Source organism: Papio anubis, chromosome 1 (genome assembly GCF_008728515.1).
Source record: "Papio anubis isolate 15944 chromosome 1, Panubis1.0, whole genome shotgun sequence".
Taxonomy (NCBI): domain Eukaryota; kingdom Metazoa; phylum Chordata; class Mammalia; order Primates; family Cercopithecidae; genus Papio; species Papio anubis.
This window is the reverse complement of record NC_044976.1, coordinates 24,707,455-24,824,098: the sequence shown is the minus strand read 5'-3', so window position 1 is coordinate 24,824,098 and position 116,644 is coordinate 24,707,455. Positions and strand designations below refer to the sequence as shown.

The 116,644-nt window shown below is 47.4% G+C and overlaps 3 protein-coding genes and 1 long non-coding RNA gene across 12 annotated transcripts; 1 reads left to right on the top strand and 3 right to left on the bottom strand.

Annotated features, from left to right (window-relative positions):
* Positions 1-44,499: 44,499 nt before the first annotated feature.
* Positions 44,500-48,683, bottom strand: HMGN2 (high mobility group nucleosomal binding domain 2). Its single transcript, XM_031665912.1, has 6 exons — positions 47,860-48,683; positions 46,957-47,001; positions 46,757-46,786; positions 46,342-46,392; positions 45,809-45,904; positions 44,500-45,359 (listed from the first exon to the last, which is right to left on the bottom strand). The coding sequence occupies exons 1-6, from the start codon at positions 47,872-47,874 to the stop codon at positions 45,324-45,326; spliced, it is 273 nt and encodes a 90-aa protein (XP_031521772.1). The 5' UTR covers positions 47,875-48,683; the 3' UTR covers positions 44,500-45,323.
* A 494-nt stretch (positions 48,684-49,177) lies between these two features.
* Positions 49,178-86,556, bottom strand: DHDDS (dehydrodolichyl diphosphate synthase subunit). Of its 9 annotated transcripts, none has more exons than XM_031665891.1 (9): positions 86,405-86,556; positions 85,772-85,889; positions 79,451-79,567; positions 74,038-74,180; positions 70,478-70,594; positions 68,961-69,062; positions 63,492-63,606; positions 61,245-61,352; positions 49,178-51,570 (listed from the first exon to the last, which is right to left on the bottom strand). In XM_031665891.1, exons 2-9 carry the CDS (start codon positions 85,832-85,834, stop codon positions 51,331-51,333), a joined length of 1,005 nt encoding a protein of 334 aa, XP_031521751.1. In that variant the 5' UTR covers positions 85,835-85,889; positions 86,405-86,556; the 3' UTR covers positions 49,178-51,330. The 9 variants fall into 9 exon arrangements, with proteins under 9 accessions (XP_031521751.1, XP_031521753.1, XP_031521770.1 ...); XM_031665893.1 differs by having other exon boundaries at positions 49,178-51,567; XM_031665910.1 differs by having other exon boundaries at positions 49,178-51,567; positions 74,038-74,203; positions 86,405-86,505.
* LOC108585867 lies at positions 51,578-58,782 on the top strand. Its single transcript, XR_001902409.3, has 3 exons — positions 51,578-54,333; positions 57,627-57,684; positions 58,190-58,782. It is a non-coding gene; the product is annotated as an uncharacterized LOC108585867 (long non-coding RNA).
* Positions 86,557-88,890: 2,334 nt separating the features above from the next.
* On the bottom strand, positions 88,891-115,196 carry LIN28A (lin-28 homolog A). Its single transcript, XM_021935064.1, has 5 exons — positions 115,120-115,196; positions 107,676-107,856; positions 107,013-107,375; positions 93,661-93,845; positions 88,891-92,304 (listed from the first exon to the last, which is right to left on the bottom strand). The coding sequence occupies exons 1-5, from the start codon at positions 115,194-115,196 to the stop codon at positions 92,088-92,090; spliced, it is 1,023 nt and encodes a 340-aa protein (XP_021790756.1). The 3' UTR covers positions 88,891-92,087.
* Positions 115,197-116,644: the final 1,448 nt, after the last annotated feature.

Here is a 116,644-nt window from a genome sequence, read left to right as displayed (position 1 = left end):
GAGCCACAGAAAGGCTAGGTGATTTGGTCAAGGACATACACTTTGTTTTTTGTTTTGCTTTGAGCCGGGGTTTCATCATATTGGTCAGGCTGGTCTCAAACTCCTGACCTCAGGTAATCCACCTGCCTCAGCCTCCCAAAATGCTGGGATTACAGGTGGGAGCCACGGCGCCCAGCATTAAAATGTTTGCCTTGCCCCGCCCCTCCTCTCTCCCCCCCTCCCCTCCCCTCCCCTCTTTCTTTTCTTTTCTTTCTTTTTTTTTGAGACGGAGTTTCGCTGTTGTTGCCCAGGCTGGAGTGCAATGGCATGATCTCGGCTCACCACAACCTCCACCTCCCAGGTTCAAGCAATCCTCCTGCCTCAGCCTCCCGAGGAGCTGGGATTACAGGCACGTGCCACCACGCCTGGCTATTTTTGTATTTTTAGTGGAGATGGGGTTTCTCCATGTTGGCCAGGCTAGTCTTGAACTCCTGACCTCAGGTGATCTGCCTGCCTCAGCCTCCCAAAGTGTTTGGATTATAGGCGTGAGCCACCGCACTCGGCCTAAAATGTATTTCTTATTTATTTATTTATTTATGTATTTATTTGAGATGGAGTCTGGCTCTGTTGGCCAGGCTGGAGTGCAGTGGCACGATCTCGGCTCACTGCAAGCTCCGCCTCCTGGGTTCATGCCATGCTCCTGACTCAGCCTCCCAAGTAGCTGGGACTACAGGTGCCTGCCACCATACCCGGCTAATTTTTTTGTATTTTTAGTAAAGACGGGGTGTCACCGTGTTAGCCGGGATGGTCTCGATCTCCTGACCTCGTGATCCGCCCGTCTCGGCCTCCCAAAGTGCTGGGATTACAGGCGTGAGCCACCACGCCCAGCCGAATGTATTTCTCAAAATAATAAGACTTGAAAGTTAAAATTACTCCCTGATGCATGGGCTGCAGAATGGATGTTGTGTTAGCAGGCATAAAAATCATATTAATCTTGTACATCTCCATCAGAGCTCTTGGGTGGTGATCAGGTGCATTGTCAATAAGCAGTAATATTTTAAAAGAAATCTTTTTCCTAAGAAGTAGGTCTCAACAGTGGGCCTAAACTATTCCATAAACCATGCTGTAAACAGATGTGTTGTCATCCAGGCTGTGTTGCCAGATTTATGGAGGGCAGCAAGAGTAGATTCAGCATAAGTTTTAAAGTCCTTGAGATTTTCCCCAGAGGTCAGTGAGTACTGGCTTCAAATTCAGGTTACCAGCTGCATTAGCCCGTAACAAGAGAGTCAGCCTGTCCTTTGAAGCACTGAAGCCACACATTGACTTCTCTCTAGCTATGAAAGTTCTAGATGGCATCTTCTTCCTATAGAAGGCTCGTGTGTGTGTGCATGTGTGTGTGTGTCAGAGTTTTGTTCTTGTTACAAAGGCTGGAGCGCAATGGTACAATCTCGTCTCCTTCCGAGGCTCAGCTCCAACCTCTGCCTCCTGGGTTCAAGTGATTCTCCTGCCTCACCCTCCTGAGTAGCTGGGATTACAGGTGCCTGCCACCACACCCAGCTGGGATTACAGGCATGAACCACCGTGCTCAGACTGGAGTCTGCTTCATCTACACTGAAAATATGTTGGGTGGGCATGGTGGCTCACTCTTGTAATCCCAGCACTTTGAGAGGCTGAGGCGAGTGGATCACTTGAGGTCAGGAGTTTGAGACCAGCCTGGCCAACATGGTGAAACCTCGTCTCTATTAAATATACAAAAATTAGGCTGGGCACGGTGGCTCACGCCTGTAATCCCAACACTTTGGGAGGCCGAGGGGGGTGGATCACCTGAGGTCAGGAGTTCAAAACCAGCCTGGTGAACGTGGTGAAACCCCGTCTCTACTAAAAATACAAAACTAGCCTGGTGTGGTGGCACACGCCTGTAATCCCAGCTACTCGCGAGAGGTTGCAGTGAGCCAAGATCAAGCCATTGCACTCCAGCCTGGGTAACAAAAGCAAAACTCTATCTCAAAAAAAAAAAAAAAAATTAGCCAGGCGTGGTGGTGGGCACCTGTATTCCCAGCAACGTGGGAGGCTGAGGCAGGAGAATAATTTGAACTCAGGAGGCGGAGGTTGCAGTGCAAGATTGTGCCACTGCACTCTAGCCTGGGTGACAGAAGAAGACTCTGTCTCCACAAACAAACAAACAAACAAACAAAAGATTCTCTGGATTATTTGCTAAAGCTTCTCCATTAGCACTTGCCTGCTTCACCTTGCACTTTTTTTTTTTTTTAGACGAATTTTCACTCTGCCGCCCAGGCTGGAGTGCAATGGCACGATCTCTGCTCACTGCAACCTCCGCATCGCGGATTCAAGCAATTCTCCTGCCTCAGCCTCCCAAGTAGCTGGGATTACAAGCATGCACCACCACACTCGGCTAATTTTTCTTTTGCATTTTAGTAGACACAGGGTTTCACCATGTCGGTCAGTCTGGTCTCAAACTCCCAACCTCAAGTGATCTGCCTGCCTCTGCCTCCCAAAGTTCTGGGATTACAGGTGTGAGCCACTGCACTCAACCCTGGCTCACTTTTTATTTTTGTAGAGATAGGGTCTCACTATGTTGCCCAAGCTGACCTCTAACTTCTGGACTCAAGTGATCCGCCTGCCTTGGCCGCCCAAAGAACTGGGATTACAGGCGTGAGCCACAGTGCCCAGCCTGTTCCACATTCTTATCGTTCATGTGTTCACTGGAGTAGCACTTTTAATTTCCTGTAAGAAATTTTATTTTGCATTCACAACTTGGCTAACTTACACAAGAGGCCTAGCTTTTGGCCTTCCTCACTAAATTTAATTTATTCTAGCTTTTGATTAAAAATGAGAGACATTCGAGTCTTCCTTTCACTTGAACACTTAGAGGCCACTGTAGGATTTTTTTATTATTATTATTTTTTATTATACTTTAAGTTCTGGGGCACTGTAGGGTTTTTATTGGCCTAATTTCAATATCGTTTTATCTCAGGGAATAGAGAGGCCAGAGGGGAGGGAAAGAGATGAGGGAAGGGCACTGGTGGGTGAAACAGTGAGAAAACACACACCACTTATTAAGTTTGCCATCTTTTTTTTTTTTTTTTGAGACAGAGTCTCACTCTGTCACTCAGGCTGTAGTACAGTGGTGCAGTCTTGGCTCACTGCAATCTCTGCCTCCTGGGTTCAAGCAATTCTTCTGCCTCAGCCTCCCAAGTAGCTGGGACTATAGGCGCGAGCCACCACGCCCAGCTAATTTTTGTATTTTTAGTAGAGATAGGGTGTGTCACCATATTGGCCAGGCTGGTCTCGGACTCCTACACTTCGTGATCCACCCGCCTGGGCCACCCAAAGTGCTGGGATTACAGGTGTGAGCCACCGCACCCAGCCTAAGTTTGCCATCTTATACGGACACAGTTTGTGGCACCCCAAAACAATCACAATAGTAACATCAAAGCTCACTGGTCACAGATCACCATCACAGATACCATAATAATGAAACAATATGAAATATTGTGAGAATTACCAAAATATGACACAGGCACGAAATGAACACATGCTGTAGGAAAAATGGTGCCTGTAGTTGCTCGACATGGGGTTGCCACAAACCTCCAATTTGTTAAAAACAAAATATCGGGGCCAGGCGCGGTGGCTCATGCCTGTAATCCCAGCACTTTGGGAGGCCGAGACGGGTGGATCACGAGGTCAGGAGATCGAGATCATCCTGGCTAACATGGTGAAACCCCGTCTCTACTAAAAATATAAAAAAAAATTAGCCAGGCATGGTGGCGGACGCCTGTAGTCCCAGCTACTGGGGAGGCTGAGGCAGGAGAATGGCGTGAACCCGGGAGGCAGAGCTTGCAGTGAGCTGAAATCAAGCCACTGCACTCCAGCCTGGGCGACAGAGCGAGACTCTGTCTCAAAAGGGCGTGGTGGTTTGGACCTGGAATCCTAGCACTTTGGGAAGCCAAGATGGAAGCATTGCTTGAGCACAGGAGTTCAAGACCAGCCCGGGCAACATAGGGAGACCTCATCTCTACACAAAAAATAAAAAATACGCCGGGTGCAGTGGCTCATGCCTGTAATCCTAACACTTTGGGAGGCTGAAGCAGGTGGATCACCTGAGGTCAGGAGTTCGAGACGAGCCTGATAAAATGGAGAAACCCCGTCTCTCCTAAAAATACAAAACTAGCCAGGCGTGGTGGCACATGCCTGTAATCCCAGCTACTCCAGAGGCTGAGGCAGGAGAATCACTTGAACCTGGGAGGTGGACAGTGCGGTGAGGCAAGGTTGTGCCATTGCACTCCAGCCTGGGCAATAAGAGCAAACCTCCATCTCAAAAAATAATAATAAATAAATAAATTAAATTAAATAAAAAATAAAATCAGCTAGACCTGGTGCCTCGCACCTGTGATCCTAGCTACTGAGGAGGCTGAGGTGAGAGGATCACTTGAGCCCAGGCAGTTGGGGCTACAGTGAGCAGTGATCGTGCCACTGCACTCTAGCCTGGGTGCCAGAGCAAGACCCTACCTAAAAAAAAAAAAAAAAAAAAAAATTGATGAAGCGCAAGTAAAGTGCAATAAAATGAGGTATGTCTGCACTCGTTTTGTTTGCTGTGCACAGGTTGTTAAATATCTGAAATTACTTGCCATCATTCCAATTTAAAATTAAATTAACAACAAAATAAATAAGATTTTAAAAATACAACTTTCCAGCTTCTTTAAAAACATGGTGGCCGGACGCGGTGGCTCATGCCTGTAATCTGGGATTACAGGCACTTTGGGAGGCTGAGGTGGGCAGATCATGAGGTCAGGAGATCGAGACCATCCTGGCTAACACAGTGAAACCCCATCTCTACTAAAAATACAAAAAATTAGCCAGGCGTGGTGGCGGGCGCCTGTAGTCCCAGTTACTCAGGAGGCTGAGGCAGGAGAATGGCCTAACCCGGAAGGAGGAGCTTGCAGTGAGCTGAGATCACGCCACTGCACTCCAGCCTGGGCGACAGAGCGAGACACTGTCTCAAAAAAAAAAAAACAAAAAAAAACAAAAAAAAAAAAACATGGCCACCCGGGCCCACATTCCTGCTATTCCTGCTTTGTAACCACCAGCAGGAATAGAGTAGCCACCTCTTTTGCATGAGGTTAGTTTGTCAAACTGCTATAGTCCCCATTGTCTGAACTCCTCACTCATTTAACTTCCTTATGTTACCCAGCTGCTCCTATGGGCATTTAAATTTGGACCTCTAATTTCACCGTTTCACAAATGGAGGGATCCATGCCCCAGAAAAGGGGAGGTTTCCCAATTCACACAGCAGCTTTGTGAGAAGCTGAGTTCCAAACCTCACCTCATACAGCCCTCATAGACTTTGTGCCTGGCCGACTTTTTTTTTTTTTTTGAGATGGAGTCTGTCGCCCAGGCTTGGGAGCCTCAGCCTCCCAAGTAATTGGGATTACAGGCACATGCCACCATACCCAGCTAATTTTTGTAGTTTTAGTAGAGATGGGGTTTCACCATGTTGGCCAGGCTGGTCTCAAACTCTTGGCCTCAAGTGATCTGCCCACTTCAGCCTCTTAAAGTGCTGGGATTATAGGCGTGAGCCACCATGCCCAGCCCCTCATAGACTATTATGAGTGAACTTGAATGTGAAGGGAGGTCCCCAACTCAGAACCGAGCTAACTGCTATTTTCTGAGCACCTCCCAATAGCTAGCACTGTGGTGGGCACATACACGTTCACATCCCATGTGGTCTTCCAACAACCTCGACAGATCAGCATGGACAACCTCTATCTCTCAGGTGAGCAACTCTGGTTCAGGGAGTTATGTGACTTTCCCAGGATCTCACAGCAAGTTTGTGGCAGGTCCAAGCTCAAATCACCAGCTCTTAACATAAGACTAGAGGAATCCACCACCTGCTCCCTTCCCGGGACACCCCCTCTCACTCCTGCTTGGATTTTCTAGGGATGAAGCTGGAGTCATCCCAAGAAATTCCTGGCTAAATTTCCCCTCTTCCAGGAGGATGCTGAGGTAGGGCAGCATGAAAGCGGAGCGAGGATCGTAAAAAATATTTCCTATATGCTAGGCATGTGCTAGACTTTTTTCACAAGACTTATATCATCTTCTTTGTTCTATCTGCATTTTCTAAATTTTCCACAATTAATGCTTTCTACATCCTGCACAAGGAATTGTTAGATCTAGGCCTGGATATGATTCTATGGAAGGTATGGAGATGCTGGGGTCAGTAACTCCATTTTGCAGTTAAGCAAACAGGCTCAGAAGGATTGCCCAAGGTCAGACAGCTAGTAAGTATGACTCCAAGGTCTGTACTCTCTCAATTCCACGGCTAGGCCTGCCTTTTTGTTTTTAACACACTGTTCCACAAAGGAGTTCAGGCAAGTCATAAAAATACATAAGAGAAATTAAGCATTTATTTTGTCTGTCTTGTATAAATTTGATTTCAAAAGAATCAAATAATGAATGAGAAAAAGTTCTTTACACTGAGCTAATGAATGCAAAAAGAATGAGAGAATTAGAAAATTATTTTGCAATAGCTAATACAATTGAATCATTAGTGGATACTAAAACCAATAGGTGAAAGGTTGATGGGAAATTTTATACTGAAGAGGGCAAACCCACTGATCAATCAGTAAAAATGTCAACTAGACATATGTGTCTCCAGATGTGATGTAATAATAAGTACACAGCACTGTTACCAATAAGGTATTCTTGAAACGCTCAGGGGGCCAGGTGCAGTGGCTCACACCTGTAATACCAGTACTTTGGGAGGCCGAGGTGGGAGGATCACTCAAGCTCAGGAGTTCAAGACCAGCCTGGGCCACATAGTGAGACCTCATTTCTACAAAAATATTAAAAAGTAGCCAGGTATGGCCGGGCACGGTGGCTCATACCTGTAATCCCAGCACTTTAGGAGGCCGAGGCAGGTGGATCACGAAGTCAGGCCTTCGAGACCAGCCTGGCCAATATGGTGAAACCCCATCTCTACTAAAAATACAAAAATTAGCCAGGCATGGTGGCAGGCGCCTGTAGTCCCAGCTACTCGGGAGGCTGAGGCAGAAGAATCGCTTCAGCCTGGGAGGCGGAGGTTGCAATGAGCCAAGATCACGCCACTGCACTGCAGCCTGGCTGACAGAGTGAGACCCCATCTCAAAAGAAAAAGTAGCCAGGTGTGATGGCCTGCCTGTAGTCTCAGCTACTTGGGAGGCAGGAGGTCAAGGCTGTAGTGAGCCATGATTGTGCCACTGCACTCCAGCCTGGACGACAGAGCGAGACCCTGTCACAAATAAAAAAAAAAAAGAAAGAAAAAGAAACATTCAGGCATTATTGAATCTAATTAAGCCTCTGGATCTAATTTTCAGTTTACTGGAAATACAAAGGGCAGAAAAACAAGGTAAAATACACTACCGAGTCTGGGTGTGGTGGCTCACGCCTGTAATCCTAGTACTTTGGAAGGCCAAGGCAGGTAGATCACCTGAGGTCAGGAGTTTGAGACTAGCCTGGCCAACATGGTGAAACCACATCTCTACTAAAATTACTCAGGCGTAATGGCAGGTGGCTGTAATCCCAGCTACTCAGCAGGCTGAGGCAGGAGAATTGCTTGAACCTGGAGGTGGAGGTTGCGGTGAGCCAAGATCGTGCCATTGCACTCCAGCCTGGGCGACAGAGCAAGACTCCGTCTCAAAAAAGAAAAAAATACACTACTGGAAAGCAATCAGCCAAATCTGGGATGTAGGAACGTTTACAGGACAAATATTTTGGTTTCTTCTACAACTCAATAGCATTAGAAAATGGAAAGAAAAGTGGAACTGATCAAAAGTTACTTAAGAGACACATCAACCAAGTGAAGTGTGTGGATCTTGTTGAATCCTGATTGGAACAAATCAATTGTTAAAGAAACTCGAGGCCGGGCACGGTGACTCACACCTGGAATCCCAGCACTTTGGGAGGCCTAGGCGGGCAGATCACGAGGTCAGGAGTTCGAGACCAGCCTGGCCAACACAGTGAAACCCCGTCTCTACTAAAAATGCAAAAACTTAGCCTGGTGTGGTGGCAGGTACCTGTAATCTCAGCTACTAGGGAGGCTGAGGCAGGAGAATTGCTCAAACCCAGGAGGCGGAGGTTGCAGTGAGCCGAGATTGTACCACTGCACTCCAGCCTGGGTGACAGAGTGAGACTCTGTCTCAAAAAAAAGAAATTTGAACATGGACTAGGTATTAAATAATGTTAGGGAATTTGCATAAATTTTGTCAATTAGGTGTGACAGTAGCATTAGAGTTATGTTTGAAAAAAATTTTTTTTGGGCTGGGCGCGGTAGCTCAAGCATGATAATCCCAACTTTGGGAGGCCAGAAGCGGGTGGATCCGCGAGGTCAGGGTTGAGACCAGCCTGACCACCATGGTGAAACCGTCTCTACTAAAAATACAAAAATTAGCTGGGGCACTGGCATACACCTGTAATCCCAGCTACTAAGGAGGCTGAGGCAGGAGAATGGCGTGAACCCAGTAGGGGTTGCAGTGAGCGAGATCTTGCCACTACCTCCAGCCTGGGCTGACAGAAGCTGAGACTCCATCTCAAAAAAATGGAGTCTGGCTCACCATGGCCCAGGCTGCAAAATGCTGAATGTGAATCTCAGCTCACTAACGTCTACCCTCATGGTCACGCCATCTACCTCAGCACCTCAAAATCTTATTTGAGATTGATAATGAAATAATTCAGGTGAATTGATATCATGTCTGGAATTTGCTTTATAATACTTCAGAGAGTGGAAAAAGTGGGGGGGTGGATGAAACAAGATTGGTAAAATGTTGATAATTATTGAAGGTGTGTGGTAGGTACATAATAATTTATTATTATTATTTTTTGAGACGAAGTCTCACTCTGTCGCCCAAGCTGGAGTGCAGTGGCGAGATCTCGGCTCACTGCAACCTCCAGCTCCTGGGTTCAAGCGATTCTACTGCTTCAGCTTCCCAAGTAGCTGGGACTACAGGCACATGCAACCATGCCCGGCTAATTCTTGTATTTTTAGTAGAGACAGGGTTTCACTATTTTGGCCAGGCTGGTCTTGAACTCCTGACTTCATGATCTGCCCACCTTGGCCTCCCAAAGTCCTGGGATTACAGGCGTGAGCCACCGTGCCCGGCCATGATAATTTATTATATTCTCTCTACTTTTATGTATGCTTGAAAATTTCCAAAATAAAAAGTTTTTATTTTTTTATTTTTTGAGAGACAGTATCTTGCTGTGTTTCCTAGGCTATAATTGGACTCCTGGCATGCACCACTGCACTGAACTTATTCTTTACTTTTAGCCTTAAAAAATATTTTTATTATACCAAGCCAGGTGGGTATCTATAGTCTCAGCTACTTGGGAGGTTGAGTTGGGAGTACTGCTTGAGCCCAGGAGTCCGAGTCTAGCCTGGGCAACGTAGCAAGACCTCCTCTGTTTAAAAAAAAAAAAAAGTAAATAAGAGAATTGGGCCTGGGCATGGTGGCTCATGCCTGTAATCCCAACATTTTGGGAGGCCAAGGCTGATGGATCACTTGAGGTCAGGAGTTTGAGACCAGCCTGGCCAACATGGTGAAACACTGTTTCTACTAAAAATATAAAATTAAGCTAGGCATGGCAGCATGCACCTGTAATCCCAGCGACTCGGAAGGCTGAGGCCGGAGATTTGCTTGAACCTGGGAGGTGGAGGTTGCAGTGAGCCCAGATTGCACCACTGCACTCCAGCCTGGGTGACAGTGCAAGAGAAAGAAAGAAAAGAAGGGGAAGGGAGGGGAGGGAAGGGAAAGGAAGGGAAGGAGGGAGGGAAGGAAGGAAGGAGAGAAAGAGACAATGAGAGAAAGAGAGAGAGAGAAAGAAAGGGGGGGAGGGAGGGAGGGAGGAAGGAAGGAAGGAAGGAAGGAAGGAAGGAAATTAGAACAAAAAATAATAAAGATACAGAAAAGTTCTGAGCTTCTTACCATCCAAAACAAAGAGGGAAACAAGAATTATGTTAACCAAGAAGTTTATAAAACCAACAAACCAGCAGTTTCTTGTAATCATAAGGATTCTGGGGCCTGGTGTGGTGGTTCACGCCTGTAATCTCAGCACTTTGGGAAGGCTGAGGTGGGCACATCACCTGAGGTCAGGAGTTGGAGACCAGCCTGGCCAACATGGTGAAACCCTGTCTCTACTACAAATACAAAAATTAGCTGGGCGTGGTGGCGGGCGCCTGTAGTCCCAGCTACTCAGGAGGTTGAGGCAGGAGAATCGCTTGAACCCAGGCGGAGGTTGGGGCGAGCCAAGATCGTGCCTGGGCACTCCAGCCTGGGCAACAAGAGTGAAACTCCGTCTCAAAAAAAAAAAAAGTATTCTGGTGGTAGCAAAATTCCCACTCATTATGGCCTACTGGTTCACCAGTAGAAAGGCCACTCATCTGTTCTTATTTGACTATAATGAGGGACTGGAAAAGAGCTGGTGGCAACAGAAGGAGCAGAATGAGGTGGAGAAAGGTGGCCCTTACAGGATGGGGAGGAGGAAAGGCAGGGCATTCGGGGTAGAGGGCACAGAATGAGCTATTCTACCAGAATAGCCAGGGAGGCTATTCTGTTCTCATAAAAGGAAAAATATACAAAATGTATAAAACCAGTCCCTTTCTCCCTACTTGTGCGCACACACACACACCCCCCCCAATCCAACTCCAAAAAGCACCGAAAAAAAGCAAAAGCCCTTACCAAAGTTCTCTGGAGGACATTGCAAAGGGTTTACACAGCACATCTCACAGCAAGATGTCCATTCATTCATTCATTTCTGAGAGACAGGGTCTCTGTCACCCAGGATAGAGCGGCTGCTCACTGCAGCCTCGACCTTCTGGCCTCAAGTGATCCGCCCACCCCAGCCTCCGGAGTAGCTGGGACTACAGGCGGATGAATTTTGTTTATATTTTGTAGACACAGGGTCTCTCAATGTTGCCCAGACTCCTGGCCTCAAGCAATCCCTCTGCCTCAGGCTCCCAAAGTGTTGATATTACAGACATAAGCCACACACAGAGCCCGGCCGAGATGTCCTTTCTTTACTTTTCTTTTTTTTTTCCTTGTTTTGAGACAGAGTCTCACTTCTGTGGCCCAGGCTGGAGTGCAGTGGCACGATCTCAATCTTGGTGGCTCACCGTAACCTCTGCCTCCCAGGTTCAAGTGAGTCTCCTGCCTCAGCCTCCCCAGCAGTTAGGATTACAGGCGCGCGTCTCCACGCCTGGCTAACTTGTATTTTTGGCAGAGACGGGGGTCTTGCTATGTTACCCAGGCTGGTCTCGAACTCCTGGCCTCAAGCAATCCGCCCACCTCGGCCTCCAAAGTGCTGGGATTACAGTCGTGCCTGGCCACTTTTACGGAAAAAAACTTTTCTGAGGAAAAAACAGGTAGGAAGAATTTCCGGGTATTTCCAGGCCGAATGGAAAAACAGACATGACAAAAAAAAAGGGCCTCCAGGACTCTGCACCTTGGTCCTATCCCTGTGCAGTTTGAGCTCTTCAGCCCTCAAAGTGCCCTTCTGGTCACCACTTGGTCCTTTTTTGCAAAGACTGCACGAGAAAGGAACCAGCGGGGAGCTCTTTCTCCATGTGGCTTGAGGTCCCAAGGTTTCCCCAATGCCCAATCCTGTTGAAACTGAATATGAAGGAGGGGCTCTGAGGGACCGCCATCGCTTTGCCGGGTTTTCAGAGTGGGGCCCACACTGCAGTTGTGGAGAGAGGGAGTCACGGAGTCCCCAAACCCTTGAAGGACAGACCTGGACCGTTCCTGGAATGTGGGAAATGAGTGCGACGGCGTATTGGGGCTGCACAAACCCGTCTCTAGAAAAAACGATCGCCTACAGATCTGGCCCCCAGATTGAGTCCCAGGATTTCCGGGCTGGTTCCAAGAACCTGGTCCGGAAAATGGGCGGGGTTCCTGTCTCCTCCCCTCTCCCCTCGGGCCGGTTGTGCACAGTACTTGGGACCCAAATCAGGACCCAATGCCAAGGCCGCCCATCCAGCGCCCAGACCCAGCTGGCCTTGTGCTCCCTCAAGCCACTCGCGGATGCTGGGGACGCCCCTCCGCGTGCCGTGGCCCCCACCCCCATTTCCGCGTAGTCCTGGCTCCCGTCACCCCGCGCGCGCCCCGCGGGAACCGGAGCCCGCAGACCCCGCCCTTCCAGGGCCCGCCCCCGGTGACGCCCCGCCCCGGCACGTGCGTGCGCGTGCTCTGCCCGCTTCTCTGGGCCTGCAAGGCGACCCCTAAGCGCAATACCCGGGATCCGCGGTCGGAGAGCTGGGGCGAGGGTGGCAGCGCTCAGGGAAGGAGGCGGAGGCAGAGGCCTCTTTTTTCCCCCGAGGTGGGAGGGCCCCGAGTCGGAGAAGCGAGGGTCGCACCGCTGGAGCCCACTCCCGCCTCGTTCCCCACGGGCCGGCACACTTGGGAGCTGGACAGGACGCTCTTCCTGGGCTCGGAGCAGGGGCGGGCCCAAGTTGAGCCGAGCCTGAGCAGGGGAAAGCTGTAGCTGGGGGCTGGCCTGACGCCCTCCAGGTGCGCAGCGCGTGACCTGCAGCAGGGCGGGAAGGCCGCTCGAGAGTTCTTCGAGGGTGGCGGGCGAGTCACGTGAGCAGGGGTTGGGGTCCGCCGGATAATGGGGGATGCGGGAGCCCGCTGGAGGAGTGGAGGGGCGCCCTGGGGAACGGCGGTTAAGCCCCAGCGACGCTCTCGGCCTGGATGTCGGGCCCGGTCCTGGTCGAGGTCGGGGAGCTGGGCCGAGGAGCCCCATCCCGCGGGCGCCGCCTCCCAGGTGGGGCGCAGAGCTCGGCTCTGCGCCGCCACCGTGTGGCCGAAGGGAGACAGCGCTGCTTGGTGCCAAGAGGGTCCTTGGGGCTGACGGCGGGGACCCGCACGGAGCACCGAGGAGCCTCTGGGCGAACGGCTTTCGAGACCCTGCCCCCTTAAGAGCTAGGGTCCAGGAGTGGGGTTGAGGTTGCCATGGCAACGGGTGCGCTGGCTGGTATCTTCCTCTGGCTGCTGTGGGGCCGGGGCGTGGACACCCAGCATCTGTGTCCACCCTGCTCACTGAATCACCTGGTGTGGACGAGGATTATCTTTCCCAAAAGCAACCAGGCCTCCCAACAACCAACCAGCTTTTTTTGTTTAGGGAGGGTTTCACTCTGTTGACCAGGCTGGTCTCAAACTCCTGGCCTCAAGCGATTCTCCCATCTTGGCCTCCCAAGGTGCTGGGGTTACAGGCGTGAGCGCCGGCGCCCAGCCCCAGCTTCCTTTTTTTTTTTTTTTTCCTGGAGTTCAGCAGTATGATCTTGGCTCACTGCAACCTCTCTCTCCAAAGTTCAAGCAGTTCTCCTGCCTCAGCCTCCCAAGTAGCTGGGACTTACAGGCACGAGCCACCACGCCTGGCTAAGTTTTGTATTTTTAGTAGAGACGGAGTTTTGCCAAGGCGAGGCCGAGGCAGGTAGATCACGAGGTCAGGAGTTCAAGACCAGCCTGGCCAACATGGTGAAACCCCATCTCTACTAAAAATACAACAATTAGCTGGGCGTGGTGGTGCATGCATGTAGTCCCAGTTACTCGGGAGGCTGAGGCAGGAGAATTGCTTGAACCTGGGAGGCAGAGGTTGCAGTGAGTCCAGATCACGCCACTGCACTCCAGTCTGGGCGACAGATCAATACTGTCTCAAAAAAAAAAAAAAAAATTCTAGGGCCCCCAGGTGTAGTCATGTCCCATTCTGGAAAACACTACCGTAGGGAATTACGGGAAGTACCCTGGGGAGGTAGGATGAAGCCACTGTTGGTTGAGCAAGCTTGTCTGTGTATCAAGTAAGGAGGCTTGCTGCTTTTCATAATTCTTTCTGAGCCCCAGATCTATCAGCATATCTGATCTTAATCTTCCCTGCTGTCAACACTTCGGTGACTCCCAGTTCTCTTCCAGACAAAGAGCAAATGTGTTAACATGGCCTGCAAGGCCCTTTGGGATCTTGGGATAGGTCCACCATGGCTCCACTGGGCTGATGAATGAGAGAATGAGACAGGAGAACCAAGAAACAGGGAGGGCTTCCTGGAGGAAGTGACATTTGAGCAGAAATCTCACCAATTTATGTGTGAGAACCAGGTGATGCTGGTGAATCGCTTTCTAGGGAGAAGGAACAGCGTGTAAGCAGTTCCTGAGACAGGAGGAAACCTTGTGCGTGTGACCACCTGAAAGAGGCGTGAAGAAGAAACTGGAGGAGTCTGCAGAGGCCAGACTCTTGAGTGCCTGGCGCATCACAGACTGTGATCTTTTTTTTTGTTTTCTGAGACAGTCTCGCTCTGTCACCCAGGCTGGAGTGCAGTTGTGCCATCCATGGCTCACTGCAGCGTCAACCTCCTAGGCTCAAGCAATCCTTCCAGCTCAGCCTACCTAGCAGCTGGGACTACAGGTGTGCGCCACTATGCCTGGCTGATTTTTGTATTTTTTTGTAGAGCCAGGGTTTCCCTGTGTTGCCCAGGCTTAGACTGTGATCTTAATACTGTGCTATCGGAAGCCATTCAGAGTTCCAAGCTGGGGGATGACTTTTATTCAATGAGGTGAACAACAAATACTTCTTGAGCACCTACTACATGTAGAATGCTGGGGATTTTATAGTAACCAGACTCTTGCAGCCTCTGTCACTGGGAAGCTTATACTCTTTTCCTAATCAAAGTTATATATGCACAAAGTTTAAACAGATAAGTTTTTATAAAAGCAGAAAGCAGGCTGGGCATGATTATCACACCTGTAATCCCAGCACTTTGGGAGGCCAAGGTGGGAGGATTGCTTGAGCCCAGGAGTTCAAGACCAGCCTGGGCAACAGAGTGAGACCTCCATCTCTACTAAGAAAACAAAAAAGACATCCCCCATTCCACTGAACCAGAGGAAACCATTTTCAACTTCTTTAACTGACTATATTTTATATTTATCTCCATATCTCGAAATAAATGTGCTTGTTTTGCTCCTTCTTGGTGTTTCAGTTATAGGCACTATCTCTTGTTTTTCTACCATGGAAAAAAGTTTTATTTTGGGGGGTTTTTTGAGACAGGGTCTCACTCTGTCAGCCAGGCTGGAGTGCAGTGGTGCCATCTGTGGCTCACTGCAGCCTCGACCTCCCTGGTTCAAGCGATCCTCAGCTCAGTCTCTTGAGTAACTGGGACAATAGGCGTGCACCACCATGCCAGGCTAATACTTTTTCTGTTTTTTGTAGAGATGGGGTCTCACTTTGGTTGCCCAGGCTGGAGGAAGATAGCTTTAACACTTCCCATCACCAGCCATATACATAATTCCCATCTCTCTAAACTGCCATCATAATTTTGTTTTATTCAATTCTCATTGTTTACATTATTCTATGGCACTATGATTCCTTTCCTCTGCAACTTTCTGTTTTCCCTGCAGCTCTCAATTGTCCTGTTTTGCCACTTGTTTAGTGTATTCCACTCCCCACCAGGCATCTAAATCTCTTCTCAAGATGTTCAGACAAATCAGGTGTCTCAGGTTGGTCTCTCTGGAAGTTACGGAGGAGAGGTTTGTTAGGGGTTGACACCTATGAAAGGAAGTGGGAGGAAGCAGGATTGGGCAGAAGTCAAACTACAGTGCAGGCCTGGCAAAGCCTAGGCCAACCTGGCAAGGATCTCTGGAGCGAGTTTTGATCATCAGAGTGTGCCAAGCCTGGCTGGAATAGCCAGGCCTTTATACCACTGCCTGGCTCAGTCACCTGATGGGGCTGCCCTGGGGAAGGATGTGGAAGGATGTGATCTTGAGCGAGGGAGCTGTCTGCATCTGAGGCCAGCCCTGGAGCTGACATCTGGGCAGCAGGCCCTTCCTTGAAGGGTGGGGGGGTGCTGGGAGGCTCATCTCCATGACTACCACATCAATCTTCTCTCACTTTCATGTTCTGGAAGTTTTCTTCGAGTCCTGTGTTCTGCTGCAGTCTGGAGTGTTTGCCCTTTATACCTGGTGAGCAGGTGTCACTCTGGGCAGGGAAAGATCCAGATTGTTTAAGGTCTAAAACTTATGCAGGCATGGTGTGGTGGCTCAGAACTTTGAGAAGCCAAAGTAAGAGAATCTAGGCCAGGAGTTCAAGACCAGCCTGGGCAACATAACAAGCCCCGCTTTCTACCATCAGTCATTCAATCCAAAATTACCTGGGTGTGGTGGAAGTTGAGGCAGGAGGATTGCTTGAGCCCAGGAGGTCAAGGCTGCACTGAGGCATGTTTGCGCCACTGTACTCCAGCCTGAGCAAAAGAGTGAGGCCTTGACTCAAAAAAAAAAAAGGCTTATGTATTTATTTATTTATTTATTTTGAGACAGTCTGGCTCTGTCATCCAGGCTGGAGTGCAGTGGCGCCATCTCGGCTCACTGCAACCTCCACCTGCGGGGTTCAAACGATTCTTGTGCCTTAGCCTCCGGAGTAGCCAGGATTATAGGTGTGTGCCACCGTGCCTGGCTAATTCTTTTGTATTTTTTTTTTTTTTTTTTTTTTTTTTGAGGCGGAGTCTCACTCTGTCGCCAGGCTGGAGTGCAGTGGCACGATCTGTCCTGCAAGCTCCACCTCCCGGGTTCCCGCCATTCTCCCGCCTCAGCCTCGGTAGCTGGGACTACGAAGCCGCCACCAGCCCAGCTGGTTTTGTATTTTTAGTAGAGCGGGGTTTCACCATGTTAGCCAGGATGGTCTCGATCTCCTGACCTGGTGATCCACCAGCCTCGGCCTCCCCAGAATGCTGGGATTACAGGCTTGAGCCACCCGCTTGACCTCTTTGTATTTTTAGTAGAGACAGGGTTTCACCATGTTGGCCAGGCTGGTCTCGAACTCCAGGCCTCAGGTGATCCACCTGCTTCAGCCTCCTAAAGTGCTGGGATTACAAGCGTGAGCCACTGCCGGCCTTTTTTTTGTTTTTGTTTTTGTTTTTTTTTTTGAGACGGAGTCTCGGTCTGTCACCCAGGCTGGAGTGCAGTGGCGCGATCTCCGCTCACTGCAACCTCTGCCTCCAGGGTTCAAGCGATTCTCCTGCCTCAGCCTCCCGAGTCTCAGTGGTGCCATCTCTGCTCACTGCAGCCTCAAACTCCTGAGCTCAAGCAATCCTCCCACCTCAGCCTGCTGAGTAGTAGCTGGGACCGCAGGTGCATGTCACCATGCCCAGTTAGATTTTTGCATTTTTAGTAAAGATGGGGTTTCACCATGTTGGCCAGGCTGGCTTCAAACTCCTGAGCTGAAGCATCCTCCCGCCTCGGCCTCCCAAAGGGCGGGGATTACAAGTGTGAGCCACTGTGCCTGGTCCTTAAAAAAAAAAATAGGTGGCCGGGCGCGGTGGCTCAAGCCTGTAATCCCAGCACTTTGGGAGGCCGAGACGGGCGGATCACGAGGTCAGGAGATCGAGACCATCCTGGCTGACACGGTGAAACCCCGTCTCTACTAAAAAATGCAAAAAACTAGCCGGGCGAGGTGGCGGGCGCCTGTAGTCCCAGCTACTCGGGAGGCTGAGGCAGGAGAATGGCGTGAACCCGGGAGGCGGAGCTTGCAGTGAGCTGAGATCCGGCCACTGCACTCCAGCCGGGGGGAGAGGGGGAGCCTGTCTCAAAAAAAAAAAAAAAAAAATAGGTATAATTTATTTATTTTGATAAAATAAATCAGTATATTCCTGGTTCTTCAGGTCCCTTGGCAGCTCAGGACCTCTCTTCTGAGGTCTCAGGCTGTAGGACCCTCTACAGCCCCAACACTCATGCACTCACAGGGGCCTGTGGAAGTGCAGGAACCTGACACTGAGGCTTCTGGGGCTTCGCAGTGAGTCCACCTCTGACCCTGGGATCTCCTTCACCATCATCCCAGGGTTCCCCTCACCTCTATTCTTATTGGACGTCTTTTCCTCTTTCTTCATTTTGCTCCATTGTTGGTGGAGTACCTACTCTAGTAGTTTCTTGGAAAGATGGTATGGGAGGTGACAGTTTTGAGACCTTGAATATCTGCAGACTTCTTCATTCTACCCTCACGCTTAATAATTTGGCTGGGTACAGAATATATGAAAAAACCTTAGAATGGTGCCTGGCACATAGGAAGTACAATGAAAAGTTCTGGCTGGAGAGTATTTTCCTTTAGTGTTATTATAGATAAACCAAAGGCATTCTGCCTCCTGGTGCTTAGCACAGAATTTCTTTTTTACTTTCAAAGCTTGGGGATGCTCTCTTTGTCCCCAGGGTACACCCTGGTCATGATGGTGACCTTGCTATGGATCTATATTCATCTATCACACTGAGCACTTGCAGATACCTTTCTTTTTTCTTTTTTTTTTTTTTTTCTTTTTTTTGAGATGGAGTCTTGCTTTGTCGCCCAGGCTGGAGTGCAGTGGCGCAATCTCGGCTCACTGCAAGCTCTGCTTCCTGGGTTCACGCCATTCTCCTGCCTCAGCCTCCGAGTAGCTAGGACTACAGGATGGTCTCGATCTCCTGACCTCGTGATCCACCCACCTCGGCCTCCCAAAGTGCTGGGATTATAGGCGTGAGCCACCGCGCCTGGCAGCAGATACCTTTCAACATGGAAATGCATGTCCTTCAGTTCTGGAAATTTTCTTCAATTTTTAAAAATTATTATTATTATTTCTTTTTTTTTTTTTTGAGACAGAGTTTCACTCTTGTTTCCCAGGCTGGAGTGCAATGCAATCTCGGCTCACTACAACCTCCACCTTCCAGGTTCAAGTGATTCTCCTGCCTCAGCCTCCCGAGTAGCTGGGATTACAGGCATGCGGCACCACGCCCAGCTAATTTTGTATTTTTAGTAGAGATGGGGTTTCATCATGTTGGTCAGGCTGGTCTCGAACTCCCTACCTCAGGTGATCCGCCCGCCTCGGCCTCCCGAAGTGCTGGGATTACAGGCGTGAGCCACTGCGCCCGGCTTGTTATTTATTTATTTATTTTTATTGAGACAGAGTCTTGCTCTGTCGCCCAGGCCAGAGTGCAGTGGTGCCATCTCTGCTCGCTGAAACCTGGACCTCCTGGGCTCAATTGATCTGCTCTCCTCAGCCTTCTGAGTAGCTGAGATAAAGGTGCATGCCGTAGTGCTGGGCTAATTTTTGTATTTTTTCTTTTTGTGACACGGAGTCTCACTCTGTCGCCCAGGCTGGAGTGCAGTGGCATGATCTCGGCTCACTGCAACCTCTACCTCCCGAGTTCAAACGATTCTCCTGCCTGAGCCTCCAGAGTTGCTGGGACTACAGACAGGTGCCCGCCACCACACCTGGCTAATTTTTTGTATTTTTAGTAGAGACGGGGTTTCACTGTGTTAGCCAGGATGGTCTCGATTTCCTGACCTTGTGATCTGCCTGCCTCAGCTTTCCAAAGTGCTGGGATTACAGGCGTGAGCCACTATGCCCGGCAATTTTTGTATTTTTTGTAGAGACAAGGTTTCACCATGTTGCTCAGGCTGGTTTCGAACTCCTGAGCTCAAGTGATCCGTCTACCTGCCTCGGCCTCCCAAAGTGCTGGGATTACAGTCATGAGCCACTGAGCCTGGCCTTTCAGTTTTTAATTGATTCCTCCCCTCTGTTTTCTTTCTTTCTCAGGCTGGAGTGCCATGGCTCTGTCTCCTTGTTGCAGCCTCTGCCTCCAGGAGGATCAAGCCATCCTCCCACCTCAGCCTCTTGAGTAGCTGGGACTACAGGCTGGAGCCACCAGCTAATTTTTGTATTTTTTCTAGAGATGAGGTTTCACCATGTTGCCCAAGCTCCTCTTGGACTCCTGGGTTCAAACAATCCGACAGCCTCAGCCTCCTAAAGTGCTGGGATTACAGGTGTGAGCCACTACACCCGGCCCTGGTCCCCTCTCTTTTCTATGCTTTCTCTTTTTGTAATTTCTTTAATTCAAATGTTGGGTGTCCTGGACCAGGCCCCTAATTATCTTTTTCTTTGCCCTTTTTCATCCCTTTTTCTCTTTGTTCTACTATCTGGAAGATTTCTCCAAATTTATCTTCCAACCCTTTCATTGAATTTTTAAATCCCAAGGACTTTTTGTTGGTGGTGATGTTTCACTGTTTCTTTTGTTTGTTTGTTTGTTTTTGAGATGGAGTCTTGCTCTGTTGCCCAGGCTGGAGTGCAGTGGGGCAATCGTGGCTCACTGCAACCTTCGCATCCCCGGTTCAAGTGATTCTTCTGTCTCAGCCTCCCGAGTAGCTGGGATTACAAGTGTGCGCCACCATGCCTGGCTAATTTTTGTATTTTTAGCAGAGATGGGGTTTCACCATCTTGGCCAGGCCGGTCTCAAACTCCTGACCTTGTGATCTGCCTGCCTCGGCCTCCCAAAGTACTGGGATTACAGACGTGAGCCACCGTGCCCGGCCTTGACTGTTTCTTTTAAAATAACATCCTCTTCAGCTGGGCGTGGTGTATTTTTGTATTTTTGTATTAAAAAAATACAAAAATTAGCCGGGCATTGTGGTGCACACCTGTAATCCCAGCTACTTGGGAGGCTGGGACAGGAGAATTGCTTGAACCCACGAGGCGGACGTTGCAGTGAGCCAAGATCGCGCCACTATACTCCAGCCTGAGTGACAGAGCAAGATTCTGTCTCCCAAAAAAGTAAATAAATAAAATAACACCCTCTTCTTGCATCACAGATGTAATATCTTATCTTCTCTCTCTGAAGATGTTAAAGGTAGGTCTTTCTTCTTGGCTTGGTCAGATTTCCTTTAGACAAAACTTTTCCTGCTCTCTTGCCTAGGGAGCAAAGCCATGGCGGCCAGCTTTCTGGGAGCCAGTTTGGGAAACGGGGTTGGCATGGGATCTCAGCATTCACAGTGTGTGTGTTCACTTCATCTCCTGATTTGGGGAGAATATCCCCGCCCTCAACCATGCCTGTGATCTCTCCAGTGATCCTGTTTTCTCCTCTCAGAGAATAAACCTCCAGTGTTCGGCCAGGATTAGGGAAGCCACCCAGGGACCTAATAATTTTCATCCTTAAACAGCAGGGTCCAACTCCTCTTTATTTGATTCCTCCTCACCCCCATAAACAGGTGCCTCAGGCTTTGGGGGAGTCTGTGATCTGGACTGGGTGGGTTCTCCTCTTTCCCCACATCCAGTTTAGGGGTACAGTTTTCATGGGTTTGCTGTGTAGTGACCACCTCACCATCTGCTTCCCAGCTTCCAAATGCTGTGCACTTGTCTCCTCCCTCATTCTCCCCATCTTGGTGGGTTTATGCCTTAAACAGAATCTCTTTACTGTAATTTCAGTGAGGTTATGGGAGGGAGTGAAATTGGATGTGTATGTTCAATCTACCATAATTTGCAGAGCCTCTATTCTCGCCTAAACCAATACATAGATTAATAATTACAGATTGTGAGAGCTACAAAGGAAACAAACAGGGGACAAGATGAAAACAGGCAGGATGACTCAGACTTGAAAAATGCAGATTTGTGTCTTTAAATATGTGTCTTACTGCACTCCCGTCTGGGCGACAGAGCCAGACCCTGTCTCAAAAAAAAAAAAAGATAAAATATGTGTCTTGCTGCTGTGCAGAGAAGAGATTGTTCAGGAACAAGCAGGGAGTGTGGGAGACAGCGAAGAAGCCACTGAGATCAAGGTGAGGGATGGGGTCGATTGGAAAGGTCATGGCTATAAAGCTAGAAGGAGCCGTTTAGGATTCAGAGAGACTGTGACCTCCAGGAGGACAGGCACCATGTCCATTTTATTCACTGATGTTTACATACCCAGAGCCTAACACGGTCCCTGGCCACCACAGACATTGTAGAAAATGCTGTGGAATGGACATGGTAGGTGAGGAAGAGAGAGGAGTCCAGGATGACCTTCAGGTCCTCTGAGGGCTATGAGTGTGTAGCCAAAGGGAGCCACAGGTAGTGTGGAAGCAGGGGAATGACCAGGTGAGAGCCTTACCTGTGTCATCGGGCCCCTCCACTTTCTGGCCTGTCTCCCACCACACCCCCCACTCTGGCCTCCTCACTCAAGCACTTCCCTCTGCCTAACATTCCCTTTCCCTAGCCCCACTCGTTCAACCTGGCCACTCCACAAGACCGTCGTCCATCCTGGCCTCAGGAGGCCTCAGTCAAATTCTTACACCTGTTCTTTTTCTGCAGAGCTCTTTTTTTTTTGAGACGGACTTTTGTTCTTGTTGCCCAGGCTAGAGTGCAATGTCGTGATCTCAGCTCATGGCAACCTCAGCCTCCCGGGTTCAAGTGATTCTCCTGCCTCAGCCTCCCCAGTAGCTGGGATTACAGGCATGTGCCACCACGCCCAGCTTATTTTGTATTTTTAGTAGAGATGGGGTTTTTCCATGTTGTCAGGCTGGTCTCGAACTCCTGACCTACGGTGATCCACCTGCCTCAGCCTCCCAAAGTGCTGGAATTATAGGCATGAGCCACCGTGCCCGGTCTTCTGCAGAACTCTTACCTCAGTCTGCAGTTGTGCAGCCACTGGTGGGGTTCTGTGTTGAATGTCAGACTCCCCCATAGAACATAGGCTTCATGCGTGAAGGAACCTGCCTGTTTTGCTTGTCATTGTGTCCGCAGCACCTAGGACTGGACCTGGCACACAGAAGAGGGCTCAATAAATAGTTGTTGAATGAACTAAAGTGTCATCTTGCAAAACTGGTAGGACAGGGAAGAGGCTGAGGGGAGACCACAGAGGAGGCATGGTCACAGCTGGGAGGGAGAGGCATAGTCCGGGCACAAGAGGAGCAGAAGCTCCGAGAGAGGGTCATTGTGGGGATTAAATGAGCACGTGGAGACCACTGTATGAGTGCTATTCCTTCCCTTCCTGAAGCCTCTCTGCTCAGTCCGGGTCCACTGTTTCTCTGGTCAGTGGTGGGCACAAGGGAGTAGAGGTGCTTCTTTGGTCTGGCCTGGGACTGAAGACAAGAAGAAATATAATTTCTTATGATCTTCTTTCAATAGATGAGGAAGCCAGGCCTCAGAGAGGAGAGGTCACTTGCCCAAGGTCACACAGTCAGGGACAGAGCCAGGATTAGAACCCGAGCCTACTCAGACCCTGAGCCTAGGGTCTCCCCTCTGTGCCTCCCAGCATGCTGTCGACCCCTCTGTGGGAGGTTGGGAACATTTCCTTCACCAGGAGATCCACAATGCTCTTCTTCCAGATCTAAGATACGCACACAACTCCCTTGGAAACCCAAGAATGAAGCTGGGCCTGGCAGCTCATGCCTGTAATCCCAGAACTTTGGGAGGCTGAGGTGGGCAGATCATTTGAGGTCAGGAGTTTGAGACTAGCCTGGCCAACATGGTGAAACCCCATCTCTACTAAAAATACAACAATTAGCTGGGCATGATGGCGCATGCCCCTAATCGCAGCGACTGGAGAGGCTGAGGCAGGAGAATCGCTTGAACCAGGGAGGTGGAGGTTGCAGTGGGCCAAGATCACGACACGGCACTCCAGCCTGGGCGACAGAAAGAGCTTCTGTCTCAAAACAAATAAACAGATGGGCGTGGTGTCTCATGCCTGTAATCTCAACACTGGGAAGCCGAGGCGGGTGGATCACCTGAGGTCAGGAGTTTGAGACCAGCCTGGCTAATGTGGCAAAACCCTATCTCTACTAAAAGTATAAAAATTAACCGAGCATGGTGGCGGGCACTTGTAATCCCAGCTACTTGGGAAGCTGAGGCAAGAGAATTGTTTGAACCTGGGAGGCAGAGGTTGCAGTAAGCTGAGATCACGCCACTGCACTCCAGCCTGGGCAACAGAACGAGACTCTGTCTCAAAACAAACAAACAAAAAACCCAGAAATCCAGGAATGAGGGTCACCCCCTTTCCTCCCATCTCCTGTGCTGGGTCAGAGCCTGCCTGCAACTGTGGCTTAGGAGCTAGTTATAGACCCCAACCTCCACCCCAATCTCCAGTGGACTTGGGATGGCCAGAGAGGGGGAGTTGGGGCACAAAGGCAGGCCCGGGGTGGTAGAGGGGGAGTTGGGGCACAAAGGCAGGCCCGGGGTGGTAAAGGTCCTGGAACCAGGTGGTTTCAGGTTTGCATTCAGCTCTCCACTACCTTACTAATTTACCTTGGCTAAGTCACTTCACCTCCCTGAGCCCCATGTTATTCAGTTGTAAAATGGTTGGGGAAAACCCCTCTTCTTAGAGCTCTTCTGAGGTTGTTGCCTTGAGATTGGTGCCCCATAGACACCCAGTCCATATTTATTGAGTGACTGGCTGGTTGATCAAATGCATGTTAGAGGTTTGTTAGCACAGGGCTTGGCTCTCGGGGGTTCCTGCTGTGCTTCTCCTTGGTGCCTGGCCCTACTGTGTGCTGCCCCTTTAATGCAGTCACCTCTCCAAGCCTCAGTCCTATCCCACAAGGTCCTTCAGCCTGTTGGGCCACCCCGACCAGGCGCTGCTGCTATGACAAACCAGCCCTCCCCTTTCCCCTATTTATGTCTCTTCAATGCTTTCCAGCCAAGCCCCACCCCCAGCTTATGTCCCTCATTGTCCCACCTGTGGCCTTGCTTATGACCTCCGACTTGAAGCTTGTCTCTTTTCAACCTCTTGTGTTTGCCCTCAACCACAGATGACTTGGTCTCATAACATTATTTGGTTCCTGTATACCATCCAACAGTCAAGGCCTGGTTTGACAAATTATAACACTGCATATTATGGGTATCCACGGCACACAGCAGTTAATAACTTAATTGATGAACTCAAAATGCCCGAATTCAAGTCCCAGCTCGACCACTCATTGGCTCTGTGACTTTGGGAAAATTATTTACCTTTTCTGCATTTCAGTTTGCTCATTTATAAAAGGGAATAACAAACAGCCTGGGCAACATATCGTGACCCAGTCTCTATAAGAAATAATAAAACTAGCCAGGCATAGTGGTGCATGCCTGTGGTCCTAGCTACTTGGGAGGCTGAGATTGAGGATCACTTGAGTCTAGGAGTTGGAGGCTGCAGTGAGCTATGATCCAGCCTGGGTGACAGAGCAAGGCTCTGTCTCTTTAAACTTTTTTTTTTTTAATTAAAGAAAGTCTTTAAAAAAATTTTTTTATTTTTATTTTTTTTATTTTGAGGCGGAGTCTCACTCTGTCTCCCAGGCTGGAGTGCAGTGGCGCGATCTCGGCTCACTGCAAGCTCCACCTCCTGGGGTCATGCCATTCTCCTGCACAGACTCCGAGTAGCTGGGACTACAGGTGCCCGCCACCAGGCCCAGCTAATTTTTTTTTGTAGTTTAGTAGAGACGGGGTTTCACCGTGTTAGCCAGGATGGTCTCGATCTCCTGACCTCGTGATCCTCCTGTCTCGGCCTCCCAAAGTGCTGGGATTACAGGCGTGAGCCACCGCGCCCGGCCTTTTTAAAATTTTTAATTTTTTTTTTTTTTTTTTTTTGAGATGGGGTCTCATCATCTTGTCATCTTGGCCAGGCTGGTCTCGAATTCCTGGGCTCAAGTGATCCTCCTGCCTCAGTCCTCCCAAAGTGCTGGGATTACAGGTGTGAACCACCATGCCCAGCCAAGACTCTGTCTCAAGAAAATAATTAAAACATAAACATAAAATAAAATGGGGTTGGGCATGGTGACTCACACCTGTAATCCTAGCACTTTGTGAGACCGAAGTTGGAGGATTGCTTGAGCCCAGGAGTTTGAGACCAGCCTGAGCTACATAGGAAGACCCCACCTCTACACACAAAAAAACTTAAAAATTAGCTGGATGCGATGGTGCTCATCTGTAGTCAGGAGGCAGAGGTCAGGGGATTGCTGGAGCCCAGGAGGTCAACTTGCAATGAGCTGTGATCCCACCATTGCACTCCAGCCTGGGTGACAGAGTAAGGCCCTGTCTCAAAAAAAATTAATTAAATTAAATTAAATGAGATAACAATAGTTTTTACCTGGTAAGGTTGTTGCTAAAAAATTAAATGACTTAGAATGGAAGCTCTATAAGGGCAAGGATTTTGTTCACTGCTGCATCCCCCATGCCTAGCCTAGTGACTGGCACAGATAAGCTATTCAACAAATGTTACAAGTGTGTGGAGTAGCAATGCACATAAAGCAGCGCTGTCAAACAGAAATATAATGCAAGCACACATGCAGTCTTCAGATTTCTAGTAGCCATGTGAAACTAAAAAGAAATGGGAAATTGGCCAGGCGCGGTGGCTCACACCTGTAATCCCAACACTTTGGGAGGCTGAGGTGGGTGGATCACAAGGTCAGGAGATCAAGACCATCCTGGCTAACATGGTGAAACCCTGTCTGTACTAAAAATACAAAAAATTAGCTGGGTGTGGTGGCGGGTGCCTGTAGTCCCAGCTACTCAGGAGGCTGAGGCAGGAGAATGGCATGAACCCGGGAGGCGGAGCTTGCAGTGAGCCGAGATCACGCCACTGCACTCCAGCCTGGGCAACAAAGCGAGACTCCGTCTTAAAAACAAGAAAAACAAATGGGAAATTAATTTTTATAATATTCATCTTAATGATCTAAAATATTATCATTGTAAAATGAAATCAATATAAAGCCTGGGCACAGTGGCTTACGCCTGTAATCCCAGCACTTTGGGAGGCTGAGGCAGGTGGATCACGAGGTCAGGAGTTCGAGACGGGCCTGACCAACATGGTGAAACCCCGTCTCTACTAAAAATACAAAAATTAGCCAGGCATGGTGGCACACGCCTGTAATCCCAGCTGCTCAGGAGGCTGAGGCTCAAGAATTGCTTGAACCCCGGAAGCAGAGGCTGCAGTGAGCCACGATTGCACCACTGCACTCCAGCATGGGAGAGAGACAGAGTGAGACTTTGTCTGAAAAAAAAAAAAAAAAAAGCCAGGCACGGTAGCTCACGCCTGTAATCCCAGCACTTTGGGAGGCTGAGGCGGGGGAATCACCTGAGGGGGATCACCTGAGGTCGGAAGTTCGAGACCAGCCTGACCAACATGGAGAAACCCTGTCTCTACTAAAATGCAAAATTAGCCAGGCGTGGTGAGGCATGCCTGTAATCCCAGCTACTTGGGAGGCTGGGGCAGGAGAATCGCTTGAACCTGGGAGGCGGAGGTTGCGGTGAGCCGAGATCACACCATTGCACTCCAGCCTATGGGCAGCCATGAAACTCCCTGCAAAAAAAAAAGATTCATTCTTACTGTAATCTTAGCAACCTCAGTGTATAATTTTTTTTTTTTTTTTTTTTTAGACGGAGTCTCGCTCTGTCACCCAGGCTAGAGTGTAACGGAGCTATCTCCGCTCACTGCAAGCTCCGCCTCCCGGATTCAAGCCATTCTCCTGCCTCAGCCTCCCGAGTAGCTGAGATTACAAGCATGCGCCCCCATGCCCGGCTAATTTTTATATTCTTTTTAGTAGCTACAGGGTTTCACCATGTTGGCCAGGCTGGTCTTGATCTCCTGATCTCGTGACCCGCCCTCCTTGGCCTCCCAAAGTGCTGGAATTACAGGCTTGAGCCATCGTTCCGGGCCTGATTTTTTTTTTTTCCCCTGAAGTAGAGAACTTTCACCTTTTCACTTAAAGAAAGAAAGCACTTTGTGGCTTCTCTTCGGCATAGCCACATTATGAGTATCACTCCTCCTGTGCTTTGAGGGCTTTTTTTTTTTTTTTTTTGTGAGACAGAGTCTCGCTCTGTCACTCAGGCTGGAGTGCAGTGGCGCAATCTCGGCTCACTGCAATCTCCGTCTCCCGGGTTCACGCCATTCTCCTGCCTCAGCCTTCCAAGTAGCTGGGAGTACAGGCGCCCGCCACCTCGCTCAACTAATGTTTTGTATTTTTAGTAGAGACGGGGTTTCACCGTGTTAGCCAGGATGGTCTCTAGACCTTTTGATCCGCCCGCCTTGGCCTCCCAAAGTGCTGGGATTACAGGCGTGAGCCACTGCACCTGGCCTGAGGCCCTTATTAAAATAAAGGCTACTTGAACACAAGCACTGCAGTACCCGACCAGCGATCTGATAACCGAGAGGGCTCTGAAGTGACCAACAGGCAGGGAGCACAGACAGTATGGACATGCTGGACAAAGGAATGATTCATGTCTTAGGCAAGAGGGAGAGAGATGGCGCAAGATTTCATCATGCTACTCAGAATGGCACATAATTTAAAATTATTATTTCTGGAAATTTCCAATTAAAATTTTCAGACCTTGGGCAACTGAAACCACGAAAAGTCAAACAGAGGATTGAGGGGGGACTACTGTACCTGACAAAAAGAAAGGCATTTTACTTCACTGCGTATCTGGAGGGTGGGAGCTCTCAAATTGGCTTGACAGCTCAGTGCTGTCCCAGGCTTTCCTCTGCTCTGCCATCGTCAGTGTATTGGCATTTGACCTTAGGGTCATAAGGTGGTGGTTGCAGCTCCAAGCTTCAGATCCGCATAAATATCTCAAGGAGGAAGCAAGGAGGGAAGGAGCAATAAATCCTTCTCTTCTAGAAACTCTTTTTCCCCTCAAGAAAGTCTTTCTCAAACTTCGGCGGGCACAACAATCACCTAAACAGTTTTCTTTTGTTTGTTTGTTTTTGTTTTTGTTTTTTTTGAGATAGGGTCTCACTCTGTTGCCCAGGCTGGAGTGCAGTGGTGTGATCATGGTTTACTGCAGCCTCCACCTCCTGGGCTCAATCAGTCCACTCACCTAAGTCTCCCAAGTACCTGGGATTACAGCTGCATGCCACCACAGCCAGCTAATTATTAAAAATTTTGGGCTGGGCACGGTGGCTCACACCTGTAAACCCAGCACTTTGGGAAGCCGAGGTGGGTGGATCACAAGATCAGGAGATCGAGACCATCCAGGCTAACATGGTGAAACCCCGTCTCTACTAAAAATACAAAAAATTAGCTGGAGTGTGGTAGGTGCCTGTAGTCCCAGCTACTCGGGAGGCTGAGGCAGGAGAATGGTGTGAACCCAGGGCCGGGCTTGCAGTGAGAGAAGCTGGGATTATAGGCGTGGCTTCTGCAGCCCAGACTGCTTTCTTTCTTTTTCTTTTTTTTTTTTTTTTTTTTGGGCGGTCTTGCTTTCCGGTAGCCGGGCTGGGTACGTGGCGGGATCTCCAGCTCCTGCAAGCATTCTCCTGCCTCAGCCTCCCAGTAGCTGGGACCACAGGCCGCCACCCTGCAGCCAGCTAGTTTTTTGTGTATTTTTTGCGGGAGGCGGGGGTTTTCCGGTGTTATGGGATGGTCTCGATCTCCTGACCTCATGATCAGCCGTCTCTGAAGGCCTCCCAAAGTGCTGGGATTACAGGCGAGCCACAGCGCCCGGCCCTTCTTTTTTCTTTTTTAAAGACCAGAGTTTGCTTTTTTTGTCACCCAGCCTGGAGTGCAGTGGCGTGATCTCAGCTCACTGCAACCTCCCCATCCTGGGAAATTCTGCTGCCTCAGCCTCCCGAGTAGCTGGGATTACATGTGCCCACCACCATGCCCAGCTAATTTTTTGTATTTTTAGTACAGACGGGGTTTCATCATGTTGGCCAGACTGGCTTCAAATTACTGACTTCAGGTGATCTGCCCACCTTGGCCTCCCAAAGTGCTGGGATTACAAGTATGAGCCACCATGCCCGGCTTCATTTATTTATTTTTTATGTTTTGAGACAGAGTCTTACTCTGTCTTCCAGGCTGGAGTGCAGTGGCACGTTCTCTGCTCACTGCAACCTCCGCCTCCTGGATTCAAGCAATTCTCCTGCCTCAGCCTCCCTAGTAGCTGGGACCACAGGCGCCTGCCACCACACCCGGCTAATTTTTATATTTTTAGTAGAGACAGGGTTTCTCCATATTGGCCGGGCTGGTCTTGAACTCCTGACTTTGTCCTTGTGATCTGCCTGCCTCGGCCTCCCAAAGTGCTGGGATTACAGGTATGAGCAGGAGCCACTGTGCCGGTCTTTTTTTTTTTTTTTTTTTTTTTTGAGACAGAGTCTTGCTCTCTCACCCAGGCTAGAGTGCAATGGCACGATCTCAGTTCACTGCAACCTCCGGCTCCCGGGTTCAAGCGATTCTCCTGCCTCAGCCTCCTGAGTAGCTGGGATTACATGCACCTGACATCATGCCCAGCTAATTTTTGTATTTTTATAGAGAGGGGTTTCACCATGTTGGCCACCAGGCTGGTCTCGAACTCCTGACCTCAGGTGATCTGCCCACCTCAGTCTCCCAAAGTGCTGGGATTACAGGTGTGAGCCACCGTGCCCGGCCTGTATATCTTTTGTTAAAGAAGGGTCTATTCACATCCTTTGCCAGCTTCTAATTAGGGAGTGTGTGTGTGGGTTTAACATGCACCTCAGGAAAGTATTTTTTCTGGGTTGTTTTTATTGTTGAAGTATAAGAGTTCTCTTTCTTTTCTTTTCTTTTTTTCTTTTCTTTTCTTTTCTTTTTTTTTTTTTTTTTTTGAGATGGAGTCTTGCTCTGTCACCCAGGCTGGAGTGCAGTGGCACGATCTCGGCTCACTGCAACCTCTGCCTCCTGGGTTTAAGCAATTCTCCCTGCCTCAGCCTCCAGAGTAGCTGGGACTACAGATGACCGCCACTGTGCCCGGCTAATTTTTTTGGAATTTTAATAGAGACAGGGATTCGCCATGTTGGCCAGGCTGGTCTCAAACTCCTGACCTCAGGTGATCTGCCTGCCTCGGCCTCCCAAAATGCTGGAATTACAGGCGTGAGCCACCTTTTCTTTTCTTTCATTTTATTTTGAGATGGTCTTGCTATGTCCCCCAAGCTAGAGTGCAATGGCGCAATCTCGGCTCACTGCAACCTCTGCCTCCCAGGCTCAAGAGATTCTTGTGCCTCAGCGTCCCAAGTAGCTGGGATTACAGGCATGCACCACCTCGCCTGGCTAATTCTTGTATTTTTAGTAGAGACAGGGTTTTGCAATGTTGGCCAGGCTGATCTCGAACCCCTGACCTCAGATGATCCAACCACCTCAGCCTCCCAAAGTACTGGGATTACAGGCATGAGCCCCTGTGCCTGGCCTCAGAGTTCTTTCTATATATGTATATATGTGTGTGTGTGTGTATATATATATAGAGAGAGAGTTTTTTATGTTTGAGACAGGGTCTTACCGTGTCTCCCAGGCTGGAGTGCAGTTGTGCAAACACAGCTCACTGCAGTGTTGATCTAGGCTCAAACAGTCCCCCCTTGTAGCCAGGACTACAGGCACACAGCACCATGTCCAGCTAGTTTTTTTGTTTTGGCAGGAGTTTTTGAGGCAGAATCTCAACTCTGTCACCCAGGCTGGAGTGCAGTGGTACAATCTTGGTTCACTGCAAACTCCGCCTCCTGGGTTCAAGCGATTCTTATGCCTCAGTCTCCTGAGCAGTTGGGATTACAGGCATGTGCCACCATGCCCAGATAATCTTTTTTTTAGGTTGAGTCTTGCTCTGTCACCAGGCTGGAGTGTAGTGGTGGGATCTTGGCTCACTGCAACCTCTGCCTCCCGGGTTCAAGCGATTCTCCTGTCTCAGCCTTCCGAGTAGCTGGGATTACAGGCGCCCGCTACCATGCCCGGCTAATTTTTCTACTTTCAGTAGAGACAGGGGTTTCACCATGTTGGCCAGGCTGGTCTTGAACTCCTGACCTTAGGTGATCTGCCCGCCGCCTCCCAAAGTGCTGGGATTACAGGCTTGAACCACCTAGCCATGCCTTTTTTTTTTGGTTTCCCCTGTGTCACCCAGGCTGGAGTGCAGTGGTGCGATCTCGGCTCACCACAACCTCCACCTCCTGGGTTCAAGCAATTATCCTGCCTCAGCCTCCCAAGCAGCTGGGATTACAGGTGTCTGTCACCACACCCAGTTAATTTTTGTATTTTTTAGTAGAGATGGGGTTTTGCCATGTTGACCAGGCTGGTCTTGAACTCGTGACTTCAGGTGATCCGCCCACCTTGGCCTCCCAAAACGCTGGGATTACAGGCATGAGCCACCAACCCTGGCCTAATTTTTGTATTTTTAGTAGAGACGGGTTTCGCCATGTTGGCCAGGCTGATCTCAAACTCCTGGCCTCAAGTGATCTGCCCACCTCAGCCTCCCAAAGTGCTGGGGATTACTGGCAGGAGCCACCACACCGAGCCTGAGTTCTTTATATATTTTCCATATTAGATACTTATAAGATCTGTAATCCCCTCATTCTGTGTGTGTGTGTGTATGTTTTGTTTTTGAGATAGAGTCCTGCTCTGTCACCCAGCCTGGAGTGCAGTGGCATGAACACTGCTTACTGCAGCTTCAGTCTCTGAGCTCAGGTGATACTCCCCCTTCAGCCTCCTGAATAACTGGGACTATAGACGTGTCATGATGCCCAGCTAATTTTTAAATTTTTTTGTAGAGACGGAGTCTAACCATGTTGCCTAGGCTGGTCTTGAACTCAAGGGATCCTCCTGCCTCAGCCTTCTCGAGCATTGGGATTACAGGAGTAGCCACTGCGCCCGGCCCTTCTTCACTTTCTTTTTTTTTTTTTTTTTTTTTTTTTTTTGAGACGGAGTCTCGCTCTGTCGCCCAGGCTGGAGTGCAGTGGCCGGATCTCAGCTCACTGCAAGCTCCACCTCCTGGGTTTACGCCATTCTCCTGCCTCAGCCTCCCGAGTAGCTGGGACTACAGGCGCCCGCCACCTCGCCCAGCTAAGTTTTTGTATTTTTTAGTAGAGACGGGGTTTCACCGTGTCAGCCAGGATGGTCTCGATCTCCTGACCTCGTGATCCGCCAGTCTCGGCCTCCCAAAGTGCTGGGATTACAGGCTTGAGCCACCGCGCCCGGCCCTTCACTTTCTTAATACCGTCCTTTGACAAACTAAGTTTTTAATTGTGATGAAGTCCGGTTTACTTATTTCTGGTTACCTGTGCTTTTAGCGTTATATCTAAGAAACCATTGCCTAGTCCACAGTCATGAAGATTTACACGCATGTTCTCCAAGAGTTTTAAATAGTTTTAGCTCTTCACTTTGGATCTTTGATCTATTTTGAGTTAATTTTTGTATAGTGTGTGAGGTAGGAATCCAAGCATTTCCTCCTTTTAAAAACTTTTCTTTTCTTTTTTTTTTTTGAGACGGAGTCTAGCTCTGTTGCCCAGGCTGGAGTGCAGTGGCGCGATCTCGGCTCACTGCAATCTCCACCTCCCAGGTTCACGCCATTCTCCTGCCTCAGCCTCCCGAGTAGCTGGGACTACAGGCGCCTGCCACCGTGCCCGGCTAATTTTTTTTTTTTTTTTTTTTGTATTTTTAGTAGAGATGGGGTTTCACTGTGGTCTCGATCTTCTGACCTCGTGATCCGCCCGCCTTGGCCTCCCAAAGTGCTGGGATTACAGGTGTGAGCCACTGTGCCTGGCCTAAAAACTTTTCTAGACCTCTTTCTGGGCTAGAACTTCTAGTTTCCGAGATACCATTCCTCCAGCCCCTTTGCAATCCCCTCCTCTTCAGTTTTTCCTCATGATGTCATCTAGTGACTCACATTTGCATCCCTTCCAATCTCTCTTGAGGTCAGTATTTCCGTCAAACTCCTGTGTAGTCCCATCCAGATGTACCACAGGCACCCCAAACTCAACATGACCAAAATTCAACTCTCCTTGCTCTTCACAAACCCACCTCCTCTACTTCCCCTCAATCTTTTAGAAGTATTACAGGAAAGAGATCTTGATCCAGACCCCAAGAGAGGGTTCTTGGATGGCGAGCAAGAAAGAATTCAAGGCAAATCCACAGTGCAAAGCAAAAGCAAGTTTATTAAGAAAGTAAAGGAGGCTGGGTGCAGTGACTCACACCCGTAATCCCAACTCTTTGGGAGGTTGAGGCGGGTGGATCACCTGAGATCAGGAGTTTGAGACCATCCTGACCACTATGGTGAAACCCCATCTCTACTAAAAAATACCAAAAAAATTAGCTAGGCGTGGTGGCGGGTGCCTGTAGTCCCAGCTACTCGGGGGGCTGAGACAACAGAATTGCTTGAACCCAGGTGGCAGAGGTTGCAGTGAGCCGAGATTGCTCCACTGCACTCCAGCCTGGGCAACAGAGCAAGACTCCATCTCAAAAAATAAAAAAACATTAAAAATAAAAGAAAGGGCCGGGCGCAGTGGCTCACGCCTGTAATCCCAACACTTTGTGAGGCCAAGGCAGGTGGATCACAAGGTCAGGAGATGGAGACCATCCTAGCTAACATGGTGAAACCCTGTCTCTACTAAAAATACAAAAAAAATTAGCTGGGCCTGGTGGCAGGCGCCTGTAGTCCCAGCTACTTGGGAGGCTGAGGCAGAAGAATGGCGTGAACCCGGGAGGCAGAGCTCGCAGTGAGCCAAGATCGCGCCACTGCACTCCAGCCTGGGCGACAGCCAGACTCTGTCTCGAAAATAAAATAAAATAAAATAAAATAAAATAAACAAAAAATAAAAGAAAATAAAGGAATAAAAGAATGGCTGTTCCATAGACAGAGCAGCCCTAAGGTCTGCTGGTTGCCCATTTTTTTGGTTATTTTTTGATGATATGCTAAACAAGGGGTGGATTATTCATGCTTCCCCTTTTTAGACCTTATAGGGTAACTTCCTGACGTTGCCATGGCATTTGTAAACTGTTATGGCACTGGTTGTGAGGATGACCAGAGGTCACTCTCATTGCCATCTTGGTTTGAGTGGGATTTAGCCGGCTTCTTTACTGCAACCTGTTTTATCAGCAAGGTCTTTATGACCTGTATCTTGTGCTGTCCTGTTATCTCATCCTGTGACTTAGAATGCCTTAACCATCTGGGAATGAAGTCCAGCAGGACTCAGCCTCATTTTACCTAGTTCCTATTTAAGATGGGGTTGCTCTGGTTCACATGCCCATAATAAAAGCACCACCACCCATTCCACCCCTCAAGCTAGAAACCTGAAAGTTATCCCAGATTCATTTCTCACTCCCCATCATCACATATTTCTAGTGAGTGTGTTCAGTCGTGGTGACTTGACTTTGAAAAAACGTCTTTTTTTTGTCCTGGAGAATTTCAAATGTGTGCAAAAGTAAGATAATACAATGAGCCTCATGCTCCCACCACACAACTTCAACACTTATTAACTTCTCGCGGTTCTTGTTTATACCATTGTCCACATTAATTTCTTAATATTATGAAATACCCAAATTTTAAAATTTCTAACTGTCCAAGTATCATCTTTTGAAAATGCATTTGTTTGCCGGGTGCGGTGGCTCATGCCTGTAATCCCAGCACTTTGGGAGGCCGAGGCAGGTGGATCACAAGGACAAGTTCAGGAGTTCGAGACCAGCTTGGCTAACATGGTGAAACCCCATCTCTACTAAAAATACAAAAAAAAAATTAGCCGGGCGTGGTGGCCTGTAGTCCCAGCTACTCCAGGAGGCTGAGGCAGGAGAATGGCGTGAACTCGGGAGGCGGAGCTTGCAGTGAGTTGAGATCGTGCCACTGCACTCCAGCCTGGGTGACAGAGCGAGACTCTGTCTCAAAAAATAAATAAATAAATAAATAAAATAAGAATGCACTTGTTTGAATTAGAATCCAATCCAGGTCCTTGGCTGGGCACAGTAGCTCACAGCTATAATCCCAACACTTCTGGAGGCCAAGGTGGGAGGATCATTTGAGGTCAGGAGTTTGAGACCAGCCTGGCCAATATGGTGAAACCATCTCTACTAAAACTACAAAAATGCTCTGGGCGTGGTAGTGCCCACCTGGAGTCCCAGCTACCTGGGAGATTGAGGCAGAGAATTGCTTGGACCCAGGAGGTGGAGGTTGCAGTGAGCCAGAACACGCCATTGCAATCCAGCCTGGGTGACAAAGAGAGACTCCGTCTCAAAAAAGAAAAAACAAACAAGAAAGTCCAATCCGGGTCCATACATTGCATTTGGTTGGCATATCTCCTACATCTCTTTGAGCCTGTAGATTCTGTCTCCATCCCTGTTTCTCCCACTCTGAGCTTTACTGGTTATATCTCTATATGTAATTTCTAATCATTTTCTCTATTGTTTGTATATCCTGTTAATTAGGAATGTATCTGGAGGTGTGATTGGATTCAGATTTTGTGGCAAGAAAACCTCACAAAAAGTGTAATGTCATGATGTCTGGTTGGCTTTCTTTTTGTATGTTACAGCCATTAAAAACACCTGCCTTCATTAATTCATCAAGGGTTGTAAAATGGTGATGTTCTAATTATTCCTTATTTATATGGTACCTGAAATACTTATAAAGATAAATGTTCACTCATCTGTTGTTTGGTTATCCAGAGTTAAAGTTCACATTGGAAAAAGAAAATAAATATCCAGATATTCTCTTTCTGCCATTTCCAAAATAAGAGTTGGTTTACTAGTATCCTCCTTAGGTGACTAGTAAGTTGTTTAGTATTTTTAGTATCATGATCACTAAATTGAATATATTTCATGTGTTTCAGTTCACTGCAATTATTAAACTTACTGATGCTCAAATTGTCCTTATTTTTGGCCAGTGGGATCTGTGTAAGTTGGCTCCTGAGTCCTTTTGATACAACCTTAGTAGTATTTGACAACTTCCTTGCTATCTAACATGATAGAAGTTCCAGACTTATCTTGTATATTTCTTGCTCCAAACCTGGAATCAGCTATTTCTAGGAACAAACAAACCCTGGTTCCTTTTAGTGGTGATTGGCATTACAAGACCAAAATCTAACTTCTAGAATGCCTTGTTGCCACTGTGTTTGGGGGGACAGAGCATAAGGCACATGTTTTGTTTTTTTGTTTTGTTTTTTTGAGACCGAGTTTCATTCTTGTTGCCCAGGCTTGAGTGTCCAGGCGCGATCTCAGCTCACTGCAACCTCTGCCTCCCAGGTTTAAGTGATTCTCCTGCCTCAGCCTCCTGAGTGGCTGGGATTATAGGCATGCGCCACCATGCCTGGCTAATTTTGTATTTTTAGAAGAGACAGGGTTTCTTCATGTTGGTCAGGCTGGTCTCGAACTCCTGACCTTGGATGATCTGCCTACCTCAGCTTCCCAAAGTGCTGGGATTACAGGCATGAGCTATCATGCCCTGCCAAAGCCCTTTTTTTTTTCTGAGATGGAGTCTCACTCTGTCACCCAGGCTGGAGTGCAGTGGTGTGATCTCGGCTCACTGCCAGCTGTGCCTCCCAGGTTCGAGCGATTCTCCTGCCTCAGCCTCCTGAGTAGCTGGGACTACAGGTGCCTGCCACTGTGCCTGGGTAATTTTTTGTATTTTTAGTAGAGACGGGGTTTCACCATGTCTCGATCTCCTGACCTCATGATCCGCCCACTTCAGCCTCCCAAAGTGCTGGAATTACAGGCATGAGCCAACGTGCCTGGCTAAGGCACATGTTTTAAGATAAAATACATCTTTTGCTCTACAGATATTTCCAATTCAAATCAAGACTTAAGAATTTATCTCACATCTGTATACCTTTTTTCAACCCTGAGAATCCATTTTCAGTGATACCCTGAATTATAAAATTAAGAGTATCATAATTACTCAGTTCTTTTATCCCATATTACACAAGAGTATTAGAATAACAAAAGGCAGGCTGGCACAGTGGCTCACGCCTGTAATCCTAGCACTTTGGGAAGCTGAGGTGGGCAGATCACCTGAGGCTGAGAGTTCAAGACCAGCCTGACCAACCTGGAGAAACCCCATCTCTACTAAAAATACAAAATTAGCTGGGTGTAGTGGCGCATGCCTGTAATTCCAGCTACTCAGGAGGCTGAGGCAGGAGAATTGCTTGAACCCGGGAGGCAGAGGTTGCAGTGAGCCAAGATTGCACCACTGCACTCCAGCCTGGGAAACAGAGCAAGACTCCGTCTCAAAAAAAAAAAAAAAAAAAGTTTTATTTGTTTACTTATTTTTTGAGACAAGGTCTCTCTCAGTCACCTAGTCTGAATTGCAGTGGCACAATCTTGGCTCACTTCAACCTCTGCCTCCCAGGTTCAAGCGATCCTCCCACCTCAGCCTCTCGAGTAGCTGGGACTACAGGCACACACCACCATGCCCAGCTAATTTTTTTTTTTTTTTTTTGAGATCGAGTTTCGCTCTATTGCCCAGGTTGGAGTGCAGTGGCGCCATCTCAGCTCACTGCAAGCTCCCCCTCCTGGGTTCATGCCATTCTCCTGCCTCAGTCTCCCAAGTAGCTGGGACTACAGGCGCACGCCACCACGCCCGGCTAATTTTTTATATTTTTAGTAGAGACGGGGTTTCACCATGTTAGCTAGGATGGTCTCGATCTCCTGACCTCGTGATCCGCCCGCCTTGGCCTCCTAAAGTGCTGGGATTACAGGCGTGAGCCACCGCGCCCAGCCATGCCCTGTTAATTTTTAAAACAATTTTTGGTAGAGATGGGTTTTCGCCATGTTGTCCAAGCTGGTGTTGAACTTCTGGGCTCATACGATCCACTGGCCTCGGCCTCCCAAAGTGCTTGGATTACAAGCATGAGCCTTCGTGTTCAGCCCACTGAAAATATAGTTTAAAAAAAAAAAAATAGAGACAGGGCCGGGTGTGGTGGCTTGCAGGGCAGATCACATGAGGTCAGGAGTTCAAGACCAGCCTGGCCAACATGGCAAAACCTCATCTCTACTGAAAATACAAAAATTCGCCAGGAGTGGTGCTGTGTGCCTGTAGTCCCAGCTACTCGGGAGTCTGAGGCAGGAGAATCACTTGAACCCAGGAGGCAGAGGTTGCAGTGAGCCAAGATCGTGCCACTGCACTCCAGCCTGGGTGACAGAGTGACACTCCGTCTCAAATAAATAAGTAAAGACGGGGTCTCACTATCTTGCCCAGCCTGGTCTCTCACTTCTGTGCTTAAACAATCAATTCTGCCTCAGCTTCCAAAGTGCTGGAATTATAAGTGTGAGCCACCACGCCTGGCCTATAGTTCTTCATATGCAGTCTTTTTCTTACTTTTTAAAATTATGTTTTTTTGTTATTTAGGAATGTTTATGTTTTTAGGAAAGTTTTTGTTATTTAGGAAAGTTTAATAATAGGATTATTAATATAAATATGTAATAATCTTAGTCTTTTCCAGCCTGAGACTTCTAATCCATTGACACATTTTTTTTTTTTTTAATAGAGACAGGGTCTCACTATGTTGGCCAAACTGGTCTCGAACTTCTGGCCTCAGTGACCCCCTTGCCTTTGTTGATCCTCTTGCCTATGTTGGCCAGGCTGGTCTTGAACTCCTGGCCTCAGTCATCCTCTTGCCTTGGCCTCCTGAAGTCTAAGGATTACAGGCGTGAGCCACCACACCCAGCCGATTAACCTAACTCTCACCTTTTCTCCACCAGTCACCTCCTGTCTTCACATACCTTCTTTGTCAGCTTAGATTCTATGGTCCAGCATGAAGGGAGTTAGACACTGAACGCCCTTCTCTATCACACTTAACCCAGTACTTAGCTGGCACCTGTACCCAAACAGCTGGACATTGCATAAGAGTACTACACCATCGTGCTAACTAGACACACCTCATAGTTACACCCGCAGATTTCAAATGGGCCCTCAACACTGCAAAACTCTCTAATTACACTTCCCTAATATAGGCACCTTTCCTGTCTTGGATAGACTATTTCACACCTTCACCTCATTCCCATCTCCAACCTCCTGCTTTCTTCACCCTCATCAGCAATTTCCCTTCATACTTCATGGTGATAGAAGATGTGGTGAGAAGAGAGCTACCTTGTCTTCCCACCATCTCCTCTACTACCTACCTGCAGCACAGTGCACACGCCCTTTGGGTCCCTTCCTATGATGGGGGAAATCTCTAAAGCCAAACATTCGTTTTTCTTTTTTTTTTTTTTTTTTTGAGACGGAGTCTGGCTTGCCACCCGGCTGGAGTGCAGTGGCCGACCAGCTCACTGCGAAGCCTGGCCTGGAGCGACGCCAAATATTCTGCTCTAGCCCCTCCCAGTAGCTGGGACTACAGGGCGCCTGGCCACCGGCTAGTTTTTAGACATTTTTTAGTAGAGACGGGTTTCACCGTTCGCCCAGGATGGTCTCATCTCCTGACTCGTGATCCGCCTGCCTCGCCTCCCAAAGTGTTGATTACAGGCTTGGAGCCACCGCGCCCGGCCAAGCCAAACTTTCAACTTGTGATCGGGACCTATCCCTCTGCTCCTCTAAGACTAAGCCCACACAGGTACCTCCTCACTTGCCTTATCCATTACTTCTATTGGATCATTCTTGCACCTCCCAAATAAAGTGTCAGCTTTTAAATTGTTTAAATATATTTTTAGGGGGCATACATGAAGTTGCATTATGTGGATACTTTGGTTAGTGTTGAAGTCTGGGCTTTTAGTGCAACCATCACCTGAAGAGTGTGCATGTATGCACTGTATCCATCAGGTAATTTCTCTTCCCCCCCTCCCCGAGATGGAGTTTCACTCCTGTTGCCCAGGCTAGAGTGCCCAGGCGTAATCTCGGCTCCCTGCGACCTCTGCCTCGAAGGTTCAAGCGATTCTCCTGCCTCAGCCTCCCGAGTAGCTGGGATTAGAGGCATGCACCACCACGCCTGGCTAATTTTTTAATTTTAGTAGAGATGGGATTTCTCCATGTTGGTCAGGCTGGTCTCAAACTGCTGACTTCAGGTGATCCGCCCACCTTGGCCTCCCAAAGTGCTGGGATTACAGGCGTGAGCCACCACGCCCAGCCTCCATCAGGTAATTTCTCATCCCTCACCACCCTCCCACCTTTCCAAGTCTAGTATTGGCATTTTAATCCTTTCCTCAGTCACCTCTTTCCCAACGGCCAAGGTTAACACCAGGATGAGACACAACCTAGTCCACGCCACCATTCTCTTGGGGACTAGTGCATCAGCATACCTGTGAACTTAGCAACGCAGTTTTTGGGCCCTGCTTCAGACCCACAGAGTCAGAATCCTTGGAGATGAGGCCTAGGACCATGGCTTTAAAAACTGTTTAGGGCCAGGCACGGTGGCTCACGCCTGTAATCCTAGCACTTTGGAGGCTGAGGCAGGTGGATCACGAGGTCAGGAGTTTGAGCCCAACCAGTTCGAGACCAGCCTGGCCAACATGGTGAAACTCCATCTCTACTAAAAATACAAAAATTAGCTGGGCATGATGGCACACATCTGTAATCTTGGCTACTTGGGAGGCTGAGGCAGGAGAATTGCTTGAACCCAGCAGCAGAGGTTGCAGTGAGCCGAGATCGCACTACTGTACTCCAGCCTGGGCGACAGAGACTCCATCTCAGAAAAACAAAAAACAAACAAAAACTGTTTATGTGGCTGGGCATGGTGGCTCATGCCTATAATCCCAGCTCTTTGGGAGGCGGAGGCAGGAGGATCACTTGAGCTCAGGAGTTTTAGACCAGCCTGGGCAACATAGTGGGACCTTGTCTCTATGAAATTTTTATTTATTTTTTTGAGATGGAATCTCCCACAATGGAATGTTATTTGGAAGTACAGGTTATCAAATACATACGACATGGAAGAACCTTGAAAACATGCTAAGTGAAAGAAGTCAGTCGAGAAAAACCACAGACTGATTCCATTTAGATGAAATATCCAGAAAAAGTCTAGAGACAGAAATTAGTGATTGTCTAGGGATGGGGGGAGGAAGAAATGGGGAGTTAACTGCTAATGGGCATGGAGTTTTAGGGTGATGAAAACATTCAGAGGCTGGGCAGGGTGGCTCATGCCTATAATTCCAGCACTTTGGGAGGCGAAGGCAGGCAGATCACTTGAGGTCAGGAGTTCAAGACTTGTCTGGGCAACATGGTAAAACCCTGTCTCTACCAAAACCAGAAAAAATTAGCCAGCCGTGGTTTGTGCCTGTGGTCCTAGCTATTTGGGAGGCTGAGGTGGGAGCTTGAGCCTGGGAGACAGATGCTACAGTGAGCAATGAGCTGAGATCATACCACTGCAATCCAGCCTGGGTGACACAGTGAGACCACTCCATCTCATAAAGAAACACATATATATATAAAATATATGTATATATGTGTGCGTGTTATATATATACCTGTGTGTGTATACATGTATATATATACACACACACGTATATATTCCAGAATTAGTGGCAATAGTTATACACACACACACACACATATATATTCCAGAATTAGATAGTGGCAATAGTTGCACAATGTTGTGAATGTACTAACACCACTGTAGTATATGCTTTAAAATGGTGAATTTTGGCTGGGTGTGGTGGCCAGCACTTTGGGAGGCCAGGGTGGGAGGACTGCTTTGTGCTCAGGAGTTGAATACCAGCCTGGGCAACACATCAAGACTCCATCTCTTAAAATAATAAAGTGGTGACGTTTAATGGCATATGATTATTTCTCAATTTAAAGAAGGGGAAGAGTAATTCTCAGCAGTGTTAACTGCTGCAATCAATCAGGCCAGGCCTGAAGAGACCATGCAGCAGGCTATCCACACAACAGCCATTTTCCTCTATCATGATCCCTCCTCTATTGAATTCCAACAATCCTGACTGGTCTAAGCAGATTCTGTGGTTTCACTCCTCTTGCTACGATTGGTTTAGGAATGGAGAGGTAATCCAGATCTGCCCAATGAAACACAGGCTGCTATGGTACTTGAAAGAAATATTTCATTATTCCTTTTTTTTTTTTTTTTTTTTTTTTGAGACCGAGTCTCGCTCTGTCACCCAGGCTGGAGTGCAGTGGCCGGATCTCAGCTCACTGCAAGCTCCGCCTCCCGGGTTTACGCCATTCTCCTGCCTCAGCCTCCCAAGTAGCTGGGACTACAGGCACCCGCCACCTTGCCCGGCTAGTTTTTTGTATTTTTTTTTAGTAGAGACAGGGTTTCACCGTGTTAGCCAGGATGGTCTCGGCCTCCCAAAGTGCTGGGATTACAGGCTTGAGCCACCACGCCCGGCCATATTTCATTATTCTTAAATACAGGGAAAAAAGCAGCAGTCCTCCAGCCTCTTGCCATTGGTATGGCAAGTTACAATGCCTGGAACAACTGCCTTGAAGGTGAGGTGGCTGGAGAACATGTTGAGGGCAGCAGAGCAGAAAGATGGGAAGCCCACCTGGGTCCTCACAACTGCCCAACCTTGGGACTTGTATCAGATGAATCCTCTAGTTAGTGCCATTTATTTTACTTTTTTTTTTTTTTTTACTTAAGAGCCCAAGCATCTGGTGACTTTTCCTGAGATCATAAGAATGGGCCTGGTGACAGTGCTGGCACTGAGCATGCTACTATGGCTGTCTCAGTGAATGGTCCTTACCACGTTTTGATGTCTGGTTTGGTTTTAGGCCCAGCTACTTTCATGGTCCAGAGCCAGTCAAATCAGTATTTTCCAGGAAGGGAAAAAAAAAAACCTCCAAAAAGTTCAAGCTCACCCTATTCATCGTAATTATTTGGCAACAAGAAGAGGGCCAGAAAATAAGTAAAAACAGACTATCAAGTTTAACCTCAGCCAGTTGCTTCACATCTGAGCCTCACTCTCAACTACAAAATGGGGCTACACCTGTATCTCACAGGACTGACTCAAAGATTAAAGCGCATGAGGCAGAGATGCTAGCATAGCTCAGGGCTCAGCAGACTTGCCACCGACAAAGAACCCCAGCTATAGCTTTCTCAAATTCTGCAACCTCTGCTCAAATAGCAGCCTACTACCCCTGACCACTCTAAGACATCTGTTTCCTATGGAAGAGGACACCACTTTTAGAAAGAAAATTACCCATCTACAACCTAGAATGACTTCAGCAATAATGAAAATGGCTAGTAATTGGCTACATGGACAGATGGTATTTTATCCTGAATGTCTGTCAGAGATGACTTTTTTCTAGTTGAGGGTCTGAATCCTGACTCTGCTGCTCATGATGTACACATAACCTTCAACAAGTTTCTTCATCTGTGCCTGCTTCCTCATCCATGAGTGTGGTACTTACATTACACAAACGTCTCAACACTTGAGAGATAATACACAAAAAACCTCATGAGCTTAACTGATACTTTTTTGACCAAGGGAATGGACAAGGCAATTGTAGTCTCCAACTTTCTTTATTCCTGTCCAATACAGCCCGGAGGTCTGTGAAAGCAAATTTAAGGTGCAAACATCAATTTGTTACAAGTTCCATATTCTAACAAGTAACTTTTTGCCATTTCACTTAGAGAAACGTGGGGTTCTCTGCATCTCCAAACTAAAGAATCAGGAAAGACCCCATTCTGTCTTTGCCTGCAGGTCTACTTAGAGCAAAGTGTCATCTACCTTACAAATAGACAATTGTGTACACATTCACAGGGGCACAGGCCCTCTCTGACATGAGTCTATTAATTTACTAATTTTATAGAGGTTGCAAATGCAGATGGAAGTAGAGAGGTTCCTGTCAGCTACCAAGGCAAAACCTCAGATCTACCAAAAATCTGCATTTAATACACTTCATGTATTCGGAGTCATGCAAAAAACAAACACTGCAGGGAATGCTGCATAACCAAGTACAGAAATCACTCCATACTCCCAGCCTTTCACCACTAGCTAAATCTACTCCTGGAATCCTTCCTAACTCCACCTAGCACTGTGTGTTTTGGAAACTATTAATCAGTGAAAGATCATCGTTAGACTGTACACAGAATACCTCAAAGCAGAATGCACCCTGTTCCAAGAGACTTGGATAAACCAGGTTACCCCACTTGTGGGAAAAGATCAGAGGCAGCATTCCAAGCCAAACTGTATCCAGCTTTATTAAAGATACTTTCCATAAACAATCATGGTATTTCAGGCAGGACATGGGCAGACAATCGTTAACAGTATACAACAACTTTCAAACTCCCTTCTTCAATGGACTACCAAAAATCAGAAAGCCACTATAAAACCCAATGAAGTCTTCATCTGATGCTCTGAACAGGGAAAGTTTAGAGTGAGGGTTGACATTTCACATTTAGCATGTTGTTTAACAACTTTTCACAAGCCGACCCTGACTTTCAGGAAGTGAAATGAAAACGGTAGAATTTATCTGAAGATCCACAATCTAGAAATGGAACCAATGCTGTTTTGACAGGTGCCATCTCAGTGGCATCACTGGAAAGTCCAGATTGCCTGACACACTGGTAACCAATGACTACGGGTCAGGTCCCAACAGATGTCTGGGCTTAAGGGAGTTAAGTCTATGCTGAAAGATGGAAAGGGAGAAGAGAACATAAAAACAAATTTGTTTTTCCATACCACAAGGCTTTTGTGCCAAGGTGGCCATGTGTGTCAAAGTCAGGGACTCCCTCCTCCTGGGAACCAAGAGGAAGTCTCTCAAAACTAGAAGAGAAAGGTGTTTTCCCCACATCAATCCAGCTTTGGAGACATTCTATTAGTGACATATGCCCCTTCCCCCAAAAACAACAATGAAGTGTTCTGTGTGCTAACAACATAGCTTTAAAAAAAAAAAAAAAAGTAAAACAAAATTCTGCATTTTTATAAAACTTGATAAAAAATAGTATTTCAAACTGTACAGTCACCAGAAGTACACAGTTATCAAAAATGCACACACTTCACTTGGCATCTCCAGCACCTTCAGCTTTCTGTGCCTAAAAGAAAACAGACAAATTAATGAATGTGTAGATTTCAAAACTATCTTTGTTCACATTCCACCTACAGCATCATTTTGCTCCCAGGCCAAAGTTCAGGTTTCAGGTTCTGAGACTCAGTATTTCTTCTGAGAATGACTTACTAGGTAACTGTGCTAAGTCACCTCTTCTCTGGGCCTTATTGTAAAACTGAGGTAGGAAGAACACCAGAATTAGAGACCTGAGGTTACTTCTAGCTTGAAAACTTTATGTAGTATAAAACACAATGCCCTTCAGCTGACAGTAGAGATTTCAAGAATCTAGGACTTAAAAGTTAACAGGAAAGCCACAAGCAGATTCTGGACCAAATGGTACATTTGGAGTGATATTAAAAAAAAAGGCAATTAAGTTTTGAGATCAGCAACTAACCGAATGAGCAAATCTAACAAAGGGTGAAACAGCAGTTATACCTGGTCTGTTTTGGCATCTCCGTTTTCTGCAGGGTTATTCCCCTCCTTGCCAGCATCAGCTTTTCCCTTTTTCCCTTTGGGTACCTTCTCTCCCTTCTGAAAAAAGGGAAAAAATAGAACTATTTCTCCCCATTTCATATTCCCAAGGTATGGTCTGCAAAGTTCTGCACAAGGTAGGATTGTTTACTGCGTATAAAACACAAACCCTTATCAGTTGACAAGAACAACTGATCAAAACTAGGCTAAATTATACGTAATTTGCTATAATCTTTACTACTTAAAATTTCCTATCTAAGTAACAGAAAAATAAATCAGTTTAAACCCTGGGGTATTTAATATTTAAATACATATTTTCCTACAAACTAACGAAACAACTCTTGATCACGAAACCAACGGTATGAATGACAGGGATGAGGCAAACTATCCACAGTTTAGAACCTCCATTAATGGAGGCACCATTATGCTAATTAAGTTAAGGCACTAAGGACAGTCCTCATTCTGTGAAAATGATCAGTTCCAATGTTAGCACTTACTTTTGCAGGGGCCTTTTTAGGCTTGGGCTCTGGCTTTGGAGGAGCAGGTTTCTTTTTTTTGGCAGGAAGAGAGGAAAAATTGAACATCAGTACAATGGACTGAAGAAAACCACCCACGACCGACCAACCAACCAACCAAAAGTACCAAAGGCAGAGAAGTTTCTCCTCCTCCTCAAAGTTTTTGTGGCTGGCTTTCTTCTAGAATGTTGGATCTCCAGAAGCCCACTCAAATGTCCCACTTTGGCTACAGGCATCAAAATTTCAGAACCAGCAAAACCCAAAGGGGCAAGAGTCCCAAGTAGAGGCAATCATTCAAAACCAGGCACTAACCATAACTCATGGGAAGCAAAGGGAATTGTTTTTTGATGTTTTTTGGTTCAGGAACAAATACGAAAATTCAAAAGCATACACTTACAGCAGACAACCTCGCGGATCTTCTCTGTGGCTATTAAAGACAACGAGAAAGTTAGAAATAGGACACGTAAGTCGCTTTGAAAAGTTTGGTATCAACTGGCTCTAGATTATAGGAGTGTAAATTCAGGACACAGGTTAATCACCGAGTCCAGTGGCCTCTGCTAGTCCAAGGCTTTGACCCTTGAAGAGAGAATGACTTACTTCGTCCTTCACCTTGGCTTTATCTCCTTTAGCATCCCCTTCAGCCTATAAGAAACAAGAACAAAAAACTGCAGCTTCTGACGTGGTTCTTAGTTCTTTCCTAAACTTTAGAGTGCTAACAAAGAAAATTAAAGCAGTCGTCCACACAACTTTTTTAGGACATAAACAAATGAGTGAGCCCGACGTTCGTATAAGAACGAAGCGCGCGCAGGAGCCCCAGCTCGCCGACCACGAGAAGCCAGGGCTGAAGCCGGAGCGCACCCGGGGAGGGCAGCCGAGCCCGCACCACCGCGCCAGGCAGGAGCAACAGCTGCAGATGGCGCAAACAAACCCCCTCCGGAGGCGGAGCCCAGCGCCGTTGCCATGGCAGCCGTCGAGGGCGGGAGAGGGAGGCGCGCGCAGCCCGGGGAACTCGTGGGCGGCGGCAGCGCGCGTCTCGTGCGCGGGGAACGTGGGCGAGGGGGCGGGGCCATACCACACAAGCCCCGCCCCCTCACGGCGGCGGTTTTTTGGCGGCAGAGCGTTCCCCCGCCCGCCAACCCCGAGCGCCGCCTTCCCGCCCTTTCGGGTTTGAATTGCCCGCCCGCAGGGAGGGGAGGGAAGGGGCCCTGGCGATGGGGGAGGGGGCACGAGGCGGGGGCGGCGAGCCCGAGGAGAGCGGGATAAACAGCCGCCAACATGGCTCCTCCCGCCGCGGCCGCCGCTCCTCCAATATGGCCTCTGGCGCCCGCGGGCAGCCAAGCCACTCAGGGTTAGCCCCGAGACGCCCGAAACCGCCTCGAGCCCCCGCGCGGGGAGGCCGCGCTAGCTCCTGCCCGGCGCCGATTCTCGCGCCCTGCACCAGGGAGGCGGCGGTGGCGGCGGCAGTGGCGGCCCAGCGCCTGCGGCCCTCGCGCCACGTACCTTTCTCTTGGGCATGGTGGCGACGGCGGCGGGACGTAGGTGCTGGACACGGGATGCAGCGCGCGCGGGCTTTGGTCGGTCCGGGGGTCGTTCTCGCCTCTTCTTCTTCACACTGCTCGGGCTCCGGGGGGTTTATAAAGTTTTTATAGCGCTGGGAGCCCCGGACCGGTTAGAACCGGATTTCACCTCCCGCCGCCGTTCATTGGCCCAGCTGGGGTCACGTGGGCGGGGTTTAAACTCACCTCCTCTGGAGGGAGTGAGGAGGGGGGTGTGGGGGGGTAAGTGCGCGCGAGACGGCGGCGCGCCGAGGGGGTGGGGGCGCAGTCGGGGAGGCGCGCGTCGAAGGCAGTAAATGAGGAGGGGTGCGCGAGTCGGCAGGCTCGGGGTTCCGGCTCCCGCCAAGAGCTGTCTTTTGCAAACTAGCAAGTTCCTTCCACCTTATGCAACCCAGCAACCCACTTCTCCAAGCCATGCGACACTCAGGGCGCATCTCAGCGGCTTTCCTTCCTGCTCCCGCTGGGGGCCCCAGAAGAGGGGTTTGCGAGGCCTGGCTGCACTGCCCTGCTCCACTGGAGGCAGAAGGAAGCGCGCGGCTGGAGGCACAGGCTGCAGTTCCCAGGGCCCAGGCTGACGCCGAAGTGGGAAAAAGGCGGGGAAGCCAGCTTGGCGCAGCCGGACGTGCATCCTTCCGAGCTGCCACTTCGGGAAAGCCTTTCGTGCACCTCACCTGAAAGACGGTCCCACTCGAGGTGGGCTAGGGGTTTCAGGGGGAGACTTTCCATGCAGAGGTGCCTTTTGGGTGCCGTGGGGCAGGTAGGAGCTGTCCTTTCAGCACCCGTTGCGCAGCCGCCTCCCCAAATACTATCGAAGCCCCCACCCCCAACGCCTGTCGGGTGGCTCCCTTAAGGTCCCTATATTCCCAAACCTCCAGACCCTGTCACAGTATGGTGGAGAGCGGCCGCCGAGGTCTACCAGCACTCCCCTCCCCCTACAACTCTACCCCCCTCGGAGACATCTAGCCCAGCTGCCCCCACCGACGCGGCCACCAAGCCTGGGCACTGCAGCCGCAGCTGGCGAAATCCCTCCTTCCACACTGTCAAGCTGGCTGCCTTTCACTTGCGCGAGGAAAAGGAGGGTGGAGGAAAGCGCCCGGGAATTAGGAAACAAGTAGAGGAACAGGTGGTGTGATGGCAAAAGGGCTCTTCCAGTGCCTCCTAGTCCAAAGCCAGGGTCTTGGAGCTAGTCAAGTGCACCTGAGGGAGGGTAGGCAATTGCAGCAGCAAAACAAGGTGTTCTTCCGTTGCAGTTAGCAAACAAGTTTTACATCTAAGAATCTTTAAAAATTCTATTTGAAACCCAGAACACAATACGATATATGTCCTCAAATGGGGGCTTCTATTACAGGTGGAAGGACACTAAATTGGTCCCATCTGATTTCTTGAGGCAACGGTTGAACCTGGCTTGTACAAATCATACATGTCCAAAGCAACCAGGAGTTCAACTGTTTTGCAGCCCTTGCTGCTGGGCGACGACGACGACCTCTCTGCCTCTTCTTTCCACCCCTACACCGCCTCCTGGGGCGGCTTCTCCCTACTCCACCCTGTGTACCTTTCCCAGAATAGAGAACCTCAGGCCAAAGAGAGATGCCAGCCCCATTAATCACCTCTACTGTACCCCAATCATATTACGGAAAGTCAGACCCAGGAGACAGGATTCAACAGCCACACTCAGGGCAGATTCCGTTTGCTGCCTCCAGCCCCTCATTCCCGCCTTAATTGTAGGGCTCTGCATTACAGCCGCATAATTCATGCCTTCCTAATTATGGCTGTCAACAGCCCCATTGTAAAGCTGGAAAATGTACAGCACCTGCTCTCCAGGAACCCTGTGCCAGGGATTGGTAGAGGGGAGTGCCAGGTGTGGATGGGGGCTTGCCAAAGGGTGCATTGATTGGCTTCTCAATCGCCTTGTCTGGCATTTATGCTTGATTCTGGGGGCAAGGACAATAGCCAAGAGGTCTCTTGCCGCCAGGTATTCGGGGACAGAAAGGGGAAGAGAGGGTTGGGGTATAGGAAAGTTAGGGGTTTCCTGTGTGCTCTTGCTACTGCTTGCAAGATCTCACCTCTCCCCTAGAGGGAGCTGCTAGGGAAACAGCTTGCAGAAAGTAAAATGGGAAGTCTGGCACAGTGGCTCATGCCTGTAATTCCAGCACTTTGGGAGGGTGAGGCCAGCGGATCACCTGAGGTCATGAGTTCGAGACCAGCCTGGATAGGGTGAGGCTCTGTCTCAAAAAGTAAAAGTAAAATGGACTTTACTAAAGAGAGTAGCATTTGGTTGGTGTTACTGGCTGGTACTTGCTGGTGTGGGGCCCCTGAAATGGAGTTGCTCAGGCAGACAGCTCTTCAAAGGCACTAATCCTCTCAGCAGCTCTGCAGCAAGTCCTGGCAGAGGGAGGTAAGGAAAAGGACACAGCTTTGACCCTCACAAGCAGAGGACCTAGAACAAGCTTTGCCATGCCAAGAATAAATCGGGAGCCAGATCAAAAAGCTGAGAGAAACCTCGAAGAGTGGAGTGGGAATCAGAGTTTGAGATGGTGAGGGCAGGGAGCAGAGTCAGTTGAGAGAAGTGTTTGGTTCTGCTCAGTCCTGGTGTCTTACAGGGGAGAAGGCCTGTGCTGGATTCGATTCACCAGGGCCTACAGGCCCTTCTCTTACCCTATACCATGGAAGGGGCCAGTCTCACTTGGGAGTGGAGCCTGGCCCCGTGCCCTGCAAGAGGAGGAGAAAAGCTTGTGTGGGCTGAGTCGACAATAGGTAATTGGATTGTAATCGCCTGCCTGGCTTCCGCACACCATTGGGGGTGCTGAGTCTTTCAGTGAGCAATCAGTACTGCGTGGTGGGAGGAGGGTAGAGATTCAATAGCAAATCCCAGGTGGAGAGCCAAGGGGGAGGAGCAGCAGATGGGCAAATTTTCTTTCTGTCTCTCCCGCCCCTTTTTTTCCTTACCCAAATAACTGGCTGCCTATTAGTTATATACTAGCAGATCCAAGGTAGAGCCAAATCTTTTGTGGAAGCTGGGTGGAAGGCTAAAATGGATGGGTAAAGAGCTAGGGTTTTGGGGAGAACTCTTCCCTGAAATTCTGTGTTGAAGGATGTGCTGGTGGAAAAAGAAAGTGCATCTAAGAGACAGGCAGCTGATAAGTTGGGGCCCTTTGTCTCCAAACCCTATTGGTGACCAGACCTGGGTTTAGTGTACTCGTGGGAGACTTTCACCCTCAATCCTCCCCAGGAGCCTGTCCCAGGCATCCCAAAGGTATCTATGGCCAGCAGACCTGGCCTGGGGGGGGCGCTCCCCAGCCAAGCAAAGGGAACACAATTCATTATCAGGAAAGGAGATGCCTTTCACCAAGAAAAGGAAGGGGAGTGGGGCCCTGGAGGCAGAGGGCAGGGCAAAGTGGCAGGTGACCAGCCCCACTCAGGCTGATGCAGTGCCCAGACGGGCCAGCCAGTCAGCTCGCTTGAGTTCCAAGGCCTGCAGGAAGCCTTGGACTCGCTCTTCCCGTCTGGCCGAGAGCTTGTGCAAGCGTGTCCTTCGGAGCTGGGCGTCCCCACTGGCTTGGAGCCCCTCTCGCAGCAGCTGCTCTGTCACTGTAGCCTGGTCCCTCTCCAGCTGCTGCCTCTTCCGCTCCTCTGCATACATGTCTCGGGCCTTCTGCTAGAGAAAAGTGGGGATTGGGGTGGGGAGATCATTTTTAGGAGTGGGTGAAACTGGGATGGAGGAGGTAGGGGGTGGGGCACAGGGTGGGCCAAGTGAAGTGGAACAGTGGAAAGTAGGTACCAGATTTGAAAAGGCTTGGGAGTAGGTATGCAGTGGGTGGTGCTCATGTTGTACAGGCAGGGCAGTGGTAGTTCTGGGTCCATCTTGGTTTGTTTTGTGTGGAAGCATCTGTACTTCTTGAAGTTTTTCTCATGCACTTGGAAGGGAACCAAGCAAATGTGGGTCTGACTTCTGATTTCCCCATCAACTGGCTTTGTGGCTTTGGGCAAATCCTGTCCTAACCTCATTTCTTCATCTGTAAAGTGGGGGTTGTGCCTACCTTGAAGAGTGGTTTTAAGGATTAGAGATAATATATGCAAAATCCTCTCTAGGATATTAGCAGGCTCTTAGACAGAAACAGCATTTTTACAAGTTGTTATTGCCTATTCTCTGCTGCAAGAAAGGTCCTGTTCTTGTTGGGGACATGTCCATTGGGTCACTTTCTTTGATCTCCCCAGGTTTTCCTCTGAGGGCACCATCCTCCCAACTCCCTAGGCTATTTTTCAGAGCTCCACACTTGCCTCCTGTATGAAGACCAGCCTGATCCTTCCAGCAAATGACCCTCCTATGAACATTCTGAGAAGCAGGTTCAACTCTCTTAAGCCACTTACTGCATTCTGCATAGTAGAATAAGTGTTAGTGTTCATAGTCTACTCTTTCTCTTAGAAAATAAGCCCTTGGAGGTTTGAGAGCCTCCAGGCCTCTTGGAACCAGCTCTGACACCAGGTGATGATCATAATCCCTGGCAGTAGTTATCATCCCAAGTACTAGAGGGCAGAGACTGGGCTTCTTCCTCTCTAGCACTTGGGGTGCCCTGTACATGTGAAACACTCAACTGACTGACCACGTGATCCCAGGAGAGCAGTGAGGATGCTCCTGATACAGGAGAGTGGAAAATCCCTTTGGAGCAGAACCAAGGCTTTCCTGTGCCTCACTGATCTTCTCTGTTCCTGCCAGTCTAACTGACCTGCAAAGCCTTTGCACCAGAGCTCCTCCTGCCAAATATATTCCATGTGTGAGAAACTCTATTTTCCTATGGTATCCTATACCCTGATGACCCTTCCCACATTCTACCTTGTATTACGGTAAACTTGTATACATGTTTTTGTCCTAATCAGCCTGTAAGCACCTTGACTGCTCTGTCTTCACAAAGAATATCTTACATGTGCACAACCACTTCATCTGTTGCCTCACTTGACCCTCACAATGGAGCTGTGAGGGAGGTACTTTCTGCTGGAGACAGACATGGAGCAGGGAACTGATTTGCTGTCTCTCAGCAATAAAGGTTTACTGCATGGATAAGGATGACAAATGAGAATTCTGGACTATCCCCCCTGGCTCCTGAATAATTCCAGGCATTCAAGGGTACTTCTCTTCTGCTATTATAATGAATTACATGTGGAGCTATGAAGACTTCGGGCTTGAACAGCTGCCGCTAGAGCTCTCCATCTTGCTGGAAGGGCTTCTTGCAGGCCTTGGTCAGGAGGCTCCCTGGGTGCTACATACAGGATTTTTTTGAGGATATGGAGATGCGCAGGACACAATCCCAGCAATCCAGGTGCTTACAGGCTGATTATACAGCCATGCACACAGAGTGCCATAATACAAAATAGGATGTGGTAAGGTTCATGCAAGTTCAGGGGAGAAAGCAAGTGTGGCTGATGAACATCACGGAGCAGTGACCTTCATGGACAGAATTTGAGCTGGCCCTTTAACCCATGAGGAGGATTCAAACAGAGGTGAGGTGTATGGGGGGCAGGGAGAATATTCCAGCAGTGGGAGTAATGAGCAAAGATGCATGGAACTGAAGAGCCTGTTCAGGCCAGAGTAAGTCCACCTGGAGCAGTGGGGTTTGAGAATTTCCTGTCTAAGGCCTCCCTTACCTCTCTAAGGCTGTTTCTTATTCTGTAAAACTGGGATAAGAGTACCCACCTCACTGGGTTGTTTGAGGAAAAATGAGATAATGAATTTCCAGCCTACTGCTTGGCTATTAACTGTTAGCTGTTCTATCACCACCATTTGTGCACTGGGTTAAGTAGTCTAAGTTCTGGCAGAACAGAAAGGATGGGGCGCACTCAGCAACAGAGGGAGGAAATATGGAGCTAGCTAAAGCCACTTCATGAGGCGCAAGCAAGGATGGGGGGCACTCAACAACAGAGGGAGGAAATACAGAGCTAGCTAAAGCCACTTCATGAGGCGCAAGCTTCTTCCAGATGGCGTCAGAGTGTGTGCCAGCAATGGGGGCTGTAGCCCAGGGGGCTGTAGCTAATTCCTATCTGAGAGGAATCAGCAGTTCATTGTTCAGATAGCAGAGTTGGGAGGGTGCCTACTCGTCATTTTACAGAAAATGACAGCAAGGCTGAGATGGCTGAAGTTCCCTTGGCTTCTCCACTAAGGTAATTTCTTGAGAGTACAGTGTGAAGTCTATCTTGTGCCTGTGTATAAGCTTTACTTTCTAGGGGTGGAAAAGCTGGTGACCTGTATCTGGATACCTGTCTATCCAGCTTCCACATGGTCTGGATCTACCGTTTCAATCTCAGAGACGTTTCCGGTCCTTCTCAAGTACTTACCCTTGGGAAATCCAAGCTAACAGAAGTCCTAGAGGTCAACTTTTCTCTCCCTGACCATTTGTCTCCTCTCTTTGTATAATGACCAATCGGGGTAAGTGAGGGCATTAATTCTTTCCTTAGAGACTTTTTGTACAGACTTTATCCAATCTTGGTGCAAGGGCTCCAAGAAGCTCACTTTGAGAAATGTGATTCTAACCTGTGAATCTAAATCCTCCTGGGCATTATCCCTCTGCTCTTATTCTCTCCTTGGTAGAATCAGAGAACAAGACGTAATAGTCCCTCCAGTACTTAAATCTAAAAGTCCTCCACCACTCTGCGGGCACCTGGAGAGAGGCTGGAGGTCCTTGGCTTCAAAACATTAGCCAGTAAAAAGTCCTTCCCCAAGCTGCAACCAGCTAGCCCAGGTTAGCAGCATGAGGAATGCATTTCTGAGGGCTGCCCTCAGGCAGAGAAGGACACCTCCTACCAGAAACATGATATTCTGAAGCACCCTCAGAGTCTCCTTGCCTGGGGAGTTGTACTGGGGACAGGATGCGCAGGGTGCTTTTTCAGAGATAGGAGTCTGAGGAAAGGCCCAGAGACACACATGTGGGGAACAATATTGGCCACTATTCTTGAAAAATGAACTCTGTTCCAGGCACTGCACTCAGCACTTGATATGTGTTAGCTTACTGAATCCCTATCACAAACCTCCAAGGTATGTATTACTGTAAACACCACTTCTCTCATTTTACAGGTGAGGAAAATGATGCACTGAGGGGGTTAAGTAACTGTACAGTCACATAGCTATGTAGGCAGTGCCAATATTCAAAGTCATGAACGTCTGAGACATTAACTCAAGCTTTTAGGCCAAGGCAGGAGGCTCGCTTGAGCCCAAGTGCTGGGCAACATGGCGAGACCCCATTTCCACATACATGCATATATACATACATACATACGTACATAACTCAAGCTTTTTTTTTTTTTTTTTAACTTGGTTTGGCCTTTTTCCCCCGGGCGGGGGTGGGGGGCCGGGTTCCCGCCCCCCTGCAAGCCCCCCCCCCCGGGTTCACGCCATTCTCCTGCCTCAGCCTCCCGAGTAGCTGGGACCACAGGCGCCCGCCACTTTGCCCGGCTAGTTTTTTGTATTTTTTAGTAGAGACGGGGTTTCACCTTGTTAGCCAGGATGGTCTCGATCTCCTGACCTCGTGATCCGCCTGTCTCGGCCTCCCAAAGTGCTGGGATTACAGGATTGAGCCACCGCGCCCGGCTAACTCAAGCTTTTATCCTAAGACAGTGACAACCTGAAGAGCACAAGAACTATAATGTTCAGTCCAGCCTGTTTAAATTGTGACAAATGTACTATAGGAAGCTTCATGGGAACATGTGTCTTTTCCCTTTCTAATATCATCCTTGGAGATGAGGTGAACAAACACTTTTTACTCATCTCCATCAATGACCTCTCAAGGACCTACCATCCATGCAACTTGTGATTGAGGATCAGCTGCTCTGCACTCCACACACCCCCTCCCTGGCCTGATTCCCTATTTGTCCCTGCCTCCTTGCTGACAAGTCCTACTGCATCATAGTCAAGATCTCCCTTTGCCAGCCTTTAAGACTGGTTAGGTGGCTGGGCGTGGTGGCTCACACCTATAATCCCAGCACTTTGGGAGGCTGAGGCGGGCAGATCACCTGAGGTCAGGAGTTTGAGACCAGACTGGCCAACATGGCAAAACCCCGTCTCTACTAAAAATATAAAAATTAGCCGGGAGTGGTGGCATGTGCCTGTAATCCCAGCTACTGGGGAGGCTGAGGCAGGAGAATTGCTTGAACCTGGGAGGTGGAGGTTGCAGTGAGCTCAGATCATGCCACTGCACTCCAGCCCCATTTCAAAAAAGAAAAAGAAAAAAAAAGAAGGAAAGAAAAAAAACACTGGCTAGGTGACCACCTGGAGACTGTCATGGTCCATTCAGATACCAAGGTCTGGCTCCCAACAACTTGTAGCCAAGTCCCTGCTTCCCTTAGGATCCACCAGCTGCTTTCCTCCTATTAAGCGACTCCAGGTCCAGAGCCTAGCCCCTTGCCCTGGCTTCCTGCAGAGAATAGGGACACATTGGGCAGGGCCTAGAGACAGAGCAGTTCATATTTTGACAATGGGAATTTGGGTGATAGGGCAAGAGCACAGACATACAGGTAGGAAACTGGAGGGCATGGAACAAGTAACTGGGAAGAGTCCAGTTTGGTCACACTACAGAGTCTGTAAAAGGGAGACATGAGAAAAGCCTGGAAAGACCTTTCTGGTCTGAAAACAAACTGGTGAGGATGCCATTAGTCTGGATTCTCCCCTTAGTATGTCTGCCAAGGTGATACAATCTCTAGAAACAGAGCTTTGAAGCCTCTGGGGTAGAGAAAGCCTAGCCAGGACCTCCAAGGGCTCCTGCTGGAGAAGGCTTCAAGATAATCAATATCTCTATTATAACTTTGGTTTCCTTGTTCTAAAAACAGAGGCAATAATCATAGTATCTGCCTTAAAGCAGTTCATAGAATTTACTGAAAGGATGCCTGACATGTGGTAAGAGCTCAATAAAAGTTTGCAAATATAGGACAGGCGCAGTGGCTCATGCCTGTAATCCTAGTACTTTTGGAGGCCAAGGCCTCAGGTGGATCACCTGAGGTCAGGATTTTGAGACCAGCCTGGCCAACATGGTGAAACCCTGTTTCTACTAAGTCTGAGTGTGGCAGCATGTGCCTGTAGTCCCAGCTACATAGGAGGCAGAGGTTGCAGTGAGCCAAGATTGTGCCACTGTGCTCCAGCGACAAAGTGAGATTCCGTCTCAAAAAAAAAAAAAAGGTTTGCAGATATGATCCATAGGTAAAAATGGAACACTTAATAGTTGACCTCAAACACCTCCCACCCCATCCCAGGAAACAGTAGAACAATTGCTATGGCCACAACCTATGTGTCTTGGTTCCTAAAAATATTATTATTTGTACTTATTTGTTTTAGCCTACAAGAAACAAGAGTTTCAGGCTGGGTGCGGTGGTTCACGCCTGTAATCCCAGCACTTTGGGAGGTCGAGGCTGGCGGATCACCTGAGGTCGGGGATTTGAGACCAGCCTGACCAACATGGAGAAACCCCATCTCTACTAAAAATATAAAACTAGCCAGGTGTGGTGGCACATGCCTGTAATGCCAGCCACTCGGGAGGCTGAGGCAGGAGAATCGCTTGAACCCGGGAGGCGGAGGTTGCAGTGAGCCGAGATCGCGCCATTGCATTCCAGCCTGGGCAACAAGAGCGAAACTCCGTTTCTAAAATAAAGAAAGAAACAAGAGTTTCATAATTACATTATCAACATTGCCACTAACAATAAACCTCTTAAGTAATGTTTAAGTTTCTGTTGCAGTTTGTATTATCCTGAGAAGAAATTCCACTAAAGATGAATAGCAGAGAACTGTGTTCAGGTAAGCTGAATTAATTCCTTTCTCTGGGGAGTTATGTTATCACCTTGATATAGTTAGTTTCACTTGTTTCTATTTCAACGTTTGTTTTTATCCCATCTTCACTCCTCCCCGTCCTTACTGCCACCACCCTACCTCGAGGCACATCCTCTCTCACCTGGACTACTGCAGGAGTTCTGTCTCTTGGCTTTAACTCCAGCCCCTTGAAAATTCTGAATGATTTTTACAAAATGCAACTCAGATCCTGTCATCCCCTGATTAAAGTCCTTCAGCTTTGTTACCATGACCTACAAGGCTCTATATTAGCCAAGGTCTGACTCTAGTCTCATTTCATGCCCTTCTCCCTTGGCACACTGACCTCCTTTTTGTTCTTCTAAGACCCGAACTTTAACCTCAGTCTCTTTGCATTCTCTTCTTTACTTTCTAGCACATCTCTCTGTATTCTTCACTGCCTTATTACAATCGGAACTTATATATTTGTTTACTTGTTTATTTCTGTCTCCTCAAGAATACAAGTTCCACAAAGGTAGAGATCTTGTCCGTCTGGCTAACTATTGACTCTCCTGTGCCTAATACAGTGCCTGATTCATACTACTCAATAAATACTTATCGAATAAATGAAACTTGAGTTAACTCCTCTGACAACCATGTGCAAAGTATCTGAGAAATGTGAAATTACTATAAAAGACATCTGAGCAGCCCAAGTAGAGATAAAAACACAAAAACTCATGCACCAAGCTCCTCTGGGCTTCATCCAGAGCCAATTCACTCTCATTTTATATACATAATTCCAACAAGCTTGACTAACTAGTTTCCTTGTCTATAGCCGATTTAAAACAGTAAATACTATGGAAGAGGAGAGATACTGTCAAAATTAACTGTTGACAGCAGTAGGAAATTAAAGAGGGAGGACACAGAAAAATATACATGAAATCTCAAACCCAGGTATTCTGGGACCATCTAACTTAGAGCAAACAGCCTTACCCCTCAAGGATATTGTTGTACAGTGAAGTATTTAAAGATAATTATTATTATCATAATAATCAGAATATGACAGCCAGGCATGGTGGCTCATGTCTATAATCCTAGCACTTGGGGAGGCCGAAGCAGGAGGATCACTTGAGCTTAAGTGTTCAAGACCAGCCTGGGCAACATAGTGAGAACTTATCTCTACAAAAAATACAAAAATTAGCCAGGCATGATGGTGTGTGCCCATAGTCCTAGCTACACAGGAGGCTGCAGTAAGCAAAAGTTGCACAACTGCACTCCAGCCTGGGCAACAGAGTGAGACCCTGTTTGTAAAAAAAAAATAAAAAATAGAATGTGATTATCCTAATCATCATCATTATTAGCAAGTGCTTGGTATATGGATGTCAATGAATTATGTACAAGATACATTTTAGAAATTTTTCCATCAAAAAAGGAGAAAGTTTTAGTTTTTAGAGGGATCTTTGGTCATATGGAAATATCTGATATTCATTCCCCACTGGCAGTAGATAATTGTGCTTTTGCTGTTTTTCTTTTCACTAATTCTAAACTTCTTTCAATTTCCTCATATTCTGAGACTAAGTAATTAAATACATGATCAAGTCTTTGTGATTTGATTGACTTATACCAGGAGTTATGGACTTGGGATTCAGGGGCAGATTTCAGCAGTTATGTGAACCCCTTTAAAGTATTCTATGTGTGGCCAGGCATGGCGGCTCCTGCCTGTAATCCCATCACTTTGGGAAGCCAAGGTGGGTGGAGCACCTGAGGTAAGGAGTTTGAGACCAGCCTGACTAACATGGAGAAACCCCATCTCTACTAAAAATACATCTCTACTAAAAATACGGGAGTGGTGGCACATGCCTGTAATCCCAGCTACTAGGGAGGCTGAGGCAGGAGAATCACTTGAACCTGGGAGGTGGAGGTTGCGTTGAGCCAAGATCGCACCACTGCACTCTAGCCTGTAGCCACAGAGGTGAAACTCCATCTAAAAGAAAAAGTATTCTATGTGTTACCATGATAAGTTTACAATTCTATACAAAATTCCACATTTGAGTGATCTGTAATTTTTCTAAGGAGATGGTCTGTGGCTTTCACTAGACTCTCCAAAGGGACCCCAATCCTAAGGAGATTAAGAATCCCTGACTCACATCATTATTTCCTTCCGGCATTATCTCTCCAGACTCAAGAAGCAGCACCAGCTTTGATTTTAAAATTCAGGTTCCTTAGGATGGACGCGGTGGCTCACGCCTGTAATCCCAGCACTTTGGGAGGCCGAGGTGGGCGGATCACCTTGAAGTCAGGAGTTTGAGACCAGCCTGGCCAACATGGTGAAACGCTGTCTCTACTGAAAATACAAAAATTAGCCAGGCATGGTAGCGCGTGCCTGTAATCCCAGCTAGTTGGGAGGCTGAGACAGAAGAATCGTTTGAACCTGGGAGGGGGAGGTTGCAGTGAGCCCAGATAACGCCACTATACTCCAGCCTGGGCAACAAGAGCAAAACTCCATCTCAAAATAAATAAATAAGATAAAATAAAATTCAGATTCCTTGGGACAGTTACTTAAGTCTCTCTGTCCCTCTGGTTCCATATATGAAAAATGAGGACACCAAACTTGCTGGGTTGTTAGGTTAAATAAGAAAACTTACACCTAAGTGCCCTTGTAGATCCTCAATATGTTAGCTACCACTACCATTATTATAAAGAGACCTAAGCATATACAGGTGACTCTACCTGCTAATAAAACCTGTTTCAAGATTTGGTGATGAAAACTGAAAGTCAAACTTCAAGTCTTGACACAACATAGTTTTACACAATGGAAAGACAATGCTATTTAGTTCTTTTTTTTTTTTTTTTTTTTTTTTTTTGAGACGGAGTCTCGCGCTGTGTCACCCAGGCTGGAGTGCAGTGGCGCGATCTCGGCTCACTGCAAGCTCCGCCTCCCAGGTTCACGCCATTCTCCTGCCTCAGCCTCCGAGTAGCTGGGACTACAGTCGCCCGCCACCACGCCCGGCTAGTTTTTTGTATTTTTAGTAGAGACGGGGTTTCACCATGTTAGCCAGGATGGTCTCGATCTCCTGACCTCGTGATCCACCCGCCTCGGCCTCCCAAAGTGCTGGGATTACAGGCTTGAGCCACCGTGCTATTTAGTTCTTAATCCCTACTGCTACAATCTTTTATTAGGGTAATACTTTAAAGGAATAATGGCCAATTTCTCTGAGAAGCCTTTTCCTCCTGAGTCTTTAAAAGATAAAAGACCTGTAGCTTAAATCCTATTCCAACCTCTTACTGATTATGTGTCCTTAACTAAATCATTTCTATTTGCTTACTTACATAAGGGATAGGGCTAATAAGACTTCTCTCATTGGGTTCTTGGGAACATTAAATGAGACGCAGCATGTAAAATGTTCGCAGTGCCTGACAAGTAGTAGATACTAAGTAGGTGGTAGCTACTATCATCATTATCATCATCTTATTAGGAAGTGCCTGGTATATAGTAAGGTGGTTGTCAATCAGTGCGAACTAATCTTTTCTTCCATCCCATCCCATCTGGCCAGCCCTGAACTCTTTCTTACCTGAAGCACGCTATGGTTCATCTGGAACTGCAGGATGGCCTCGAAGAGGTTCCAAAATGTATACTCTGGCCACAGAACAGGTTGGAACACCAGGCAGGAGTGAGAGGTCTGGGAAAGGAAGGGAGGAGAGTATGATTTAGTAACATGTTGCTGGGCTGCACCCCTGGTCAGTCCTCCAAGGAAAAAGCAGGCTAAGCAGGACCCAGAAGCCCTGAGATGAGAATGGTACAGGCATCCTGAGCTGTAGCTGCAGCTGCTGCTGGCCCTGATTCACTCACTAGTAGGGGGAGGAGTCATTTGAGGCAGCCAGATCACCTGCCTGTGGCAAAGCAGAACTAAAACGAGACTAGATCAACATTTCCACCAGGATTTTTCTAAGAGCCAATTTTAGGACTATGAAATAACATCTGGATTATGTTATTGGCTCTTGGCCCTTAGAGGGCATCTGGAAGACATACTGTCTGATAAAGGTCAGCAAGGAACAAATGGTAGCTGCCACTGTTATTTTTAAGTAGCAGCAGCAGGGCACAGTGGTTGAGAGCATAGGCTCTGGAGCTAGACTGCCTGGCTTTGAATTTTGGCTCCAACCATTTACCATTTATTCGAGCAGGGGTAATTTCACCTGGGCCTGAGATTCCTCAAATGTAAAACTGGATAATAGAAATACCTAATTTTTGGGTACTGTTTAGATTAAATGAGATAACATATGTATAGCAAAGAGCCAGGTGTACTTTAATAATAATCACTGATGATTATCCCTTTTGGAACACTCTTGACAGCCACTGCCTGATATCTCTAGTGGTGAGGAGTTCAGTACATCATGGGGGATTACTAGTTGTCAGATAGCCTGTTTGGCTTTTTATGCTAAACGAATGTCACCTTCCCTACGACTTCTACCAAGGTCCCAGGTATTTTTTCTGGAACAGGTTTGTTTCTTCTTCAAAGTGACATTCTTTCAAATATTTCAAGGCTAGATTAGAGCTGCCTGTTATCAGTTCCCAAAGTTGTAATGACTTGTTCAGAGTTTGTCCTTGCTAGCAAACTATAAGTTTCAAGACAGTAGGGATCATTTCTGACTCGGTCACTGCTATATTTCCAGCATATAGAAGGAACTCAACATTTTTTTCCAAGGGAATACATTTGTCACTTACTTCCCTTTTCCAGACCACTATCCTTTCCTCATTTTTTATAAGACATGAGATTCCTTGCTTTCCAGTTTGGCCTCTTCCAGTAAGTCCTCAAGTTTTTCAATGTAACTAACCTGTACACTGAGTAACTGACTCTGTAGTCTCTTAAAATTCAGCCCATCTGTAAACTTCCCAAACGTGATCTGAGCAGCACAGTGGGCCACAGAACCAATAGGTGCACATTGTACTTTTTTTTTTTCAGACAGAGTCTCACTCTGTTGCCCAGGCTGGAGTGCAGTGGCACGATCTCGCCTCACTGCAACCTCCGCCTCCTGGATTCAAGTGATTCTCCCACCTCAGCCACCTAAGTAGCTGGGACTACAGGCACCTGCCACCATGCCGGGCTAATTTTTGTATTTTTAGTAGAGACAAGGGTGTTCACCATGTTGGCTGGATTGGTGTCAAACTCCTGACCTCAAGTGATCCGCCTGCCTCAGCCTCCCAAAGTGCTGGGATTACAGGCGTGAGCCACCACGCCCCGCGTTAGCTCGTTTTTAAGATTGTGGTCCATTAAAATTTCTGGAGCTTTATCATGTGAGCTGCTTCCAAATAGAGTCTCTCCCTCCAACCTATCCTAGAACAAGGACTTCCCCTAGTTTTGTGCTATCCAGGGACCAAGTTAACAGGGGATGGAAACTTGAGTGTTTGCATATTGTTTATATCCCTCATGGACCATGTTTGCATAGGTATGGCCCTTTATCCTGAAGAGGAGGGACTAGTAACTGCAAGGCAAGCTTCTAACCCAGAGGGGCTAGGGTCCCTGGCAGGTTACCAAGGCAAGAGCTTAATCTCAGGGATGCAAGACAGAAGTCCCATTCCTTGAATAGGGGCACAATGAAGTTTTCACTACAGTTGGATTTGCAAAGCCAGCGACAGATGAGGAATGGACATCAAATATTATCAGACACAGCCTAGAGATGCTTCTCCAGATTTTAGCTTTCCCCTGAAGTACTCTGGCCCCAGCCTGTCTGGGAGTGGGGATGGACCACTCTAATCCATTCTGTGGATACAGTTGGTTTTCCCCATGACACAAACATAATAGTACTTGGAAATGACCAACCTGCCATAGCAAGAAGTCACTCAGCCGCACTTCTCCAGAAGTCCGTATCAAGATGTCAGGGTGAGGAGAGCGGTTGGTATAGAGGCACTTATCAAGCAGAGACTCAGAGATATCACTAAGGTGAGCAAGAGGAGACACAGAGAGGCACACATCCTGTAGTATTCTCTTTCTGTAGTATTCTCATGGTGAACTTCCATACATAGGCTTCCCAGTTTATACAATACCATCAAATACACTAGCCAATACTACGTGATACACAGAGGGCCCTCAACAAATGTTTGCTAAATTAATAAATGAATTTAAATCTTCACAACTACATAAGGTATTTCATTTCTTTTTTAAGAAAATACAATGTAAAATTCTTTCTTTTCTCTCTCTTTTTAAATTTTCTGCCTTTTTCCACCTGTTCTGATACATAAGGTATTTCTTTTTTTTTTTTTGAGACAGAGTCTCACAGTGTTCCCCAGACTGAAGTGCAGTCGCACGATCTTGGCTCACTGCAAGCACCGCCTCCTGGGTTCACGCCATTCTCCTGCCTCAGCCTCCCAAGTAGCTGGGCCTATAGGCACCCAGCTAATTTTTTTTTTTTTTTTTTGTATTTTTAGTAGAGACAAGGTTTCACCATGTTAGCCAGGATGGTCTCAATCTCCTGACCTAGTGATCTGCCTGCCTCGGCCTCCAAAAGTGCTGGGATTATAGGCGTGAGCCACCACGCTCAGCAGATACATAAGGTATTTCTATCCTCATTTTATAGATAAGGAAACTGAGGCTCAAAGATGAATAATTTGCTGAAAGTCATTTAGCCTCAGGCCCAAAACCAGATGCACCCACAAGAATATCTGTTGTCTTTTGCTAAAAACATCTTGTTTTTTAAGATACATATATCCTGTGACCCAGTATTTGATGAAATACTATGCAACTGCATTCTAAAAATAAAGATAATCGAAATGCACTGATTTGGAAAGATGTCCAAAATCTAATGTTAAATGTAAAAGGCAAGTTTCAGAAAATATATAGTATAAAACACACATACACACACATTCAAACATTCACACATGCATATAAGTACACATAAACAAAGAACAAAGTCTAAAAAGACACATCATACTATTAACAGTGGATTGGATAAGGAAGAAAAGACTCTCTTTTTACTTTATGCACTTCTGTTATTGTTTGAATTTGTGTAAATACCTTTTTTGGCCAGGTGTGGTGACTCATGCCTGTAATCCCGGTACTTTGGGAGGCTGAGGCAGGCAGATCACCTGTAATCAGGAGTTCAAGACCAGCCTGGCCAACAAGGTGAAACCCCATCTCTACCAAAAGTACAAAAATTAGCCAGGTGTGGTGGCGTATGCCTGTAGTCCCAGCTACTTGGGAGGCTGAAGCAGGAGAATCACTGGAACCCGGGAGGTGGAGGTTGCAGTAAGCCCAGATTATGCCACTGAACTCCAGTCTGAGTGACAGAGCAAGGCTCTGTCTCAAAACACAAAAACACAAAACATTTTTTTTTCCAGACAGGGTCTCCCTCTGTTGCCCAGACTGGAGTGCAGTGGTGTGATCTCAGCTCACTGCTACCTCCACCTTCCATGCTCAAGCAATCCTCCCACCTCAGCTTCCCAGGTAGCTGGGACCACAGGTGTGCAACACCATGCTCAGCTAATTTATTTTTAAAACCTTAGTTAAGTCATATGGACCCCGAAACATTGCAAAAATTCCACATTACTCAGGATTTTAAATAAACAGCAATATGATCAGTTCTCCTGTGTTTGATAAGAGCTACTTTCCCAAGCACACAGATGGTCAGAAAGGAGACAGAATTGAAGAAAACTGGTGACTGAAAGCATTTATCTGAAGTAAAAGTATCCTGTCCACAGAAAGAGGGCATGGCTGGTGTCTATTGGCTCCACGAATGCTGTTTACCTGTCCTACCAACTACCCAGAAGCAGAATTCAGAATGTCCAGGTAGTTAAGAGTTGCATCTTGGAAAGGGTCCAGAAGACAAAATTTCTTGGTGGGAACATGCTTCTGGATGCATGGTTAGGAAAGCAGAAAGATCTGGGCTGAGTGTTCAAAACCAGACTCTACGCTTACTAGTTGTGTGTCTTTAGGCAAGTTATTCATCTCTTTTTTTTTGGAGATAGAGTCTTGCTCTGTCACCCAGGCTGGAGTGCAGTGGCATAATCTCAGCTCACTGCAACCTCCACCTCTTGGGTTCAAGTGATTCTCTTGCCTCAGCCTCCCAAGTGGCTGGGACTACAGGCAGCCACCACCATGCCCAGCTAATTTTTGTATTTTTAGTAGAGACAGGGTTTCACCATGTTGGCCAGGCTGGTCTTGAACTCCTGACCTCAGGTGATCCACCTGCCTAGGATTACAGAACTTTGGGAGGCTGAGGCAGGTGGATCACTTGAAGTCAGGAGCTCAAGACTAGCCTGGCCAACATGGTGAAACCTCATCTCTACTAAACATACAAAAATTAACTTGGCGAGGTGGCGCATGCCTGTAATCCTAGCTATTCAGGAGGCTGAGGCACAAGAATCACTTGAATCTGGGAGGCAGGTGTTGCAGTGTGCTTAGATCACCCCATTGCACTCCAGCCTGGGTAACAAAGCGAGTCTCAAAAAAATATATATATATTGAATTAAAAAATTAGCCGAGTAGGGTCCGGGTGCGGTGGCTCACGCCTGTCATCCCAGCACTTTGGGAGGCCAAGGCGGGCAGATCACGAGGTCAGGAGATCGAGACCATCCTGGCTAACACGGTAAAACCCCGTCTCTACTAAAAATACAAAAAATTAGCCAGGCGTGGTGGTGGGCGCCTGTAGTCCCAGCTACTCGGGAGGCTGAGGCAGGAGAATGGCGTGAACCTGGGAGGTGGAGCTTGCGGTGAGCCAAGATCTGCACCCCAGCCTGGGCGACAGAGCAAGACTCTGTCTCAAAGGAAAAAAAAAAAAAAAAATTAGCCCACTGGCCAGGTATGGTAGTTCGTGCCTGTAATCCCAGTACTTTGGGAGGCTGAGGTGGGTGGATTACCTGAGGTCGGGAGTTCGAGACCAGCCTGGTCAACATAGTGAAACCCCGTCCCTACTAAAATACAAAAATTAGCCGGACATGGTGACATGCCACTGTAACCCCAGCTACTCGGAAGGCTGAAGCAGGAGAATCGCTTGAGCCCAGGATGCGAAGGTTGCAGTGAGCCGAGATTGCACCATTGTACTCCAGCCTGGGCAAGAGACTCTGTCTCCAAAAAAGAATTAGCTGAGCATGGTGGCACACACCTGTAGTCCCAGCTACTTGGAAGGTTGAAGTGGGAGGGTTGCTTGAGCCCGGGAGGCACAGACTACAGTGGGCTGAGATCACACCACTGCACTCCAACCTGGGTGATAGAGCGAGTCCCTGTCTCAAAATAAAAATAAAAATAGGCCAGGAGTGATGGCTCATGCCTGGAATCCCAGCACTTTGGGAGGCTGAGGCAGACAGATCACTTGAGGTCGGGAGTTTGAGACCAGCCTGGCCAAAATGGTGAAACCCCATCTCTACTAAAAAGTACAAAAAATTAGCTGGGCGTGGTGGTGTGCGCCTATAATCCCAGCTACTTGGGAAGCTGAGGTGGAAGAATTGCTGGAACCCAGGAGGCCAAGGCTGCAGTGAGCCAAGATCATGCCATTGTACTCCAGCCTGGAGACAGAGCGAGACTCCATCTACAAAAAAATAAAAAATAAAAATAAAATATTTGTTGAATGAATGAACTATGTGACAGAGAAATGTCACCCAGCTGTTAGGAAGGAGAGGCATTCATAAAATAGCCTCAAAAACTGTCTCCTTTCCTTTTTATCTAATTCTATTCTCACCAAGTAAACTTTTTGATTTTTAATCTAGTTTCCTAGGTCAATCAAATTGGGAAGGGAACCAGAAAAAGTTCTGGTTCCCAAGATCCCACATAATAGAGGTAAAGGATAAGAATCCTAAAATCAAACAGCTTTAGATATGAGTCCCAGCTCTGGCACTTACTAGTATAGTAAAACTGGGCAATTCACTTCAATGCTGAACTCAGTTTTCTCATCTACAACATGGGTAACAGCCTTGAATCTGTCACACATAAGGTTAATGACTTAATGAAATACAGAACACAACATATCTCCTGGGTTATTTTTTGTTACTATTATTATATTATTGCTATTAGTTTACAAATATTGAAAGTTATATGAATAATAATGTGAGAGGGACCAAATATTTAAATGGCTTCAAAAGTCCCTCCAGCTCTAATAATTAGGATTCCACTATGTTGACAACAATTAATAATTTTCTTTTTGAAAAATACCTGAATTCGCCGGGCGTGGTGGCTCACGCCTGTAAGCTCAACACTTTGGGAGGGGGCGGGCGGATCATGAGGTCAGGAGTTCGAGACCAGCCTGACCAATATGGTGAAACCTGTCTCGACTAAAAATACAAAAATCAGCCGTGCATGGTGGTGCACGCCTGTAGCCCCAGCTACTTGGGAAGCTGAGGCAGAACAATTGCTTGAACCTGGGAGGTGAAGGTTGCAGTGACACAAGATCACATCACTGGACTCCAGCCTGGGCGACAAAATGAGACTTTGTCTCACCAAAAAAAAAAAAAAGAAGAAAAGAAAAGAAAATCACCTGAATCTTGTGTGAAACTAGAACATGAGAGACCTAAAGAACTCTAGCCCCAACAAACTGCATTCATGAAAAGTCATTATTGGAAAAACACTACCAAAGGGCCAGGAGGGTGTAATTTGTAAAGGAATAATAACATGGCTTTGTCATCTGCTTTGCTTTTTCTCTGGGGTTTCTTGGTGTGTGGTGAACTCTAGTTCTGAAGCAGGTTGTAATAAGCCAATCCTAATCTCTAAATTTGGGAGATCCCCTTAAATCTTTCCACATGGCCGGGCGCGGTGGCTCAAGCCTGTAATCCCAGCACTTTGGGAGGCCGAGATGGGCGGATCACGAGGTCAGGAGATCGAGACCATCCTGGCTAACACGGTGAAACCCCGTCTCTACTAAAAAATACAAAAAACTAGCCGGGCGAGGTGGCAGGCGCATGTAGTCCCAGCTACTCGGGAGGCTGAGGCAGGAGAATGGCGTGAACCCGGGAGGCGGAGCTTGCAGTGAGCTGAGATCCGGCCACTGCACTCCAGCCTGGGCGACCGAGCAAGACTCCATCTCAAAAACAAAAAAAATCTTTCCACATGCTCCCCTAATTAGATCTCTGGCCAAGTACATGGCACAGAGGGGTTTTATGGTTTGGTACAGGCCTAGTTTTTTTGTTGTTGTTGTTTAAGAGATGGAGTTTTGCCATGTTGGCCAGGCTGGTCTTGAATTCCTGGCCTGCCTCAAATGGACTGCCCACCTAGGCCTCCTAATGTGCTGGGATTACAGGCATGAGCTGCCATGCTGACCCAGGTTTGTTTTCCTTAGTAATTACCATGCAAAACAACTCGGGATACCTGGGATCCAACAGGCCTTGCTCCACCCCCCACGCCATCTCTCTCACAGCATTGCTGATCTCATGACGGGATGTGTATGCAAAACAGACATTCAGGAAACACCTGAGGAGGGAAGAAGAGAATAATTTACCAAAGGGGGACAGGGACTGATGACTGAAGTCACTGATTACAGAGCAGCCCTTCCAGCCTTTCCCTAGAAAAACAAATACACACCAAATGTTAACCGTGGATACCTCTGAAAGGTGAAATTATGATTTTTTTGTGGTTTCCAAGTTTTCTTGGAATAAACATGTAACTAGTTTTATAATAAGACAAGTACTAAATGGCTCCTTTTTTTTTTGAGACAGAGTTTTGCTCTTGTTGTCCAGGCTGGAGTGCAGTGGCGTGATCTCGACTCACTGCAACCTCTGCCTCCTGGGTTCAAGTGATTCTTCTGCCTCAGCCTCCCGAGTAGCTGGGATTACAGGCGCACACCACCACGCCCAGCTAATTTTTGTATTTTTAGTAGAGACAGGGTTTCACCATGTTGGCCAGGCTGGTCTTGAACTCCTGACCTCAGGTGATCCACCTGCCTAGGATTACAGGCGTGAGACACTGTGCCCAGCCACTAAATAGCTCCCATTGCCCTCCTAACCCTCTCCTCTTCTACTGTACACCGGCTTTCAGAGGAAGATTCCACTGTGACATTGGCACAAACAAAGGAAAATAGGAAGGAGGTTTGGTGTAAAACAAGTCCACTGGCCGGGCGCGGTGGCTCACGCCCACACTTTGGGAGGCCGAGGCAGGCGGATCACGAGGTCAGGAGATCGAGATCACAGTGAAACCCCGTCTCTACTAAAAATACAAAAAATTAGCCAAGCGCGGTGGTGGGCGCCTGTAGTCCCAGCTACTCGGGAGGCTGAGCCAGGAGAATGGCGTGAACCCGGGAGGTGGAGCTTGCAGTGAGCCGAGATCACGCCACTGCACTCCAGCCAGTCTAGACAGAACTAGACTCCGTCTCAAAAAAAACAAAAAAAAACAAAAAAAAAAACAAGTCCACTGCCAAAATACATGTTATGTTTCAAACATCACGGAGTTTGGATTATTGAATTCTATTCCCTGTAGGTCTGTATGACCTCCCAAAGTCATCCTATCCATAGGTTAAAGGAGTGGAACAGAAAAAGAATTTCTTGAAGGATCTGTCTTCAAAGACAGGGATAAGAACTGTTGTATTCTGATCCCATCCCCTGTCAAGTAAAAACATATATACATATACACACATACACATTTACTTGGTGGGGGGTAGGCACAGAAAGGAGGAAACTATGCGTATGTGTCAGTATACACACATATAACATGTTATTGCACAATCATGTCTGGTGTGCCCTGCAGTCAGGAGAAAGTCTCTAAGCTGCTCAACCTACTGTCTCATTGCCCGTTGCACCAGTCTAGACCAAGAAAAGCCCAGGACGTCTCCCTAAAGCCAGCAGGGAATCAAATATTGAAACAGCTCCCTACAGGGAAATCTGAGAACTTACTTGTTGTAGTTCTTTGTGGCCTGTACAGCTTGTGCAATCAGCTCCTGGAGATCCAAGGGTAACAAATGCAGATCGCCCAGGACCCGGATACACACCCCATGCTTCTGCAGTTTCTCCCTGATCAGGGAAAAGAGGCAGCATTGGGATAGGGCCCCTGCTGAGCTGGAGAGAGCAAGGTGCTCAGGTAATAACTGACAACCAGTTTTTTGAGGGCTTTCCTGTGTGTCAGACACTGTTCTACATGCTTGCATCCCCTCAACAACTCTGAAAGCTTACTTCAGTGCCGAGGCTCAGACAGGACAGTCAGATGGGGACTGCCCAAGGTCATACAGCCATCAAGTGCTCTGTTAGGATTGAAACGCTGTCTGTCTGACTTGAGAACCCAAATTATTTTTCTTGAGACGGACTCTTGCTCTGTCACCCAGGCTGGAGTGCAGTGGTGTGATCTCAGCTCACTGCAACCTCCGCCTCCCAGGTTCAAGCGATCTTCCCACTTCAGCCTCCCAAGTAGCTGGGATTACAGGCACCCGCCACCATGCCTGGCTAATTTTTGTATTTTTAGTAGAGACGGGGTTTCACCATGTTGGCCAGGCTGGTCTCGAACTCTTGACCTCAAGTGAGCTGCCTGCCTCGGTCTCCCAAAGAGCTGAGATTACAGGCATGAGCCACAGCGCTCAGTCCCAAACTCTTTTTTTTTGTTGTTTGTTTGTTTCCTTTTTTGGAGACAGGGTCTTACCCTCACCCAGACTGGAGTGCAGCGGTATACTCATGGTTCAATATAACTTCCAAATCCTGAGCTCAAGAGATCCTCCTGCCTTAGCTTCCCAAGTAGCTGGGACTAAAGGTGTACACCACCATGCCCGGCTAATTTTTGTATTTCTTGTAAAGATGAGGTCTCACTATGTTGCCCAAGGTGGTCTCAAACTCCTGGCCTCAAGTGATCCTCCTGCCTGAGCCTCCCACAGTGCTAGGATTATAGGTGTGAGCCACCATGTCCAGCAAGAACCCAAACTCTTTACTATATATTACACAACCTCATGTGTCCTTTTTGGGAAGTTGCATTTTATGTATCTGTGAAGTCCCATTTGAGAAGTGAGTAAACTCCTCAAGGGAAGGAGCTGTATTATTGGTTACTTTTGTTACGTTCTAGTGAAATATGATGATAATGGTGACAGCTAACATTCTATGTTTACTAAATTCCAGATATTGGTCTAAGTGCTTTACATGTACCAACACATTCCATTCTTACACCAACCTCTGAGTTATATACCATTATTATTCCCCTTTTACAGATGAGGAAACTGAGGCACAGGGACGTTAGGTAATTTGTTCGGACAGTTGATGAATGGAGAACCAGGATTTGTACATAGGAAGTCAGCCTCCAGAGCTTGTCTTCTTAATTATGACATTATATTGCTTCCATACAACAACTCCCAAACTCTGCATATGGTGAGAATGAATTCAACCAGTTTCTCTCATCTGGAAATGCTATGAAGAAACCAAATGCTTCACGTTTGGAAAATGGGAGCTTAATAGAAGGAAGTATACTAGAAGACCTTGATTCAGCTCTTCCTACTAGCTTGTGGTATAGTTCTGCCACTAGCTTGATGTGTGACCAGGCGTGAGCCCTCGTCTTCTGTTTTTTAAATTTTTAATTTACTTATTTTTATTTTAATGAATTAATTTTTTGAGACAGCATCTCACTCTGTTACCCAGGATGGAAGATGGTGGTTCAATGACAGCTCATTGAAGCCTCAACCTCCCCAGACTCAAGTGAGCCTCCCTCTTCAGCCTCCCGTGTAGCTGGGATTACAGGCATGTGCCACCATCCTCAGTTAATTTTTTTTGTATTTTCTTGTAGAGATGGGGTTTTGCCATGTTGCCTAGGCTGGACTCAAGCAAATTCCTGGACTCAAGCAATCCACCCTCCTTGGCCTCCCAAAGCGCTGGGATTACAGGTGCGAGCCACCCTGCTCAACCTCTTCTCTTTACCAGGGTTTTGTTTCCCAACTGATGAAATAGAATAAGGCCAGTGGTTTTCCCACTTTCTTTCAGCCAAAGAACCCTTTCTTCAAATCAAATTCTACACAGAAGCCTAATACATAAAATAGGTAAATGCAACTCAGCACCCTCTACCCTACTCCCACTGGGTTCTTTCTACACCTCCTCAGACCTTGGGGTTCTGTGGCACATTAATGGTAAAGCACCTCTGAGGTTTCTTCTTGCTTTCGCCAGGACTTCATGATAAACGAAGTCCATTTTCTCTACTATTAACTGATCAGAGCAATGTCATTAGCATCTCTTCTGCCGTGCATTTTGATCTTGCAGGAATTGTAAGATGGCCTGTCTCTCAGAGCACAGTGTAGATGATAGCTCAGCTCTGGAGTCAGAAAGACCCAGGTGTGCACCTTGGCTCTGCCTGATAGCTGTGTGACCCAGGATATATGCCTTAACTTCTTTGATTTCTACTTTCCTTCTCTCTAAAAATGGGCCAATAATATCTTTGTCATGGTATAATGTGATTACAGGATGAGTAAGAATATATTTTAGGCTCAAAGCCTGGCATATAGTAAGCACTTTAAAAAGGTAAGATTAGTAGGATGTGCCCCCCATGCCTCCATCCCCGGCTCCTTAGGTGTAAACTCTGAGCCACACAGGCTCTGCTGGGGACCAGGGAGCAATGTCTGTAGCCCAGAATCTCACCATCCTAATATAGACAGAAAGAAGCCTGGCTACCCTCCCTACCACGCATTGTTCTAGGCTTACCTTCACTGGAGTTCTAGGCTCACTGTTCTCTCATCTTCCTGGTATAGGTAGGAGCTGGGCACACAACAGTTGTAACTAAGGCTTTTGGGCAATTCTGGCTGGTAAGGGCTCCATACTTTGAAGCAAGCAGTCTCCACTGAACTTCGTCTTTGCCCCTCTCTGGCTTTATTCCCTAAGTTAAGCCTAAACTTACTGACAGCTAAGAATGGTACTGACGCTTCCCCATAATTGTCTCTTATGCATCATCCCATCCCTCCCAAAAGACTATGCAGGGGGAGTACAGTAACTTTTTAGGGTTCACTGTGCAGCAGAAAATGACTTCCTTAATGTTTTCTTTAACTCCACTTCCTTGGCCATAGTTTATTGGCTCTGGGGTAGAAATCTGATAGAATTTAGGGATCCCAATTAAGGGATTTTATTGATTCTGGGTTGCTCTTTTGAAGCAGAGAAAACTGGTCTGCAGAGAGAGGTGGAAATAAATGAATATAGAGGTTCTACCTAGTGGGTTTAATTCCTGGTTTCAGTTTTGCTTGAGGTTGGCTGTACTTGTTCTTAAATCATGTGACACACCTCAATATCCTCAAATAAATGCCCCTTTTTTAATTTAAAAAAAATGGAAGAAATAAAGAATGAAAGACTATCTTGTATTTCTGATATTTGCCACCCAAGATGTCTAACCAACATTAAAAAGAGTTGGGAGTCCCTTAAGTAAGCCTCAGATAACAGAATTTCAAGGGTTAGGATAAGGCTGGGGGTGGTGGAAGAACATACTCTCCCCTCTGATAGCATCTTACTGTTCTTCCATCAAGCGGCTGAACTTCTGCCGGGCCAGATCCATAAGCCCGTCTACCTCACTCTTGGAGCGTTTGAAGTTCTCAATGCTGAATGCGTAGACCGTCACCTCTAGGATGCCCAGGTTCAAACACCACCGCAGAGTCTGAGAGGGGAGAAGGCAAGGAGCTAGGATACAAGGAAGAGTGGGAAGGGAAATAAGAGGTACTTTTTGGTCCTGACTCAGAGCTGGAGATGGGAGGCAGACTTTTCTCCTCCCAAAGCTGGGTGAAGCTAGGATAACATCAGTGTTTATGTCAGAATTAATGAATCAAACAAGGAGAAAACCACCATTGAAGAAACTGAAAAATGTGATCTTAGTGAATGCTGATGGCATTGTGCATTACAAGAAAGAACTCTGCACTGAGAGTGTAAAGACCTAGGTTCTAGTCCCTGACTCCATCATGCACTTACGTGACTAGAATCAAATCACTTAATCTCTCTAGGTTTAAGTCTCCTTACCTGTAATAGGAATCACAATCCATCCCTTACAAGGTGGTTAACGAACAATATAAAAACACAAGGTGTTATTACTCACAGCGTAACTTCATTATTCTGGTAGGTTGGGAGGCTGATGAGTCAAAAGAAAAAAAGCAATAACTGGACAGCTGTGTAACATTTAATAGCCTGCAAAGGGTTTTCACATAATTTCATTCGATTCTTTGAACACTTTAAAATGCCACTTTAAAATGACACTGCTGTTTTCATGCCTACTTTACAGATGATAAAACAGGCTCAGAGTTGAAGAATATGTCAAAAATCCTCAACTCAACTGTCTGATTCCATTATATGGAGTTCTAGAACAGGAAAAACAAATTTATAGTTACAGAAATCAGAACAGTAGTTGCCTAGAGAAGAAAAGGAGGAGGTGGAACAGAAGTTGATTGAGAAAGGGCACCAGGGAACTTTTTGGAGAGATAGAAATGTCCTACATCTTTTTTTTTTTTTTTTTTTTTTTGCTGGAATCTCGCTCTGTTACCCAGGCTGGAGTGCAGTGCTACAATCTTGGCTCACTACAACCTCCACCTCCTACGTTCAAGTGATTCTCCTGCCTCAGCCTCCCGAGTAGGTGGCCTACAGGCATGTGCCACCACACCCGGCTAACTTTTTGTATTTTTAGTAGAGACAGATTTCGCCATGCTGGCCAGGCTGGTCTTGAACTCCTGACCTCAGGTGATCTGCCTGCCTCGGCCTCCCAAAGTGGTAGGATTACAGGCATGAGCCACTGCGCCCAGCAGGAAATGTCTTATATCTCGACAGGGGTATGGGTTAAATGAATGCATTGTCAAAACCTAAAATCTGTGCATTTCACCATATGAAATTATAATCCAAAAGAAATGAAACTGGCTGGGTGCAGTGGGTCACACCTGTAACCCTAGCACTTTGGGAGGCCGAGGTGAGCGGATTACCTGAGGTTGGGAGTTCAAGACCAGCCTGGCCAACATGGTAAAACCCCATCTCTACTAAAAATACAAAAACTTAGCTGGGTGCAATGGCGCATGCCTGTAATCCCAGCTACTTGGGAGGTTGAGGCAGGAGAATTGCTTGAACCCGGGAGGCACAGGCTGTGGTGAGTGGAGATCTTACCACTGTACTCCAGCCTGGGCTACAGAGCGAGACTTTGACTCAAAAAAAACAGGCGAGGCATGGTGGCTCATGCCTATAATCCCAGCACTTTGGGAGGCCGAGGTGGGAGGATCACGAGGTCAGGAGTTCGAGACCAGCCTGACCAACATGGTGAAACCCCATCTCTACTAAAAATGCAAAAATTAGCTGGGCGTGGTGACGCGGGCCTGTAATCCCAGCTAGTCAGGAGGCTGAGGCAGGAGAATCCCTCGAACCTGGGAGGCAGAGGTTGCAGTGAGCCAAGATCGCGCCACTGTACTCCAACCTGGGCAACAGAGAGAGCAACTCTGTCTCAAAAAAAAGAAAAAATGAAACTCACACTTAAACTTAGTCCTGGCTGGGCGCGGTGGCTCACACCTGTAATCCCAGCACTTAGGCCACGGGGGGGCAGATCACGAGGTCAGGAGTTTGTGACCAGCCTGGCTAACATGGTGAAACTCCGTCTCTATTAAAAACACAAAAATTAGCTGGGAGTGGTGGCACGCACCTGTAATCCCAGCTACTCGGCAGGCTGAGGCAGGAGAATCGCTTGAACCCGGGAGGCGGAGGTTGTAGTGAGCTGAGATCACGCCACTGCACCCTAGCCTGGGTGACAGAGCAAGACTCCGTCTCAAAAAAAAAAAAAAAAAAAGAAAAAAACTTAGTCCTTTGGGGCTGCTCTAATCCTGTACCACTAAAGGTGGAGAACAATGCTGAGAGGTGAAGAACAATGTTGAGAGATGGAGAGCTGGAGAAATGTTGAGAGATGGAGAACAGAAGAAACAAAGCTAAAGAGCTACCTCTCTAACCCCTTAACAAACATATAAGCAAACAAATCTATTGTTATCTTAGGAAAATTACCAGTGAGAACCTGACACTTGAACAGCCTCAGGCTCTAAAGACCTTGCAAGGCAGCCACTGTGGATGGCACATCTGGGTTGGAACCCACCACTGACATCAGTCAATATAATTGCTAATAACAAGTTTGATTTTTGAGCACTTCCTTTATGTCAGGGCCTGTGCTACATGTTTTCCATTGTGCCATCTTATTTATCTTCAAATAATCTACTGAGAGAGATTGCTAACCCTGTTTTATAGATGAAGAAACTGAGGCAAAAGGAAGCTACATAACTCACTGCAGGTCGCAAAGCCAGACAGTGACAGAGCAGGGGTGCCAATGAGTTCTGAGGGACTCCAGAGCTTAAGCTCCTAAGCATTAGGCAAAACTGCCTCTCAGTTACAAAACAGAAGCCAGAGTCAACAAACTCCATAAAGTAAAGACTTCTACAAGGTGTTAGTGAGAACCCCACTGCCACTCATTCAAGAAAAAAACATCACAGCCCTGGCATCATGCTGTGCCCCTGTGCCAGGATACTGGGACCTGTGAACTACAGACCATATTTCCATTCTTTTTTTTTTTTTTGAGACGGAGTCTCACTCTGTTGCCCAGGCTGGAGTGCAGTGATGTAATCTCAGCTCACTGCAAGCTCTGCCTCTCGGGTTCACGCCATTCTCCTGCCTCAGCCTCCTGAGTAGCTGGGATTACAGGCGCCTGCCACCACGCCCGGCTAGTTTTTTGTATTTTTAGTAGAGACGGGGTTTCACCGTGTTAGCCAGGATAGTCTTGATCTTCTGACCTCATGATCCACGTGCCTCGGCCTCCCAAAGTGCTGGGATTACAGGCGTGAGCCACTGCTCCCGGCCCTCCATTCTTCTTAAAAGTTTCACCAAGATTGTCATATTCTATTCTTTTGTTAAACTTAATGTTTTCCAATTTATAACATGCATTATACCACAAAATGTTCATGACCTCTGTGTAGAGTGATGTCCTGGTTTGCTGGGGACTTTCACCAGTTTTAGCACTGAAAGATCTGCGTCCTGAGAAACCTGTCAGCCTTGCCAAAGCAGAATGAATAGTCACCCAATGTTCATCCAGAAATGTCACTTCTAAGAATTTATCCAAAAAGAGTACTTTTTTTTTCAGACAAGGTCTTGCTCTGTCACCAGGCTGGAGTGTGGTGACATGAACATAGCTCACTGCAGCCTCAACCTCCAGGGTTCAAGTGATCCTTCCACCTCAGTCCCATAAGTATCTGGGACCACAGGCATGCACCACCATGCTTGGCTAATTTTTTTTTTTTTTTTTTTGTAGAGACAGGATCTCACCATGTTGCCCAGGGTGAAACAGTACTATTTATAATGTTTATTGTAATGTCAAGTAATAGTGGAGCAGTTAAATTGTATCAGATCCTCTTGATAAAATGTTCTATAGTCATTGAAACATACAGTTAGAAAGCTTATATATACACCTTAAAAAATGCTTCCCCAAATGTTGGCCGGGCACAGTGGCTCATTACTGTAACCCCAGCACTTTGGGAGGCTGATGGGGGTGGATCACTTGAGGTCAGGAGTTCAAGAACAGCCTGGCCAACATGGTGAAACCTCATCTCTCTCAAAATACAAAAGAATTAGTTGGGGGCGAGGTGGCAGGCGCCTGTAGTCCCAGCTACTCGGGAGGCTGAGGCAGGAGAATGGCGTAAACCCAGGAGGTGGAGCTTGCAGTGAGCTGAGATCCGGCCACTGCACTCCAGCCTGGGCGACAGAGCGAGACTCCGTCTCAAAAAAAAAAAAAAAAAAAAAAAAAAGAATTAGTTGGATGTGGTGACAGGTGTTCAATCTCAACTACTCAGGAGGCTGAGGAAGAAAATCACTTGAACCCGGGAGGTGGAGGTTGCAGTGAGCAGAGATCATGCCACTGCACTCCAGCCTGGGCAACAGAGCGAGACGCTGTCTCAAACAAACAAACAAAACCAAAATGTTAAAAAATAAGGTTACCGAAGCTACAGATGCAATTTTATTAATGTTAAGTCATGTAGAGCATACAATAAGGATTGGATGAGGCATAGAATATAAACTGTTGATTTATTAAAATAAGAAGAGGCAATTTTGTTCCTATTTCCAATATTTTATGGTCATTCACTGGATGATTACTTCTTTGTTAATGTCATTTTTTTTTTTTCTTTTTTTTTTTTTTTTAGACGGAGTCTCGCTCTGTCGCCCAGGCTGGAATGCAGTGGCCGGATCTCAGCTCACTGCAAGCTCCGCCTCCCGGGTTTACGCCATTCTCCTGCCTCAGCCTCCCGGGTAGCTGGGACTACAGGCGCCGCCACCTCGCCCGGCTAGTTTTTTGTATTTTTTTAGTAGAGACGGGGTTTCACCGTGTTAGCCAGGATGGTCTCGATCTCCTGACCTCGTGATCCGCCCGTCTCGGCCTCCCAAAGTGCTGGGATTACAGGCTTGAGCCACCGCGCCCGGCCATTTTTTTTTTTCTTGAGATGGTGTCACTCTGTCACCCAGGCCAGAGTACAGTGGCACAATCTCTGTTCACTGCCGCCTCAAGCTTCCTGGGCTCAGATAGTCCTCCCACCTCAGCCTCCTGAGTAGCTGGAGGCACAGGTGTGCACCACCAAGTCTGGCTAATTTTTAAATTTTTTTGTAGAGACAGGGTTTGACTATGTTGCCCAGGCTGGTCCTGAACCCCTGGGCTCAAGCAATCCTCCTGCCTCGGCCTCCCAAAGTGTGGGATTACAGGCATAAGCAACCACATCTGGCCAATGTCAAGATGAGACCTATAGCCAGCAAGCAAACAGTAAAACACAGAGACAGATACACAAAACACTCTTCAACCACAGCAAACTCAGAGCCTGGTTTTCTAGCTATAATCCACCTCTCCACAGACTGTTCACTTTGGGCTCTGCCATACAAACCCACCTCAGCTAGCTTGTTGAAGCCCTGTGAGTGGCCTTCCTGCCGCTCCACCTGGCACTTCTTGGCATAGCGACGGTTCCCGTCCATTATGAATGCAATGTGTTTCGGCATTGGGCCTGCCTGTGGAATAGGAAGACAAATCATGAACAGGTTTCATATTCTTCAGGGATAAAGGAAGACACTACACCCCAAGGTGATAAGTTTGGGTTATGTGATGAAAACCCCAATGAAGGGAATTGGGTACTTTGTGCTTTTAACTCAGTAAAAAGACATTAAAGTTTACTTACTTAGTTACTTAATTTTGAGGCAGGATCTCACTCAGTCACCCAGACTGGAATGCAATGGTGTGATCACAGCTGACTGCAGCCTTGGCCTCCTGGGCTCAAGTGATGCTCCCACCTCTGCCTCTCACTGACTAGCCAGGGCTACCAGTACATGCCATCACACCTACCTAGCCTTTTTTTTTTTCTTTTTTTTTTAAGAGATGGAGTCGGCCAGGCATGGTGGCTTACGCCTATAATCCCAGCACTTTGGGAGGCTGAGGTGGGTGGATCACTTGAGGTCAGGCGTTCGAGACCAGCCTGGCCAACATGGTGAAACTTGGTCTCTACTAAAAATACAAAAATTAGCCAGGCATGGTGGCATGTGCCTGTAGTCCCAGCTACTCTACTCTGGAGGCTGAGGCAGGAGAATCGCTTGAACCCAGGAGGTGGAGGTTGCAGTGAGTCGAGATCATGCCACTGCACTCCAGCCTGGGCGACACAGTGAGACCGTCTCAAAAAAAAGAGATGGGTGGGGTATTTTCGCATGTTGCCCAGGTCTTGAACTCCTGGGCTCAAGCAATCCTCCTTCATCAGCCTCCCAAACTGCTGGGATTAAAAAAGGTATGAGCCACCATAGCTGGCCTACTTATTATTTTTTTGAGATGGAGTCTCGCTCTGTTGCCCAGGCTGGAGTGCACTGCTGCGATTTCGGCTCACTGCAAGCTCCGCCTCCCGGGTTCACGCCATTCTCCTGCCTCAGCCTCCGAGTAGCTGGGACTACAGGCGCCTGCCACCACGCCCGGCTAATTTTTTTTTGTATTTTTAGTAGAGATTGCTCACCGTGTTAGCCAGGATGGTCTCGATCTCCCTGACCTCGCGGATCCCACTTCACCTTGACCCGCAAGTGCTGGGATTACAGGCTTGCTCACCGCGCTCGCCTACTTATTTTTATTACATATATTTACTGAGCACTCATCGCATGGCAAATACTATGCTGCTTTCTTTTTTTTTTTTGAGACGAGTCTCGCTTCTGTCACTTCAGGCTGGAGGCAGCACTGATCTCACTACTGCAAGTTCACCCTGGCCACGGCCTCTGCCTCAGCTTCCAGTAGCTGGGATTCACAGGTCAAGCCACTGCCTCGGCTAGCTTTTTGTATTTTTAGTGGACGGGACACCTGCATATCCATGGGATCTCCTGACTGATCCGCCTGCCTCTGCCTCCCAAAAGGATTACAGGCTTGAGCACCCGCTGCCTCACCGAAGCTTTTGATTCTGCCCAGGAGTGGGGAGGAAGGATTCAGCCACTGCGCCCCTCTGTTCTCTGAGCCTGACGCGATCAGCCTTTGTCTGTTTTCCGGAAGGATGGCGCACTGCTAGTTTTAGATGAGCAGAGGACGGTTTCACTAAGGCCAGGGACGGTCTCTCGGTCTTGACCTCGATCCACCATCTCTGCCTCCCAAAGTGCTGGGATTATGCTTGAGCCACTGCCTGGCCTGCTAAGCTTCTTATACTTCATCTGCCCATAAGTCTGGCAAGTAACAGTGATGCACATCTTTACTTTTGCATGAAAACAGGTCGGGCGCTGTGTCAAGCCTGTAATCCCAGCACTTTGGGAGGCCAAGACTAGACGCAGGTCAGGAGGATCACACCAACTGGTTGACACGGCAGAAACCCCTGCCTCAATAAAAGTGTTCGTAGCCCAGCACTGGGAGGCAGGAGAATGGCGTGAGCCCGGGAGGCGGAGCTTGCAGTGAGCTGAGATCTGGCCACTGCACTCCAGCCTGGGCGACAGAGCGAGACTCCGCCTCAAAAAATAAAAAAACAAAACAAAACAAAACAAAAAAAAACAGATGGAAAAACAAGCTCAGAGACTTCTAGTGACTTGCATAAGTCACACAGTTAAGAAGAGACAAATGGGGATTCAAACTGATGTCCCTCTGCCTCCAGAGTTAATCTTTCAACCATATGCTCTTAAGTACAGGCTTGGTTTAGAGCAACTAGAGAGCAAAGGGAAAAAAATTTTTTTTTTTCCTTGAAAAAGGTCTTACTCAGGCCAGGCGCGGTAGCTCACACCTGTAATCCCACCAGCACTTTGGGAGGCCGAGGTGGGCGGATCACGAGGTCAGGAGATCGAGACCATCCTGGCTAACATGGTGAAACCCTGTCTCTACTAAACATACAAAAAGTTAGCCGGGCATGGTGGCGGGCGCCTGTAGTTCCAGCTACTCGGGAGGCTGAGGCAGGAGAATGGCGTGAACCTGGGAGGTGGAGCTTGCAACGAGCTGAGATGGCACCACTGCACTCCAGCCTGGGCAACAGAGTGAGACTCCGTCTCAAAAAAAAAAAAAAAAGAAACAGGGTCTTACTCTGTTACCCAAGCTGGATGGAGTGTGGTGGTGTTATCTCAGCTCATTTGCAACCTCCACTTTTTGGGAGGAGAAAGGTTCTCCCACTTCAATTTCCCAAGTAGCTGGGACTACAGGAATACACTACCACATCCAGCTAATTTTTTTATTTTTTGTAGAGATGGGGGTCTCACCATAATGGCCAGGCTGCTCGAACTCCTGGGATCAAGAGATCCACTCGACTTGGCCTCCCAAAGTGCTGGGATTACAGGTTTGAGCCATTGTGCCTGGCCAGGAAAAATTTTTTTTTTTTTTTTTTTTTTTTTTGAGATGGAGTCTTGCTCTGTCACCCAGGCTGGAGTGCAGTGGCGGATCTCAACTCACTGCAAAGCTCCGCCTCCGGGTTCACGCCATTCTCCTGCCTCAACCTCCCAATGCTTCTGGGACTACAGAGCGCCCGCCACCTCGCCCGGCTAGTTTTTGCAGTAGAGGCGGGGGTTTCACCGTGTTAGCCAGGATGGTCTCGATCTCCTGACCTCAAGTGATCAGCCCGTCTAGAGGCCTCCCCAAAGAGATGCTGGGATTACAGGCAGGCCACAGCCTGGCTGAAAAAGGGTACGATGGAGTATAGTCAAACGAAGATGTTACCTTCTACAGAAAAAAGGAACTCATATGGCCAGGTGCAGTGGCTCACGCCTGTAATTCCAGCACTTTGGGAGGCCAAAATGGGTGGATGACTTGAGGTCAGGAGTTAAAGACCAGTTTGGCCAACATGTTGAAACCCCATCTCTACTAAAAATGCGAAAATTAGGGCTGGGTGCAGTGGCTCACGCCTGTAATCTCAGCACTTTGGAGGCAAGGAGGGCGAATCCGCGAGGTCCGGAGTTCAAGACCAGGCTGGCCAATATGGTGAAACCCCGTCTCTACTAAAAATACAAAAATTAGCCAGGCATGGTGGCAGATGCCTGTAATCCTAGCTACTTGGGAGGCTGAGGCAGGAGAACTGCTTGAACCTGGGAGGCGGAGGTTGCAGTGAGCCAAGATCATGCCACTGCACTCCAGCCTGGGCAACAGAGCAAGACTCCATCTTGGAAAAAAAAACCAAAAAATACAAAAAATTAGCCAGGTATGGTGGGAGCCTGTAATCCCGCTACTCAGGAGGCTGAAGCCGGAGAATGGCTTGAACCCGGGAGGTAGAGGTTGCAATGAGCCAAGATGGCGCCACTGCACTCCAGCCTGGGTGACAGAGTGAGACTCTGTCTCAAAAAAAAAAAAAAGGGCACTAATTCCTGACCTCTAGCCAACTGCTGACACACAGGAACTGGGGCGCAATATTGTTGGATCTGTTGATCTTGCAAGAAAACCAAACATCAGAATTTTTATAAAAATTGTGCTTTTGGCCGGGCGCAGTGGCTCATGCCTATGATCCCAGAACTTTGGGCGGCCGAGGCGGGTGGATCATAAGTTCAGGAGTTTTAAGACCAGCCTGGCCAACATAGTGAAACTCAGTCTCTACTAAAAATAAAGAAAAAATTAATGAGTGTGGTGGGGTGCCTGTAATGCTAGCTGCTTGGGAGGCTGAGGCAAGGAGGGTGCTTGAACCCAGGAGGCAGAAGTTTTGATGAGCGAGATCACATGCCACCGCATTCCAGCCTGGGTGACAGAGTGAGACTCTGTCTCAAAAAAAAAAAAAAAAATTGTTTTTCAAAGCAAACCAAAAAGACTTTTTTTGAGTCAAACAAAACTTACTTGGAGCCAGACACGGTGGCTCAAGCCTGTAATCCCAGCACTTTAGGATGCTGAGGTGGGCAGATCACTTGAGGCCAGGAGTTCGAGACCAGCCTGGCCAACATGGTGAAACCCCAACTCTACTAAAAATACAAAAAAAATAAAATAAAATAACCAGGCGTGGTGGCGGGTGCCTATAATCCCAGCTACTTTGGGAGGCTGAGGTGGGAGAATCGCTTGAACCCAGGAGGCGGAGGTTGCAGTGAGCCAAGATTGCACCAGTGCACTCCAGTCTGGGCAACAGAATAAGACTCCATCTCAAAAAAGAAACCACAAAAAACAAAACCCTTATCTGGCTTGGAGCAGCTTTGAGTTGTCTCCCATAACACAAATGGACTCCTTAGCCTATTTTTCCTCACCTGGGAGGGCTCTTCCCTGACTGCTTCCTCATCAACACTTCTTCTTTTTCTACTTCTGTCTCCCACATACAGCCTTTCCATCCCCCCAAATCCATTCAAGTTATGCAGCTTGTTCTTCCAAACATACCACTGCAGTGGTTCCCCAAGGAGATACTTCTCATTCCCTGGACTGCTTGAGATCCCTTGGCATTTGTTTGTGAGCATGTGTGGGGCTTGTATAAAGGTTACTGACTCATGAATTCATTACTGCCTGCTGCTTGACAGCCTGTGGCTGAAAAACAAAACCAAGCTGACTGGCCCCAATCTCAAACCTGTCTTAGGCAGATACAATATTGCTGTGATTCCTAGAGAAAAAGCTGAGGGAAGATTTGGGGAAGATGGGAGATAATAGTCTTCAAATGGCTGAAAGACAACCCTAATAATAATTAAGAACTGCTAGACATTATGCTAACTGCTTTATATTAATGTCTCATTTAATTCTCATAACAATTCTATAGTTGTTAAAGTCACATGATTACTAAATGATAGAACAGGACTTTCAGACCAGGTGCAGTGGCTCAGGCCTATAATCCCAGCACTTTGAGAGGCTGAGATAGGTGGATCACCTGAGGTCAAGAGTTTGAGACCAGCCTGGCCAGTATGGTAAAATCCCATCTCTATTAAAAATATAAAAATTAGCCATGTGTGGTAGCACATGCCTGTAACCCCAGCTACTTGGGAGACTAAGGCAAGAGAATTGCTTGAACTTGGGAGACGAAGGCTGCAGTGAGCCAAGACTGTGCCATTGCACTCCAGCCTGGGTGACAGAGCAAGACTCCGTCTCAAAAAAAAGAACAGGAATTTCAGCCACGTTTGTCTGCCTCTAGAGCCCAAACTCCTTTTGTTTTTTTTTGAGACAGAGTCTCATTCTGAACCTTTTTTTTTTTTTTTTTTGAGACAGTCTCGTTCTGTCACCCAGGCTGGAGTGCGGTGGCACAATCATGACTCACTGCAGCTTTGACCTGGGCTCCAGAAATTCTCCCACTTCAGCCTGCCAAGTAGCTGGGACTACAGATGAACACCACCAAGCCCGGCTAATTTTTGCATTTTTTTGTAGAATCAGGGTTTTGCCATGTTGCCCAGGCTGGTCTCAACTCCTGAGCTCAAACAGTCTGCCCACCTCGGCCTCCCAAATTGCTGGGATTACAGGCCTGAGGGACCAGGCCCAGCCCCCAAGCTCTACTGCCAGATCAAAGAATATATCAAAGATTAACCTATTTAAATCCAGAGGACAGTACAAGGAACAGTGGATCAACATTCCAAGGAAACAAATTTCAATTCTCTATAAGGAATACTTAGCAGTCTAGGCGGCCCACTGATATTGAGAGGCCTCGGCTTCCTGAAAATGTCAGAGTTAGGACAAAAGTCTACCAGAAATGTAGACCTGGAAGTTACCATTCTAAGACTCTTTGGTTTCCTTGCTAAATTCCACGAATTTAAATCATGAATTGCTCAACTTTATTAACAGATTTTGATACAAGATTATCCAACTGACCAGAAGGCCAACTGGTGCTCTGGGCCATTGCTCACCTTTATGATGTTGGCACAGAACCGCTCCCAAAGTGACAGCTCTCCTTCCTTGATCCATGACATAGTTCTTTTCCAGTCAGAAGATCACCCCAGAACAACCAAACACCAGCCAGGTAATCTTGGATAAACAAGAAAGAAAATAAGAAGCCACCAAGGTTTGCAAAGAGCTATAACTGACTTCTGGGGAATCAGATGGACTGTGGAGAGCAGCCAGCATTACAATCCAAAGACACTGGTCTAAGCCTATAATCTTTTACCACCCACAGTTTTATAAGGCAATGAGACCTCTGGGGGGCAAAAGCCTTTCCTCGGTTCTCGTGCCTTTGCAGACTTGTTCCCATTCCCATTTCCTCAGTATCTGCACTGACTTCTTCTGAACATCTAAGTCAGCTTCCTGCCACATCATGGTGCCCACATCTTGATCATTCCCTGTTTCTTCCTTCTCCATCTTCCCTCAAGCTGTTTCCCACTCTGCGCTCCCAGTTACTAACCCCTTCAGTTATCGCACCGCCGGTACTTCACGCCTCAGTGGTCTCCTGATTATCCCCTCAGTAGTCCCTTTGCTTCTCCCGCAGCTGCTCCCCGCCCAGTCACCCTCTTCTCCTCTAGTTCACCCCTTCAGTTCAGTGGCACCTGATTCGCTCCGCTGGGCGCGTCCCCACCGCTTCAGTGGGCCGGCACTTCCTCACGACGTGGCGCTAGAAGAACACGTCATCTTTGGGCGCTGCGACACGCCCCCTCCGTCACCCAAGTTGGGGGGCCCTGCCCTGCGCCTGCGCCTGTGGGCTAGAGGGAGGGCAGTTCTCAGTCCCGTGGGGTGTGGACGCCGGCGAGGGTGAGAGCCAGGCTCACGTGACCCAGCGGGGCGGGAGGCTGGGCTCCAGGCCACGTGCTTGGGGACCAGCTGGGGAAGACGGGGTTGAGCCCAGTGTGGGGAGCGCAAGGGTCGGTAGACTCACAGATTGGGTGGCCTCTGGAAAACGCGCCAGTGAAATGAGCCAGGGGGAAGAATCGAGGCGCTTCACGGCCCTTGAAGGCAGCTTAGGACTGCTGAGAAATGGGGTAAGGCAGCGTCCTAACCTGGGAATGCCGCAGAACCGGGCTTCATTAGAGCACTGGTACATACTCTTAAAAATTATCTCGTTACGTTTCGTGTTTTATTTAGTGGATTTAATCGTGTGGGAAGAAGTTTCTAGCCGCAGCCAATTTTACAGACGCGCAGAATATTAATCTATTTTGTGCCGATTTAAGGCACGCATATTTTAGGATTTGTGGATTACCAAGACCTGTCCCAACGAACTCAGGAGAAGCGGTAAGGCCAGAAGGATCTCTGCCATAAGAATGACTTCTAGGCCAGACGCGGTGACCCACGCCTGTAATCCCAGCACTTTGGGAGGCGGAGGCGAACGGATCACCTGAGGTTAGGAGTTCGAGACCAGCCTGGCCAACATCGTGAAACCCCCGTCTCTATTAAAAATACAAAAAATGAGCCGGGCGTGGTGGCTCAAGCCTGTAATCCCAGCACTTTGGGAGGCCGAGACGGGCGGATCACGAGGTCAGGAGATCGAGACCATCCTGGCTGCCACAGTCCGTCCCAAAAAAAAAAAAAAAAAAAGTAGTTAAATCTTCTCAAAATTGAAAAAGGAGGAAAAAATTTTTTACAGATTCTTATACAACCAGTATTATTTTTATTTATTTATGTATTTATTTTGAGACGGAGTCTGGCTCTGTCACCGAGTCTGGAGTGCAATGGCGCGATCTCGGCTCACTGCAACCTCCGCCTTCCGAGTTCAATCGATTCTCCTGCCTCATCCTCCCGAGTAGCTGGGACTACAGGCACGCACCACCACGGCTGGCTAATTTTTGTACTTTTAGTAGAGACAGGGTTTCACCATTTTGGCCAGGATGGTTTGGGTCTCTTGACCTGGTGATCTGCCTGCCTAGGCCTCTCAAAGTGTTGGAATTACAGGCTTGAGCCACCTGGCCCGGCCACAACCAGTATTTCTTGCAAAGCATAATACAACTTTATCATGCATTATGTCTTGAGTGGAATAAAAATTCACAATTGTCAAAGAACCTTTTTGTCGCATTTCACTTTTCAATATTATTAAAGAAATGAGGCAAGGAAGAGATTTTTTATTGGCAATTTCTAATTGATTATGTCTTCCACTCTTTCTAATGAAAGGGGTTATTTTAACACAGCAACATGATCAGAGAAAGCCCTAGAGATGAGTAGAAATGAATAGTATTGAGCTTTTCCATCCTTCCTGCTTTGCAACCTGGGGAGTAAATTTCAGTCCAACTTACTTCACTTTGCAGCAAGACAATTTAACTAAGTCCACTAGTAGTTTGCTGCTTTATGAGGTTCTACTGTCAGCTTTGACTTTTGGTACAATTAAGGAGCCACAAAGTCCCTGGAGTAGATGTATGAAACTTCTTTCCCTTGCTCTGATAATGTCAGGCTTGAGGATTTAAACTGGTTTCCCTGTTTCCTTGCACGTTGTGTTAATATACTTGGTTTGCCTCCGATCAAGTTTTTTTTTTCCTTTTTAAAATCCTTCCCTTAGTGGGAATAGATGTTTAAAAATCAGTGTTCTTGCTTGATGACTTGTGATATATAAAAAAAATTCGATGCTCATAAAAAGCAAACTTTGGCTCAAAGAAAATGTTGCATTTATAGTTAGTCAGTGAATCTCCTCTGGCCTCAATTTCCCCAGTTCCACAACACATTTCTGTCCTTGGGATGCTGCAAGGGGTTAATTAATTAAGATTTGTAAAGGACTTTGAGGAGTAGGGGACAAAGTATTATTAGGGTCTCATGCCCCAAGCCATGGCCCCATCCTTTCATCCCAGCCAGTGGCACAGGCAACCCCATTCTTATGCATGCCAAGCCCCTAATCCCCTCTTGAATGTGGAAGCTTCCAAGGAAGGGACAAGAGGCCTTAACTAGAAACAAAAATCCACTGTAATGAGGTGCTAAGAGGACTGAACTTTCAAGATTCATTCCTAACAAAGTGGCTGAACAGAAAAATGTAATGGTTCTTCTGTGACTTCTGAGTCCCAATCCAAGAAAGTGGGAGTTATGGGAAGGGCAAAAACATCTGACAAGGGGATGACAGTTTGAGTACCAATAAGTCTTTATTTATTCATTGTATTTTCCCAGGGAAAGGAGAAGGGAAGGGAAGAGTCAGCATGTGTTAAAAAATGATTTAAAAATGGGAAAGGAAGTACCCAGTACAGCAAAATCAACCATCAAATAAACACACCCCAGTGATGGGGTCACCAAAGCCCAAAGGGGCTCAGTCTCCTGCAGTTCAGGAATGAGGGAAAGGGATCAGGAAAAAAACAGACAGGTACAGGCTTTCCTACCCTCCCTTCCCATAAATTCAAGATTTTACACAAAGCTTTGGTTTCTAGCAGTAAACATGGAGTTACATTCGTTCGTCTCCTATTAAACAATCTTGTGGCCACTTTGACATAAGTTTCTAGCACCTGCATAAAAGTTCCTGAGTGACTTGGATATACATTCATATTCCCTTTCTTGGCCTCCTGACCCCATTTTCTACATGGAAGGCCCCAGTTGCATCTCTCTACTTTAGGATTAAAAATTAAGTAGGTTTGATCCATCCAAAATACAGCAGTGTCTTTTTTTTTTTTTTTTTTTGAGATGGAGTCTTGCCAGGCTGGAGTGCAGTGATGCGATCTCGGCTCACTGCAGCCTCTACCTTGCGAGTAGCTGGGACTACAGGTATGCACCACCACACCCAGCTGTTTTTTTTGTATTTTAGTAGAGACAGCGTTTCAACGTGTTGGCCAGGATAGTTTTGAACTCCTGACCTTGTGATCCGCCCGCCTCAGCCTCCCAACATGCTGGGATTACAGGCGTGAGCCACTGTGCCCGGGCTACAGTGTTTGGCATGAATATATCAAGAAATAGTCGGCCCAGCGTGGTGGCTCATGCCTGTAATCCCATCACTTTGGAAGGCCGAGGTGGGCAGATCACCTGAGGTCAGGAGTTCCAGACCAGCCTGGACAACACAGTGAAACCCTATCTCTACTAAAAATATGAAAATTAGCTGGGTGTGGTGGCACCTGTAATCCCAGCTACTCAGGAGGCTGAGGCAGAATTGCTTGAACCCAAAAGGCAGAGGCTGCAGTGAGCCAATCATGCCACTCCACTCCAGCCTGGGCGATAGAGTGAGACTCCATCTTAAAAAAAAAAAAGAATTGGTAATGGTCTTGACTTAGGTGGTTGGGAACAAGGGATAGAGGGTTTTCCTAGCTTCAGGATTTTTGCATACATCGTTTAAGAGTTGTGGAGACACTCCAAGTGTTAAATGTGTATGAGTGTGGGTGTGTAAGTTTTCTTTTGGGAGTGAACAGAAAAGAGGACAGGGTAGAAGACAAGTTTTTAGGACAGAAGATCTGGTCTAATAGGTAATAGGGGAAGGGGAATGCAAAAGAAAGGATGGTTCAAGATCCCCACTTTAAGAAGAGGGCCCCCCAAACTAATGTTTCAGATCTTTTTGCCTGGTGCAGAACCTTCTGTCAAAGATGCTTTGGCTATTTTTCTCTCAATACAAAAAGAAGTTTGTAAACAAAACCCCCAAAGAACACGGAGAAAGACCAATACATTATATTTACACAAACTAGGCCACCTAGCAATCAACTTAGTGAAGTCCTACAAAGCCCAGACAAAAATACAAAATAACTAGAGGGGGGGCAGCATTTAGGGGAGACAAGAACCCAGGAAGAGACACACACCACCCAATGCGTTCTATTGCATTTGTCCCGTTTCAACACAGTGAGGTAGGTTTGCGGTGATCTCACAGCATGTAAACGAAACCCCCTTTTTCTCCTTTAGCTACCATGACACTATTAATCACTACTGCAGCAGGGCAGGACACAGGCCCCAGGCACCACAAAGCCCTCACTTGTGTGTCTCCCTGGAACCCGAGAATTTTGACAGGTTAAGAATCTGAGACCTTACTTCATATATCCATCCTTGGACAGCACAGGATTAAGTACAGGGGTATTGGTCTTAAAACTTATCCTTGGCAACTGCAGTTTTACAAACACACACACACCCTGTGGTGCATGGTAGGCCTTCTGGTGAAGAATGGATCTGGAGATGTAAAACACGTCCTGTGCCCTAGGATTAGACAACCCTCACCTAATCTTGGCTTGCTCTCTGGGCCTTTCACTTGGCCCAGCCTCTGCTAGCCTCTGTACCACCATTTCCTGTTTAGACTAATTCCCAATCTTCCAGTAGGAGGCAATCAAGTCATGGGGCAACCCAGTTCAAACCTAGTCTCCCATAAAACATTTTCAAGGCAGAGGGGGTTTCAAGAGGACACTATGGCAGAAAAGCCAGCTCTTATTGGCAAAAATGAGGTAGTTCAATAGGCTGTGCACTCCAAATAGTTGCTCTCCATGGTGGCAAAAACAACAAAAAGTATTCCTGCTGCGCAGACCTGGAGCTGCTGCCGGCTTATCCCTGAGATTGCTCATGTACCTGAGAACACAGTGCAGGAAATGAGGGCCTTAGATTAAAATATACAAAAATACAAAACCAGAATATTTATATTAAGGAAAAAAAAGGTTAAAATGCACAAGATACGTCATTCGCACACAGCTAGTGCAGTTGGCATCCTGGAGAAAGTGGGATCCAAGGTGCAGTATCCAAGGGAGCAAATAAATAAAATCACATTGGCTCAGAATGGGGCAGGAGTGAGCACAGGAGCAGCAGGTCTGCAGCTGTTCCCCCAAACACCCTTTTTGCCATCATCATTACCCATTGCTTGGGACAGTTGCCAGCACCCTATCCCAAACGTGGGTATGAGGATATAAGATGTGAAAAAAAAACAAACAACACTGCTTACTCCTGAGAGATTCCCTTCCACAGAATGTAGTGGCTTGTCTCCATGAATCTGGTCTTATACTTAATCATTTCACTCTGGCATGGGAATTATTATATATCCTTCTTTAAAAGGAAAACAACTTCCCTATCCAGGCCACTTTCAAAAGCTGGAAATTCTGGGAATGGAGCCTCAGATAAAGTATGCAGGTTGCAGGGTGATTCCCCCATCCTGGTTGCCCCCAGAACCCTCACTTGCATTTGGACAGAGCATGATTGGAGTTCCTTTGACTCACCCTTTCCCCCCACCTAGAGGAAAGAAAGGGTGATGGTGTGAACCCCAGCCTGAGATACATGGCAGTGCCAACTAGCCCCAATGCACCCTATTCCCACTTTCTCCACTCTGCCTGCTCCTCAAAACTTCCTGATAGCAAAAGAATAGCCCCCACCCATTGTGGCTCAATTCTGCGTCTCCGGGAGCAGGGCAGGGCTGTGGATTTCTTCTTCTTCCTCCCGAAAGTAGGTTGGCTTTCCCTGTGCACTAGGGCCCTGCTGGGCCTTCAGCGGACATGAGGCTACCATATGGCTGATGCTCTGGCAGAAGTGGCACTTCTTGGGCTGGGGTGGCAGCTTGCATTCCTTGGCATGATGGTCTAGACCTCCACAGTTGTAGCACCTAGTACAAAGCAAGATGGTGAAAGTAAGAGAAAGGAGCAAGAAGAGGCCAGATGATTCCCATGAATGAGGACACCTTGGCTGTGGTACAGGTTTGTCACTTACTTCCCTTCCCAGAGACCAAACTTCCCACTTACAAAAGGAGGACTATTACTAAATGATCTCTTAAGTCCTTTCCACATCTAATTGTCTAGGTGAGCTCTTCAGATTCAAGTCAACTTGAAAATACCAAGACACCAGAAATAGAAGTTACTGACCCCAACTGGGAACTGCAACTTGGAGGATAGGAGAGATTCTTCCATACCCTTAATATAAGAGAAATTAAAGAAGCCAAATTATAGTATCTGTTCAGAGCTAAGGGGCTTTAAGACCAAACAAGATGGCCGGGCGCGGTGGCTCAAGCCTGTAGTCCCAGCACTTTGGGAGGCCGAGACGGGCGGATCACGAGGCAGGAGATCGAGACCATCCTGGCTAACACGGTGAAAACCCGTCTCTACTAAAAAATACAAAAAACTAGCCGGGCGAGGTGGCAGGCGCCTGTAGTCCCAGCTACTTGGGAGGCTGAGGCAGGAGAATGGCGTAAACCCGGGAGGCGGAGCTTGCAGTGAGCTGAGATCCGGCCACTGCACTTCAGCCCGGGCAACAGAGGGAGACTCCGTCTCAAAAAAAAAAAAGGGCCGGGCGCGGTGGCTCACGCCTGTAATCCCAGCACTTTGGGAGGCCGAGGCGGGCGGATCACAAGGTCAGGAGATTGAGACCATGGTGAAACCCCGTCTCTACTAAAAATAGAAAAAATTAGCCGGGCGCAGTGGCGGGCGCCTGTAGTCCCAGCTACTGGGGAGGCTGAGGCAGGAGAATGGCGTGAACCCGGGAGGCGGAGCTTGCAGTGAGCCGGGATTGTGCCACTGCACTCCAGCCTGGGCGACAGAGCAAGACTCTGTCTCAAAAAAAAAAAAAAAAAAAAAAAAAAGACCAAACAAGATTAAGGAAACCCGCCATTTGCAGACCTGGTAAAGCAACAACAGATACAGATAATACTATCTTGTCCCATCATTTGCAAATCCATGATTTCCTTTAATTCTAAAACCATCCTAGGATGTTAGTATCACTGGCCTCACTTAACAATTGAGGCTAGAGCCCACAGAGCAAACTTACTTGTCCCAAGTAGAAGCACTAAGTCACCCCCAGTGCCCTCCTCACCTACTGCCCTTGCCCACACCTATTGCAGGCACTCAGCCTTCCAGATGCTGCCAGGGACCACAGGCTTCCCTTCGTGTTTTGCTGTGTGACCCAAAACTGACAGGATTGGGAGACTGGGGATGCCCCAGCAACCTATAAGCTGCCTTCCAGTCCATACCTGTCTCCTTTTGATCTGCGCTTCTGCATGTTCTTCCCTTTTGGCCGCCTCTCACTCCCAATACAGAACACCCCACCAGGTCCGGTGACACGGATGGATTCCAGACCCTTGGCTGACTTCTTAAAGGTGAACTCCACTGCCTCACCCTCCTTCAAGCTCCGGAACCCCTCCATGTGCAGTTTACTCTGGTGAAGGGAAATAACATTAGTTTCCATTATTATACCGAAAGACCAGGAGCACTTATTCCTGTAGGGCAGGAATCAAATGTGATGGTACTCCTATTTTAATGGTAAGGAAACTGACTCAGAGTCACTACAACTACGAACAACAAAAGTCTACCAGTACATTAACAAAAATCATAATTATATAAGCAGATGCCATGATATTTTATAGCTATTAAATTAAGAATTTAAAGTTCTTAATAAAATAGAACAGAGGGCCGGGCACGGTGGCTCACACCTATAATCCCAGCACTTTGCGAGGCCGAGACGGGTGGATCACCTGAGGTCAGGAGTTCGAGACCAGCGTGGCCAACATGGTGAAACACCATCTCTACTAAAAATAAAAAAAATTAGCCAGGCATGGTGGTAGGCACCTGTAATCCCAGCTACTTGGGAGACTGAGGCAGGAGAATTGCTTGAACCCAGGAAGCGGAGGTTGCAGTGAGCCAAGATCATGCTACTGCATTCCAGCCTGGGCAACAGAGTGAGACTTTGTCTCAAAAAACAAAACAAACAGAGAAAAATTTCTAAATATAAGCATTTGGAAGAAATCAACAAATATAAAATTACGAAATTTAAAGTGTCAAGCTATAGAGGTTGCAGTGAGCCGAGATGGCACCTTTGTACTCCAGCCTGGGCAACACAGCAAGACTTTGTCTCAAAAATAAATAAATAGATAAATAAATAAATAAATAAAATACAATAAAAATAGCTGGGCATGGTAGCTCAGCTGCGTGCAGTGGCTTACGCCTGTAATCCCAGCACTTTGGGAGGCTGAAGCAGGTGGATCACGCCAACATGTGAAACTGTGTCTCTATTAAAAATACAAAAATTAGTCGGGTGTGGTGGCAGGCGCCTGTAATCCCAGCTACTCGGGAGGCTGAGGCAGGTTAATTGCTTGAACCCTGGAGGTGGAGGTTGCAGTTAGCCAAGATCACACCACTGTACTCTAGTCTGGTTGGCAGAGCAAGACTCCATCTCAAAAAAATAAATAAATAAAATATAAAGTGTCACACTATAAAGTACTGAAACATTCATTTTTCACATAATGCCTCACTTAGTATTTATACCATCATCAAAAGACCAAATAAATAGAATACTGGAAAAAATACAAAATCGAGTGGTATTTTTATATCAAAGCAATATTATATGCCTTATTTAGAAAAAAAAAAAAAACCTCAAGATGCTCACTGATTTAAGAAATAATAATAATGGGCCGGGTGCGATGGCTCATGCCTGGTAATCCCAGCATTTTGGGAGGCCAAGGCAGGTGGATCACTTAAGATCAAGAGTTTGAGACCAGCCTAACCAACATGGAGAAACCCTGTCTCTACTACTAAAAATACAAAATTAGCCAGGTGTGGTGGTGGGCACCTATAATCCCAGCTACTTGGGAGGCTGAGGTAGGAGAATCACTTGAACCTGGGAGGAGGGGGTTGCGGTGAGCCGAGATTGCGCCATTGCACTTTAGCCTGGGAAACAAGAATGAAACTCCGTCTCAAAAAAAAAAAAGAAATCACAATAATGGCTGCAAAACATGTTAAACAAACAAATAAACGGAATAGGCCAGGCATTCCTATCTGTAATCCCAGCACTTGGGGGAGGCAGAGGTGAGCAGATCACATGAATCCAGGAATTCAACACCAGCCTGGCCTAAGTGGCGAAATGCCATCTCTACAAAAAATACAAAAATTAGCTGGGCATGGTACACAGACCTGTAATCTCAGCTACTCAAGAAGCTGAGGCAATTGTTTGAACCCGGGAGGCAGAAGTTGCAGAGATGGCACCACTGCACTCCAGCCTGGGTGACGGAGCCAGACACTGTCTGGCTCACTCCTGTAATCCCAGCAGAGGTGGGAGCATTGCTTGAGCCCATGGGATGGAGGTTGTAGTGAGCCGAGATTATGCTACTGCATTCCAGCCTGGGCAACAGAGTCTCAGAAACAAACAAAAACACCAAAACCCTCAGAATACATTTAACAAGGTTAAAAAGCCTATATGAGGAAAAAACTCAAATTATATTAAAGGAAAAAAATGAAAAAACATACCACGATCTTGGATTGGAAGATTCAGTGATTCTAAAGGCTATGGGAAAATATAAATTGCCAAGAATACCAGTTATTACAATTTAAATTGGATATCATCAGCAGCGTAGCAACTACAAAGCGAAAAACAGCAAGTTTACAGTGGAGAAAACTGGCAGATAATACCCTAGTCAAGTTCTTTGCATTTTCCTTTGCCTACAATAGGACACACATATCTCCTGATATGATGCACTAAGGACTTATGACTTTAAAAATGCACATCCTGAATCTAACCTTGAGGGAACATCAGACAAACTCAAACTGAGGGACATTCCTATAAAACAGGACTTCAAAAATGTCAAGGCTATAAAAAGACAAAACCTGAAGAACTGAACAGTTCAATGCAATCCAAGATTCCAGATTGAATCTTGAAACAGAAAAAAAAAAAATAGGACAATCGACAAAATTTGCATATGGTATATAGATAAATGTATCAGTGTTTAATTTCCTGATTATGATTAGTGTACTGAAATGATGTAAGACTGATATTCCCAGTCAGGCACACTGGCTGATGCCTGTAATCCCCAGCACATTGGGAGGCCAAGATGGGCGGATTGCTTGAGCCCAGGAATTCGAGACCAGCTTGGGCAATATGGCAAAAACCCGTCTCTACAAAATAATACAAAAATGGGCCAGGCATAGTGGTGCATGCCTGTAGTCCCAGCTACTGGGGAGGCTGAGGTGGGAGGATCCCTTGAGCCCGGGAAGCAGAGGTTGCAGTGAAAAGAGATGCTCCAGGCTGGGTGACAGAGTGCGACCCTGTCTCAAAAAAAAAAAAAAAAAAGATCACTATTCCCATTCTTGGGAAATACGCACCGAAATATTTAGAGATAAAGGTGCTTACTGTCTCCAACTTACAATTTTAAAAAATGTAATAAAACTATCTGTACCAAGATAAAGAATGATAAAGCAAAGGGGGAAAATGTTAAGAGTTGATGAATCTGGGTAAAGGTTATGTGGGAGCGTTGGGTATTGTTCTTGCAGCCTTTTTAAAGTTTGAAATTATATCAAAATAATGTTACCAAAAGACAGTATAACCCAAGCAGATGGATCAGAGGATTAAAATGGAAAATCACAGAGAGATCTGAGAATACGTGGAGAAATCAATAAGCAAGGAAAATAATCCAATAAATCCTGCTATAAAAATTAATAATCCATTTGGAAAGGAAGCCATATTCCTACACATTGTTTGATACACATGCAAAATACATTTCAGAGGATTTAAACACCTCATTGTTAAGAAAAATACTGAAAAGTTAAGACAGATAATCAGACTGGTAAAACTACAAAAATATACCATAAATCACTAAGAAAAAAGAATTACACAACATAATATAAGTAGATATCAGTAGGAAGTCTTAGCATGACACATATATTCAGTATCTCATTGTTGGTTTAAAAAAATTGGAAATAACCTACCGGTTTATTTGTAGTTGCTATGCTGCTGATGATACCCAATTTAAATGGTAATACCTGGTATTCTTGGCAATTTATATTTTCCCATAGCCTTTAGAATCACTGAATCTTCCAATCCAAGATCGTGGTATGTTTTTTCATTTTTTCCTTTAATATAATTTGAGTTTTTTCCTCATATAGGCTTTTTACCTTGTTAAATGTACCGGTTGAATAAATATGGTACATCTATAATAATGAATACCATGCAGCCATTAAAAACAACGTAAAGTCTTTGGTTTGTTCACAGCCACATTTTGGTACCTGAAATAATGCCTAGCACATTTTTTAATGAATTAATGAACCAGGAGGCAAATTTTTAATCATTCAGCTGAGAAAGATAACCACAGTATTGTTAAAGAAAAAACAAAAAGCAAGATTTAGAACAATATGTATGGAATAATCCCATTAGAACACTGCATATTTGTACCAAAATTTAAGGACACTGATATTTATAAAGCAGTTAGCAAACAGCCAGCAGCCATCAAGAAAAAAAAAAAAAGTTATTCATACAGCTAGTTCTGTAGCAAAGCCAGAGTCAGATGACCCAGAGTTCCTGATTTAAAGCTCAGAGCTCATTCTATCATGCCACTTACTGCACCACCAACTTGACATTTAGTGGAGGTGACAGCATCTCAGACCCTACCCGGAATAGACTTCATTACAGCTTCATTTATTTTAGTAAAACAACAGTGTCAAATATGTCAACAAGGAGTAGTCGTCATAGAAAAAAAGCAAAAGGGATCACTGCACCTACCTAGTCCTCGCTCAAGGAAACATGAGTAAGTAGCATTAGTATTTTATGCTGGTGACTGGGGGGGAGTATTCCAAACTGGAACTTAGATGAAGCATGCTCTTCATCAAGATGGGAACCACAGATTCCTCATCACTTCTTTTTTTTTTTTTTGAGACACAGTCTCGCTCTATCGCCCAGGCTGAAGTGCAGTGACGCGATCTCAGCTCACTGCAACCTCAACCTCCTAGGTTTAAGCGATTCTTCTGCCTCAGCCTCCGGAGCAGCTAGAACTACAGGCACACGCCACTACACCCTGCTAATTTTTGTATTTCTAGTAGAGACGGGCTTTCACCTTATTGGCCAGGCTGGTCTCAAACTCCTGACCGCATGATCCGCCCACCTCGGCTTCCCAAAGTGCCGGGATTACAGGCGTAGCCACTGTGCCTGGCCAAATTTTTGTTTTAAGATGATATTGCGGGCCAGGTGCAATATCTCTCTTGCTGTTGCACAGTAACCACCCTGAGTTTAAACTTAAATTTGTAAGGTTGAGCATGGTGGCTCACAACTGTAATCCCAGCAATTTGGATGGCTGAGGCAGGTGGATCCTGAGCTTGAGGCTCAGGAATTGGAGACCAGCCTGGGCAACATGGCAAAACCCTGTTCTCTACAAAATAATACAAAAATTAGCTGAGCATGGTGACATGTGCCTGTGGTACCAGCTACTTGGGAGGCTGAGGTGGAAGGATCGCTTGAATCCGGGAGGCAGAGGTTGCAGTGAGCTGAGATCGCACCACTGCACTCCTGCCTGGGTGACAGAGCAAGAATCCATCTCAAAAAATAAAAATTATAATTAGATTTGACTTATTTTTTGTTGAGCTGGGTGGGACAAGAGATGCAATTAGTGGGTGAGTCGGGAGGTCTTAGAGGAGCCAGACCAAGAGTCTTCTGGACCCAGGCAATTCCAGCTTCACTCGCTTGCCCAGCCTGTGTTAGGCTGGGACACTCTTAGTTCTAGCTGTGATTCAGGAGGTAAATGGTTAGGAACAAGGGTTGATTGAGTCTGAGGGCCTGTTCCCTCCTTTCTTTAATCATCTATAAAATGGAGTAAATACTAATTTTATGGTAGTGCTGTGAGGTTTTATGCATGAGAAGTAGTTAGCACTTCGCCTGCCACACATAAATCCTCAGGGAGTGGCAATTATCAGCCTCTTCAGACTGGATGGGGCGGGTTAACAGAGAGAACTAAGTGCCAAGCATCTGGTTTTATCCTAACTAGCTATAGAAACTCAGAAGACTATCCCCTCTCTGAGCCCCAGTTTACTGGAGAGTAACACCTTCCTCTATGGACACCTCATAGGCTTATTTTAAGAGGATCTTTAAGTGGGGACATGCAACAAGAAATTGACTAGTCCTCTCAGGTCACTCACTGCATCACTGGAGGATCTGAGGTCTAAGACTTTTACAGAGTGAACCCCCACCCCTGCAGGCATCTCAGTGTAACCGGCTGGCCAAGATTTAAACCGGTGGTCTCCAGGGGTGGCTCCCTGCCCTCCTCCCCCGCCCCTTTCTAAAACACATAGTTTGAATTCCTCTCTTATCAGATAGGTAATCAGCGTGCAGCCCCACAGAGCCAGCCTCCCAGGGCCTGCATCTGAAAAGCGCCTGAAATTCTTGTACCACCCCCATTCCATCCCCAACCACACACAAAGCAGGGCCCCGCCCCTTTCCCCACCCCCTCCAAAAAGAAAAGACCTTGGGGGGAGGGGCATGGCCTGAGCTCCCCCAATAGAGCCCAGCTCCAGGAAACAAAGAGTTGACACTGGCTGGTTCTGGTGGTCAGATTCCTGGAGTTCCAAGGCACAGATCCCTCTTGTATCCCCCTCTCCCTCCTCCCCACATTCAACAGTTTCTTCCTTCCTCTCCATGTTGGGGTTATGGTCACGGTAAGAGAACTAGATGTAGAAAATCCTTCCTTCCCCAGGCAGTCTTGCCAAAGTCACCATCAGCAGCCATCTTCCCTTCTCTGGCTTGCCCACTGCCCACTTCATGGATAGAACCAAACAGAACCACCTCCCCTTGGGTCTCTTCAGTCCAATCCTCAATTATTGATTCAGATAAATTGTTTTAAAGGGGAGGAGGAGAGGAGGCATGACTCACGTCATCCTTTCCCAATTTCTTCAAGTTAGGACAGTGGGGAGCCTGCCTGGGCCTACTGTGTTGGGGAATGTGGCATTAGACGACAGAAAGCATTTTTTTCTTTTTTTGATGGCAGGGAAGGAAGCTCTCCAGTTAAAGTACTTAGGCCTTCTGATCCCTTCTTAATACCTCAGTAATTGCCTGCCTTACCCTATACAGCCCACACCAAGTACCTCATCTCAGCATCAATTTATGCCTTTACAAGTTTAGAGATAGAATGAGCCTTAGGGGTCACTTAGGAAATGTGGAGTTAAAAACAAAACAAAACATTATAAAAGAAAAAGAAGTATGAACAAAAAAAAAGAAAAAAAAAAACCACGCAGGAACCTAAGTGTCCCTCTTTCTACATAAGTGGCAACAGAATTTCAGGGTGCTTGCTACAGTTGTGCAGATTAAAGCTGGGGTTCTTGGCTCTTCTGCAAGAGGCTATTCCAGCTCTTCTTCCAGGCCATTCCAGCCGAAGATTCCATAGTGCAAGTCTCTACCTCAGTTCTAGGTTCCTAGCTTGCACAATCATTTGTCGAATGTCTATGTACTATGCAAAATAACTGTTACTAATTGATGCTTACTGTAGGCTAAGTGGCATTCTAACCACTTTACATGTTGCAACTCACTTAACCCTTGTATCAAACTGGTGCAGTGGGGTGTTATGAAGACCCTCATGTTACAACATGAGGACATGGAGTCAGAGGGGTTAATGAGCACCTTCGTTAAAGCTGCAGTACGAGGCAAGAGCTGAACTGAATGCAGCTGGCCTAACTCTCGCCAATGCAATTCAATATGATGCAAGTCACATGTATAATTGAAAACTTTCTAGCAGCTACGTTTAAAAAAGCATCTGATGAAAGTAATTATAGTGACTCAGTCCTGTGGTGTCACATCCCTATCTTGCTTCATTCCTGGACGTAAGATATGGTAAGGGTTAGGAAACCAACCGGTTCTCCCAGAAGCAGTTATTTGATGGTGTGTGTGTCAAGGAGGGTGGTGAAAGGGGTGTCTGGAACCGAAGGCTTCAGGCAGCCAATCCCTCTGATCCCCTCTGCTCAGCCACAGCCAGGCCGTGTAGTTCCTGCCTGGAGTTCTCCACCAGATGGCGCTGCTCAGCCTGTCTGGCCAAAGGTAAGCCCGAGGGCGCCTATACCAGGAGGTACTGAGTAGCTAGCTACCTGGTCTGGGCTGTGAACAAGTGTCCAGGTAGATTTATCCTCCACAGCTCCTTAGGGCAGTCATCTCATCCTCCACGTCCCACCCTGGCCCCACCCAACCACCTGCTCTATCGGGGATAAGAATGAAAGGTTCCTAGACTTTTAGGCCAGAAACTCAGTTCTTACAGTCTACTGCTTAGAAAAGAATACTGCTTAGAAAAGTCAAGTCTTGTCTAAATTAAATAACTCCACGCTGGGCCAGTCGCGGTGGCTCACGCCTGTAAACCCAGCACTTTGGGAGGCCTAGACGGGCGGATCATCACGAGGTCAGGAGTTCCAGACCTGGCTAACATGGTGAAACTTCGTCTCTACTAAAAATACAAAAAATTAGCCGGGCATAGTGGCAGGTGCTTGTAATCCTAGCTACTTGAGAGGCTGAGGCAGGAGAATCGCTTGAACCCGGGAGGCGGAGGTTGCAGTGAGCCGGGGCCATACCACTGCACTCCAGCCTGGGTAACAGAGAGAGATTCCGTCTCAAAAACAAAACAAAACAACAACAAAAAAACCTCCATGCTGAGATCATGTTAAATAAGTCTCTATCAACTGTGTATTCTCCCCCAACTCCTTTGACCTCCCACTCTGACTCTGTGGCCAGTGGTTGATACTCATGCCTGCAGGAAGAGAGGAGATGTAGTTTTACCTAGGGCAGTTACTCCAAAAAACAATAATTCCAGTAGAATGTGATTAGCAATGTTAAAGACACTAAATGGCCATGGTGAATGTTACTGAAAACCACTTGTAAGGCAGGCAGCAGTGTCAACAACCACAGGGTAGAAACTTCCCATATTTGAAGCTTTGTTCAGGATGGTGTCACAGCCTTTACTTTACACTGTCACCGGGCACAGTGGCTCATGCCACCCAGCACTTTGCAAGTCCCAGGCAGGTGGATCACTCCAGTTTGAGACCAGCCTGGACAACATGGTGAAACCCCATCTCTACTAAAAATACTAAAATTAGCTGGGCATGGTGGTGTACGTCTGTAATCCCAGCTACTTGGGAGGCTGAGGCAGGAGAACTGCTTGAACCCAAAAGTCGGAAGTTGCAGTGAGCCGAGTTCGTGCCACTGCACTCCAGCCTGGGTGACAGAGCAAGACTCAATCTCAAAAAATAAAAATAAAAATAAAAGACATTGTCTGGAAGCATGTCTCAGAAAGAAGAGGACCCCAGAAGATTCCACCATGTGTTCAGGAACCTTCCTACCTCTCTACCAACTTTCTGAAAAATCAAGTTAATTTATTTTTAAGCTGCCTTTTCCTATTAGGACAGAAATAACTCATGGATGGCCACTAAATCTGTGGCTTCCACTCTATCAACAAAAAAGAGAGGAACATCTCTGGGCTCAGAGTTGTGATCTACTGACATTCATTCCACAAACTTTCATAGTGCTATGTTGTGCCCAGGCCATATTCTATGTTGTGCCCAGGCCATATAGCCAGCCCAGATAGCGAAAGATCTCTGCCGACATGGACCCCAGACTGCTAAGTGTACTTCTGATTCACCAAGGTCCTCAAGATGCCCCTTTTCTTATTCATTCCTCAGCCCACCGAGTGCATACTAGAAAATTAACCAGGCAGCTAAGTTTCTCCCTTCGAAGAGCCTATGGGTTACGTAGAGAAGGGTATAAGAGCAGTACATCAATAACTAGACACGAGGTGAGCAATCAGAGGTGCAGTGTTACAAACCAGGAGGAAAGATCTCGTATATTTCCCCACCCACCCCCACAACCCTGCCACCAAACCCAGCAGTCCTAACCTAGACCCTGAATAAGATTGCTCTTACCACCTCCTCACTCATGGCTTCCAGAAAAAGCAGGCCACGTGGCTTCAGGGCAATTTCAGCAGTTCATCTAGGTATTAAAAACTTTTTCTCCTAAACCAACTTGGTCCCTTGGTCAAATCTGGGCTTTTCTTTTGACTGCTAGTCTTCTAATACAGCATTTTAGCCAGAAAGTCAATTTAAACATATTTGAGATTTAAACATATCTGGGTCCTGAGGAACTATGGGAAAGCAGGGAGTTTTCCCTATTTGCAAATTTTTATAAATCTTGAGAGTTTGCAAATTGAACCACAGGAAACATGAGTTACACCAAAACTCTTAAAATGGCCCAAAATGAGGATTTTTGAATTCTTGATGAATCTCAGGGAAATAGTTGACAGTTTAGCTTCTTGCTCCAGCTTTCCTGTATAACTATGTTTCTCAAGCAGGGATGAGACTTTGACTCCAAGGGGACATTTGAAAATGTATGGAGATGTTTTTGATTGTCACACCTGAGATGCAACTGGCCTCTAGCGGGTAGAGACCAGCAACACTGCGGTATATCCTGTAATGCATAGGACAGACTCCCCAGAACAAATTATCCCGCTCAAAATATGTCAATAGTGCTGAGATCAAGAAACTCATTTAAGGGCTTGCTATCTATTTCCCTAACTCTAGAGACAGGCAGATTTCTAAATCTAAAGATGTGTACCTGAAGAGTTGTTATAGAAATCTCTTTGCTTTGTGTTTTGTTGTTGTGTTGTTTAGTTTTTGGCTAGGGGGTGGGCTTTTTCCCCTACTTATCTACTCTTGAAGAGGATATTACAGCATTTGGGAGAGAGCATAAGAACATTAGTTAATAGGGCGTTGGGATCCTAATAACCCCAACTTTGGAAGGGAAAAGAAAATGCTTTTAAATTGCCTTTCCCCCTTCTTTTTTACTTGCAAAAGGGCTTCCTGACCCCCTCCCTCTGGTAGATGCTATCTTAGGACAATTACCTTCCCACCAGCCCACCCTAACCCCAGGGTGCCCAACCCCAGCAGCCAAAGAATGGGAAGTTTTGTTAAAGATTTCTTACTCTCTGCTTCGGGAACACTTTCCTCCCCCAGTAAACAATTTATCCTGTGTTTACTAAATTCCTTTACCATTACATTTCCAGAGAGCCATTTCTAACCACAAGTGCAGAAGGGCCAGGCGCGGTGGCTCACGCCTGTAATCCCAGCATTTTTGGAGGCTGAGGCGGGCAGATCACCTGAGGTCGGGAGTTCAAGACCAGCCTGACCAACATGCAGAAACACCGACTCTACTAAAAATACAAAAAATTAGGCGGGCATAGTGGCACATGCCTGTAATCCCAGCTACTCGGGAGGCTGAGGCAGGAGAATCGCTTGACCTGGGAGGTGGAGGTTGCTGTGAGCAGAGAGCATGCCATTGCACTCCAGCCTGGGCAACAAGAGCCAAACTCCATCTCAAAAAAGCCAAAAACCAAAAAACAAAAAACAAGTGCAAAGACCGGAATCACTAATCTAACTTACCGCTAAGGTGGAGTTGGAGGACCCCTGACCCAAGCCCTGCCGGCATGCTACCATTATCAGAGCTACCAGGTAAAAGTTCAGGGAATCTCCACCCATCTTTGTGCTTTCTGAGTAGAATGGGAAGAGCTGGGGATTAGAGAGACAAATTCTTAGTTCTCTTCCAGCTCAGCTCCCTCTTGACAACTTACTCAACTGTGGGTTCCTGGATGTTCCAAGAGCCTAAAATCCACAGTATTTCCAAGCCAGTACATGTGACCCAGTAGTGTAGACTCAATGCATGCTCTATGCCATCCAATAGTTTCCCAATTGCTCTAGATCCTGAGGTGAAGCCTGCTAGGCCCAAGTCCCCATTTGCTCAAAAAACAAAACCAAACAAAAAAACACCTTCCTTGGGGTATGTATATCACCAAGGAACCCAAAAGATGAGGGGATATGTTCCCCTCAGCCCTTCCCTATCCGGCAGCCTTTGGATGGGAGATGAGGAAACGTTGGGTCTGACTCTTTTATTCCAGCCTCCCGAAGTTGGGGGAGCTGTCCAGTCCCCAGACCAGGAAAGATTTTAATCTCTTTGTGATCAGATAAATGGGAGAGTGGGGGAGGCTTGCTACCCTGCTGAGGAGGGCCATTCAAAGCTGGTTCCTGTAATAAAGTGATTTAATAGATCTAAAGAGGCCAATTCCCTTCTTTCTCCCACAATTACTTCCTGTGGGTTATCATTCACATATGTAAATGAGACAGAGAAGGGAGAAAAGCCACCAGTGGGAAACTAGCTGTCTAATGGGGGGTTGGGGGTATCAGGATGCTGCAAGGGGTCAGCTCAGTATCCTGCTACAGGTCCTCTTGGCAGATGTTCAAGTAGCCCACTGACCCCATGGCCCCAACACTAAGTAGTGGCTCCCCATCTCTCTGCATCTATTCCCCTGGTTTGTTCCTCACTGAAGGCTGTGCTCAAAGATGTCCCTGCTGCCTCCAACTAGTCCATCCAGCATCTCCCTTCCCCACCCCTCCCCCCAAGAATGCCATCCCTCAGGCTCCAACCCTTAATCCCCACATCCTCCTTTCCCCTCCCCCACACCTCCTAAAGCCAACCTCCCTTAAGTAACCCCTCCCTGCCCGGCCTGGGTGTCAACCTACACGATCTGGGATTAGCAATTTCTTCTTTCCAGATCCAGCCGCAAACCTCCAAAGATGGAAGGGCCACAGGCAGCAAGCAACTTCCTTTCCATGGTCTTTATGGGTAGCTGGTGGCCCAGGACCACCAGAATGCCTCTAGGACATTCAGGAAGGGGAAGCCTGGGAGGAGGGAGACCTGAAGTCTCTGGCTTCTTGTTTGAGGCCAGGAATGTTGAGACAGTAATCAATGGCTGTCTGGGGCCATAAATGCCAAGCGGAGAATAGGTCCAGAGGCCAGCCTCCCTCCACCCCCTGCCCTGCGACACTGAATTTCACCCCCTACTGTGCTGCCCTGCTTTAACTGAGAACTTGGGGTTGCGACCTATCCACTTCCCTCCCAGCCTGGCCCAGGAATGTAAGGAAGGCCAGGTCTCCTTGGGTTTTCCTTCTTCACGGGAAGTGGACAGCAAAGACCCCAGTCCTGAGCTTACAAGCTCCCATGTGGATCCTTCAGGGATCGGCCAAACCCAGTTTTTAGTGACCAGCCAGGTGAGGTCTGCATTAAAAAGGGGATGTGGCTGACTTCTCGGCTTTATGCCCCTTGGGTCCAGTAGCCAGTTGCCCTCACTCTCTCCCGCCTTCTGAGCTCCATTCAGACGTTGGAGGCGCTGGGCGCCCGGCTCAGGCCCAGCATGTGCTTCCCTGGCCGGCCTGCTCGCCCTCCCCCCACCGGCAAGCACAATACAACCTTAGTTTCTGCCACATGGGGTCACCTCCCTGCCCCCTACCCCTTCCCAGGGGAAAGAGGTAATAGACACGTGGTGAGCCGGAGGGGTTCCCGGAAGGGGGCGGGGGTGCTGATAATTGGTGCTGCCTCCAACTACTCCCCCCGAGATAGTTAACAGGGACTCAGAATTGGGGTGCCGAAGCAAAGACAGAGACGCATAATGAGGGCTCCCGAAGGCCCTCAATTCAACAGCGAACCCGGAGCCCACCCGTGGATACGTGCGCCTAGACGCCCTTCCCTGGACAAAGTTACCAGAATCAGTCTCACCTGGTGCACAAAGACGTCCACTGGGGGGTCGAGCGCGACCCCGGCGCGGGCGGTCATGGACAGGAAGCCGAACCCCATGCGCACGTTGAACCACTTACAGATGCCCGCACCGTGCAGCAGCTGAGGCTCGTCCGCCGCCCGGGCCGCGTCCTCCGGCGCCTCCTCGGGTGCCTCTTCTGCCGCCTTGGCGCAGCCACCTAGAGAGAGGGAGGGCCAGGCACTCAGCTGGGGGGCACGGAATCGGAAGGCGGTCTCGGGCTCCAGGCAGGGAGACCCGAGTGTCCAACCCCGTAAGTGGACAGTCAGGAGGGGGCAGCTACCAAGGAACAGAAGAAACCTATCCCGGTCGCCTCCCGCGCTCCCCTAGCGTACACCGGGACAGTGGTGCCCCGAAAGTTTTGCTCCTCTTCCCACAATGCGTTTCCCGGAGACTCATGGCGAGACAAACCTCTCCCCTCCATCCACCCACGTAGTCTGGCGCGCACGCCACTGGAACACCAAGGTTCCTTGCTCCAGAGACGGCCCTATGAAGAAGGAGGCCGCACCGTCTTGGGGTCCTTTGGGCAGCCTTGGAGTCAGTTCTCCACCTTCCTTCTACGTGGCTCCTGGCCGCCCCTGCCTCCTAAGGTGTCCCAGCTAAGTCCCGAGCTCGAACCTGCAAACTGCTGGTTGGACACGGAGCCCATGGTCGTCGGCTGAGCCCGTGGCCCCGGGCCCCTGGTCGGGCGGCTGCTGGCCCCGGAGAAGTCCGAAGGCAAAGGGGTGGTTCGGAGAAGAGGCTGCTACATCTTCCCCCGCACAATAGCGGTGGGAGGGCCCACGGCTTTTCAAAGGCTCCCAAATTCTAAAAGACAATGACCCAACCCCCCGCGGGCAGCCCCCTCCCCTCCCCTCCCTCTCCTTTCCCCTCCCTTTCCCTCCAGCTCCAGCTCCGGCCCTCCCCCACTGCTCTGGTCTCTGACACCTCTGGGGTGTCCCTTCTCAGAACCTTGAGGTTTGACACCCCCTCCCCACACACACATCTGGAGATGGGGCTGTCTGCTCTAGAAGGCTTGAGTACCCCGGAATTTGGGATCCTGCATTTTGGACTCAATAGGGGTCCCCAAAGCAGATACAGGTGGGGGACCTGGTGGGGGGGTAGTTTTAAAACCACGTGACTGCTCCCACACACACACACACACACACACACACCACCCCCACCCCCCGCGCAGATAATTATACATTCCAGAGAGTTGGGGGAGGGAGGTGTGAGCCTGGCAGCGCTGGCCAATCAGAAACACAAACCACCTGTCAAGGGAGAAATGAATGGGCCCTCCCCCTCCCCCAGCTCTTGAGCGCCCCTCCCCCTCTCTTCCCCCTCAGGCCTCTGAGCTGACCCGGCTGCTTGGCGCTGACCCGCTCTCACCCCCCACCCCCGTGTGCTTAGATAGACCTGGAGTTCTGGACACTAGGAAGCCCGGGATGGGGGAGCAGGGGGGAGAGGCTGGGGACACACAGGGCTGGTCTGTCCTGACCAAAGCGCTGCCTTCCAAAGTCTGTCTGCCTCTGACTACATCTGAATGTCTGCCTCCCAGAGTTTCTGACACAGAGTTTTTCTGGGCCTCCCCCAGTTAGAAAAGAGAAAGTGCTCTTAATTGATTCGTTGTAAATAATTCTTCCCTCTTTCCTCCCTCCAAACCTGTGTGTCTAAAGTTAGCCCCAGGTAAGCTCCCTGAAGAGCAGGAGGAACCCAAAGAGTCTTGAAGCTGTTTCTCCGCCAGCTGCCTTCTCGTCCGACCCCCACCCCATCCCCATCCACTGCTGAGAGAGGGACTGGGTGGGCTGGTGGGTAGAGGTACTTCCTCTGTACTCCTCACACTCTTAGATTCCCAGGCCCTCCTTATGCGCTCCCATCCCCATAGTGAGGTTAGTGGAGGAACTGGACTGGGGGGCCTCCTCATTTGAAGAGGCAGCCTCCCCTTCTAGGAGATAAAGAGGGCTGGCTAGTGGGGGTGGCTACTGCCCTGGTCGGAGATGGACAATGGCCCAGGGCTCAGTGCACGGCCCTGGCCCTGCCCCTTCACTTCCGGTGCTCAGTTCAAACTGGACAATGCCAGCTCCGGCCAGTTCCCTTCCCCCACCACTACAACCCATTTAAAGGGACAGAGCCTGCTTTCGGGGGCATCCGTTTGCTCTGAATTCAATCTTCCCCACCGAGTGTGCAGAACCTTTTGGGCTTCTCACGCTGTGGCTCTGTGTGTGTGTGTGTGTATGTGTGTGTGTGCACGTGCGGATATGGGCACATGTGTATTTCAGAGAGACCGGATGAGTGGGGGTAGGGAAGGGGAAGATGGGAAGGAAAGCAAGAGACTGCAGAAATTATCTCCTACGAGGTGCTCTCCAAGAAACGAAAACTTGAGCATGAGGAATGGGAGGTGGGACTTCGTGGGATAAAAAGGACAACTGTGGCCCTTTGCTACTCCGCCTAAAAAAATACATATTGTTAACAAATATTGTTAGCAGTGCCCCACTCCCAACTGAGGACTCTAATTAGAATTTTCAAGAGTTCTCCTAGTACATCAGCCAGAGCCATTTTTATTTACATAATCCTCCCCTCCCAAAAGTCTTATCTCCCGCTGTTAGTGGCGCCCTTAAAATATATTCGCTCCCTGTACCTCTGTTCCTAAGACTCAGGAGCAGGTGGCTGAGGTCTGGGAGAAGAAAAGGGAGGGAAAGGGGAGTTGAACTCTCTAGTTTCGCTTGGTGGGTTCTCAAGTGATGCGAATTCGGTTACCCGGGACTGAGCGGTCTGCTTCTCTGTCCAGGGTCCTGAGGGCTTCGGCAGCTCTGTCCACGGTGCTGAATTGAGTCACGCTGTCTTGGTTCCCAGCTCACAGTTTTGAGAATACCTTCTTGAGTTCCCACCTCCAAGTCTTTCCCAGAAAACCTGATTTTTCTCAATGCAGGTTCCCGCTCTGGTAACACCGACACATTTCAGATGAATGAAGACTTTTTTATTTTTTGAGACGGAGTCTTGTGTTGCCCAGGCTGGAGTGCAGTGGCGCGATGTCTGCTCACGGCAAGTCCGCCTCCCAGGTTCCAGCAATTCTCCTGCCTCAGCCTCCCGAGTAACTGGGATTACAGGCACGTGCTACCACGCCTGGCCAATTTTTGTATTTTTATAGAGGTGGGGTTTTACCACGTTGGCCAGGCTGGTCTTGAACTCCTGACTTCAAGTGATCCGCCCACCTCGGCCTCCCAAAGTACTGGGATTATAGGCGTGAGTCAGCGCACCCGGCCTAAGAGACCTTTTTTTTTTTTTTTTTTTTTTTTTTGAGATGGAGTCTAGCCCGTGGCCCAGGCTGGAGTGCAGTGCGCTATCTTGGCTCACTGCAAACTCTGCCTCCCAGATTCACGCCACTCTCCTGCCTCAGCCTTCGGAGTATCTGGGACTACAGGTGCCCACCACCGGGCCCGGCTAGTTTTTTGTATTTTTTAGTAGAGACAGGGTTTCACCGTGTTAGCCAGGATGGTCTCGATCTCCTGACCTCGTGATCTGCCCGCCTCGGCCTCCCAAAGTGCTGGGATTACAGGCGTGAGCCACCACGCCCCAGCCAAGAGATTTTTAGAATGCTAAAGAGATGGCATTTTCTACTGGGTGTGGTGGCTCACGCCTGTAATCCCAGCACTTCGTGGGGCCAAGGTGAGAGGATTGCTTGAGGCCAGGAGTTAGAGACCAGTCTAGGCAACATGATGAAACCCCATTTCTACAAAAAATACAAAAATTAACCGAATGTGGTGACGCATGCCAGCTACTTGGGAGGCTGAGGTGGGAGGATCACTTGAGCCCAGGAGGCCGAGGTTGCAGTGAGGAGATAGTGCCATTGCACTCCAGCTTGGGTGACAGACTCATCCAGGCCTTGTCTCAGAGAGAGAGAGAGAGAGAGATTTCCAGTAGTATATGATTTTGTGAGAGTGATGCAGGTATCTCAAACTCTTGTTCAGAAAAATGGGAAACCTACTTCCTCATATTATGACTGTAAAGGGTTAGGAAAGAAGAGATAATATTTTTTGAGTCGAAGAAGATCAAAGTAGAAGAAAAACTAATCTCGGTCTTTAAGTTATTTTATTTTTTTGAGACAGAGCCTCACTCTACTGCCCAGGCTGGGGTGCAGTGGCACAATCTTGGCTCACCGCAACCTCTGCCTCCCAGGTTCAAGCGATTCTCCTGCCTCAGCCTCCTGAGTAGCTGGGATTACAGGTGCCCACCACCATGCCTGGCTAATTTTTGTATTTTTAGTAGAGACAGGGTTTTACCATGTTGGCCAGGCTGATATTGAACTCCTGACCTCAGGTGATCCACCCACCTCGACCTCCCAAAGTGTTGGAATTACAGGCGTGAGTCACCGCTTCCGGCCTTATTTTCTTAATTATTACCACTTTTTATAGGAGTACGAGGTGTTAGAGTCAGATTACCCATGTTTGAATGTCAACTGTACTATTTACAGCTCTTCCTTAACCTCTGTATTCCTCTGTTTCTTCCTCTGTCCTATGGGAATAATGAGAATACTGATGTCTCAGAGATATTGTGAGGATGAAGTTAGATCATGTAGGCAAACCTTTTGAAACAGTTCCTGACATGAGGTTAGTTGGTTTTGTTTGTTTGTTTGTTTGTTTGTTTGTTTTTTGAGACGGAGTCTTACTCTGTCACCCGGGCTAGAGTGCAATGGTGTGATCTCAGCTCACTGCAACCTCTGTGTCCCTGGTTCAAGCGATTCTCCTGCCTCAGCCTCCCAAGTATCTGGGATTACAGGTGCCTGCCACCATGCCCGGCTAATTTTTGTATTTTTAGTAGAGACAAGGTTTTTTTTTGTATTTTTAGTAGAGACAAGGTTTCACCACATTGGCCAGGCTGGTGTTGAACTTCTGACCTCGTGATCCACCCACCTCAGACTCCCAAAGTGCTGGGATTACAGGTGTGAGCCACCATGCTCAGCCAACATATAAAATGTAGTACACACTAAGTAGCATGAGGATATACAAAAGTAAAAAAGGAAAGAAAAAATATTCCCTGGCTTCTGAGAAGTTATAGTCTAGTAAGGAAGACAAGACTGAAATAGCTAAGTGTTGTAGGTACCAGTACCAGTTCTTGGGTACTGGTTTCTGAGAGTAATAATATCTAGGTAAAAGGAGGGTAAATGTACTCTTTAGAGAAGACAAGGGTGTCCAGTATCAACACAAAGAACATCCCTTTCTTTAAGGCATTTTGCTAAGTTCCTTTTATGCAGGTTCATAACTTCATAAAAGAGCTGCAAGAGGTCTTAGTAATAATAATAATTCATCCAACAATTGACAAATATTTGTTGAGCACTTCTTCCTTGACAGACATTGCTCTAATTGTTAAGAATACATCAAAGCGCAATACAAACAAAAATTCCTGCCTTTGTGGAATGGGCATTCTGCTAGATAATAATAATAACAACAGGCCGGGCGCGGTGGCCCACGCCTGTAATCCCACAACTTTGGGAGGCTGAGACGGGTGGATCACGAGGTCAGAAGATCGAGACCATCCTGGCTAACACAGTGAAACCCCGTCTCTACTTAAAAAATACAAAAATTAGCTGGGCGTGGTGGCTGGCGCCTGTAGTCCCAGCTACTCGGGAGGCTGAGGCAGGAGAATGGCGCGAACCCGGGAGGCGGAGCTTGCAGTGAGTAGAGATCGCGCCACTGCACTCTAGCCTGGGCGACAGAGCGAGACTCCGTCTCAAAAAATAAAAAAAATAAAAAATAAAAATAAAAAATAAAATAATAATAACAACATCCAGCATTTATCAGGAATACAGGCACATTTTTAAAATCTCATTCAAGGCCGGGCGCGGTGGCTCAAGCCTGTAATCCCAGCACTTTGGGAGGCCGAGACGGGCGGATCACGAGGTCAGGAGTTCGAGACCATCCTGGCTAACACGGTGAAACCCCGTCTCTACTAAAAAATACAAAAAGCTAGCCGGGCGAGGTGGCTGATGCCTGTAGTCCCAGCTACTCGGGAGGCTGAGGCAGGAGAATGGCGTAAACCCGGGAGGCGGAGCTTGCAGTGAGCTGAGATCCGGCCACTGCACTCCAGCTTGGGCGACAGAGCAAGACTCGGTCTCAAAAAATAATAATAATAAAATAAAATAAAATAAAATAAAATCTCATTCAAGACTCTCAATAATGCTGAAGAATAAGTATTAAATTTGTACTTTACAGGAGAGGAGACTAAAGCTTAATTGAATCAATGTATTAATAGCTTGCCTAATGTTGCTCAACTAATACATGGCAGAGGCAGATCTGAACTCACACATGTTTGACTGCAAAGCCCACATTATTCCCACAGTTCTAGTATGTGGTTATCATGACTAGTGCCGTCACCATTTTACCAATAGTGAAAAAAGATACAGGCAGACAAAAACACTGGAGGGAGACTATATGGAGACTATATATTCCACCCTGTTGATAAATATAGGGCCCAAGTTTGTGATGTCTTTTCCATGGGCCACAGCTCTAGCCTGTCCTCTTTTTTTTTTTTTTTTTTTTAGACAGAGTCTCACTCTAGTTGCCCAGATTGGAGTGCAATGGCACGATCTCAGCTCACTGCAACCTCCGCCTCCTGGGTTCAAGCAATTCTCTTGCCTCAGACTCCCAAGTAGCTGGGATTACAGGTGCCTGCCACCACCCCTGGCTAAATTTTTTTTTTTTTTTTTTTTTTTTTTTTAGCAGAGACAGGGTTTCACCATGTTTGCCAGCTGGTCTTGAACTCTTGACCTCAGGTGATCCGCCTGCCCCGGCCTCCCAGAATGCTTGTATTACAGGCGTGAGCCACTATGCCTGGCCTAGCCTGTCATTTCTATTGATCATTCTCCCATAGCTCCTTGGCTTTCTAAGTCAAAGAACTGGCCAGAGTCAAAGCAAGTCCTCTTCTGGATAATTATCCACACTCAGCTCCCATTTCTGAAGTACGCTAAGAATTCTGTGGTAGAGTCCAGAGTGGTGTTTGGAGTGAAATATCCTGACCATCTTCTAACATGAATGATGGTATGCATTTGACAGAAATATTTCCTGTAGTGTGTCCCTCCAGATAGTAATTCCATGGGATGAATAATATGTATTATCACTTTCAAAACATTTAAAAGTGACATCATTTGGAAATGAGATGTTAACTATGTTTCCTATGCAGAGGTTTTCAAAGTATGACAGTATACGCTGTAATTCACCATGAAGGGAATACAGTACATATTTCTATTTATTCATCTATTCATTCACTCACATACCTAACAAGTATTTATTAAACATATACTGTATATCAGGCAGCACCATTTGAAGCATTGTAAATACATTAGTGAACAATACAGATGAAATTTCTGACTCATAGTGCTAACATTCTAGAAGAGAGAGACGGACAATAAACAAATACTTAAGTAAAATGTATCTATACATATAGTTTCAGCCTGATTTTTGTTTGTGTTCCAGCCTAATTTTTCTGTTTGTTTTTGAGACAGAGTCTGGCTCTCTTGCCCAGGTTGGAGTAAGTGTCATGATCATGCTCACTGCAGCCTTGATCTCCCAGTCTCAAGCAATCCTCCCGCCTCAGCCTCCTGAGTAGCTGGGGCTACAGGTGTGCACCACCATGCCCAGCTAAATTTAAAAACAAAAAAAAAAAAGTTGTAGAAAGAAGGTCTCACTATGTTGCCCAAGCTGATCTTGAACTCCTTGGCTCAAGCAGTCCTTCTGTCTTGGCCTCCCAAAGTGCTGAGATAACAGGTCTGAGCCACTACACCTGGCCCCAGCCTGCTAATTTGCTCTGTGAAAATTTGCTCAAGAAAAGTGCCCAGTTGTACCTTTGAGAGTAAAATGAGAGAGTTGGATTTGTTTTTAGACAAATGTTTCTTCCAGTTCTGACATTGACATTTTTAGATATGATTTGTATAAGTGTGTGTGTGTGTGTGTGTGAGAGAGAGAGAGAGAGAGAGAGATCTCCCATTCCCCCATTCCTATTACACAGAGAAACAATCTGTTTTTGCCCCATGCTGTCATCCTCATCCCACTCAGGGACTAGGGCTTCCTGCATTGAGCAGGATCGTGTGCCTCTTACTTTTCAGGCCTATTGAGTTGGCAGTGGCAGGAGAACAAGCCAAGGGGGTCCCACCCTTCTTTCAGTGTGCTCCCCATGCTGGCCCTGCTTCACAGAGCAGGATGCCAGGCACTTGCTTTCATCAATAATGGCTTCATTAGATTGAAAGGAGACGAGAGTGACCTCAGTGAAATAGACTTCCTGACCCCAGCTGACCTCCGACCCTCACCCTGACAGCCTCTAAATCTTTTTCTTTTGACACATCCCCCACAAGGAATAGGCAGGAAGAGAACATGATGATCCTGCTATAGCTCACTGTCCAGGAACTGTAACTCTCCAGGCGTCCTCTTGCAGTGGAACTCCTGATACCCAACTGTGATTTCCTCATGGCTGCTGATCCTTCCAGCAATCCCCAAGTCTGGTTTGTGGGTAACAGCCCACACAACTGTCATTTACCTGGTGCCCATTTGTTTGTACCCAATGGTTGTCATGTGCTGTGGAGGCAGGAGGCAGGTATAGCCAAATGCTTTCATTTCTCAATGCTACTTTAGTCGGAGCCTTGAACCTACTCTTCTCTGATTCTGCAGTTATTGTTTATTGTGTGCTGATTATACACCAGGCATGCATCATTCATCAAGTGCTTTGTGTGCATTTTCCTTTTCAGTTCTCAAACATCCTAATATGCTCCCCACTTTATTGGAGAGGAAACCAAGACTTATTGAAGTTAAGTGACTTGTCTCAACTTACAGAACATAAGGGGTGGATCCCATGTCGAGCTCACTCCAACATTCTTCTTCTTTACTTTTTAAGAAATACTAGGCGGGTAGCGGTGGCTCAAGCCTGCAATCGCTGGGAGGCTGAGGCGGGTGGATCGAGGTCAGGAGATGAGACCACCCTGGCTAATGCAATTGAAACCCGTCTCTACTAAAAATACAAAAACTAGCCCACAGGCAGTGGCGAGCGCCCTGTAGTCCCAACTACTGGGGGCTGAGGCAGAATGCGGGAGCCAGAGGCTGAACTGCAGTGACTGAGATCCGTACCTCCAACCTGGGCGGCAAGCGAGACTCGCGTCTCAAAAAAAAGAAATACTGTAGTTCCTCATAAATATGTATGCATACCACTATGTACCCACAAAAATTAAAAATTAAAAATACTGTAAAGCAATTAATATATGCAGTTCAATTAATACTGAAACAATTATAATAAAAGCCCTCTAGCCACTCCACCCCTCGACGCCCACAAAGCAACCACTCTTTCAGCCATTTCTTCTGGAGAACATTTCTATATCTCTAAATAATATGCATGCATGTCTGTTCCTTGATTTATTGATTTTAGATATTATCTATTTAGTTCCTGTTATGGTAGATGAGGACACCTCTCTTACAAGGCCCATCTCCCCGTCCCCTTCCTCCCAATGTAGTTAAATAACCACCTTCAACTAAATTGATAGCCAATGTTTATACTGTCACGATTATGGAAATGTTCATTGCATTGCCAAGTAGTATACTAGGTGAAAATTTTCTTTTTTTATTTCTTTTGTTTTTAG

Bases quoted from the DNA above. Each gene is read 5' to 3' on its own strand.
- HMGN2 (XM_031665912.1), bottom strand. The intron at 46,787-46,956 runs GTAAGTCATTCT...TGTCTTTAATAG, and splicing joins AAGCCAAGGTGAAGGACGAA to CCACAGAGAAGATCCGCGAG. The intron at 45,905-46,341 runs GTAAGTGCTAAC...CCCTTTTTTCAG, and splicing joins CTAAAAAGGCCCCTGCAAAA to AAGGGAGAGAAGGTACCCAA.
- DHDDS (XM_031665891.1), bottom strand. From the start codon at position 85,834: ATGTCATGGATCAAGGAAGGAGAGCTGTCACTTTGGGAGCGGTTCTGT. The intron at 79,568-85,771 runs GTGAGCAATGGC...CCTATTCCACAG, and splicing joins TCTGTGCCAACATCATAAAG to GCAGGCCCAATGCCGAAACA. The intron at 51,571-61,244 runs GTAAGAAAGAGT...ACTTTTCTCTAG, and splicing joins TGAACCATAGCGTGCTTCAG to CAGAAGGCCCGAGACATGTA.
- LIN28A (XM_021935064.1), bottom strand. From the start codon at position 115,196: ATGGGGAGCACACTGAAAGAAGGGTGGGACCCCCTTGGCTTGTTCTCC. The intron at 107,857-115,119 runs GTAAGAGGCACA...ATTGTCTTTTAG, and splicing joins CAACTCAATAGGCCTGAAAA to AATTTGGGAGCCTTTGAAAA. The intron at 92,305-93,660 runs GTATGGACTGGA...GCTTTGTACTAG, and splicing joins CGCAGATCAAAAGGAGACAG to GTGCTACAACTGTGGAGGTC.